The sequence below is a fragment of the Asterias rubens genome, chromosome 1 (assembly GCF_902459465.1).
Source record: "Asterias rubens chromosome 1, eAstRub1.3, whole genome shotgun sequence".
NCBI classification, from domain to species: domain Eukaryota; kingdom Metazoa; phylum Echinodermata; class Asteroidea; order Forcipulatida; family Asteriidae; genus Asterias; species Asterias rubens.
The window spans coordinates 24,922,218-25,036,947 of record NC_047062.1 but is presented as its reverse complement, the minus strand read 5'-3'; the positions used below and the strand labels follow the sequence as shown (position 1 = coordinate 25,036,947).

General features: G+C 38.9%; 4 protein-coding genes across 4 annotated transcripts; 3 read left to right on the top strand and 1 right to left on the bottom strand.

Moving 5' to 3' along the window:
* Positions 1 to 2,492: 2,492 nt before the first annotated feature.
* LOC117289698 (kinetochore-associated protein 1-like) lies at positions 2,493 to 68,323 on the bottom strand. The gene is made up of 63 exons (XM_033770977.1): positions 68,218 to 68,323; positions 66,839 to 66,977; positions 64,819 to 64,939; positions 64,126 to 64,241; positions 62,734 to 62,809; positions 62,042 to 62,122; positions 60,443 to 60,477; positions 60,159 to 60,269; positions 58,317 to 58,404; positions 58,063 to 58,127; positions 57,175 to 57,293; positions 55,927 to 56,086; positions 52,961 to 53,143; positions 51,933 to 52,148; positions 50,702 to 50,776; positions 49,103 to 49,164; positions 47,953 to 48,061; positions 46,639 to 46,791; positions 44,670 to 44,726; positions 43,861 to 43,977; positions 43,030 to 43,092; positions 42,507 to 42,635; positions 41,633 to 41,776; positions 40,292 to 40,396; positions 39,492 to 39,595; positions 38,712 to 38,811; positions 33,576 to 33,713; positions 32,117 to 32,242; positions 30,821 to 30,958; positions 29,975 to 30,109; positions 29,325 to 29,395; positions 28,093 to 28,194; positions 26,962 to 27,149; positions 26,002 to 26,099; positions 25,297 to 25,504; positions 23,827 to 24,014; positions 23,285 to 23,386; positions 22,176 to 22,304; positions 21,368 to 21,484; positions 20,654 to 20,766; positions 20,439 to 20,531; positions 20,207 to 20,299; positions 19,975 to 20,067; positions 19,658 to 19,835; positions 19,236 to 19,319; positions 18,393 to 18,488; positions 16,943 to 17,033; positions 16,618 to 16,676; positions 15,348 to 15,644; positions 14,514 to 14,724; positions 13,243 to 13,367; positions 12,832 to 12,908; positions 11,717 to 11,786; positions 10,750 to 10,865; positions 9,851 to 9,986; positions 8,592 to 8,687; positions 8,036 to 8,147; positions 6,699 to 6,762; positions 6,053 to 6,182; positions 4,875 to 4,964; positions 3,983 to 4,128; positions 3,186 to 3,294; positions 2,493 to 2,686 (listed from the first exon to the last, which is right to left on the bottom strand). Exons 2-63 carry the CDS (start codon positions 66,962 to 66,964, stop codon positions 2,606 to 2,608), a joined length of 7,215 nt encoding a protein of 2,404 aa, XP_033626868.1. The 5' UTR covers positions 66,965 to 66,977; positions 68,218 to 68,323; the 3' UTR covers positions 2,493 to 2,605.
* An 18-nt stretch (positions 68,324 to 68,341) lies between these two features.
* Positions 68,342 to 78,862, top strand: LOC117292755 (egl nine homolog 1-like). The gene is made up of 6 exons (XM_033774909.1): positions 68,342 to 69,184; positions 70,209 to 70,328; positions 70,950 to 71,083; positions 72,093 to 72,163; positions 72,960 to 73,093; positions 78,383 to 78,862. Exons 1-6 carry the CDS (start codon positions 68,393 to 68,395, stop codon positions 78,500 to 78,502), a joined length of 1,371 nt encoding a protein of 456 aa, XP_033630800.1. The 5' UTR covers positions 68,342 to 68,392; the 3' UTR covers positions 78,503 to 78,862.
* Positions 78,863 to 94,477: 15,615 nt separating this feature from the next.
* Positions 94,478 to 96,458, top strand: LOC117296066. The gene has a single exon (XM_033778937.1). The coding sequence runs from the start codon at positions 94,659 to 94,661 to the stop codon at positions 95,817 to 95,819; it is 1,161 nt and encodes a 386-aa protein (XP_033634828.1). The 5' UTR covers positions 94,478 to 94,658; the 3' UTR covers positions 95,820 to 96,458.
* A 10,478-nt stretch (positions 96,459 to 106,936) lies between these two features.
* LOC117289613 lies at positions 106,937 to 108,391 on the top strand. Its single transcript, XM_033770856.1, has 2 exons — positions 106,937 to 107,474; positions 107,928 to 108,391. The coding sequence occupies exons 1-2, from the start codon at positions 106,937 to 106,939 to the stop codon at positions 108,221 to 108,223; spliced, it is 834 nt and encodes a 277-aa protein (XP_033626747.1). The 3' UTR covers positions 108,224 to 108,391.
* The last annotated feature ends 6,339 nt before the right edge of the window (positions 108,392 to 114,730 follow it).

The window sequence follows — 114,730 nt, the reverse complement described above, 5'->3', positions numbered from 1 at the left end:
GTGTCATTATTTTTTATTAATGAGGACAAACAAATACAGCAGACATTCTTTTTACTTGCTTCGCTACATACCAAGGTTTCCATTTACAAATCTCAATGAAAGAGGCCTAATTATCTGGTCAAATATTCATTTCAATATCAAAAGTTATTATATCAAAATATTAATTCAATTGCCAAAACAAAAAACATGCTAGTACTTATAAAAACTCACTGACAAACAAAACTCAAACTTTTTAGGAAAAGTTTGTGTCAAAATTAAAGGTTACTTTTAATTAAATAAAATCTACCCCTGTTAATTCTTTGCTGTAAAGAAAAAAGAAACAAACCAAGGCTGGATTTATGGCATAAATAAATATCAGTAAATTTCATTAAAAACCTTAACCAAAAAGAAAGTGAAATTCAGTTGTAAAAACAAAGGAGAAGGAAGTTTAACAAATTTTCTTACATGAATTATGCTTTGTTCTTGATAATTTTGTCTGGAAGTTTAAGAAATTGGAATGTTACATGTTAGTAATTGTACCTTGTCCATGTACACATTTACATTCTTTTAATAAAAGTCTTTTATAGTGCATGTATCTACCAAAAAGGTACTCACAGTGCTGAGTATACATTTTATACAGAAAGATAGGTTATTGAAGTTATGAATTCTGAGACCCAATTATCAGCAGCCACAGCCAGGAACACCGGGGCGAACCCCTTCTCTTTTCAATAAGTGCACTTGGTTCTTTTACATGCATTACACAACACATGGGACCAACGGCTATATGCCCATCCGAAGGACGAAGCAATGGTTAAGTGTCTGGCTTAAGGACACAAGTGTCACATCATGTCATAATAGTGTAACTGGTTGTGTTTATTATTAAACCTATACGTATGTCTACTTGATAAATATTCTAATAGATTTATATCATTAAATATCTACATGTACAGAAAATGTGTTTTTCCAATTGTCCAAAACCACTGAAATTCCTTCACTTTGTTATCGAACATAAGATATAATATCCTGACTTGTCTACACATTATGATGGTTATTTACAAGTTCTTTATATTAGAAGAAGATGAGTTTAAAGGGAAGGTACACTATTGGTAATTGTCAAAGACCAGTCTTCTCACTTGGTGTATCTCAACATATGCATAAAATAACAAACCTGTGAAAATTTGAGCTTAATTGGTCGTCGGAGTTGGGCGAAAAAACACCCTTGTTGGACGAATGTGTGTGCTTTCAGATAGGAATAAAAGACTTCTAGCTAGAAGTCTTTTATTATTTTAGTGAGAAATTACCTCTATCTCAAAATCTATGTTACTTCAGAGGGAGCCGTTTCTGACAATGTTTTATACTATCAACAGCTCTCTAATGCTCGTTCAAGTCAGCTTTTAAGTTAACATTTGTTTTGAGTAATTACCAAACGTGTGCCTTCTGTGTGCTGTCAAAAAAAAATCCATCCAATATTACATCCCTGAAAAATCTTCCAACCACTCCACAACAAAATGAAAACAAAGTAAAACCAATTAACATTTTCATTTTCTGTAATGTAACTCTGCTATAAAAAAAAGAGAAAAGATTATGCTTTTTTTGTATAATGTATTTTCATTTTATGGTTTGGGATATATAAAATCTTAGTTCAGAAAAAATGCTTGCAGAAGTTCTACTTTGTAAATGTGTAACAACAAATTTAAACGTTATTGCAATACACTGATCCATTAGGCTCCGTCCAAGGTGCACATTTGAGCAAGAACACGTGAGCCTCTCCAATGCCATTCTGCACAACTCTGCCGCCCGCACCAAGCATTATGCGCACGCATGTCAGACTTTATTTTGTCGGACTTTTGGTGGCGCAATGGGTTGTGATTGGTCAATATGCAATGGGGCAGAGCTTAATGGATCGGTCTATTCTCAAACAGGAAATTATTAAGAAGGAAATGTTACCTGACATAAGTAGGATTTGAAACTTTGCATGGTGGAAATACGATATAGAAAGGTTTGTGGTAAAACATGTACCTACTGAATTGGGGTGGTTCTGAAAAGAACCGTTGGTTTCAACTCGACGTTTTGATCAATATGCTCTGATTGTCTTCTGGAGAAAAGAAAGACATCCAAGCAGGAAGACGATCAGAGCATACTGATCGAAACGTTGAGTTGAAACCAACGGTTCTTGTCAGAACCACCCCAACTCATTAGAGATAGTCATTACATGATGTTACCGCAAACCTTTCTTTACCTGACATAAATTAAAGACACTGGACACTATTGGTAATTGTCAAAGACCAGTATTGTCACTTGGTGTATTTCAACATATGCATTAAAAACCTGTGAAAATTTGAGCACATGAAGTTGTGTGCTTTCAGATGCTTGATTTCGAGACCTCAAAATCTAATTCTGAAGTCTCGAAATCAAAGTCGTGGAAAACAACTTCTTTCTCAAAAACTACGTCGCTTCAGAGGGAGCCGTTTCTCACAATGTTTTATACTATCAACCTCTCCCCATTACTCGTTACCAAGTAAGGTTTTATGCCAATAATTATTTTGAGTAATTTACCAATAGTGTCCAGTGCCTTTTTAAAGAGGTTTAAGAGAAAGTCCAGAGAGTCCTTGCTTGGATGTCATCTTCACAACGTTGCATCCCCATTGCAGTGTGATTGGGATAAGGCTGGCATCAAATCACTCATATCATGATGCTCCATGTATGCCTTGTGGTAGAAATAGAAAGAAAGTTTGAGATAAAATAACAGCAACCGGTTAGGTTGTTGAACACTAGAGGAAGGGAACAAACTTCATCTTCCAAAAACCAATGAAGTACAATGTACTATCCCTTCAAGTTTAAAGGCAGTGGACACTATTGGTAATTACTCAAAGTAATTATTAGCATAAAACCTTTCTTGGTAACGAGTAATGGGGAGAGGTTGATAGGATAAAACTTTGTGAGAAACGGCTCCCTCTGAAGTAACGTAGTTTTCGTTACGTCTCGAAATCAATCATCTGAAAGCACACAACTTCGTGTGGCAAGGGTGTTTTTTCTTTCATAGTTATCTCGCAACTTCGACGACCAATTGAGGTCAAATTTTCATAGGTTTGTTATTTTATGCGTATGTTGAGTTACACCAAGTAAGTGAGAAGACTGGTCTTTGAAAATTACCAATAAAGATTGTCCAGTGTCTTTAAGTACTAAATTTACTGCACAATACATACCCTGAGCTGCAGCATGTCAGATGTAGGAGCAGAGCCAGTAGCCAGAGCACTTGGGGAGCCAGGATTGTGACTGTAGTATACCTTCACCAGACGAGCTGCATCACTGAATCTTAAGGGTAAATCACAAATGCATAAAAGTGTCAAGGATTTACCAGAGCAGAGTGCAAGGACTTATTAGACCTTACATGTATGCATCGACGCCATCGGTCAGTAACTACCAACTTCGGAGGTAAACCGTTATGAAACAATGGATACACACAGATTTGTACGCGTTGCGCACAGGGTTGTCAAATGAACAGCCTCTTTATTGACCTCTAGGCGAGGGCGCCCTACTCAAATGACATCATATGCACAAGGTCTATACCTAAATGAAGGGACAAACTTGTAAACCCAACAACATGATTGTCTGAGAATGTAATGTAGAAAAACAACACAATAAATAACACAAACAGGAAACCACAAGAAAAAAAGAAAGACACAAAAGACAAAGTTGTAACAAATAAAGTTGGGTGAGGGGTCTAGTGCACCAGACTCAAATTATTGGTCTGGCCATGTCATCAGGGCCAATTTCGTAGAGCTGTATACTCAGTACTTATAAATATGCCTGTGATTTTTTTCGGGTTAGGAATGAGTATACAGTGCTTACACACATTGGTGTACATGGGTAAAACCAAAATGAATATTATGTATCTCGATGCAAATTTACCATCTATTTAATCAGTTGCAGTACCCGCTGTTAAAACATAGGATTCAGTTCGGGTAGAAGAGAAAACAATTGACTAAACAGTAGTTCTTACCTCTTTGCGATGAGCGTTTTCCTAAGCAGGTCCTCTATGCTGTCTTCAGTCACTAGGTAGTTGATTAGTTCAGGGAAGTGTGGGGTGGCTAACACAGTGTCATAGCTACCCTTCTGCTTTATATAATGGAATACAGTTGCCTTAATCTATAAAAGAGAGGAGAAAAAAAAAACAGCTATGTTATCGAGCATGGCTGGGGTGTCGTGGCCGACCGGATAAGAGCACCGAATTCAAGCTCTGGTGATTCTGTTCAGCAGAGTGTGGGTTCGACTCCAGGTCCTGACACTTGTGTCCCTAAGCAAGACACTTCACTATAATTGCTTCTCTCCAACCAGGAGTAAATGGGTACCTGTGAGGGCAGAAATGGTTCTTGTGATTGATTTAGCCGAGTAGCCCACATTTGTTGCACACGGCTGTATACTCTCCAGGGAACTGCGATAGTTTAAGGAATGATTTAAGGCCCAGTGACCAGGGGTCATAATGTCGGAGCGCCATGAGCGTCACTGCGTGACGGACCTGAGCACTTTATAAGAAGCCATTATAATTATTAAAAAAAGAAGTCATTATTATTAGGCAGTGTTGTCATTAGTCACTTGGTTGTTTTAACTCAGGAAAATGAGCAAATATCTTGATCAAAAGCCCCCTTCACTTGCACCTTAGTTATGACTAATGAGTAAAGTCTGCTGTGAGGAGAAGCTTAATGACAAAACTGTAATTGTGATAACAAAGTTTCCAGTTAAAACCAAACTCTTGAGCTCAAAAGTACGGCCAATTGGTCTTGTGATACATACAGAGGCAAAAGGAAATGTTTTTTCGTAACGAGCAAACTCGATTGGCTAACGGGGTTGAATTAAATTCCAGAAGAAGACAAAACTGGTTTGAGTGGACTTACTCTCTCTGCGGCTGTGAGAAGTTTCTTCTGTTTTTGGATGCTTGCTATTTCATCTAGTATTGCAAGGTGGCGATTTCCACTTAACAGCGCCTACAAGTAACAAAAAAATACAAAACATTAAAAAAATAAATATAAATTTTGGTTTTTACCCATACACCGATGTGTGTTAGCACTGTACACTCAGTACTTTCCCGAAACCTTAAAAAAAGGTTTAATAGAGATATATCTCTTATTGTTATCTAAAGACACACCAACATTGGTACAACCATTCAAATGGAACCTGAAGAATTTCAGATTTGTAGCTTTCTGTGCGCAACTACTTTTTGTTGTTGTATGGAAAATATCAGCATGGCTACTATTGCAATACAGGCATGTTATGGTATTTATGTTTACATCCAAAGTTGACAAAGCACAGCATTTTGGTTCAGTTCCCAGAATGCCAACAACAGTTATGATAGTTGAGGCATGAATGGGACCAAACTATTTTCCTGGTCACCTTAGTTACAACAAGCACATTCAAGGGTGGTTGGGTTGGCATAGTGGTATCTTTCCTCGCCTTCCGCCTCTAAGACCCCAATTCGAATCACGCCAGGGCCACTATGTGGATTGTGTTCCAAGACTGCGTGGGTTTTCCCTGGAATATTTCTCGGAGGTTTTCCTCACAAATATAAAACTGAAACTGTCTTCCTTGTCTTTCTTCCATGGGGTTATTGGCTAGCATAGCGATTAAGTATGCTTCTATAGTAGGCCTTGGTTTCACAACCACAATTAATAAGGCACCTTATCAAAACTTAACCCGGACAACTTGTGGAAGTGTTTTCCCGAAACCATTTGGGAACAACTGTGGCTCCCAGTAGATAGCAAATCTAAGTGTGTGCGGTTTAACCAACATTAAACAAATGACCCAGAGAACTTTCCTGAAAACTTTTCCTGGAGTTTATACAGAATGCACAATATTTTGTTGAGGGATAGCAAATTGGCTCTGGGGAAACTTTTCCGCAAGTTATCCGGGAAAAGTTAAGATAAAGTGCCTAAGTGAAATGGAATGAAAGACAGTTCTCTACTAATCCTAGAAATTCTCTGACTTTCTAAAATAAGTTGCACTGACTTTTCCTGGAGTGACGAAAGAGACACTCTGAAGATAAAACCCTGTTATGAGAGCAGGAGAAAACACTCACCTCGATCTGTTTGTCTCTGTGCTGTGTGTCAGTTATATACATGAGACATCCTACAGCAAAGGCATACATCTCTACCTTCATAAACTGCCTGCATGGTTCCATCATATCTAGATCATGTATTATGGGACACCTGATGAGGAAGAACAACACACACAATGGCTTTAGTCTCTAGCACCTCTTATGGATGTTTGTTATACTAAGCGATATCCGAATCCTGCAATACATTGCCTTTTTTGTACAAAAACTCTAAGATTCCACCAAGTTTTTGTTTAATGAGATGCCGCCTCACATTACAAGGCTGGATGGCCAATGCAGGGTGAGGGTTATACTGATTTGAGCTGGCTAACCAAAACATCTTCCATCAGAAACACATTGCCACCTACTCCTGGCGCTAGAACGGGGTTACCCCCTTCACAGTCTGTAAGGATGTAGGCATGGGTATCATCCCCTCGGAGCGTGGCTGGTAGAACAGAATGCAAAACCTTCCCAACATTTTAAGAAGCAATTATAGTTAAGTGACATGCTCAAGGCCACAAGTGCCATGACCAGGTATCAAACTCACCCTTGGAAGTGGTAAAAGTTTAATTTCAGCGATATTATCGAAACTGGTAAAAACTTCAACCACCGAATTGATTGATTGACTGACCTTTGTAAGAGAGCTGCTGACTCTCTGCATGCTTCCTCTTGCTCCTCAGATAGAGGGGGACAAACTAAAAGAAATGACAATGTGGACATGAGTCAACTTGGAATATTAATAACAATAACTGTACACATGCAAAGTGCCTAACGCCTCTTAAAGCCATTGGACACTTTCGGTACAGAAAAAAACCTAAAAGTTCACAGATTCACAAATAACTTACAGAAGGTAATAGAGAAAGACTTCTCTTGAAATATTATTCCATGAAATACCTTACTTTTTGAGAAAACATTAAAACAATATCAATTCTCGATTTCGAGAATTACGGATTTATTTTAAACACATGTCATGACACGGCGAAACGTGTGGAAACAAGGGTGGGTTTTCCCGTTATTTTCTCTCGACTCCAATGACCGATTGAGCCTAAATTTTCACAAGTTTGTTATTTTATATAGAAGTTGTTATACAGGAAGTGTGGGCCTTGGACAATACTGTTTACCGAAAGTGTTCAATGGCTTTAAAGAAAGTCTCTTAGTGATGAAGAGAATGTGGAGTTCATATCATATGGTGACAGCGTATGAGTTGTCAAGAGTGAATGGAGTGTCACTAGGCAAGTGGCATTTGGGTCTACCACTCTGAGGGATTGAGTAACGTTTCATTATTGACTGAGTTTACTTAGGAGCTGAATCTCGGTGAGTTTGATTGAGATCTCACTATCACTGACATGACTGAGCTGTTAGAGATCGCATAATCAGTAAGTGAAATTAAGATCTCACTACCAATGGAATTGATATCTCATTATCACCGGTTGTGATTGAGATCACACTAAAAGTGAGTGTGATAGAGATCTCACTAACAGTGAGTAGAATTGGTATCTCACTATAACTGTGTGGGATTGAGATCACAATATCAATGAGTGTGATAGAGATTTCAGACTGTGTGAAATCTGGATCTCACTGTCAGTGAATGGGATTGCCATCCCACTATGAGTGAGTGGAATCAGACTATGGCTGAATGTGATTGGGATCTACTCTACTTACCTGTTGTGAATGATCTCACTGTCAGTGAATGGGATTGCCATCTCACTATGAGTGAGTGGAATCAGACTATGGCTGAATGTGATTGGGATCTACTCTACTTACCTGTTGTGAATGATCTCACTGTCAGTGAATGGGATTTCCATCTCACCATGAGTGAGTGGAATCAGACTATGGCTGAATGTGATTGGGATCTACTCTACTTACCTGTTGTGAATGATCTCACTGTCAGTGAATGGGATTTCCATCTCACCATGAGTGAGTGGAATCAGACTTAGGCTGAATGTGATTGGGATCTACTCTACTTACCTGTTGTGAATGGAGCGAGAAGCACACTCTTCCAGACTCTAGGCAGGCATTGTAACTGCCATAGCTCTGGTATCTCAGCTAGTGATACCAGCACATGCCGCAGGTAATCCAACTGCACATAAGAAATAGACAGAGAGAACCAAAGGGAGAGGTACACTATGTTTATACATGTTAGTGTGAAATTAGAGAATCTTGCTTTTCAATATGAGAACTAGCCATCCTGTACACACCGCACTGACCCTAATTAAGAAGTAAGTTACATGCTACAAACGAAAAAGTCACCACAGTACGATACTACAGCTTGAACAGTGCCCAATCAGTGTGGAGTAATAAGATAGTCTCAAGGAACACCTAAAAAGCGTTTCAGAGTTCTACAAACTCTGGCAAATAGTACAGGAACGTGCCCTAAAGTTGAAAAAAAAAACTACTCTATTTGGAAAGGTTTTCTATAAAGATCTCTACAAACTGTACAAATTTAAAATGTTGATGTAATATACAAATACAATGGAACCTTATCAATCACAAACTTGAAAGCAAGACGACGAGTGTTTCTTACCATGCCAAATTTGAGCAGTTGTTGTAAGACACTATTCCAGAGCCTCGGATCATGAACACTGTAGTCAAGACATAGATCAGCAATCAGTCGCACAGCCTGCAACCAAATCAAGTAAACATACATCATACATCAATGACACAGAAAAAGCAAACAGAAGTAATTGCAAAATATTACTGAAGATATTTGGTATTTTGTTCGACGCAATGTCATCAATGTGTTATCTCAACCCTGTTTCATTAAGAACCATTGCTTCAACCAAAAAGGGATTAAAATAACATTTGTTACCTGTAAAACCTGCTACTTCATATATCAAACAAAAGCTTCACATCTTACTGGAGAAGCCAGAGTGCCAGATATCCATAGTTGGATAACAATGTGTATACACAGAATTTGCTGCAGGGTAAACAATGTCTTTTGCAAAATATAGGGGTGAGACTACTTTCTGAAATTGGGAATCCAAATTTTAGTTGGTATAAAGAATTGATGGCCTTTCCATCTTTCAGTTAACCCCTGTACTAAAAGATTCTAAAGAGCTTCTTGGAACAGTATCATTGGCGCTAGATAAAGAGGGTTAGACAAAAACATTTCTCTTCAGCTGAAGAAAATAGCATATATTTGCTTTACCAAACACAGATTCAGATAATAGTCTAAACAGTTCTCATCTTGAAAGCATATTAGTCCAGATGCGAAGAACAAAATGTCTCCTGCTCCTTCCCGAGCTACTACTTTTCACAATGCCGGCTTTAAACTTTGCTCTGAAAGAGGCTGAGCCATAATTATTGTTCAAAGGCGGTACTTCTATGAGGGGAAATGTAAATTTGTACTGTAACTTTGCAAAGGCACTACAGCAAAAGCACAGGGTCAATTTCATAAAGCAGTCAAGCAGAAAATACTACTTGAAAAATTGAAACCTGTTTCTGTTCAGCTATACTTTTCTCTGCTTAAAATATTTTTGTGCTTACAGGCTTTATTAATTGGGCCCTGGGCACCACGGCAATACACCGATCCACTAAGCTCCGCCCCATTGACCAATCACAACGCAACGAAGGTCCGACAAATAAGGTCCGACATGCATGCGCGTATCTTGGCGCGCGCGACAGAGTTGTGCAGAAAGGCATTGGAGAGCCCCACTTGGTCTTGCTCACACGTGCGTTGTGGGTGGAGCCTACTGGATCGGTCTGTTGCAGTGGGTGCCGTGTGTTATTTCAAGGCTTACAGTGGATCATACTGCAGAGTGTACTCTACTAAGCAATTCTTACCCTTGGTTCATGATTATAATGTTTCCATAAGCCTCGTACCAAACCCTGCTTGTTAGACGTAGTAAAGACGCTAAGATCCATGGACGTATTCAAAGATTCAAACTCCATTAGGAAGATCAGACTCTGCATAAACTCTCTGTGAATTAACCACACAACTGGAAATGAATACCAATCTCTATTTAATCGAGAGGGACAAGGTTTATTCCCAAATCACCTTCAAAACTTAGTTTTTGCAAAGCTGGTACAAGCACCAAATTCCCTGAACATTATTTATACAGAAAATGCTCTTACACTTGAGACAATGGTGACAACAAAAACTTTCCCCAAACAAAAAAGTTGCAAGTAAATTCTTAAAGTATACTAGTGTGTGAGCTTCTTTTTAAACATCCAGACTTTTTTTTATATAGATAATTTTTGACCTTGCATGATGGAGGATTAATATTTCTTGAAAACTTAATCATTGATGAAATGAATGTACTTTTCCAAATATAAATTATAGCTATTGTAGCCAGGATAAAAATAGATCAACGTTGTTCTAGCCTAGGCTAGCGGTAACACCATGTACATGGAAGTTTCTCGTTATAAGTTGCAGTGGTTCGAGAAAGAATCGATGATGCACCAACTCAACTAGAGTTGGTATTCAACCACTGGGCTTTTTCAGAACCGTCACAACTCACAAAGAGATTTTATATGTGCGTGTACATAATGCAACCACAAACATTACTAGATCATATCTCAACCATGCAAAGCTAAAAATCCAACTTATACGATGAAAGGTGACAAAACTTCCACAGTTTCTTTAATGTCATTCTGTTGACTCTAACATTCACAAACACCAGGCATCCTGGATTAGCTAACAGTAGGGAACAGTTATTCGGATGTTTGTTTTTTCTTCCTACCGAATACTATCCACTGGTTTTTCAGCTACCATTTCAATCAGCTTGGTGTTGAGTAGACTGAAGAGACAACGTAAAGCACGCACTCGACAAGCATTGCTGATCTTACTGGATGCTTGCTACAGGACAAGAATGAACACAACATCATAATTTTGTAATAATAAACAAATGTTTCACTTGCCTCATAAACAACAGGAGTACATAAATGTTGATTAATACAAAGCTTTGTACAACTGATGAAACATTATTACACTTGGTATTTTGGAAAATCTTATTAATTGAAATAGAACTGAGAATACTGAGCTCGAGTACACTCTGTATTATGCTGTAGGCATGGCGTACTGACATACTGTGACCACGTATGCATAGAAAGTTTATACACATGACACGTGTGTAAGGTAAAATAAAGAGGGAAAACATTTGATGGGAAAATTTTCAAAGGTTATATTGTTTTTAGCATAACTCTGTAAATGCTGCACATGCGTCTAACAGTGAAGTACTACCCCTAATTTCAGGGGTAAGAGTCATTGCAAAAAAATAATGGTCTTTAAACTAGGATCCACTTTAAGGGGAACAGTGTTCTCAGTGCTGGAAAAGTAGTCAAAAAAACAGATTTTGTTATAGGAAAACAACAGCTACTTTTCCACCAGGTAGATTAAAAAGCTTGAAACTTGTCATCCATGTGATTTAGTCAAGGTGATACAGTCAGTGCAAATCAATGGACTCTTCCCATGAAACATGCTAATTACATTCAGGCATGCGTACATACCCTATTGGTTTGCAAACGTCATAGAGTTGTGTACTAAGCAGACGCGCAAACCCATCAGTCATTAGCCATGTACAAAACAGTGCGATGTTTCCTTATTTTTGCCAACCAAAATGTAAGTGCCGACGCGCTATGTGGAATTTACATATTTCATGGGAAGGGTATATTACTTCAGTTTTAGAAAAATTGCCAAGATAGACAAACCTTGTAAGCAAAGTTAAGGAGAAAGAGAGCACTACCCTTGAAGTCATTGAACTGAAGGAGAAATTTCACCCTGAAACAAAAGCACATAAAGGTTTGCATGGTGGACGGAATGATAATCTAAAATTTGTTTGCGGTGACACCACTCTTTTGAGTGACGGTGGCTCTGAGAAGACCCAAAGAATTCAACAACCTTCCGGACGTATAACTCTGTCTGTCATCAGACACTGCAGATTCAAAGCATAGACATTGAATTAAAATAACTAGATCGGCTGCACGTACATACGTGGGTTCTGGCATGGGGGCAGCCATTAGCCTATCTCCAACGTTCATGCAAACCAGCATGTGACTTTTAGCGCGTCCATAGTGGTTTAAGGCCTATCTTCCACGTCCATCTCCAGTGCGTTAAACCCAGCACTTGACTTTTTAGCGCGGCCATGAAGAACCAGGAATGTTTGTTACGCGCGGACGATCTAGGTGTTATATTCTATATCTAGGATTCAAACTGGGTCTGAAGGTTGTAATTGAGAGTGCAATGAGTTGCATGTGCTGGATGCGTTGGGCTAATAAAGCACATAGAGTTTATGTGGCATCTTGAAAGCAAATATTGCTTTACAAATATTGACAGCTTTTAGTGCCAGGGTTATAAAGTACAAATGACAAGGTGATCCTCGGCTTTTTTTTTCTTTTTTTTTCTGGAAAAAACGGAATGCTCCAGGGATCACAGAGGAAGTCAGAGTGTTAACTTTCCCAAACATCCTGTCGATAACTAGAGCAATCTAGTCGAAATGTTGAGACCAATTTAAGAACTGACTCCGCTGTGGTACAGTTTGTTACGATACTATAAGCTGCAGCAGTAGTCCCAGCCTATTTTCTATACCTTCCGCCAGGGTAATAGTTAATTTTCTTTTAAGAACAAACTCCACCTGGCAAGTAGATACACACATGGTGTTACCACAAACCAAATGTATATTATATCCCAAACCAGTGATCTCCACAGGCTTTTTCATTGGGGGTGCAGTATTACCTCATCGGACCGGCAACCATCGGTATGGCGTATGATAATCTTGAACCCATTGAGATCTGATGGGATGAGTAAAGGCTTGTCTATGTCTTACCTGGCTAAGCTCCTTTCTTCTTCAGCTAGCTTGTCTTCTTTGGGGGCTAGGAACGACAGACTGGACAGATCTACCGTCTAAAAGATGGATTGTTTTAATACATTTATGAATTTATTTCTAAAACAAATATATATAAAGAAGACCAATACAGGCATGCAACTGTAACTTCACCAATTTTTTTTTTTTTTAAATGGTAAAACTGAGAAAAAAAGAAGAAGAGGAAATCAGCTGATCCGAGGAAAAGTTGCACGCCTGAGAATAAAGTTTCAAAATACAAACTGAACAAATACAAATTTAAAAAGGGGAACTGTCTGTGGTTCCTTGGTACGAGAGAGACAATAAAATTGGTTCCTTAGAGAGTATTAACATCTCCATCGAAATAAGCAGATGGTCAATGATAAATCCTCTTACCGTGTCCTCAGCAGCCTGCTTGTTGCTGGATGTTGAAGGTAGCCATTTCTCTACTAGATACAGACGAATCTTCTGGATGTTACAGTTGTTCACCTCAGCAATGGCAAAGGCAGCTTCATGGATATCTACCAAAACATGCCATAATAGTATTAATACTTGGTTTTTATATGACAATAATTATAAGCTAGAAGCTAGATCAAGACACTTTACACTTTTATTTATATCGTTGCGGTACCCGCTGCCAAAACATAGGATTCGAACTGCCTCTAGCAACCTCAGGTAGTCTAGTTGGTAAGACACTGCTCTAGAATTGCATGGGTCGTGGGTTCGAATCCCACCCAAGTACTATGCCTGTGATATTTGTTCACAGGACTCAGGAAAGTACTGAGTATACAGTGCTAACACACATCGGTGTATGGGTAAAAAACAAAATCAATACTTTTATCCGTGTTCATCAGACATACTTTGACCATTCCACAGACTTTTCAAAACTCCCTTAAATTAATGCTAAAGTGTTTAAGTTGACACAGTACTGTGTCAGCTCTCTCACGTTTCCAGTTATATGGTCAGTATTTCGCATCATCCAGCAATCTGTTTTAATTTAATTGAGCGGTAAGAGAAGATTGATCTCATTTGTAGTACGGGCAAGTATTCTTCAATACTAAAAACAGGCAGATTTTCTAGTCAGGAATGTACTGTCCTGATGCTGTACTCATCATTAGTCTCAGGTCTGTAGTCCAGTTATTTCAATCAATCAATCAATCAATTATAAATAATTTAAAAAGCGTCTTAATCAACAGTTTGCTCAAAGGCGCTGAGGCACAGAAGAAATAAAAAGTCATTGATGGGCCTCCCACTTCTGAAACAAGTGGGCTTTCAGAAGTGACTTGAAGGATGTTGTTTATACATAATAATAATAAAAATAATAGACATTATTACCCCTGGTCACTGGGCCTTAAATCATTCCTTAAACCATCTCAGCTCCCTGGGGAGTATACAGCCTGTGCGCAATATATGTGCTACTCGGCTAAACCAATCACAAGAACCATCTCTGCCCTCACAGGTACCCATTTACCCCTGGGTGGAGAGAAGCAATTATATTTAAGTGTCTTGCTCAGGGACACAAGTGTCACGACCGGGATTCGAACCCACACTCTGCTGAACAGAATGTAATTTGGATGTTTATTCCAGAGTTATGATCCATACACTTAGAAGGCTCCATCAGCAAAGATTTGGAGCCTTACATCAAGCACTATCCATTTTGTACTCACCCGGCATCCCTCCATCATCCATTGAAACAATCCTCCTCTCGATGCTCTCATGTTCATACAATTTAAATGTTAGCTTAGCTGGCTGGTCCACTAGCTTCAGTAACTCAGGGTCTTCAAGCTGGTACTTATGAAGTACCTGCTCAGTGGCTAGACAACGGCAGACATGGGACAGCTTCTGATGGGTCAACTCAGCCTTCTGCTTCTCGGCACTCTGAAAGAAAACACAGTTGAAATGGAATGAGTTTTTAAATTTGTTGAACGACAGGGAATACTATCTTTTAAAAGCCAAAAATACTGTCACTCTCTGCTCATGTTTTTCTATAATGTTCAAGCATACAATGATCCAGCAAGGCATGGTGGAATAAAATGGTAGAGTGAGACCTGTACATCCATGGGAATGAGATTTTGGTCTGAACTTTGGCAATTCACTTCACGCTGAAGATTCATATACACACCCCTTGAACAGCTATTTGTTCAGCCCATTTTTATATGTATACTTTTATGGGATTTTGCAAGGCAAGATTGCCACTTCAAGGCGAGAGCTACACTTAACTGAATTGGGCTGTTGACCAAATCAACTGTCACTAAGGGCGAGTTGCCACCTCTTCCTGGGCCTAAACAGGGTTAACCCCTTTACAGTCCGTTAGAATGTAAGCATGGGTATCATCACTTGGAGCCTGGCTGGAAGAGCAGAATACACTACCCTCCAAACTTTTTGCGAAGTGCTTTGATCAAGGGCTCAAATGTCATGGCTATTAAAGTCAGGTATTCAAAGATATGGGTGTTGGTGGATTTGTAGTTACTAAGATTGATTTTTTTAACATTACAACTTACATTTTCAGGGCATTTTTCCTTCCATAGACGTGCCAGGAGAACACAAATTTCCAGGGCCATGACTTTGAGTGGTCCCATGGGCAACTCCTTGACGACCACTCTAGCAGTAGCCACAGCCATCTCAGGACTGGAGATACTGAGCAAGAGGCTCTGGACGACCTCCAGGCTTTTCTTGTCCATGCTGCTTCCCTGTCTGTCACCCCCTGCCCCACTGGGTCTGTCAGGGGGTGTGGCATCTGAGCCTGAGCGTTTCATCAGGTTGTTGATGGTAGTTACAAAGAGATGGTCTGTGGGGAGCTGTTGACAAGTGAGGCAAAATGATGAAATCATGCAAGAAAAAGAAAAGAAAGAAGAACAAAACAGTGAAACTGGAATTGCTCTTTGCATTTAATTTAACTGGGAATTACTACACCAGATGGTGGACTGTACTTTTACGAAAAAAGCAGAATTGATTCAAACAAAATCTACTGAAACATAGCCCTTGTTACAGATTATTGCAGTTGAAATAGTTTAGAAGAAGAAAAAGAAACACCTTTGTATTTCAATTTAAATATATATTTTTTACCCTGAAGTAAAACAAGTTACAAATCATTAATACATGAATATGTACATGTCTGTATGGTGATCCTTGTCATTTGATTGGTGGAACTTACTTCACGTGACATTTACTATTACTCCCATCCGCACTGGCGATCAAAAAGACCGATTCGCCCATGGGAAATAGCATTTCCCATTCAACAGTTAGGATCGTCCTTGTTCCCAATGTTTTTGAGCAGTACAGCGCCGCCGCGCCGGCTAAAACAAAGGAGCACCTGTGCAAAAGGTTGTGATACGATCGTGCATTGTTGCCGCTACGTGGCGCTATATGATTTTTGGTTGTCAGTAATTTGTGTGATTTTTCATAATGTTATACTTTTAAAATACATCAAATGAAGGAATATTATCGCTCGGTAAAGTTTGGACTGTTCTCAGTCCAAATTTTACCTTTCGATAATATTCCTCCCATTCCACTCTGAGCCACTCAATATTTGTATAATCACCGACTCGACATAGGATACCATTTGCAGGGAAATAATACATAGCTAAGTTGCTAGAGCATCGGCAGGTTAATCAAGAGGTCGCAGGTTCAAGTCCTGATCTAGTCAGTTTTCTTTGTTCAACCCAAAATCATTTGTAAAATTTACCAAATCAGTTTCCCTTGTGGTTTATTACTTTATATTTTGTCAATAAAATTACTCAATAAAATATCTAATGATATTAAGAATCTTACTTTTAAGAGTTTAGCAACTGGGAGAAGCTGGTGTACTGTGTCCTCATTCAACTCACAAGCTATGAAAAAAATATTACAAATCAGCATTACATTGAGAAATACATTGGAAAAGGTAAGTGAATATATCATGAATGATTAAAAATATACGATCAAATTGTACACCAAATTTAGGAGAATATTGAGGCAATATTATATGCTTCAAGTGTATATTTTGTTTAAAGGAAATAACATGCAATATAAGCTAGCGATGCAAGAACTATACACCAACATTTTTAGTCAATATTTTGAAACTATTTAACCCCTACAAGTCTTGAACTGGACTGACCTAAGATCTTCCACTGTCCTCCTTTCATAAGTGGATGATACGGCAACTTCTCCTTTGACAGCGGTGAGAGGGGAACACTACTTCCAAGTAACTACAAATCAAAAATGTTTTTTTAAAGGTGAATTGTGGGACAGGTTTACCATAATACCGCAAAAAAGTATCTCTTAGAGCTGTTGGACACTTTCGGTACAAAAAAAAAAAAATCACAGATTTACAAATACCATACAGGGATTACAGAAGGTAATGGTGAAAGACTTCTCTTGAAATATTATTCCATGAAATGCTTTACTTTTTGAGAACACATTAAAACAATATCAATTCTCGATATCGAGAACTACGGGTTTAATTTAAACACATGTCATGACACGGCGAAACGTGCGGAAACAAGGGTGGGTTTTCTTCCGACTCCGATAACCGATTGAGCCTAAATTTTCACTGGTTGGTTATTTTATATATAAGTTGGGATACACGAAGTGTGGGCCTTTGGACAATACTGTTTACCGAAAGTGTCCGATGGCTTTAAGTTGTGATATGACTGCTTTGCAAACAATGAGGTTATGAACATTACTGGGTTCCTATAAGCGCTTAATCACACCCTAGAGGCATATCATAACATTTGTAATACTGACAATTACTCTTTGATCATCTTGAGCAGAAAGCTCAAACGAGATGTCTTTATGTTTGATATGGAAAGGTTTGCTCGTTTGGTCGTGATAATTCAAAGTGGACTTGAATAGATTGATCCAGAAAACTTCTTCCATTAGTATATTGACTAATTATTACTGGAAGGTGCACCCGAAGGCCAAATGTCTGATGAAAGTCAAAGTAAAAAAATGCCATCATAAACTGTAAACGAGTTGTTATGCCTTCTGTGTTCGACATGAGCAGATCAAAACACTAATAATAATTAGTAATAATAATTTGGGGGGCTAATCATCCTTACTCGCAGCTAGAGCTGAATTGCGAAGGACGCGGCTACAACGTGTTCAAGAAGCAGGCATGCAAGGGCGCCTTTGGCTGCCAGCCACATCAACCCATTATGACCCTGGAGCACAGCCAAGATCGAAAGTGTTTGATTTTCCCGAGGGAGGAAAACTGGATGTTCTGGAAAACCCTTGTGGCACAGCAGAGAACCAACGTACAACTCAACTCACATATGGCCCCGACCGGGAATCGAACCGGGGGTCACCTTGGTGAGAGGCGAGCGCTTTACGTACACGCCAACCATGCCACCTAATGTGGTTAATGCTAACACAAGGAGGCATGACGCCTTATGCGTGTAGCTTGGTGCAGAACAAAACACACATGTTGTAAGTGCTAACACTGTGTCTTCTGTGTGTCGCTTAGCGCCTTTGAGGACAGTTTGTTGTAGTGGGCAGGTGTCAATAGATCGGTCCATTTTGATTTCTCTGTGTAATTCTAATATTAACAATGAATGATACACATGTACCTGTTGCTCATCTGAGGTGCAGTTGAACATAATCTCATACTCAGATGGTCCAGTGACTCTTGTGTAGTGAGCGAGATATTCCATTAACTGAAATCCCTACAGAATCAAAATAAAACAGAAGAACTTTCAAATAATGGGTATCAAAACAGTTATGTAAAGGTTTGTGGTTATAAGCACTGCCTGACTGGATAGACCATTATAACTATACATTAATGTGTCTTTAAGTTGGTTGAGGGAAAAAATTGGTCAGGAAAGTTAATTTACGTAAAGTACAACTTGAAAGGTATATGAATGACTTTTACTTTAAAAACAGCAAAACTACCCTTTTATTTGTGTACAACCAATAGTTTGAAAACATAAGTTATTTTTGGGTAACAGCGATGTGGAGTTAATCTGTGTTAGAAAAGACACTCTACCCACTCCCTCTTTTCCTCATTTCTTCCAAGAAGTTATTAGTTTCACACGATTGTTAACCCATATATTACTTATTATCTTTTCTAATGTCCCACTACTACACATCTTTTGTGTGATTCTAGAACCAAATGGTCAGCTGCTTTGAAAGTGACTTTCTGTCACTTTTGGCCTTCCCTGCCAGGGTTCTTCGTTTTGCTTGTAATCGTTTTAGTGTACCTACCCTACTGGAGGTTGTGTCCTATGTATCTGCCTGCCAAACCAGGTTCATCAGGATGTTGCTAGGTGTTTTTACATTTTTTTTTATTCTTCTTCAAACTATTGTTTTATTTGTTCATGTAGATCGTTTGACTTCCATTTTTTTGGAAGAAATGTTTGCTAGCGAAAAAAATTAAATGAAATATTTCTACTCAATAGTTTGAAATAACTTACAACATCAGCCAGTTGGTCACCAGGGTTCTCATCTTTGATGCATTTCAAGACAAAGTTCAGTCGAATGTAGTCATAAGAATTAACCTGATGGGGGAATAATCCATTGTGTGTCATTAATCACACTTTCTTTGTAAAGTGATCCCCTTTTTTTCTCTGCCAAACAAATTATTTGCTACATGTACTTAGTCAATGAGCTATAATGAAAACAGAACTGTGGAACAGTCATTATGAAAGTTTCAAAAATACACATATTTAGGCCTTCTTGCAACAGACAGTTTTTACAGACTACTTTCAAGCATCCAACCGCACTGCATGTAAGAGGCAACATTCCACAAGCATTTGGGACTTTTTTCCAACAGTGTTAATGTTACACACTTAGAAATATGCTTGATGTGACAAGGTCTTTCACTTTGATGTCCTACCTTATCCAGGATTGTGTTGAGTCCGGCGACCAGCGAGTCCTTATTGCCAACCTCTCTGATGATACTGAGTACTTTGGCTTGGTCCACATCAGGAGGTATATCACTGGGTGCGACTGGGGGTAGGAGAAGCCTCTCTAGGTACATCAAGAGGGCTTCATCCTCCTCTAGATTGAACGCACTGTGGAATGGGATAATCAAGACATATTAGGAGGTATATAACTGGGTGTGACTGGGGGTAGGAGAAGCCTCTCTAGATACATCAAGAGGGCTTCATCCTCCTCTAGATTGAACGCACTGTGGAATGGGATAATCAAGACATATTAGGAGGTATATCACTGGGTGTGACTGGGGGTAGGAGAAGCCTCTCTAGGTACATCAAGAGGGCTTCATCCTCCTCTAGCTTGAATGCGCTGTGGAATGGGATAATCAAGACATATTAGGAAGTATATCACTGGGTGTGACTGGGGGTAGGAGAAGCCTCTCTAGGTACATCAAGAGGGCTTCATCCTCCTCTAGCTTGAATGCGCTGTGGAATGGGATAATCAAGACATATTAGGAGGTATATCACTGGGTGTGACTGGGGGTAGGAGAAGCCTCTCTAGGTACATCAAGAGGGCTTCATCCTCCTCTAGATTGAACGCACTGTGGAATGGGATAATCAAGACATATTAGGAGGTATATCACTGGGTGTGACTGGGGGTAGGAGAAGCCTCTCTAGGTACATCAAGAGGGCTTCATCCTCCTCTAGCTTGAACGCACTGTGGAATGGGATAATCAAGACATATTAGGAAGTATATCACTGGGTGTGATTGGGGGTAGGAGAAGCCTCTCTAGGTACATCAAGAGGGCTTCATCCTCCTCTAGCTTGAACGCACTGTGGAATGGGATAATCAAGACATATTAGGAAGTATATCACTGGGTGTGATTGGGGGTAGGAGAAGCCTCTCTAGGTACATCAAGAGGGATTCATCCTTCTTTAAAAGTTCAATATCTTACCTGCAGTAATTTTTGATCAAGTTGATATCAGTCTCTGGGTGTTTGACTATCTGTGGTAGTAGCATCCTCTTATGCTGAGTGTCCTGGGCATTGAAGACTTCCTTGAAGGAAATCTAAAAGAAACACACCGTTCAAATCAAATGAAACAAATCAGTATTGGTGAGTTTTTTTAAAGAGATGGTACAATGTTGTGGATGTGACTTCATTTACATCCTTCTGCCTTAAAAGATAGGTATATGTTTGGTTATCACTCTTAAAATTAACGACAATGAAAACTTTGGGTTAAAAGCCTACAACAGCTTTTGATAGTATGGAGCATTTTGAGAAATGTTTCACTTCATAGTAAAGTGGTTATGTAAAAAGATATAAATTTTGTATGCTCCAACAGTTGAATCTGAGAAGCGTTACTGTCAGTATCATTTCTCAGATTGTTTATTCCTATTACAATTTACTTTTTGAAGTTCTCACATTGTATATATCTTTGTGGAGTGCTTTTCTTAGAGATAATTATAAGCATGTTGGTCATCTATGATGTATTTGTTCATCTATACAATGGGCTTTCTTATGATGTGTGGATCACAAAAACTGTGACATTGAAAGCATGTTTATTGATCCGTGATAAGGTTGGCTTAATAGTCAATCTTGAGGCAATCTTCAAAATGACGATTTAGCAAACATGTTGATCTACATCTTCAGATGGGCTCAAATACTAACCTTGAGTTTACCTAAGCGATGGCCCCATGTAGCGTCTGTCTCTAGTTTCTGACACATCTGTTCTACCATGGGTTCCTTGTGGAGTCGCCCCAGTTCACATCCAACTTTGGCAATCGCCTTCATCACATACAAGGAGAATCAAACAAATAATTTATTTCTGTAAGGTTGAACGGGGCAGTGAATTAGTACAAAAAGGACTTGGAGACTATACACTCAGTTTATAAGGTAAATTGTGCCATCTGCGAACCGACAGAAAGCAACACTTCTATTTTTTGTTCTTTCCACAAAAAACTAAGCTGTGGAATTTTTCCCAAGAATTTTTTTTATACAGAGTTTTGATCTCTGGTTGATCCTCCTGAGAGTAGGAAATGCACTGTGGTATATTAAATGACAACAATATACATCATAAAGTGTAATTGTTAATATGAAAAAGTTAACAAACGAGGGTCAACGCCTGTCAGTAGGGCCTTCCCTTGTAGTAAACAATCAGATTTATAAATAACAGACATGACGCCTGGCTCTTGGAGAAAGGTAGGACAGTTTTTATTGAGTACGGCTGACATACATGTTTATGGTTTAATAGACCACTCAGGCTTTTTATGGTCATGTTCTCTGTATCAAATAACAGTGCTGAATGCTACTATTCATTTTACAAAAAGGAACCAGACTATTTCTCCTTCAAGCTTCATTTTAGTTGCATTGATTTGAAAGGGAGAAAATCAAGATGGCTGCACCATGATAAAGTCTATAACCTCATTGCTAAGGAAATCAAGACTTGAAAATTAAATTGGAAACCAGAATCTCTTACCAGGACTTTTTGATAGTGGTGGCCAGCACTGGCAGTCAGGCTCTTGAGTTTCTCCAGAGCACTGGGCTTAGGCAGTACACAGGCAAAGCTGAGCGCTAGATGGTGGTCTACACGGCGACTTCCAAATACCTGGGTAATTCAACAAAACAAAAATGAGTAAGATTTGAAGCTTTGTAAGTACCATAAGAAATAAGTTTGTGGGTGACAGCCCTATTAATAAAATATCACTGTTGTGAGAAGTTTGGAGAATCAGAATTAAGAAGAAGTCTTGACATTTCAAAAAGTGCACACCGCTTGATTTCAGGAGAATGACTTCATAAAGAAGTGACAAGAACAGGACCAATAGGTGACTAAATAAGAAAGTACATTTTTTGAAAACATGTTGACACAACCAACAAGTGGTGGTGGGCTGTGGTTGAGCAATCAATCGCACTGAAATCAAGCTCTGCTGTTTCTGATTCTGGTCAGTGTAGTCTTTAATCTTATGGTCAACAAATTTTACCAAATAACTGTTGATTACAACTGATATTGATCACAAACTAATGACCTTACACTATTGATCCACAATAGTGACTAAACATCACTGATGATAATGACGACCCATTTATATTGACGACCCATTTATATTGACCTAACACTGCTGACTGCCAATTAATGACTGATCACTATTGACTGATAATAACCTTATCCATGAGTGCAGCAATGAACTCTCTCATCTTCTGGTTTCCAATCTTGGCAATCTGTCAGCTGACATCGACCCGTTTTATATGGACCTGACACTACTGACTGACAATTATTGACCTATCACTATTGATCGATAATAACCTTATCCATGAGTGTAGCAGTGAACTCTCTCATCTTCTGGTTTCCCATCTTGGCAATCTGTCAGCTGATATCGACCCGCTTTATATGGACCTGACACTACTGACTGACAATTATTGACCTCTCACTATTGACCGATAATAACCTTATCCATGAGTGTAGCAGTGAACTCTCTCATCTTCTGGTTTCCCATCTTGGCAATCTGTCAGCTGATATCGACCCGCTTTATATGGACCTGACACTACTGACTGACAATTATTGACCTATCACTATTGACCGATAATAACCTTATCCATGAGTGTAGCAGTGAACTCTCTCATCTTCTGGTTTCCCATCTTGGCAATCTGAGTGCATCTCTCTTGTTCTTTTCTGATCAGAGCTTGATATTCCTGAAAAAGTAAAACAGTTTAAATGAGTTCTGTATGAATGTTTGCTTTAGCAGCTCTTTATTTTCTTTCTACGAGTAGTCACAGACAACAAACAACAAAAACAACAGTTCACATTTGGTAAGATATTTTACTGTTCACATACATGTTTTTTTTTTATTACTGTGATTTTGTTGATTTTCTGAGAGTCTTCAAACAGTATATCTTCACCATTGAGAGTATGCCAAGCTGCCAGTTTTTGAGAGTACTTCTCTGGAAGATTTGTACAAGTATGAACTTCATCATCAGTGGCCACAACACATTGAAACAAACAATGCATTTTGTTTGTGTAACCATAAATCCTGTAACTTTGATATATCGCAACATCCATGAGACATGCTCCTGGGCGCTAAAAAAAAAAAAAAAAAATACCAACAATCCAAGCATGATTTATTCCGACTGACCTCATTATCTGGTAGTACATTCCCCATTGTGTTGGCTGCAGTGTATTGCAGACTGGTGGCTAGAGTCTCAGCTAGTACATGGAATGCCATCTCATATTGGTTGTTCTCTTGCAGACATTGAATCAATTCAAGGGATGCAGAAGTCAAGTGTTGTAGATACTGGCTCAGATTCTCTGGATTCAATACGTCTATAAGGAATGTAAGGAGAGGATGATAATATGATGAAGGTATATAGGATTTGAGGCATTGCATGGTGAGGTATCAATATATATTTGGTTTGCGGCACCATGTGTGTATCTACTTGCCAGGTAGAGTTTGTTCTTAGAGAACTGTCTTGCTTAATTTTACTACCGCAGCGTAGATTGTTAGGGTGTTTGGGAGACTTCTCAGTCTCCGAACATGCTGTCATTCCAAGTAGCTGCAGCTGAACTGTGGAATGGCATACCTAGGTTTCTTAAAGCCATTGGACACTTTCGGAACAGAAAAAAAATAAAAGTTCACAGATTTACAAATAACTTACAGGGTTAACAGAAGGTAATGGTGAAAGACTTCTCTTGAAATATTATTCCATTAAATGCTTTACTTTTTGAGAGAACATTAAAAAAAAATATAAATTCTCGATATCGAGAATTACGGATTTATGTTAAACACATGTCATGACACAGCGAAACGTGCGGAAACAAGGGTGGGTTTTCCCATTATTTTCTCCCGACTCCGATGACGGATTGAGCCTAAATTTTCACAGGTTTGTTATTTCATATATAAGTTGTGATACACGAAGTGTGGGCCTTGGACAATACTGTTTACCGAAAGTGTCTAATGGCTTTAAGGAGGTAATCATGGGCAATTACAAAATTGCTTTTAAAATTGTCTATTCATCGCTTACCAGTAATTTAACTGATAAGCTCTGTCTATCAGTTCTGTTTTTTGTTTTCATTTGTAGCTTTTCCTATAAGCACATAGAGACTTAGCACTGATTTGCACTGTACACATACAGATTATTGTTGTTATATCCCAAGTGCCAGAAACAGTCTAAAGCCTTGTTCCCATTGGACTTAATTTGGGTAAACTAACCGAGCCAATGGGTAACTTAGCCATTTTAAGTCCAATGCGAACAGCCCAGGAAATTTTCCTCCCAGGTAACTTACCTGACCCGAATGGGTAGTTTAACCGAGCCAAAGGAGGTCAGTTTAACCGAGCCAGAAAGTCCAATGCGGACGCGACGACTCGGTTAAATCTCCCATCCGTCCGTGACCCGAAGAAGCTGGCATGTTTTGTCACGGAAAAATAAGATTTTCGTGATTATCAAACTATTCAATGTTACGCAGGGGGCCAGATCGGTTAGTTTACCCACATTCTCGGTAAGAATAAATCCAAGTGCTGACGGTGGGAAAGTTAACCCGTTGGAATGTTACCCAGCGTCATGGTTAAGTTACCCAAAATATGAATCCAGTGGGAACACAGCTATACCTTGTAAGTCCACAGCAGTCCTTCCAGCCATTCTGTTATTCTCCAGAGGAAGGCTCGTAGATCTGGCTCTAGGCAAACATGACATCATGAACTTGCAGGTTGTAGGTAGAGCATAAGATGAGGTCAGTACCAGGGTGTCTTCCTTGAAGTAATGGCTGAAAGTCCAGTCTACATATGGGTCACGCTTTGTCTCTAAGCTGCTTAGCGTCTATAAGTGATAGTGGAAAATGTCAAAGGTTAAACCTCACAGAGTGTTACATTATAATTATCAGGCGCGTCACTTGGCTCTTGAGAAAATAGCATAAAATATTTGGGAACACGAACTGACCTACATATACGTGGTATAGGCTTCAATGAACTTTCAGCCTATTTAATAAAAAATTTGGCTAAAGAATTTGGGAGATAAAGACAAAAACCAAGCTGCCTGTGAAGATGGCGCAGATCAGAAAGTATCTTTCGAATGTAACAGGGCTGTATGTCTGTCTTTGATGTTCATTGCTTTTCGGAAGACACTCCATACAACCAATCAAAAAGGGTGATTATAATGGAAACAACGAAAAGCAGTTGACACAATTGTTTGTCAGAGATTTGTTTTTATTTCAGATGGTTACCTAAGTTATATAAGTTTTTGTCTGTCGAGACAAAAGGATAAAGAATACCACGTTGAAAATCCTGACAAATCCTGATTTCCATGAGAAAGCCTACCTGTACTGAGACTCCATAGTCCCCACTCTCACACTGATGATAAACTGAATCAGTCAAACGTACGAGTTTGCACAACTCTGAACAGTCACATAACATATCTTAAGATGGGGAAAAAAGGCAAATACCTGTAACTATTACGCAAGTCAAAACAGGGAGACAGCCAATATAGCTTTGGAACTCCTTGCCTGGTGCATCTTTCCCTCCATCCTACAATCTAGACTGTTTAAAGACACTGGACATTTTTGGTAATTGTCAAAAGACCAGTCTTCTCACTTGGTGTACATGTATCTCAACATTTGCACAAAACCTGTGAAAAATTGAGCTCAATCGGTGATCAAAGTAGGGAGATTATAATGAAAGAAAAAACATCCTTGTCATACGAAGTTGTGTGCTTTCAGATGCGCGATTTCGAGACCTCAAATTCTAAATCTGAGGTCTCAAAATCAAATTCGTGGAAAATTACTTCTTTCTAGAAAACTATGTCACATCGGAGGGAGCCGTTTCTCACAATGTTTTTCACTATCAACCTTTTCCCGTTGCTCGTTACCAAGTAAGGTTTTGTGCTAATAATTATTTTGAGTATTAAATAACCAAAAGTGTCCACTGCCTTTAAAGATGAATATAAATTCATACCTTCCTTCATTCAATCATTTTTTCTTCTTGTTGCCCCTAACCAAATTAAGCTTTGTTTGGGGCAAATTTAAAAAAACAAAAAAATAAGTTATGCCTCTATATGAACAACAAAACATGCGTTGTTTTATTGACTACTTTAGTTATAACTTTTTTACCCTGACAAATTGGCTTTGATACCCTTTGCAAAAATGACTGGGCTTATACTTTATGACTCAACTCTATTTTACAAATATATTTCTATGTGTTTTTATTGTAAGAGTACACACTGGGAAAACAATTTCCTTGTGTTTTAATAAGACCGCAATAACTTGAGTTGAATTGACTTACTTTGATGGCAGTGTGTGAGTGCCTTACAGGCTAGCTGGTAGAGCTCTCTAGATAAGCTAGGCTCATCACCAGAGGTAGTGTTGTTCATAATGCTAGGGTGTGATGAAGACCATAATTCACATACTGTATGAGTTACTCTATAGATCGTCTCTGAGATGGTTGGGTTGCAGGTGTACTCAGAAAGCTCCCTGTGGACAAACAGAAAATCAGCCAACATTATTGGTATTATTAGTATCTGTTGTGTTCGCCCACAACAATACAAATACACAAAAAATACGAGGCAAATCGAACAACTATAAAACAGAAACAACAAAGCAAGAAACATAGGCCTAGCCCTAGAGACATACAGAATAGCAAAGTGCAGCCAATATGATGACAGGAGAGCAACTAGGCGAGCATGGAGAACAGAAGAATTATTGTCATGAAGAAAACGAAAACTAGGTTGTAAAGCTTCTGACTGCCAACCCCAGACAAAGATTTGGTCAAAATCAAGGGACCGCAAAAGGGTTCAGATTGCCAGCACATTAAATCTGAGGTCATTGGTTCAAATCCTGTTGCTTTAGTCGATTGGTCTTTGTTCAACCCTGAATGAATTCCAATTTAAGCAGTCACTTGTGACTACGCAAGTCAATGTACCAGCCATTACTCAAATCTAACTCGCAAAAATTGAGTTAGATTTAATCTGAAAGACCAGTTATTTAGTTATTTGTGTCGAAACAAATAATGTCAATGATAAGCCTGGCCAACATAGACAATGTTAAAAGATGTTAAATTGGCAACAGGGATAAAGAATATTCATTTTTGTTTTACATGTACATGTACACCAATGTGTGTTAGCACCGTATACTCAGTATTTTACAGAGCTCTGTGAAAAAATCACAGGCATATAATAATAATATTAAAGAGTATTTATAAGGCGCCAAAATCCACCAAATGAGGTGCTCAAGGCGCTCATATTGCTCGGGTGGGATTAGAACCCACCACCTTTGCAATTCTAGAGCAGTGTCATACCAACTAGACCACCGAGATAGCTAGAGGCAGTTCAAATCCTATGTTTTAGCAGCGGGTACTGCACCGATAAACAATGTTCGTAAATAATGAAACACAAAGTTTGTTGACAAAGAAACTTACTTGCATATTTTCAGAGCTGTCTTGATCTGGCCAGTCTGGGCTGCTTTTATGGCAAGTTGACACTTAAGATCCTCATGAGATGTACCAAGTATCCGAGCCAGACTAGAAGAATGGATAGAGAAGGGTTCTTTTATTAGCATAAAACCTTACTTGGTATCGAGTAATGGGGAGAGGTTGATAGTCTAAAACATTGTGAGAAACGGCTTCCTCTCAAGTAACAGAGTTTTCGAGAAAGAAGTAATTTCCTCCGAAGTTGATTTTGAGACCTCGGAAATAGATTTTGAGGTCTTGAAATCAAGCATTTGAAAGCACACAACTTCGTACGATATAAGCTCAAATCTTGCCAGGTTTGTTATTTCATGCATATGTTGAGATACACCAAGTGAGAAGACTGGTCTTTGACAGTTACCAATAGTGTCCAGTGTCTTTAAATATATAATTATTCTTTAATCTTTAGACTATTGTGCCAACTTCACATGCTGAAGACAGGAGGTACGTTGAGATATGCACAAATCATGGATGGACTGTACAAAAAACGAACAATTAACTTAAGGAGTGCAGAGGAGTGCGATAAGATGTGCAAGTCTTGTGCATATTCAATACTAAATAAATAAAAACTTGTGCATATTCACACATTTTGGGGACCACTACCTGGTCCAGCATACATTGCAATAATGTGTGAAGGAAACAAAGTCGCGTGTTTTCCCAATGTTCAGATATGTGGGAGACTTGCAATTGGTCTGCAATTTTCCTGTGAGTTGAGCTGTATAATGAATTAACTTTTCTAAAAAAACAATAAAGCAATACTGTACTTGATGTTTTTGTACAAGAAACCTTGTTGATTCAATGTAGGTTGTTTATATCCTTTTTTTAACACACCTCTTGCTTGTTCAGTATTCTGGTTGGCTGAAACACGGTCACGTGGGGTGAACTAATATAGTCTAGTGACCGTGACCGCGCGCACGTGTTTTGCAGGAATAGTGCCCGCCCGGCACTAGTCTTTGAAAATAGTGCCTTGTTACAGCGCCCATTCTTGGCGTGAACCGTGAACAGCAACTACAAAACTTCCTTCCTTTTTTATGGATGTCTGTTCTTATTTCACATTTAAGACCAAGAAATAGGTCCCTCTTCTGGTCACTCACAGGCCCGAGGGAGAATAGATGTACACTAGTAACCGAACTATGCCAGTCATAATGTGTATAATAGAGCATGAAGCTAACAACTAAAAGTACCTGGATATTTTGGTGAAATCTTTCTCAGGTGATTCTTTTCTCTTCTTCTCACCTTGGCACATTGTCTCTTTCTACAATAAAAAAAACATATTGTGAAGTTTCTAAAACTCTGATGGAGAACAATTGGTGACAGGGAGAGTTAAATGGGTGACTTACGCATAGCTTTTGAACCTTGTTCATCCACGAATTAAAATCACATTTTACGACAGGCTTTTTCTGATACTGCTGGCAAATATTTCACAAAAAACATGGGGCCTTCATCTCTACATGTATATCCTGAAGGACGAAGCAGTAATGGTTAAGAGTCTCACTTAAGGACACGACAACTGTCAAAACAAGGACTCGAACCCTGCAATTTGATGACCAAAAACAGCAGAGTTTTGGTTCCAGTGCGCTTGGCCATTAAACGGAGGCAAGATATTGTCACAAGTCTTAGGGCCCAGTCACACGGGGCAACTTTTACAGGCAAATTGGAGGCAACCAACTGCAGTGCATGCTAAAGGACCACTTTGGTAATTTTTGGAAACGATGACTTCTGATTCCTAATAAAAATTATGTGAACATTCATGGTGAATGGATTCTCTTCTTGGACATTGCCTGGAACTGGTTGCCTGTAAACTGCCTTGTGTGACATGACTCTATATATTTACCTGTTTATCATCCATATTACTGTCTCTAGCTACAGATTTCTTGAGGTAGAATGCAGTCAGATGTTTGGTTAACACAGCCTTCCTGATGTTTGCTGTGCGGAAATCCTCTAAGGGTAGAAACTCATCGTACTCAACCTATTGGGGTATAACAAACAGACATCTACATGTACTGAAAAAACAATTAACATGTATCTGTTCGGGACTATAAAGTCAGTAGTGCACTTTGTATGGATTTCATAAAATTGCTTTTGCAGATTTTGGAGCTCCTGCTAAATGGGGTTTATTGATCAAGAGTGTTCATTTAAGTATTTGTTTGGCAAAAATAAACATTAGTTTTCAAAGTAAAACATTTATTTGCTGATTCCGAAATATGTTTTCAAAATTATATGCACTTTTTATTTAATGACCTTTTGATCCTTATGAGTATAAAATTGCAATTAATGATCTCATACATGTCATAGCACTGAGCTGAAGACATTGATCCTGGAGTCGATTTCACAAAGATAATCCTAACTTAGGAGTTATTAAAAAAATAAGGCTAGTCCTAAGTTAGGATGAGATAAGACTAGTCTTAACTCTTTGTGAAATCACCCCTGATCATCCAACTAAAGATGGGTTGCAATACGCGTCATGGACAGCCATCTTTGATGTATTAACAAGGGCAAAGTGCACGCGTCTACGCGCTGCGCATGACTCTCAGCCGATGGTAGCTCCTCAAGCGTGCACAATTCATCAAATATGGCGGCCGATGACGCCTATTGCAATCCATCTATAGACTGTGCAAGTTTCATGATATGCATTGTACTTATTTGGTAGTAAATCGGATGGCTATGTTATGTCTGGTACCTGTAATGACAGCATGCATTTGAGATCCTTCTGTAGATCTTGCAGGTGCCTGACTTCTAATGGTTCCGTTATCCTGCTCAGAAGGAACTTAAGGATACTGACAATGCCCTTGGTGATAAGTATTATCTCATTCTTGTCCTGAAAGAAATATTTGAATATATTTTTATTTATGCTAGGGATTAATGGTTCTGCAATCAATCAATGAACACAATGAATACTCTAGAGCTTTTGAAGAAAATTCAACTTGTTTACAAGGGGGCCAATTTGATAACACTTTTAAGCAGGAAGAAATGCTTAGCAAATTTGAGTTAGGGCACCAGTCCCAAGAATGTAAACTCTATACAATTTCGGCTAATAATAGTAAACATTTCTGGTATCTGTTTCTGCTATAAAGCCAGATCTTGCGCTTACAGGCTTTATGTGATTGGTGCTTATCAGGTACAGAGAAAGCCACCAGTTCTTTTCAGAGCTACTCATGCTAACTTAAGAGACTTAGGTGTCACTGCAAACCTCTAGCCTCAAAGGCCTAATATAAATACTACAGCCACATTCTGGATATGAGGGTCTTCGGGGGGGGGGGGGGGGGGGGGATTGTTTCCACAGCTCCATAGGTCAAATCTTGCAGTGGAAACTACTTATCTCACAGAATCACACGACACTACCTACGTGAACTCATTTGCATCAAGGAACCTTCTCGTACACTAAGATCAAACGCTGCAACCATTTTACTACGTAGAACTGTCAACACTGTCACATATGGCCAGAGACCATTTTCATACACAGCTCCCGAACTCTGGAACCGGCTTCCAATACACATTAGAAATGCTCACTCACTGGATCTATTCAAGAAATCACTTAAAACTCATCTGCTCACTCCGTGACTTTTTCAATATCCTGCCAGCTATCTTACATTGGCGTACTTTCCTTTGCCTATAGTTGTATATATTAATGTAGTTTAAGTAGTTTTCTTTGTATGTTTGTTATCATGCCTGTACAGCGCATTGGGGTCTGTCTTTGACGGAATGCGCTCTACAAGAGTGATTTATTATTATTATTATTATTATTATTATTATTATTAACAATCCATGACTGCATACATGTTTTGATGGTGTGTTTTGGAAGTCAAATATTCCTCATAAATGTGTAATTTTCATGGAATAATTCAGCTCTCAGTAGCGATAAAAGTTTTGGTAATTCTCTATGCCTGTCATGTGTACCTGTACACTAGCGTTAGGCGCGCAGGGCAGTTCCTTTACATTTACTTGAATTGAACAACATTTGCTTGACTCTATTTACCTCTTGGTCCAGAATGTTTTGCGTTGGTTCATTGAGAAGGACCTCTGACCAGGTCACGATCCTTCTGGCACATTCCATTGCTTCTGAGGGGTTCATTGATGACAGTAGCTCAATGCAATCCTGAATCTGTTGCAACGTACACATTTGTTTTCAATTGATTAAGATTAATCAGACAGCATGTTTTTGGAGTAAATTATTTCTCTTTTTTTCTCATGTAAACGGGTTGACTTTATGCACGTTAACTAAATAGAACTTTTTCATAGAGGTTTGTTCAGGCCCAAGCCCAGGCACCAGTATACAATTGTTGCACGCTGTGACGGGATCCATGGCGTTTTGTACACCCGAGGGGGCAAAGCCGAGGGTGCCATTTGCCACCGAGGGTGTACAAAACCCATGGACCCCAGTCACAGCTCGCAACAATTGTTTTGTTATACCTTGGTAACATTGTTATTCCTCTTCTTGAAGTTCTGTCAAACATTATTACGACGGAGTAATGCAGAGTTTAATCATGGTTTAATAAGCAGACGACCAGTTCAAATAAGAAACAATTTTTCACCTGTTCCCTCAAACCCGCGTGTGTTTCTTCACAGCGCTGGAAATCGATCAACGGTGGGAACGATAAAGGTGATGTACACCGGTTAACATCACTTTTCATGTTACATGTACCCGCCGCGCTGTGCATTACGCGTAGCGCGCATCCTTAGCCATGGTACATGAGTTTTTGTTGCACATCACGTGATTGGTTCTCCACCAATCAAACTTCACAGTTTGTTACCGAGGTAAAACAATTAATGATGGCACACGTTTTGTGAAACACATACCGATCGAAACGTTGAGTCAGAACCAACACTAATCAAAAGAGAAACTTGAGGTGTTACTGCAAACATCTTTTAGTACTTCCACCACGCAAAGTTTCAAAACCTACTTTTATGCACACTGTAAGCAAGGACTTAATTCCGACAACATTGAGCTAAGGTGAGTCTCAATTTTAGGATGTTACCGTCACTCAGGTCCTTAAAAAAAAACTGTTTGTATTTGCTATAAGCTTTTGCAAATTCACAGTAACTTTAAAAGAAGTGTATACACATGTACATTAAAAAGAGAAAACATTAAAAAGAGAAAACACGATTTGAAATTATCAAAAGCAAGTTTGATTATAGTTTCAATCTGAAAACTTACTGATTATAAATGTCATACCAGAGTTAATATTCTGTCTGAATTACTGTCTAAGTCAAGTAAATAGCATTTAAAGATCCAAAATCAGCAATGCTTATTTTGATTGCCACAATTTAAGTAAGTCTTATATAAATATGCACAAAATCCCTGAAAATGTGAATAATTTGTTCCCGTTGTTTAAACTAAATTGAGACAAGTTGTTAGTTGTGATGTTGTGTGTTTGTTGAAAACTAGATGGTTTGAAAGAGTGAAGTTCTCAAAAACAATTTAGTCAAAATCTTACCCTGTCATGTTGAATGAGAAACCTAAGCCTAAAAATGGAGACATCTATTGTGGATAAATGATTGTAGGTCTTAGCAACTTGAAGAGCATCCCCAAGACAATCACAGCCGTCACTAACGAGGATGTTCTTAATCACCATCTGGAAAGAACAAAAACACGATGTACTATACTATAAATCCTCCATGGTGAACAGAGATTTGTGTAGATCCTTCACAGTAGTCTTCATAACTATATAGCATAAAGAAAAAGCAGGAGTTTGAGCCGATCACTTTTCACTAGGAAAGCTTGCTGTCCATTGACATCCACTCTGTGAAAAATTAAGTAATGGATTGGAATCCCAACCGTGGCTCGAAGAAAAAAAAAGAAGAAAAGATGTTAATTTTTTGCATCAGGGTTAAAAAAAAAAAATGTTGTTTTTATCCTTATCACCGATGCCAGAAAAGCACTGTATAGAGCGCTTTCTGAGTCCAGCAGAAAATAAACCCGAAGGCATACAACTTGAAATGGGACTGCAAACCTATGACCCATGCATTCTAGAGCAAGGTTCTGAACCGCTAGACGACCAAGGCATACAACTTGAAATGGGACTGCAAAGCTATGACCCATGCATTCTAGAGCAAGGTTCTGTACCGCTAGACGACCAAGGCATACAACTTGAAATGGGACTGCAAACCTATGACCCATGCATTCTAGAGCAAGGTTCTGTACCGCTAGACGACCAAGGCATACAACTTGAAATGGGACTGCAAACCTATGACCCATGCATTCTAGAGCAAGGTTCTGTACCGCTAGACGACCAAGGCATACAACTTGAAATGGGACTGCAAACCTATGACCCATGCATTCTAGAGCAAGGTTCTGAACCGCTAGACGACCAAGGCATACAACTTGAAATGGGACTGCAAACCTATGACCCATGCATTCTAGAGCAAGGTTCTGAACCGCTAGACGACCAAGGCATACAACTTGAAATGGGACTGCAAACCTATGACCCATGCATTCTAGAGCAAGGTTCTGAACCGCTAGACGACCAAGGCCAGAGATGCCAACATTGAATTTTAAAAAAGAGTAGCATCTCCCAAATGTTAAGGGCGAATGCAGCTTGGGCTCCCTAAACCGATCTTTCTATTACTCTCTACAATGCTAATTAGCTCATTTTCAGGCATTGTTGTGAAATAACAATTACCTGTATGCATCAACAGAACAGCTACAAATGTTTATAATGGCCAGTGAAAAAAAAAATTGAAAAAAAACCCTGATTTCCCTCATCTTCTGACTATGTTTCAAAAATAAATGTAACATAAAAAAGGGTGGTCTTACTTAAATGTAACATAAAAAAGGGTGGCCTTACTTAAATGTTTTTGTTTTAATGATCAGAAACGCAACAACAAGCTATTGGGAGAGTGAGGAGAAAAAAAAAAAAAAAAAAAAAAAAAACGTGTCCGGATTTTGGGCAAAAAATACGTGTCCGTATTTTGGGCATTGTCAAGGCATTGTCTGGACATCGACGCTACAATTACTGGTAGGAAAACATGGAAACTGTCTAGCTTAGACCACACAGGCCACTCAGTTGAAGGTATTTTTGTTCAGAAGGTCTCCTTTTTTTGTCGCCATTATTTCGTACTTTTTTTGCCAAGCTTCGATAAAGTACATGTACAGCCAGCGTGGGCACAATAATAGTGGATACATGAGGAATGAGGTTACTGTGACACGTTAGCTCAACACACAACCCCATTCCCCACGCACGTGTGCACTATTCCCCCCATCATGTAATAGAGATCAATGGGTACGATCTAGCATAAAAGCACTAGCGTAAAAAATGCACACTCAGCCGGCCAGCCAGCGGGGGAGGGCACGCAACAATCACTACGTCGAGACACGTACATTGTTCGATTGAATTCGCCGCTATTATTCAACACTGCGTTCTAAAATTAAAAGTGTTTTTTTCTTTTCTGTTACAATTGTTTTGATATTTTTCTTAATTTTTATTTCCACTTAATAGTTCATTAGTTGTTTGCATGTATTGTACGATTTAATAAAATTATATTGGCCGGCTTGTTTAGCGTGTTTTATTGAGTATTATCGTAGCGTCGTAGTCACGGCTCGAAATCATATTTGCTACGCCCAAATCGTGTATGTTGGTATCTCTGCAAGGCATACAACTTGAAATGGGACTGCAAACCTATGACCCATGCATTCTAGAGCAAGGTTCTGAACCGCTAGACGACCAAGGCATACAACTTGAAATGGGACTGCAAACCTATGACCCATGCATTCTAGAGCAAGGTTCTGAACCGCTAGACGACCAAGGCATACAACTTGAAATGGGACTGCAAACCTATGACCCATGCATTCTAGAGCAAGGTTCTGAACCGCTAGACGACCAAGGCATACAACTTGAAATGGGACTGCAAACCTATGACCCATGCATTCTAGAGCAAGGTTCTGAACCGCTAGACGACCAAGGCATACAACTTGAAATGGGACTGCAAACCTATGACCCATGCATTCTAGAGCAAGGTTCTGAACCGCTAGACGACCAAGGCATACAACTTGAAATGGGACTGCAAACCTATGACCCATGCATTCTAGAGCAAGGTTCTGAACCGCTAGACGACCAAGGCATACAACTTGAAATGGGACTGCAAAGCTATGACCCATGCATTCTAGAGCAAGGTTCTGTACCGCTAGACGACCAAGGCATACAACTTGAAATGGGACTGCAAACCTATGACCCATGCATTCTAGAGCAAGGTTCTGAACCGCTAGACGACCAAGGCATACAACTTGAAATGGGACTGCAAACCTATGACCCATGCATTCTAGAGCAAGGTTCTGAACCGCTAGACGACCAAGGCATACAACTTGAAATGGGACTGCAAACCTATGACCCATGCATTCTAGAGCAAGGTTCTGAACCGCTAGACGACCAAGGCATACAACTTGAAATGGGACTGCAAACCTATGACCCATGCATTCTAGAGCAAGGTTCTGAACCGCTAGACGACCAAGGCATACAACTTGAAATGGGACTGCAAACCTATGACCCATGCATTCTAGAGCAAGGTTCTGAACCGCTAGACGACCAAGGCATACAACTTGAAATGGGACTGCAAACCTATGACCCATGCATTCTAGAGCAAGGTTCTGAACCGCTAGACGACCAAGGCATACAACTTGAAATGGGACTGCAAACCTATGACCCATGCATTCTAGAGCAAGGTTCTGAACCGCTAGACGACCAAGGCATACAACTTGAAATGGGACTGCAAACCTATGACCCATGCATTCTAGAGCAAGGTTCTGAACCGCTAGACGACCAAGGCATACAACTTGAAATGGGACTGCAAACCTATGACCCATGCATTCTAGAGCAAGGTTCTGAACCGCTAGACGACCAAGGCATACAACTTGAAATGGGACTGCAAACCTATGACCCATGCATTCTAGAGCAAGGTTCTGAACCGCTAGACGACCAAGGCATACAACTTGAAATGGGACTGCAAACCTATGACCCATGCATTCTAGAGCAAGGTTCTGAACCGCTAGACGACCAAGGCATACAACTTGAAATGGGACTGCAAACCTATGACCCATGCATTCTAGAGCAAGGTTCTGAACCGCTAGACGACCAAGGCATACAACTTGAAATGGGACTGCAAACCTATGACCCATGCATTCTAGAGCAAGGTTCTGAACCGCTAGACGACCAAGGCATACAACTTGAAATGGGACTGCAAACCTATGACCCATGCATTCTAGAGCAAGGTTCTGAACCGCTAGACGACCAAGGCATACAACTTGAAATGGGACTGCAAACCTATGACCCATGCATTCTAGAGCAAGGTTCTGAACCGCTAGACGACCAAGGCATACAACTTGAAATGGGACTGCAAACCTATGACCCATGCATTCTAGAGCAAGGTTCTGAACCGCTAGACGACCAAGGCATACAACTTGAAATGGGACTGCAAACCTATGACCCATGCATTCTAGAGCAAGGTTCTGAACCGCTAGACGACCAAGGCATACAACTTGAAATGGGACTGCAAACCTATGACCCATGCATTCTAGAGCAAGGTTCTGAACCGCTAGACGACCAAGGCATACAACTTGAAATGGGACTGCAAACCTATGACCCATGCATTCTAGAGCAAGGTTCTGAACCGCTAGACGACCAAGGCATACAACTTGAAATGGGACTGCAAACCTATGACCCATGCATTCTAGAGCAAGGTTCTGAACCGCTAGACGACCAAGGCATACAACTTGAAATGGGACTGCAAACCTATGACCCATGCATTCTAGAGCAAGGTTCTGAACCGCTAGACGACCAAGGCATACAACTTGAAATGGGACTGCAAACCTATGACCCATGCATTCTAGAGCAAGGTTCTGAACCGCTAGACGACCAAGGCATACAACTTGAAATGGGACTGCAAACCTATGACCCATGCATTCTAGAGCAAGGTTCTGAACCGCTAGACGACCAAGGCATACAACTTGAAATGGGACTGCAAACCTATGACCCATGCATTCTAGAGCAAGGTTCTGTACCGCTAGACGACCAAGGCATACAACTTGAAATGGGACTGCAAACCTATGACCCATGCATTCTAGAGCAAGGTTCTGAACCGCTAGACGACCAAGGCATACAACTTGAAATGGGACTGCAAACCTATGACCCATGCATTCTAGAGCAAGGTTCTGAACCGCTAGACGACCAAGGCATACAACTTGAAATGGGACTGCAAACCTATGACCCATGCATTCTAGAGCAAGGTTCTGTACCGCTAGACGACCAAGGCATACAACTTGAAATGGGACTGCAAACCTATGACCCATGCATTCTAGAGCAAGGTTCTGAACCGCTAGACGACCAAGGCATACAACTTGAAATGGGACTGCAAACCTATGACCCATGCATTCTAGAGCAAGGTTCTGAACCGCTAGACGACCAAGCTCACCCTTTGATGACGTATCAATCCTATAAGTGTCAGCGATACTTCAATTGATGTAACAACTTCCACAGAAGAGCAGTAATCAACCAATCCAGTAGAAACTGATAGAACGACTGTACCTACTTTCATATAACAAATCATTGATCTATCCAAGGTAGGTATGAATTCTCACTTACCCAGGCATTATCCTTGCGTACGTTGTCATGTCGAAGGTCATATTTAGCCAGCATTTTTTTAAGTTGAACCAACTTGTACTTGCCACGTAGCTCTTCAACTCTGTAGAAAGTGAAAATAATATTTATATCATCGGTGGACCAGAGTTTATTTTACGAGACCAGACTCAAAATGAGTTAAACAGCCACCCTTCAGGGAAGATCTATTTCATGTGCCTTTATGTGTAAGTGTACTTTGATACTTTTGAAAGAGAATTGAAAGATAATTAGTATATTACAAAAAGAGGTATTTTATTCAATGGGAAACTTTGAGGCGCTAGGTGGCAGCAGACTTACCAGGTAAATTTCCATTTTTTACGTAGCTCTGAGCTTGCGCACATTACCGAGAACAATGTAATTTACCTGGTAAGTCTGCTGCCACCAAGCGTCCCAAAAGTCTCCCATTGAAAAACACAAGACTACCTTCAATCGTCCCCAGCACCTGCTTTAACCAAAGGCGCTGGGATGGGCAAACGCATCATGCACGCTCATCGGTTTAATAATGCGCAGTCCCATCATGCATGACACTCACACTGCGCCATATTTATATGCACTGTACGCATGACGTAATTCCTGAAAAAGAATCTGTGTAAGCGATTAGCCCATCCCAGAGGTCCTGGATAGACTGGCCGCTGGGGCCGAGCGAAAAAGACCACCGGGCTTGCCCCAAAGCTGAAATCACAGGCCTCGGGCCTGCATAGTCCAGTGTTCATTTCAAGCCCTGACATTACTACTATGACTAACTTTGGATGCTTGAGGCTGAGTCCTTGATGTACGAGTTGTTCCATCTTGTCATTCCATGGCATTGAGGCACTGATCATCAGAGAGTAGATTGCTAGACATTTACACTGTGTGGAACAACAAAAACATTATGAGAAACCAATGAGGATCAATGGCCTCTCACAATCTTAGCATGAAAACAGTTAGAAATATTTTTGTCATTAACCGAGTGTCATTGCCGAGTGGTAAAGAGCATCAAATTCAAGTTCTGGTGCAGTCACCGGAGTGTGGGTTCGAATTCCGGTCGTGACACTTGTGTCCTTGAGCAAGATACTTTACTATAATTGCTTCTCTTCACCCAGGGGTATAAATGGGTACCTGCGAGGGTAGAGGTTGATATTGTGTATGAAAAGCCACAAGCGCCTTACAGGCAGCTCAGGGCTGTATACTCCCAAGGGAGTTGAGAAACATTAACGGGGTGTTATTGGCCCTATAACCAGGGTACTAATGTAAAGCGCATTGGTACGGTTATTGTGAAATGCGCTATATAAGAATTGTTATTATTATTATTATTATTATTATTAACCCCTTAGACTAGAGACCATTTGTTTCTGTATAATCATTCTACGCATCGTCTTTTCAGTCATAGCTCCTACACTTTGGAACAAGCTACCTACCCACATTCAAGCAGCTCCTTCATTGGACACTTTCAAATCTCAACTTAAAACCCATCTGTTCTGTCAATCTGGTTATAGCGCGTACAAACTTCCGTATTTAGCACTCTATAAATGTTGTAATTATTATTTATTATTATGGTTTCCTACCTCGATATCTTTGATGCAGTGGATGATTGCAATGGTTTTAGCTTCCCAGAAAGCTTCATACACGTAGGTGACACTCCGACCCTGGGCGTAGCTTTTCAGCAGGTCCTGGGGAAAAAACAAAATAAAATATAGGAATGGTGCATCTTTTCAAATGAATATTCATTGGATCTTAAGAATATATCATTAATCCTGTTGTTTGTTTTTTCTGTGATTTTTTTGTATTTGTATGTTTTTTGTCGCATAATGGAATGAATAAAAAAAAAAAAAAAAAAAAAAAAAAAGTTTGGGTCTGAACAAAGAAAAATTAAATGGAGCAGGACTTAAAGCAATGAACTCTGGATTCAAGTAGGAGCGCTCTATCAACTGGGCTATCCAGCCCTACTTAGCCAATCTTTTTGTTCGGGATGCCAGTCATAAAGGGACAGTCCATCATTGGTCTTTGAAATGAATTTTTATTCATAAATACCTCAGACAGTTTCGCTATTCCTACTGGTGGAGAGCGCGTCACGTGGGTGTGTGTATAAACCTTTGTTTATGACCGGTGAAAAGTGTTAATTCATGGGCGTGACACGCGACCTTGCACCTGTTCTTATAAGTTTCTTCATTCCTATTTGTCAAGAGCAACGGCTAAAACAGTTGTGCCAAATCATGCGATACGCACAACGCGCACAGCATTCCCTTATAAGGAGTTGTTTACCCAAGGGCGGCGGAGGGCTTTACCATTTCATAGCTGGAGGGGTGTTGTGTTGAAAGAAATCATTTAACAATTAAAATTTTTGCATTTATTTTACTTTTTGACCAAAAAGGTATTTATGAATGGGAATCAAAGTGTGTTGAATCGGTTTTCAACTAGTGGTTTAAACCGGCCGAGGCCTGGTTCTTGATAATTTACCTCGACTTCGTCTCGGTAAAATTATCAAGAACCAGGCCTCGTTGGGATTAAACCACCGGTTGAAAACCTCTTCACCACACATTGATTCCCTTAGTAAAACTCTCAGAAAACAGTAAGAGTTGGCACAGCCTTGCTTTGAAGGAATGGTATGACAAATTTTCAAAGAGTGAATTCATTCATTCAATCTTCTAGTTTAAAGAAAAAATCTTAAAACAAGGACAAATCTGGTTGAAAGAAACATGTCGAGGGATGATAAATCATTGGTTGAAGGAAAATCACATTCAACTTTTAATCCTCTTGTTTCGAGAAAAACCTTTTGACATTAAGGCATAGTGTTTTTTGAAAGATTACACTTGGTCCAATCAACAAGTTATCAAGAAAACATATTTGTACAAATTATTGTGTGCAATGGACACGGTTGGTTTTATGTTATAGTAGTATGAACTGACCTGTATATAATGCAGCAGTAACTTATCTCCATTCAGGTTGTGTTCTTGAATGTAAGGTTGGACCAGCTTTGCTATCGTGCCAGGAATTAGTTCCGGAGCTGCGACGCGATCAAGCATCCGGAACACCAAGGTGCTGGTTGTCTCCTGGTAAATAAGGGGAATAAGTGATCAATTCTTGGAAATCAAAACCCTATTTCATAGTCATAGAGATTCCCCACTTATTATCAAATATAGAGCTGAGAAGGGTATGGTGTAACCCCTTAGAATTTACATAAAGAAGAAGAGACAATTCAAAGAACAGTTTAAAGCCATTGGACCCTTTCGGTAAACAGTATCGTCCAAGGCCCACACTTCGTGTACCACAACTTATATATAAAATAACAAACCTGTGAAAATTAAGGCTCAATCGGTCATTGGAGTCGGGAGAAAATAACGGGAAAACCCACTCTTGTTTTCGCACGTTTCGCTGTGTCATGACATGTATTTAAAATAAATCCGTAAGTCTCGAAGTAAAGCATTTCATGGAATAATATTTCAAGAGAAGTCTTTCACCATTACCTTCTGTAAACCCTGTAAGTTATTTGTGAACTTTTTTTTGTCTGTACCGAAAGTGTCCAATGGCTTTAAGTATACAAGTGATGACTAGGGACATAAATGATGATCAAGGTACTACAATATTTGCACAATATAACATTTCTATGGAGTACACTACCTTATTAAGTGATGAAAAGGGGCCAAAGAAGGTGCTTTAAATACAGGTTGAAGGTGCTTGCCAAAATGGTCACCCACTCGACCTTAAAGGCATTGCCTTGAACCATTAAATCAAGAAGATAATAGTAGTAGTAGTAGTAGAAAGTACTAAATTATGAAATACCTGTGAGTAGTCCGCCAGTGATAGTTTGCATTGATACTTTGTATGTAGTCTCAATAGCTCCTTCAGATGTTTAATCAAGTCCTGTAGTTTACACACAGCCTCTGTACAGTCAAACTCTGCATTGATCACCTATAGAAAAAAAAAGTCAATAAGTAGGAAACTCTTTGGTACATAATCGAGCAGGGAATGGTTTCTACAATTTTCTCTGGAAAGAGGTTCTAAGCAAATAATTGTTGATCTATGTATACTTGTTTTACTCTACACTGATAGTGATAAAAACTGGAGACTCCAGTCTCCATTCAAACAATTTTTTTTGAACAAAATTATTGGCTTGGTTATTATCACTTCAAATCAAAGAGCATTACCATCTAAAAACTCAGAAAAGACAACAATTCCCCTTTTCCCATGCATGGAGAAAGTTATCAAGACTAGCAATCATGTTACTGCAAAATAACAATCAGCGGTCAAGATTTAATCGCTTTGAAGTTACAATCTCTGTGAGTAAAACAAAATCTGTGATTACCTCTTTCTCATCAAGATCATCCTCAGTGAGTTTCTTGGAGTTACCCGCAGAGAGGTTGCACACCTGAAAGAAAATAAGAAATTAGTACAAACTTAATCAAATATGTCAACAGATTGTTAGACTTCTAGACAACTCTTAGAGTCTCAGCATAACACAGCAACAATAAGACATTCAGTTTTGTCAACTACAAAAACCACGTGTTCCTGAGTGATGCCATTAAATTGTGAGTGAATGTTGATGTCGTTTCAACTTTCCGTTTGAACTGGTAGTCAAGGTCAATGGGTCCCGCACTGTGTAGCGTTTGTTATTTTTTTGAAGACAATTACAACGATATATAAATCAAACATTTGAATTTACTAGTAACAGCTAATTCCTATTATCCACAGAGTGCAAAGCTAAAAACATCATGTGCATCGTCAGAGAATTAAAGGAACACGTTGCCTTGGATCGGTCGAGTTGGTCTTTGAAAAGCGTTTGTAACCGTTTTTTTAATAAAATGCATATGGGTAGAAAGATGTTGTAAAAGTAGAATACAGTGATCCACACAAACATGCCTCGAAATTGCACGGTTTTCCTTTTACCTCGTCGACTAACATGGTCGGCCATTTATGGGAGTCAAATTTTTTACTCCTATAAATGGCCGACCGTGTTAGTTCGCACAGTAAAAGGAAAACCACGCAATTTCGAGGTAAACTTGTGTGGATCATTGTATTCTACTTTTAAAACATCTTTCCAACCGTGTGCATTTTATAAAAAACGGTTACAAACCCTTTTTATAGACCAACTCGTCCGATCCAAGGCATCGTGTTCCCTATAAGTCTTGTGTTTTACCTCTGTAGAGAATTGTGCTGGAGTAGCAAGCTGTCGACCACATGCTGAAGATGACTTATGCTGGCTTGCATTGAAGAAGAGATTAGCAAACTCCAGAGAGTTACCAGGCCAGCTCATCTAAAAGGGAAAACAACAATCTTGGACTTAAAATCGGGTGAGGAACTTTGAAAATAATACGGTCTACAAAAGACATTGAAGAGGTGCGTGGAGACAGCACAAGCTTGCTGGAGAAACAGGCGTGGAATTACACAGATGCCAAGACGAGGGCCATGGCTTCTGTTGCCCCTGGTCTTGGCCTTGGTGCCCCTTTAAAAGTTTCCCATAGACTTTCCAAAGAAAGTTTCCTTCTGAAATTAATGAAATTCCAGGCTTGGAGAAACCACAGAGTTTTTAAGGATTTGTTAAAGGAACATGTCGAACATCGGACGAGTTGGTCTATAAAAAGCGTTCGTAACCGTTTGTCATAAAATGCATATGGTTGGAAATATGTTTTATAAGTAGAATACAATGATCCACACAAGTTTGTCTTGGAAATTGCGTGGTTTTCCTTTTACTTTGTGAACTAACACGGTCCCATAAATGGCCGACCGTGTTAGTCGACGAGATAAAAGGAAAACCGTGCAATTTCGAGGCATGTTTGTGTGGATCATTGTATTCTACTTTTACAACATCTTTCCAACCATATGCATTTTATAACAAACGCTTTTTATAGACCAACTCGTCCGATCCAAGGCAACGTGTTCCTTTAACTGTAAACTTTGCAGCAGGCTAGTTATGAAAGAACAATACAACAAAGAGACAAATCATACCTTTTCTGATATCTCCATATTTCTGGCTCTTTCTTCCATCCAGCATGCAAGAAATTTCTGGAGAGTAGAACATAATAGAGAAAGTCAAGTTACACCATAAGGGAAAGTGACTGGGTTAGTTTTATAAATAGGTTGAATTTGAACATAGGGCTGGAAAGCTCAATTGGTAGAGCATCGGTACGTTTATCTGGAGCTTGTTGATTCAAGTCTCGCTAAAGTTGATTTTTCTTTGTTCAAACCCAAACATCTAGAAGACATTCTACAACCTTGTGTTTTTCGGCAAATGCATTGAAATCTTGGCGATTATTGGTAAGAATTTCAAAGAAGGAATCTCACAAAAAAAAAAAAGAAGATATCTGGTGACTGATTGCATGAATCACTCAAATCTCTTGATCCCAACATGACTGAATCAGTGAAAGACTACCAAAGTTGTGTCAGTGTGAAGGATGGCTGATGATGTGCAATTCTGGATACAAACTGTCTCAGGATGAAGAAATGATGATCCAGAAAAGAAGTATTGTAGTAATCTTGTAGGACTCAACTTCATGGCTCTGAGTACCTTTGAATTCTGTGCTTACGACCACCATTCTCCGCTTACTGTGCAAGCACCGGATTTCTGCGCTAGTAAGTGAAGAAGGTCACTCTAGTGCTAGGCGAATATTGAAATTTGGTATTCGGTTAACTGTTTGCCTGGTTGACTCTACGTGAAGAGTCAATCTTTGAACAATACGTTGGAAATGTCATTGTTTTAACTCTTTACGGAGGTGAGCATATTTAAACAAGGGAATCAATGTGTGGTGAACAGGTTTAACTAGTGGTTTAATCTCAACGAGGCCTGGTATCAAGAACCAGGCCTCGGTTCAACACACTTTGTTTCCCATTCATAAATACCTTTTTGGTCAAAAACATCAACACTTTTGGTCAAAAAGTAAAATAAATGCAAAAATTATAATTGTTCAATGATTTCTTTCAACACAACACCCCTCCAGCTATGAAATGGTCAGGCCCTCCGCCGCCCTCAGGTAATCAACTCCTAATAAGGGAATGCTGTGCTCGTCGCGCGTATCGCCGTGATGTGGCACAACTGTCCCGGCCATTGCTCTCGACCAATAGGAATGAAGAAACTGTCTTATAAGCACAGGTGCAAGCTCGCGTGTCATGCCCATGTTTCAACACTTTTTACTGGTCATAAACAAAGGTTTATACACACCCACGTGACGCGCTCTCCACCAATAGGAATAGCGAAACTGTCTGAGGTATTTATGAATATTAATTTTATGCTGTTTTATGCTGTCTTAATTGAAGTTCATAAGGATTCAGACAAAACATTCCTATCGGTCGTCGCCCGACGATCGCGGATATTATAGGAATCCAGTTTCTTAGTTGTAGTTAGAGGACTATCCGGTTTATTAAAAGGTATCCGCGTCCCTTGCGGATATCCGGTTAGGTCAAAAACGGTATTTGCAATTATGGTTTGGAAAAACTCTTTGCCATTAACCGGATATTCAAATTATTCGCCCAGGCCTACCTAGTGATGTGGAGTAGGCATGTGCACAAGCAAAAATTCCCAGGGGTTTTCCTCTCTAAAACTAAAAATCACTTCCTTGTCTTTTCTCTTTTGGATTCAGTGATTAAAGGAACATGTTGCCTTGGATCGGACGAGTTGGTCTATAAAAAGCGTTTGGATAACAGTTTTTTATAATATGCATATGGTTGGAGAGATGTTTTAAAACTAGAATACAATGATCCACACAAATTTGCCCTTCAGAGGGAGCCGTTTCTCACAATGTTTTATACCATCAATCTCTCCCCATTACTCGTCACCAAGTGAGGTTTTATGCCAATAATTATTTTGAGTAATTACCAATAGTGTCCACTGCCTTTAAGTTCACTTTTCTGAGAACCCTTTGGCTTCACAACCATAAATAAATAAAGTGAAATGAAAGAGGCATGATAGTGACTGCCTTACCTTGCCAACAGGAAACCTATGGATGACAAATGGGACGAGGTCTTCTCTAAGCCAAGGTATGATCTCAGATGAGGGTGTACTCTCAGGTATAGAGGTCAGAATCGATTCCAGATTCTCTTCACCACCAGATGTGAAGTTACTTTCAATGTTTGCCTGTGAAATAAAAACAGTTTGTAAACTCTACTAAACAACTCTCACAATATACCCTAGATTTGCAGTATTTTGATGTACTCATTACTTCATCAGTATAACCAAAAGTAATTGCCCAAAAAGTGTTCAAGTGTTCATCCGAAAGCTTGTACAAACAGCCTTACTATCAACTGCACTACACTCGTTTTGTATACGGTCAGATCATCTGTCCCTAAAGGCTCTCAAGTTGTCATCCGTGTATTGCAACATATGCATCAAATAACAAACCTGTGAAAATTAAAATTTAAGCTCAATCAGTCGTTATCGGATCTTCATAAACACCTCAGACAGTTTCGCTATTCCTATTGGTGGAGAGCGCGTCACGTGGGTGTGTATAAACCTTTGTTTATGACCGGTATAAAGTGTTAATTCATGGGCGTGACACGCGAGTTTGCACCTGTTCTTTTAAGACAGTTTCTTCATTCCTATTGGTCGAGAGCAACGGCTGAAACCGTTGTGCCACATCACGCAATACGCGCGACACGCACAGCATTCCCTTATAAGGAGTTGTTTACCCGATATCGGTGGAGGGCTTTACCATTTCATAGCTGGAGGGGTGTTGTGTTGAAATAAATCATTTAACAATTATAATTACACCCATTTCGCACCATGGTCACACAAAGTTGTGTGCTTTCAGATGCTTGATTTCGAAACCTCAAATTCTAAATCTGAGGTCTTGAAATCAAATTCTTAGAAAATTACTTCTTTCTCGAAAACTGCGTCACTTCAGAGGGAGCTGTTTCTCACAATGTTTTATACTATCAACCTCTCCCCATTACTCGTAATCTAGAAAGGTTTTATGATAATAATTATTTTGAGTAATTACCAATAGTGTCCACTGCCTTTAAGTGGTAATTTTAAGGCTTATGGGCATTCCTCTTTGCAATCAAATAACTCATGGGCCCAATTCCATAGTAAGTGGAAAATACGGCTCAGCTTGTTTCTTTGCTAAGCAAAAAAAATGAGTAGGACAACAATTGCAACAATGTCAACTTTGTGGAATCTTGGCTGTTCACATGTTTTTTTCTCAGCAAGTCTTTTTCTGTGCTTAGCAAGTTTTTGTGCTTACAGGCTTCATGAAATTGGGCCTTGATGAGTTGTAATTAGAGAGTTCAGCCAGCTTACCTTGTGTCTTCGCCAGACGACTACTGCCTTAGCTATATGTCCCATGGATAACCAATGGAGTAATTCCTGAAGCATGTCAGCATGAAGAAATTGATCCCAATGCCTGCCACTGTGTAATACAACAACCAACACACATCAACTTCTGGTTCCAAACCTTGTAAATAGGCTTCCTCATTTCTTTTCAGCTTGAACTTTTGCAACAATGCTGAAGTAATTTTTGAAGTATAAATTTCATGTCGTGCGTACTCCCAGTTTTCTGGCCACTGCAAGTTATTTCTCGATTATGCATTACAAACTAATTAATTTTGGCAGCATCCCCTTCATTTTGTAATAAACTATTTTTGCATTTTATACCTTGAGTCCTTTTGGTTGGTAAGCAGTTTGCAACATCTAATTATATTTCCTCATTTTGTAGTAGATACAGAATGTGCATTTAAAGAGAAGGTATTCGTTTGGCAATCACTCTTAAAATTAACAGCAGTAAAAACTTTGTGATGTGGTTATTTAAAAAGATATCAGTTTTGATGCCCCTAAAATTGAATCTGAGATGCGTGTCTCAGAATGTGTATTTCTTTTAGGAATTATCCTTCCCACGTGGACATATTCGCACTGGATTTACAATTATCTAAAAAACTTTACCCCCTGTTAAGACAAAACTTTAAAAGTTAGTTTGATTGTATAAATTTACATTCATAAATACCTAAGACAGTTTTGCTATTCCTATTGGTGGAAAGCGCGTCATGTGAGGGGTGTTTAAACCTTCGATAATGACCAGTAAAAAGTGTTGAAACATGGGCGTAACACGCGAGCTTGCACCTGTGCTTATAAGACAGTGTTTTTATTCCTATTGGTCGACAGTTGTGCCTCATCACGCGATATGCGCAACCCGCACAGCAATCTCCTCATAAGGAGTTGTTTACCATTTCATAGCTGGAGGGGTGTTGTGCTGAAAGTAATCATTGACAATTTACCTCGACTTCGTCTCGGTAAAATTATCAAGAACCAGGCCTCGGCGGGTTCAACTACTAGTTGAAAACCTCTTCACCACACATTGATTCCCTTAATTATAAAGAATTAAACAATCAAACAATCAAACGTAAGGTATACTTTGCCTTTAAATGACATGTTTATGACTTGACTTGTAACACACCTGAAACTCTGGTATCCAAAAACCATTTGATATGTTCCTAGCCGATGAAGTACTTCCAAGACCTGCAGGTAAACAAACAAACAAACAAATGCAATGTATTTTATAAAGTAAACCATAATTGCCATAAACCTTTAACAGAAATTATGAAAGTGAAAAGAACTCAGGAGAGCTGAAGGTAGGAATTGATATTACTCTTAAAGCCATTGGACACTTTCGGAGCAGATTGTTTTTTATTAAGTTCACAGATTTACAAATAACTTACAGGGTTTACAGAAGGTAATGGTGAAAGACTTCTCTTGAAATATTATTCCATTAAATGCTTTACTTTTTGAGAAGACATAAAAAAAATAAAAAAATTTGATATCGAGAATTACGGATTTATTTTAAACACATGTCATGACACGGTGAAACGTGCGAAAACAAGATGGGTTTTTCCGTTATTTTCTCCCGACTTCTATGACCAATTGAGCCTAAATTTTCACAGGTTTGTTATTTTATATATAAGTTTTGATACACGAAGGGTGGACCTTGGACAATACTTTTTATCGAAAGTGTCCAATGGATTTAAAACAGTCTAGGTTGTAGAATGAAGGGAAACATGCACAAGGCAGGGAGTTCCAAAGAGATGCAGTATGTGGAATAAAGCTGTTAATAAAGTTTAGTTAATGCTAAAAAGACAGATGAGATCAATCTTCGCTGACACTCTCTCTAAACTATGTAAAGACTCGGGAAGTTTTCTCTAATTTTGATTTAGTTTGTGTACCAAAATTTCTGGATCAGTAATCATTTTGAGCTACACGCCCTTCAGTCTCGTGTATTTTTGTCCCAAATTATAGCCCTGTGTGCATTGTAGTCCTTCATTATTAAAAAATATCTGCAAACTATAATAATAATAATAATAATAATAATAATAATAATAATAATAATAATAATAATAATAATAATAATAATAATAATAATAATAATAATAATAATAATAATAATAATAATAATAATAATAATAATAATAATAATAATAATAATAATAATAATAATAATAATAATAATAATAATAATAATAATAATAATAATAATAATAATAATAATAATAATAATAATAATAATAATAATAATAATAATATCGAAGTCCTATATAGCGCACGTATCTACCAAACAAGGTACTCAAGGCGCTGAGTATATATACAAACTTTCAGAAAGATGTTATTGCAGTGATAAATTCTGAGACCCAATTATTTAGCACCTTCTAAGGGTTTACAAGGTGCTACGGCGCATACAGCAACCACAGCCAGGAACACCGGGGCGAACACCTTCTCTTTTCGATAAGTGCGCTGGGTTCTTTTACATGCGTTACACAACACATGGGACCAACGGCTTTACGTCCCATCCGAAGGATGAAGCAATGGTTAAGTGTCTTTCTTAAGGACACAAGTGTCACGGCTGGGGATTCGAACCCACACCCTGCTGATCAGGAACACCAGAGTTTGAATTCGGTGCCCTTAACCGCTCAGCCACGATACTTCCTTTAAACAAATTAAAATGTAGGAACAAATCCTGAAAACAAGAATAATCCTGAGCAAATCTCAGGCACGATCTACTCACCCTTGTCATCAGTTTAGAAACCGCCTGATTCTCAGTTTCAATGGTTGCTGGTTCGGAGGAAATCTGCTTCAAAAGCTTCAATAACAAATAAATATTAAAATCACAGTTACAACCCAATGTTATCAGTCATACAAATAAATTAGTGTAAGCCTACATGTATATTGCTCAACACTTCTGTAAAGGGACAGGTTCAATTATGTATTGCGCATAATATTTGACCAATAAAGAAATCTGATTGTTTTAAGTCTGTTTCAATCTGAAGAACCAATGCATTTCTGGGGACTTGTTTGAGTATTTTTATGTACTTTATTTATTTATTTCCAGGCAAACAGAACATAAAAAGAATAGGCAATAAAAATATGACTACACAGAGAACAAGCCTGCGGATAACCAAAAAGCGAAAATAATCACTAATCATCTAAAAGCGATCCAGACAATAAAAATAACAAAGGAACAAAAGGGCACAAGGACAAAAACGTCATAAAAATTGCACATCAAATACCATATCAAATAGAAATATATATAAAACCTATAGAAAATACATTAAATTTTGTAAAAAAAATTTAAAATATTAATAGATCAACCATCAGACCACGCATCCTCGCTCCTTTCAAAAAATAAACACTTGATATTTTGTTTACTTATTTCCTTTTGAACCCAATCCAAATAGCACACCAGCGTGATTCGAACTAGAGTCACAGACCAGAAGTGGAGGCGAGGAATTATACCAGTACCCTTCCGCCAACCTGACCACCCTTATATGCACACAAAGAATTGCAAAATCTACTTTTCTCAAAAAGGAAGTTTAAAGTGAATGGAACAACTGATAGATAAAAAACAGCCCCCAAAACAACATTAAAAGAACTGATTCCTCTCTTTTTCTTAACTACATAAAAACAAATATGAGAGAAAGTATTCACAAGTAGTGCTGCCATACAATTTCGCCATACAATGACATCATCATTGATCAATGAACACACTAGAAACGTTCTATGTGCGCTGACATCTTGCCACTATAGCCATACGCGCGTCTCACGCGATGATCATTTTGCCATACACGAGTATCCAAGTATCTCGCGGGATCGATACGCTGCGTCCACAGACGACACAGAGGGTGGCCGAGCTCAGCGTTCTCCGGGTTCTATTTCTATGGTGCTGCATGAGTATGTCCCAACTGCAGCACCTTCATAAAATCAAAATGAACAATGCAACATTGGCTTACACTACATACCCTCTTACGAGCGTAGCTGACTAGCTCGAACATTTCCTCAAAGGTTGGTTGGGTAGCTTGGATACATTTCTCTGTCACAAATGTCTCATCTTGGATATGATCTAGACATTCAATCAGCTGTGTAGTCAGTGACGCTGCGTCAGGGTCTTGATGTAGGGATACAGTCCAGGGAGACGACTTCTCTAGAAGTGTACCGGCTTTGACTTTGAACACCAACTGCGGTGAGGAATTATTCACATTTATTACACTGATTCAAAACTAACTGGGACAAAAAGTACTAACTTTTGAAAACCAGTAAATGTTTTGCCATAAACCAAGGAAAAAGCAACATGGGTTTGGGTTTGATACTGTTATTGTGTTTTATCATTATAATTCAGTCAGGATAAAACAAAACTTTGAAAAACAAGAGAATCAATGGTAGCATGGGTTCGGTTCCAGTGTTGTGTTTTATTCTGAATGTCTGGTCGATAACAAACAAATATTTATCCATCTTGATGTATTTTTTGACCATGTGTGCTATAAATCATCAGACTGGCTAAATGGGCTGCTCTCTTAAGATCCAAACCAAGAAAAAAAGATACATGAATTGGGTGTGTTTCTGTTGTTTTACGCTGAAATATTTGGTCAATTATGAATTTGTTTCGTTTTGTCTTGGAAATCTTGGAATCTTGTATTGATTGTACGTGTGGGCTACAAATCACCAGCTGAATTAAATTGGTTGCCCTCTTTTAACAGGGTTATAATCAAGCAATAAACAACAAACAATTACCTAATTTATATAAGTAAACTGGAAAAGTAGTAAGATTATTTTGTGTGGTTATTCTTTCTCAATACAGATTTGATACTTTATGAATGCAACAAAGGCAACTGCCTCCATGCCCCTGGCATCGCCTTGACGTCCCTTAGAATATTACAACAGAAATTTTCCTCACAGAGGTCCTTTGATTAGAAACGAAAAAAACCTTCCCCATCCCAATTTGCCCTTACAAGAACAAAGTATCAAGCCTATCAACCGTCGTAGCACTAACCTCTTCATCCAGTTTGAAGAGCTGCGCAAAGTTCTGAGCCTCTTCAAACTTCTGCTTGTGAAGGAGACGATGGAATCTGGTCTCAGGAAGCGCTTCCGTCAGACAGCGGACTCGTAGAGTAGAGATCACCTCACTGGGTACTTCATCATCATCATAGGCACCTTCTATCAGGAAAATGGTCTCCTATTGCAAATTAATCATACACACAAATGGGTTAAAGGCCTGACGTTTTGACCCGTCTTTTTCTCATTTTAGTCTTAGTGAAAGAGTACCAGCATTCTACCTCAGCCGTGGTCTGCTGGCCCGTTGCCATTAAAATATGAGAGGCCCAGTCAAAATGTGTCCGTTGGTCCAGCCTAGTTCAGTGTTATAAAGTAACAAACCACAGGTGAAACTGACTGGGTAAGTTTGAAGTAGTTTGGATTTGCACTAAGAAAAACTGATAGGAGTGGGACTTAAACCGAAGACCTTCGGATTAACGTACCAATGCTTTACCAACTTTACTATCCAGATGACTGGAAAGATGGTACTATCTTCTGTATCCCAAAGAAAGGGAGCCTTGCTGATTGCGACAACTGGAGGGGTGTAACCTTACTGTCTGTTCCTGGCAAAGTTTACTGCAAGATGATTCTGAACCGGATCTGTGACCTGGTAGATAATGGGCTACGTGAGGAACAGGCCGGTTTTAGACCGAAACGCTCCTGTGCAGAACAGATCTTTACTCTCCGTCGCATCATTGAGAAGAGCCAGGAGTTTCAGGTGCCTCTTGCAGTCAGTGTTATTGACTTCAGTAAGGCTTTTGACAGTATTCACAGGCCTTCCTTGTGGGGAATACTCCTTTCATATGGCATTCCTGAAAGGATAGTCAAAGCGATAGGAAACATCTAGGACAACTCCCGCTGCCGTGTTCGGACCGAAGACGGTCTCAGTGACTGGTTCCAGGTACTAACTGGTGTGCGCCAAGGCTGTATCTTGTCTCCTATTCTATTCGCTGTGGCCATTGATTGGGTTCTGAAGAAAGCTACGAAGGACCATGGAATCGTTTGGACTGGAGGAGCCAAACGGTTCGTCCGTGATTTTGCTAATGATATCGCAGCATTGTCCGACAGTACCCAGGGTCTCCAGACTGTAATGGACTCTATCAGTGATGCCTCAGCTAGACTGGGTCTTATGATCAGCAGAAAGAAAATGAAAATCATGCTTTCAGGTGATCACCAGACAACACCTGACATTCTCGTTGGGCAAGATAAAGTTGATGTAGTGGATGACTTTACCTACCTGGGAAGTTCCATCAACAGCCAGGGATCAATGGATCATGAAATCAGCTGCAGAATAGGTAAAGCCTCCGCAGCCTTCAACCAGCTTAATAAGATCTGGACAAGCAAGAAGTTCTCTCTTCAAACCAAGCTTCGCTTCTACAATTCCAACGTGCTATCTACTTTACTCTATGGCTGCGAAACTTGGCACTTAAAATCAAGTCAAGAGTAGAAACTTGATGCATTCGACTCAAGATGCCTAAGGAAGATCTTGGGCATTAAGTGGAGTGACTTCGTCCGCAACGAGGAGGTCAGAGACTGATCACAACAAACTCCAGTCTCCAATACAATCTGCGGGCGGCGCATGAACTGGCTAGGCCATGTTTCACGGCTCCCCCCTTCGAGACTCGCCAATCAAATCCTGTGGTGGAATCCGCCTGGAAGAAGGAGGAGAGGCCGACCTAAAATGAACTGGCACCAGACCATTCAGCGGGACCTTCATAGGGTCAATAGAGGCTGGAGCGACGTCTGGTCACTGACTGCTGATTGATCTGCCTGGAGAGCGTTGACTGCCTCATGCGTCGGACGACGCAGGAGCCCCTAAGTCTAAGTAAGTCTATCCAGTGATATGTCAAAAGAATAATGTTATAACCAATTACTCTAGACCGTTATCACGCTGTCACCATCTTGGTCATGTTCCCTGTTTCCAATAACAAAAATGAATGCTAACATTCGTTGAGAGTGGCCCCAGACTATTATTTCGTCAAGCCTCAGTTTGGTTACAATGAGTTGGAATGGAGTAAAATCAAAATGACCGCACCGTGATTAAGGTCTATTGGTAAATACTCTTGCCCAACTGGCCTTTGCCAAAAAAACTACACAAGAAACTGAGTAGATAACTGGTAGCTCACAATACACAAGCCAGCAGTACAAACAGAAGAAAACCAACTGGAATGTGTGGTACTTTATGGCTTTCTGTAGGAGGGTCATCTTAGACAAAATGTTCACGATAAACTTCCCTACAAACATTTTCTGATTTGTTTCCTAGGAATTGTTTTCTAAAGATTTGTAATTGTAAGTATCACACATTTTACTTGATCGATAATATATTTCTGTCTGAAATACACAAAGAAGAAAATAGCATTTGAAGGCTTTAATTGTTGTGTTGTCTTTCAGCCTTTGAGAAAGACTCTGATAGGGTCGAAACGCCAGGCCATTAACTAATGTTTGCATTTATACTTTATGAAGACAGTGGACACTATTGGTAATTGTCAAAGACTAGCCTTCACAGTTGGTGTATCTCATCATATGCACAAAATAACAAGCCTGTGAAAATTTGAGCTCAATCGGTCGTCGAAGTTGCGAGATGACAATGAAAGAAAAAACACCCTTGTTACACAAAGTTGTGTGCTTCCAGATGCTTGATTTCGAGACCTCAAATTCTAAACATGAGGTCTCGAAATCAATTTCATGGACAATTACTCCTTTCTCGAAAACTATGTCACTTCAGAATGAGCTGTTTCTCACAATGTTTTATACTATCAACCTCTCCCCATTACTCGTTACCAATAAAGAATTTATGCCAATAATTATTTTGAGTAATTACCAATAGTGTCCACTGCCTTTAAGTCATTTTAGTTGGTAAGCAGTTTGCAACACAGCTAATTGTATTTGCTCATTAACCCCTATCAGGATTGAGTATTTACCAACCTGGTTGGGTAGAACTTCAGCCAGTGTAGAGAAACCACATACAGTCAGTGTGTAGGTGCATTGAAACCCAGGCAAAGTGAACACCTTCAAGTAGCAGTCTGGGTTGGGTCTAGTCAAGACTACTAACTGGAACTGGGCTCGTTGCTCAGACTTTGACGTACTGTTGGACATAAACAGGACAGACGATTAACAAAGGAAAGGTCATTATATTTAAATAGTTGCTTGGATCTGAAAGCTCAGTGATTTTAAAATTCCACACCAGAACAAACTCTCCGGAGGAATACATCCATCCAAAATACTGTCAGGGTCTACAACTTGGCATTTGAAGACCATCAACATTAATGCAGCTTATTTTGATAGCTGCAATTAAATTAAACATGTAAATGAAGTTTGTCCATTTTGTATTTACTAAAACTTGATCACCTAATGTGATGAAATGTTTAGATGAACGATGTGAGAATTGCAAACTTAAGAAAAGGAATGAATTAATTTTTCAAAACCAGTGATGTAATAAATAACCAGTACCTGTAAGATCTAGTTTAGAGTTATTCATCACCACAATGTATTATTAAAGTAGGTTCTTTCCAATGGTGAAGCTGTTAGTGTCAGTTAACACAAGTAATTCAATTACAATTTCCTGTTAAAGGCAGTGGACACTATTGGTAATTACTCAAAATAATTATTAGCATAAACCCTTTCTTGGTGACGAGTAATGGGGAGAGGTTGATGGTATAAAACATTGTGGGAAACGGCTCCCTCTGAAGTGCCATAGTTTTCGAGAAAGAAGTAATTTTCCACGAATTTGATTTCGAGACCTCAAGTTTAGAACTTGAGGTCTCGAAATCAACCATCTAAATGTACACAACTTCGTGTGACAAGGGTGTTTTTTTCTTTCATTATTATCTCGCAAGTTCGATGACCGATTGAGCTCACATTTTCACAGGTTAGTTACTTTATGCATATGTTGAGATACACCAACTGTGAAGGCTAGTCTTTGACAATTACCAATAGTGTCCACTGTCTTTAAACATCTATTGTTTCTTCATTGTGTGCGTTGAATCTCAGGAATTCTTTAGAGGACTTTGTTATGGGGTACTTCTGTACAAGAGAAAATAAGTGTGTTAAAGTATATGGGAATGGGAACATTGGGGGTGCTTCTTCCCCTAGATCAAGCATGGTATGTATTGCCTGGTCAGACTGGGACTACGTTTGGTGACCTCCGTGGTCTGATTTGGTTAAAGTAGTTACCTGTTCTTGTCGCTAGTGTTGACTGAGTTGACGTTGACCAGGAGAAAGTCTTGCACTTGAACATCTGGCCAAAAGGCTACCATTAGAAGTGACTGCAAATCCCAAGCACTCAGTGTATACTGCAAAATATCAATTGAATAAGACTTGAAATGTACACATTTCTTCAGACACTATGTGATGGTTTGAGGAGAGGCAGTCGATATTAGCTCCCTGAGGTATTCGAAGTTGACAAATGCTACATTTGCTTACTTTACCTCATACTTCTCTAGTTCGGCACAGCATTGAGCTTAATGCATCGTATTTGTACACAGTTTCAATAGGCGTTCTGTCACTTTTGTTGCGCCGTAGTTTAAAGTTGCTTTAGAGGTGGATTATAACAGCTCCTTTAAAAGTCTTATTGTCTGTGATGGATTAGATGTCTGTGGTGGTAATGTGTTCCAATCTTTAGTAACTGTTTTGGGTATGAATGAATACATCCCCAGAAGTGATTGAGAGTGCCCTCACGCGGTCAAAAATATGGCGAATTTTATAAACCTATAGGCACCAAACATTGATTTGTTAAAAAATAGGTTACCAGCCAAATTTTCATAAAGTTTACACCGTGCCACTGGTTCCATACTCATACTTTGCTAAGCACACAAATTGCGAAGCAGTGTTTTCTACTCAACAGCTCTATGAAATGTGGCCCTGGTGGCTAGAACATAAAAACCATCCAACTCTCAGTAAAATTTGCCAGCGAGTTGACTGACCATTCAGCAGCAAGTAGGGCCTTGTATGTGTGGCACCTGTTCAAAAAGCTTGGTACAGTGTAATGTGTAGATAATGCATTGATGACGTTACAAGTATATTAACAATAAATGTCAATTCTACTCCTCAATAGTTACTTACACTGTCATCAAGAAGGAACAGAAATCGGTTGTCTCCACTTACTCGGCACTTAACAACTCCTCCACCTACAATACATAAATCAAAATTTGTAATTTCAATTTAGTTTATCTAAAGATATTAAGACACTGTCTAGAAAATGTCTATCTCGGTGTCTGTTGGTATGCAATGCAGTTGGTTGCCTCCAAACTGCCTGTAAAATTGTCCATAATGCCAAAAGGATTTGAATATCAAAGACATGATGCTTGGGAACTTACCATCGAAGAAGCTTGTGTCAATCTGCCTGACTAGCTCTGTTGTCTTATTAGTTTGTGACCATACAGCAACGCTGGCCTCTCCATAACCCTGGACGAACAACCCAAAGTCAGTCAAATTTTAGTAAAGTGTTTGAACTTCTGATAATTAAAGGGAAGGTACACGTTTGGTAACTACTCAAAACAAACATTAACTTAAAAACTGACTTGGTAACGAGCATTGGAGAGCTGTTGGTAGTATAAAACATTGTGGGAAACGACTCCCTCTGAAGTAATGTAGTTTTTGAGAAAGAGGTAATTTCTCACTAAAATAATAAAAGACTTCTAGCTAGAAGTCTTTTATTCCTATCTGAAAGCACACAAATTCGTCCAACAAGGGTGTTTTTTCTTTCATCATTATCTCGCAACTTCGATGACCGATTGAGCCCAAATTTTCACAGGCTTGTTATTTTATGCTTAAAATTGGGATACACCAAGTGAGAAGACTGGTCTTTGACAATTACCAAACATGTACCTTCCCTTTAAGGGGAAAAATACTCCAGTTATTCTAAGAAACTAACCTCATTTGTAGGAAGTGTTTATTGCAAAAAGGACAAGTAAGGAGAATACAATTAAAAATTCTAAAAATGATTGGAAAATCTAAATTATTTCTTGAGGTCTTTGCTCTGTTCAAACATATGTCTTGTGGAATGCCATCTAGGTGAAACCAGACCTACCAATTTAATACATTGTTCTTAATGTCAAAAAGCCCCGAATTTTGAAACAAAATCGGTACAGTTTGTGCTTATAGAGTGTATGGAAAACAAAGGAAAATTTACCAGAGTGTGACTCAAACCAACCCAGTCAGGTTCCCTTGAGGTTTAAAATATGTAAAGTATGGTGAAGACAGAGTAGACGAGAAGCAACTAAAGAGTTTCAACATTAAGGTAAAGATTGTCTTGTTCTTGGTAATACTAGGTGTAATTAATGTCCTGTATTAAACTACTATTTTGACTTAACCCATATGTGAATAAGTGATAATAAAAGACTTAAGAGTATACTCATCATCACTTGCAGCTGAGAAGCTGAATTGTGAAGGACAAGGCTATGTGTTGGAGTTGCTGGCATGCAAGGTTGCCTTTGGCAGCCAGCTACATCGACCCATCTGGGCCCAATTTCATGGCTCTACTTACCGCCGAATTCTGCGCTTACGATCACGATTCCCCGCTTACGTGCAAGCGCTGAATTTCTGCACTAGCCTTGTAAGCCTAGTAACGGGGAGTACGCACACGCAGAAGCCAAAATTCGCCGCTAACCCGTGAAATACATGTACGCTTGCCGTAAGCACAGAATTCCCTGCTTCCGTAAGTGCCGATTCTGTGCTTACGGTAAGCAGAGCCATGAAATTGGGCCCAGATCATGGAGCAAAGCCAGAGAGTGTTTGATTTTTCAAAAGGGAGGAAAACGGGGGGGAAAAAAACCTTGTGACATCGGCTGGAACAAAGGCACAACCATTGTCACATAATGGCTTAACCAGGAATCAAAGCGAGTGCTTTTTTAAAGAACTAGCCATCCACACCACCCGAATAAGCACTGTATGCTAAAGTTCTCCTGCAAAACTTGAGTAGGATTTGAACACACGGTTCCTGGCCTCTGGTCACCAGGCACACTCAGTAATCAACTGGTTAAGGCATCTACTGTAGAATGCAGGACGTCATGAGTTTGAAATACGCCTGTAGGTTTTTACCTGCAGGTCTCCAAAAGCCTGGAGTGTAAAGTGCTTATCAAGAAATATTGTATGAACAAAACAAAAAGATCTTGCTAGTTATCCCTGAATGTTGTTGTGGGGTAGATTCCGAAACTTACACATGTGATGATGAGATTCTTTTTCATGCAAGTTGCTGTTGTGAAGAAGCAGACACCCTCAGTATGGACCTCACTGGTATCCAGGCTCTCCATGCAAATACTCGCTTGCAGCTAAAATAAGGAAGAGAGAGAGAGAGAGAGAGAGAGAGCGAGAGAGAGAGAAAACTCACGTTTGAAAAAAAGTCGGTCCATCTTTGCTTTTCAACATTTTTTTGGTAAAAATGCTTATCGAAATCTTGTTGGACGATGCTACTGCACTTCTCTTAAATAAAGGCTTGACGTACCTCTTTTGCTAACTGCAAATCTCTTGCTTCTATTGCTGTAACAAACAAATACAAAATCGATGTTAACATGAACATTATTTGAATAATTTAGTCTTTAACTAATTATTGTACAATCAGTTAATTTTAACTAAAAGATTTTGAAATAAGTCATTCCCCAAACTGCATCTCTTTGGAAATCAAGCATACAGGCCCAACTCTTCATGGAGGCTGTGAAAGCAATTGCCTCCATACCACTGGGCCCAAAATTTGCTTAAGCTAAACAAATCCTTGCTTAGTAAAATCAGATTACCGGCCAAGACTCCACTCAAATGTTATGCTAAGAAAACAACATCTAAATACCAGTCACAAGCAATGTATATGACATGGAAATTTAGCCAGTAACATGTGTAAAATAAGCAAGCTATTTTCACGCTTAAGCAATTTTGGTGCTTAAGCAGCTCTATGAATTTGGCCCTGGTCATTGCCTTGGTGCCCATTAGATATTCCAACAGACATTTGACATTTCCCTTGTAGAGGTGCCTTTCCCAGCCCTGATTATATTACATTATATTATATACAAGGGAGGATAATCAGTTGATATTAAATGGGGATACTTCATTTTATTTTTTTGTTCAAATTTACTTCAATTATGGCATAATAAGGCTTTGGCAGATAGCATACAGGGCCAAGTTTCATGGCACTGCTAACCACATAATTCTGCATTTACCTCATCCTGCATTGTGCTTAAAGCCATTGGACACTTTCGGTAAACAATATTGTCCAAGGCCCACACTTCGTGTATCACAACTTATATATAAAATAACAAACCTGTGAAAATTTAGGCTCAATTGGTCATCGGAGTCGGGAGAAAATAACGGGAAAACCCACCCTTGTTTCTGCACGTTTCGCCGTGTCATGACATGTGTTTAAAATAAATCCGTAATTCTCGATATCGAGAATTGATGTTGTTTCAATGTTTTCTCAAAAAGTAAAAGCATTTCATGGAATAATATTTCAAGAGAAGTCTTTCACCATTACCTTCTGTAAACCCTGTAAGTTATTTGTAAATCTGTGAACTTTTAATTTTTTTTTCTGTTCCGAAAGTGTCCAATGGCTTTAATTCTATGAGCTACAACCACAGATTTCAGCAATTACGTTGTGGCAGGGCCCTGACCTTTAAAAGTGATGTACCACAAAATTGTATTAGACAATTGGAGCCTCCAGCTCATTGATCCCAATTAGAGTGTGCAGTTTTTTTTCCACCACAAGGTGAAGAGTCTGAATACTCAAGAGAGATTTGCACAATCTATTGACCCCTGGGAGACGTGGAACGTACCTCCGCATAATGTGCGTCTACCATTCCACCATTTTGGGGTCAGCTTCTTTATGTAAATTTTGAAATCCAAAATGGGGGACAGGATAGGGGCGTTTTAGTGCACTGTGTGTCGTGCAAGGGGTTTACTGCTATAAAGGTGTAGAGTAGAAGCGTGAACATGTTCTGTATCTTTTGTGAGGTCTGACTACTGAATGTCCAGAAGGGTAACTAGATGACACATTAGCGGGGGCATCCTCCATTATTAGCGGGGGCATCCTCCATTATGAGGACTGATTGCTCCATACCTTCATTCAATTTCTCCAGATTGATGTTTGAAAATCGGATGAGTTGACCATCAGAGGACAGGATGAGAAGATCATGCGCAGCTGTGGGTTGCGAAGCAATAATAAATAACTGGTAAAACCAGACAATTTGAGATTGTCGGATAGTTATGATACATGTTGCTGCCAAATCAGACTGAACTTGGGCATTTAGTATTATCATGAAAAAATGCAATCTTCTATTGTAATATCTCGCCTGATGCTACAACTAAATCCAAATCTCAAGAAAGTTAAATGCTTGTTAAAACAATATTTAAATGTACTGCATTAAAGATACAGGACACTATTGAGAATTACTCAAAATAAAACCTTACTTGGTAACAAGTACTGGGGAGAGGTTGATAGTATAAAACATGGTGAGAAGCGACTCCCTCTGAGTTTTCGAGAAAGAAGTAATTTTCCTTGAATTTGATTTCGAGACCTCAGGTTTAGGATTTGAGGTCTCGAAATCAACCATCTGAAAGCACACAGCTTCGTGTGACAAGAGAGTTTTTTTCTTTCATTATTATCTTGCAACTTCGACGACCAATTGAGCTCAAATTTTCACAGGTTTGTTATTTTATGCATTATGTTGAGAAACACCAGGTGAGAAGACTGGTCTTTGACAATAATGTCCAGTGTCTTTAAATGATCAGCACAAAAAGTTAACTCTGTACCTGGAATTTGACTCGGTGAGAACACCACTTGAAGAAAACATTTAGTGCTGTCCATTTCTGTTCTAGATTTCAGCACCTTAGAATAGAATAATACAAATATTAATGCCAAAACCAAACACAAACATCAATGACAAGACAAACAGAAGAAAAATGTAAGTGCAATTTTTAAGGGCAACAAGTACATAAATGTTTTTTGGAGAAATAAAATTAACTCACACCCTCAAATTTGTAAAACCCAGTAGATTTTCAAACAGAAATAAATCAGCAAATTTTCTTGTTGGCTACCAATCATATCTTTAAAAAAGAATTTTCAGTGTGAAGTTTTCCCTGTGGTTAGACTTGTTCACAACTTGTTTAAAAATATTTGTCGCGATGATAGTATTCTGGCTCTCTCCGCAAATCTCACGACGCTGGGGATGATCTCACAAGACTGCTGGTCCCCACGAGATAACTGCTCATGCGGGGGTAGTCAAGAGCCAGCAGTCTTAGATGAGAGTGTGCCCTTTTCCTTGCTCCTGACATTGTTCTAAGGGCTGCTGAGATCATCTTTTTAGCTTACAGGCTTTATGAAACTGTCTCCTGGGACGGGTGGCAGTCTCAGGCCCGATACTTCAGGGAGGCAACAAAGGTGATTGCCTCCATACCCCCTTGGTCATTGCCTTGGTGCGCTTGAGATGACTGCTCTAGCGAGGGTAGTCAAGAGCCAGCAGTCTCAGGGGCCAATTTCATAGAGCTGCTTAAGCAAAAATTTTGCTTAAGCACAAAAACAGCTCGCTTATTTTACACATGTTACTGGCCACAATGTTATGCCATATACATTGATTGTGACTGGTATTTAGCTGTTGTTAACTTAGCATAACAATTGAGTGGAGTCTTGGCCGGTAATCTGATTTTACTAAGCAAGGATTTTTTTGCTAAAGCAAAATTTTGTGCTTAAGCAGCTCTATAAATTTGGGCCCTGGTGAGAGTGTGCCCTTTTCCTTGCTCCTGACATTGTTCTAAGGGCTGCTGAGATCATCTTTTTAGCTTACAGGCTTTATGAAACTGTCTCCTGGGACAGGTGGCAATCTCAGGCCTGATACTTCAGGGAGGCAATCAAGGCGATTGCCTCCATGCTCCGTGGTCATTGCCTTAGTGCTCCAGTAGAAAAATACAATTTTCTTATAAGAGTGCCCTGTAGCAAAAAGAAAATGCCTAGGTGCCCTTTTAAAAACAAAACATACAGGCTTGGCAGAATGTATAGAAAGCTAGTGTGGCTGCGTCTGCATTAGGGCTATAGCTACACCTATGACTGGATCGCTGCAGCATCACGCGTTAAATTATGGGAGGTCCTTAGCAACACCCTAAGCCAAAGTCGTTGCCAAAGCTGTAGCCAATTCAGATAGGTCTTACCTTTGAGAAGAGAATTTGTTTGAGCTCTACATCCACAAAGTGGATGGAACCACTTCTCTCTGCAACTACAAGGAAGAGTGAATCCTGACTCCAAGCCACTACGTCCACATCAGATTCTACAGTCAAGAATACAACGTCAAAATGGAATTAGTATAATTGAAGATTCCCCCGAGGGAAAAATGCTGTGCCCCTGCAAGAACGAAACTAAATGCCTGAACTTCTGAACAAACTCCTGGATAAATGCGAAAATCCTGAAATCATGAAGCAAATGGTGACAAATCACAGGCTAACAAACTTCCTCTGTCACAATTATGTTCTGATACATAAAGATAATGTACTGATAAAATAATTCTGCAACGTGCTAAAATGGTATTAAGCCCGGTTAACACTTCCTGCGAAAGTGAATGCGATAAGAATTTGGAAGTCACATGGCTGTTTTCGCTGCAAATGTTTCGCAGGAGATAAGCACATTTCATCTGATGCAAGTTATTCGTTGCCAAAAATTTGTATTGCATTTGCTTACGTTGGAATTATGAACCGGGCGTTAGTGTGTTTAAAAAAAGGTTGATTCACCCGTTATAAGCCCAGTTGACATATTTACTTAAAATGCCGTTGATTGAAGAATATTTTTGGAGGTAGGGTTTGTCTGACCCTCCAGTCTTCTTGATACATGTAGGAGAGTAGAAAGCTTACCAAAGCTCAGTGTACTGATGAACTTCTGGCATACTTCATCAAACAGCGAGACCTGACAGCCAGCAGCAACGCAGAATCCTTCAGGGGCACTCGTTGCATAGACATCCGGGTTGTGAAATACCTGCAGAAAGATGTAGTCTTTAAGGCAGTGGACACTATTGGTAACTAATCAAAATAATTATTATCATAAAACCTTTCTTGATTATGAGTAATGGGGAGAGGTTGATAGTATAAAACATTGTGAGAAACAGCTACCTCTGAAGTGACATAGTTTTCGAGAAAGAAGTAATTTTCCACGAGTTTGATTTCGAGACCTCAGATTTAGAATTTGAGGTCTCGAAATCAAGCATCTGAACGCACATAACTGAGACAAGGGTGTTTTTTTTTTCTTTCATTAATATCTCGCAACTTTGACAACCGATTGAGCTCTAAGGGTGTTTTTTTTTTCTTTCATTAATATCTCGCAACTTCGACAACCGATTGAGCTCAAATTTTCACAGTTTTGTTATTTTATGAATACATTGAGATACACCAACTGTGAGAACTAGTCTTTGACAATTACCAATAGTGTCTAGTGTCTTTTAACAATAATACAAATTCTTAGTAACAACTCCTCCTTACTCCCAATGCTAACTAGATCATGGGCTTACCCATAAAACACTAGCCCGGTGTACATTGTCTCAAGTTAAAACTGCTACGGGCTTGTAAACACCACTTCTCAACTTGCCCTGAGGGCTACTAAAACTGTGCGACCTACATGTACTTGTTTTATTTGGTCATATATGACTCATATTTCTTCCTTTTTTCAGATGTAATAGTACTTTTTAAATATGTGTACCTGTAATTCTTTTTAGAGTGTTTGAAAGTTGAACTTCATTTGACCATTGATTAGCTACCAATAGTACATCAGAAAGATACATTGATGACAATACTGTATTAAAAATCTGGGCTATACTAAAAGTTCATGAAGGCAAGTAAAATGCACAATTTATTAGCCAAGCGGACTACTTTTAAACAAAAAGCTGAAGCACATGGCATCCCTATCTTGGAGCTACATGTAACACAATTCGCTGAAAAGATGAAGATGCAAGCCTGAGCACAAGTTACATGTAGGCCAATGGGCTACCTCAGGGGTGCCTTTTCTTCAAAAGAAGGTAACCTTCTTTTGAAGAAAAGGCACCCCAGGCTGCTTAAGATGGGTTGCAATACACGTCATTGACCGTCGTTAAACAATGGAAAAGTGTGCTTCGCGTGACTTTCAGCCAATGGTAGCTCCTCAAGTGTGCACAGTTCATCAAATATGGCGGCTGATGACGCCTATTGCCATACATAATCCAAACTTTCTCTATGAGACAATTGAAACTTCCTGTGCATTAAAGGGTCTATGTACCTTTTCCTAACACAAAACGCAATGTTTATACATTAAACTTACACAGTTTGAAGATAATTAGTAGAAAGCTTCCCATGAAATTTTACTTACTGAGGTGCTGTAGTTTTCGAGAAATGAGTAAAACAAACAATTTTTGTCTCAGTTTTAGCATGTAAAAATGGATTAACCAGTAACAGTTATGTTATGATTATGGTATATTATCATACGTAACTGGTTACATAATTTTCGTCTCACTATGAGACGAAAGTTATTTTGTGACTTGTTTTACTCATTTTTCAAAAACTTCAGCACTTCAGCAATTAATATTTTAAGGGAAGCTTTCTATCATCATTATCTTCAAACCCTGTAATAAGTTTAATTTAAATCTTGTGGACATTTTGAAAAAGTACTTGAATTCTTTAATTGAGACACACCTTTGAGAGGAAGATCATGTTTTTGTTGCTGTGAATTGTACCTTTTTTCCTTGTTTGTTTTGTATAATTTCATCTGTTTGAGCTTTTGTTTTGATTTTAACAATGTTTATACTGGTTTTTGTCGTTTTATGTACAGCGCCTTTGAGCAACATTCCCTTGTAGGGGGGGGTGTGTAGGGGGAGGGGCGTGTTAATGTCGAGGGAGGGTCGAGGCTTACTTCTCCTCTGGGTGAGATGGTGGCTAGGGTGTCAACCTGGAAGAGGGAAGTTCCTGACTCTTGACGAGGTCCAAAGTTAGCTGTTTCCTCCCCTCCGATGTCTGCTTCTACATCGTCCCAAGACATGACTGACTGGAGGCTGTGGTATGAAATTACATTGAGAATCAGATGAATGGTCATGGACCCTTCCCATGAAATATGCTAATAAAATTCATGCATGCGTACAGACCCTATTGGTTGGCAAACGCCATAGAGTTGTGCACTAAGCAGACGCGCAATCGCGTCTGCGTCATGCACCCATTAGCCTTGTACAAAACAGCACGATGTTCCCTCTTTTTGCCAACCAAGATATTAGTGCGCACGCGCTGTGTGCAATTTACATTCATGGGAAGGGTCTATTATACAAAATCAAGCTACATGTACAGTACGTGTTTGGTAGGAAGAATAGCTTTTCAAAGAAACAACATGAACCATAGTTTGAGACACACTGTCAGGAGTGGTGGGATACATTGTAGGCTCATTCCTGACTTCACTTTTGACTCCATACAGGTTTGCCAACATTTATAGTATATAATAGGGGTCTAAAACTAACATGTTGGGCCAATACGTTTTCAAAATCATCGTTGATAGGTGAACATTTTACGATCGTTTTCCATCAAGAACTTCAGTTTCATGTTGTACTACAAAACCAAATCTTTCCCCACATACTCAAGTCAATACCTTCATACTGCAGTCTTGCCCTTTTTTTAACCTTTAGTTTCTAGAAGTTCACCAAGTTCCTTTCGTGATTGAGACTTGATAGCCTAATTTTTGCCCAAAATAGTTTCTATACAATTAGAAGTAGGGTCGGTGCATTTCAAATCTTTTTGTCCGAGAAGTCCAAAATGTTTTGGTGTAGATCATTAGAGTCTACTTCTACTACCTAGGGTACTAGACATATGAAAATGACTGTTTATGATTATGAGCAGAGGAAATTGTGGAGGATTTATTAAATTATACTAGGCGACACTCAAGCATCTTTAGTCGAAGTCTAGCTAGAGAATGACAATGACAGTGACACTGACAGTGTCATCAAGAAGACGTTAGACAGGGACATAAGAATCATAGAGCAACGACCAGTTAGAATTAACCATCATGATCACACACTCCACGCACCCCCGCCGTGCATGCACAGAATATTGCACTTCCGTAACGAAACGACACGGACGGTCACGGTGAGAATGCGATGTCAAAAAAATGGTGAAAACAAATTCCGTAAAATCACTTATAAACACTCAAAAATAAATACATTTTACAAAACAAAAAGGCTTTGATACTGAAGGTTTCACAAAACGTTGATTAATTTACCAAGTAAAGCTTCAAAATGAGTAAAATCTTACCTTTTCAACCCAGCCTTGAGCGAAAGAAACCCAAAAATGTGTTACAAAAACTCGCGCGATTGGCGTTGTCAATAGAGGGCGGTATTTGTAAATAAACAAACATTTTTGTTTGCCAGCATGCCCTAGGCCTACGTGCAGTCAGTCAGCAGTCACATGAAAGTTGTTGATCATCATCATGGCAGAAAACAGCGACTACAATTGTTATCCCCCTCCTCCAGAAAAATGTGAACTTTGTGATTCTTTTGAAGATCTGAAGACGTGTTCTGGGTGTCGTCTGGTATTCTACTGCTGTAGAGAACATCAAATTCAAGACTGGAAGAAGCACAAGCAGAACTGTAAGAAAAATGCGTCTGGAAAAAATCATAACAAATCGCTGTCTCACTCTCAGGAAAATGAATCTTTGAAATCGAGTCAAAAAAGTGAAGGTGATCTTGAGAATGTAACACATAATAACAAAACTATCTCTAACGTTAAAACTACGGGGAAACCAGGTCCTAAAAAAAGTGAGCATCCAGTAAAGTCATCTGAACACAGAGAGAAAAGTAACAAAAAGAAAACGTCGCCAGGGTTTGACACTAGACCTTTCATCCATACCGATTTCCCTAAACCTAAAGGGTCTGATGTGGACTCAATTGCAAGACACGCTGCACTCCAACTGAAACACAACGGCTATTGTGTCATGGACAGTTTCCTCCCTCAAGATGTCGGTCTCAACATTCTCAAGGAAGTCAAGGTTATACAAGACAGTGGGGTCCTAGTGGATGGTCCACTCAGTGGGGGCAGGACAAGCAGCGAGAAAACCAGGAAGTTCACGGAGAAGGAAATCCGTGGAGATAAGATTACTTGGATGCAAGGAAACGAGGAGGGGTATCCCAACATCAGGTCCTTGATACGTCAGATGGATGGATTGATGCAGAGGTTGAATTACTATCTGGAAGGATTGTACACCATCAGTGGAAGGACAAAGGTCAAAAAGAGGCTTCATGAATGAATGTTTCTTATTGAAATTGCGCTTTATCTTTGCAGAGGAAGGGTTGTTGTTTTTGGATGAGTGTATCGTATAACGGGAAATAACCCCAAAGTGTGGTTTAGTTACTGTGTAAATTGGAGGAGGGGAGGGTGCTGATTTTTGTTGTCCAATGTATGGAATTGCCCCAGTAACACTATGACTGTCTTGGGGTGGTTCTGAAAAGAAACGTTGATTTCAACTTGAGGTTTCGATCAGTATGTTCTGACCATCTTCTTACGTTACCGCAACTAGTCTTCTGCAGCTTCCCCAGAAGACGATCAGAGCACACTGGTCAAAACGGCGAGTTGAAATCAACAGTGATTTTTAGAACCAACCCAACTCATTTAGAGATAGTCAACTCAATGGTGTTACCGCAAACCTTTCCATATCGTATATTTCCACCATGCTAAGTTTCAAATCCTACTTGTTCAATGTAGATGACAGAGTACAAAACTTAACTGATTCAAAGCTAGATAATGTACAAACATAACTGATGTCTCAGTGATAGAAGTACAAATTTTGAGAAATATACAAATATCAGACATACTAGACTTGTGGACAAGTCGTTAATGGTGCAACGCGGTGAAACAGTCGAGTTGTGGCGGTGCTCTCGCGAGATCACTGCTCTCGTGCGAACTGCTGGTTGCCCGACTTCTACTCCCCGTTAAAAAAGTCGTGAGAGCAGTAGTCTCGCGGGGCCAGCAGTCTCGCGAGAATACCGCGGGAATCGCTGGGAGATTTGGAACGCTATCACCGCGCCAGACATTTAACGACCTGCGACTTGTCCACAAGTCTACAGACATACCAAGTATTGTACCAGAGTAATGCCAGTAGACTCGCACTAGCTACAACTCTTGGTCGCATTCCTTCATGGTTGGAAGGATCAAGAATTTCAAAACAATTATTACATGTACACAATTTTGTTTCCCTGATTAGACAAATAATATCCAAGCTGATTATGACTGTTGTGTTTTGTTTACAGGCGATGGTAGCATGTTACCCTGGCAACGGAACTGGTTATGCGTGCCATGTGGATAATCCAAACAGAGATGGGAGATGCGTGACGTGTCTGTATTACCTCAATGAAAACTGGGACTCTCGGGTAATGTATTCAAGATGGATGAGTGGAACACATTTAACACAATAGACTAGCCTGGGCCCCTGTCTTTAGCCGCAGTTCAGATCAATCTTGGCTCTTTGTGAAATTGGCCCAAGCACATTTAACACAATAGACTAGCCTGGGCCCCTGTCTTTCGGCAGTTCAGATCAATCTTGGCTCTTTGTGAAATTGGCCCAAGCACATTTAACACAAAAGACTAGCCTGGGCCCCAGTCTTTATCTGCAGTTCAGATCAATCTTGGCTCTTTGTGAACTCGGCCCCAGCGCCCAATAGATATGACTCTGCTTACCACAGAATTCTGCGCTTACAGCCCATAAAGCTATTCGCTTAACAGGGCACCGTAAGCACAAAATGTTGTGGCCAGCAAAGCCATGAAATTTGACCCAGGGTCATAGAGCTGCTAAGAAGCATCCAGGTGAAAAATTTCATATCTGAAAAGAAGATTGGAAATATAAATAATCTCAACATTGCCTTTACCATTAACCCCTGTCTCTCTCTCTCTCTCTCTCTCTCTCTCTCTCTCTCTCTCTCTCTCTCTCTCTCTCTCTCTCTCTCTCTCCTCTCTCTCTCTCTCTCACACACACTCTCTTGTGAATATTGTAGTCACAGGGTGGATTATTAAGACTTCTTCCAGTATCAGGAGGTTATGTTGACGTCCAACCTGTCCTCAATCGACTTCTTCTATTCTGGTCAGACAGACGGAACCCGCATGAGGTTCAACCAGCATATGACATGAGGTTTGTATACGCTACTGTCTGACCTCCTTTGTAGGAAGAAACTATCAATAAATAGCAAACTTGTGGGTTCAACCATGTGTGTAAATCTCGTCAGGATAATGAAGACTAGCAGAGTATACTGTTCAAAACGTAGAAACCACACCCGCTTTTTTTCAGAGCCAACACTCCAATGAAAGAGGTTTAAACATGGTTGTATCTGCAAGTTTTCTATTTATTTCTGGTTTCTTCCTAATTATCCACACCATGCAAAGCTTCAAACAATACTGACCTCCTTTGGTTGTATTCTGTTTTCAGCCGTCAAGTTTTTTATCCTTTTCTCTCGTCCTTGTTAGCACCATACAATACTAAAAAGCACTACAAAGTTTCGTGTGTAAGGCGTAATCTTTCTGTATAATAGAAATATCAGAGTTTTTAAACATTGAAATTTCACTTGTATCTGAGTTCTGACTTTGTTATGCCTGCCTGGTGAAATGTAGCTGTTACCAGGCCTTGAATTTTGTTCTTTAAGGGGCTAAGCTAGAAGGGCTCAGCAATTTTCCTCTGGTAAGAGGCACTTTCAATTTGTATTGGAATTTTGCAAAGGGCACCTCGGCAAAAGCACAGGGCACCACAGCAATTGATGTAGTGAAAAGCTCCATGAAATATAACTTCAGGGGGTAACCAAAGGCTGGACATGCCATCATTTCAACACACTTTCTAAGATCTACGTGTATTATATCCAAGTTTCAAACCCATTGTCAGTATTGACTCTCAGCCCTGAAATTGAGGTTTACTAACACCAATCACAAGAAATGTTCAGTTTCAGATAAAGAGAGAAACCAAAAAGGGGAAAATCCTCGCAACCAAATTGGAACCAAAACTAGCACCAGCTTAAAACTTTGCTTCAATCAAATAAAATAAAAAAACAAATGGGAACTAAAAATATGCAAGGGTTATGTAATATGATCAATGTCACAAAAGCTCAAAGTTCACATGGTCTATAAACTCGTGGTTTTATTTCTTGTTTCAGGTACGCTATCACTGTGTGGTACTTTGACAAATCAGAGCGTGAAGACGCTAAGATGGCTCAGCTTAATGAAGGTATAATATTATTATTTTACGTTTATGATACTTCGGTGGTTAGGCAGACAACTCTCAACGGAAATAGCTAATTTCATTCTTATTTTTCTTGGGAATTTGTGCCAGTGAAAATCAAGAAAATACTGTACAAATGTTAAATACCAGTTACATGTCCGGCTAGTGGAATCTGCTAATGTTGATGTTCTAAGGGCATGGACATAGAAATCCCAATTCTGGGCCATATATTTAATTTCACACACCATCTCAGCTCCCTTTGGTGTTGTATAGCTTTGCTGCCATGTTTGTAGCGCACCAAACTAAATCAATCACAGGTTTCCATTTACCACTGGGTGAAGAGGAGCAGAAACCCTTTTCATACTGTTTCACTTATTATGTGGAACACAGTCCGGGAGGAATTTTGCCCCATGGTTACCCGGGTGCACTTTCACACGGTTCCTGCCTAGGCCCCTAATCCTTTGGGTTTAAGTTGCATGTTTTAAGAATACTCTATGGTTTACCACTTACCCCTATTCCAGAGCAGGGGTGGCTATTCCCCTGGTTACAGAGGCCCAAATAACCAGGGTAGATAAGGGGTAAAACATTACAGGGTTGCCCCCGGGGGAATAGAGTAGTGTGAAAGGGCATACAGTGTCTTGCTCACATCTTGGGCCAGTTTTATAGAGCTGTTGTACAATAGAGAAAAAATGCTTGCCAGATAAAGGTAACCAGAAATATTAAAACATGGGAATGAAATTGAACCAATCAATCCAGACTGCTTGAACTTGACAAGACATCAACTTAAATGTTTCACTTCTAGATATGAACAGACTTCGTGGTGAAGTTTCTCTGGAGAGCGTCAAGGCACAAAAAGAGGAGAAAGATCGAGTAAAGCAAGAGCTACAGAAGAAATCAACTAATGCTGTTGCTGCACTATCAGAGGAAGAACTTAAGGTAAGAGTGATATATATAGAATTCCAGTGTAAAAGCATCAGAAAGAAATTCCCGGATGCAATCCCGTTGCTATCAGTGGATCAACTACAGGTAAAAGCTTTTGAAAGAAATCCATGGATACAGTCAATTTACAATCAGTAGATCAACAATAGATAAAAGCAACATAAAGAAATCCACTGATACAGTCAATTTACTATCAGTGGATCAGCTACATGTAAAAATTAACTGAGAGCGATCTACTGATACATTTCCTTTGGCATCCGTGGATCAACAACAGATAAGAGCTGAAGAGTGATATGATAAGATTCACTGAATGCACTTACTGCAATGTCAGTGGATCAACTAAAAGGTAAGAGTGATATATAGAAATCCACCGATACATTCCCTTTGCTCGCAGTGGATCAACTACAGATACGAGCTGAAGAGTGATATGACATAAAGAAATCCACTGATACAGTCACTGTAATATCAGTAGGCCAACTACAGGTAAAAGTGACAAACAAAATACCCTAATACAGCCATAGCACTGCCATTTAAGTAAGAGTGATGTAAAGAATTCCACTGATCGAGGCACTGCAATGTCAGTGGATCAACTAGAGAGCTAAAAAGAAATCCACTATACAGTACTGCCAGTAGATAAAATGCATAGTACAAGTGAGAACGATGTTAAGAAATCAACAGATGGAGCCACTTCACTAAGTGGATCAACTGTGTGTAACAGTGATAAAAAGTATTCCACTTATTCAGTCACATCTATTATCCCTGGGTCAACTACAGGTAAGAATGATTTAAAGAAATCCGCTGATAAAGAAATCATTGCTGATAAAGACAGGGGCCCAGTCTAGTGGAAACCAGGCTACAAGAGCAGACTGTTCAATGTGAGGCCTCATGGGGGCGCTGTTCTCCTATACATAGATTTTTTCAACCAGTATGTTAGTCTTCCCATTTGCTGCTCATGGCATAGTTGATAAGTTATCTGAAACAAATAGCGTCTTCCCATAGTATTGTCACGTTGTTTAAACACAAACGCTATTTGAGTAACAATCAGCTAATAAATCAAATAAATTTGTTTGCTACTGGGTATGCCAGGCATAACAGCAACGGGCATTGACATGATAATTGGCATTATCATAACAGCGCCTGAAATAATTCACAAAAAATAGTCCAATGAATGACAGCGACATTATTTGTAGAAAGTTAATGAAGGAACAGATACCTTATTCATGTAAGTACCCTTCACAATACCTGAATAAAGGTTTAAAGACTTCAACAACCGATTTTTGTTTTCAATTCATTGCCATTGTATTACTACTCTGACTTATGCTGGGTCTAAAGTTGTGCACTATTGGCGCAGAGCTTCGATCAAACAGGCAGACATAGCCCTATCCAATGGTGTAGCCGAATCTGTGGTTTCAAAAACGGCTCGAGTGTTATATGGACCGTTCCGGCTTTCCACTAAGCTCCGCCCACCGCGCATGTGAGCAAGACACGTGTACAAGCACTCCCAATGACATTCTGCACGATTCTGCCGCGCGTGCCAAATAATACGCGCACGCATGACCGAGTTTGTACGACCACAATCATTGCTGTGATTGGTCAAAATGGGTGAACGCGCACAGTTTGATTGACAGGCCGGATCGGTCCGTTCAACCCTATGATTACTTATTGAATTGTAACCGCTTCGACAAACTTATAACGTGAGTAATATTATTTTGACGATTTCTTTGGCGAGATTTGACAGGTAAATATTTGACTTGGCTATCAAGAAAAGGGTCATGGTTGTGGCTGTCCACACAACGACCTCAAAGAGTGTGACCTTTATGTACATAAACTCAATTGAGTGCTCTACACAAGCACCGGCCAGGCTGTTCAAGAGGGAGATCGTCATTTCCTTCTTTAGTATTAGTTGATGACCACTTAAAGGGAAGGTACACATTTGGTAATCACTCTTACAACAATTAATGGCAATACAAACTTTTGGTTAGAAGCCTACAGCAGCGTTTGAGAGTGTAAAGCATTTTGAGAAACATTTAATTTCAAAGTAGTGTGGCTATATAAAAAGATCTACGTTTTTATGCTCCAAAATTTGAATCTGAGAAGCATTAAGCCTACTGTCAGATTGTGTAGTCCTTCTCTGGATAATTGCTCCTGTGTAGACATAATCCCTTCAAATTTTCGGCGATCCTGCTTTCATTATATAATTTACATTTCAGGTTTCTGACTTTATAAAATGTACAATATGAAATTCAGACAGTCAGGACGGTTATTCACATGTAAAAAAAAGTCTGGTCATTTGTGAAGGCAAACCTTTGGTTGGTTAACCCTTGGGTTTCTACACACATGTGAAGGAATAAAATCCCCCACTTTTAATTGGGCCCATGTGTTATGGTAAATGATCATTCTAAATCAGAAAAAAAAAATTATTGACTTAAATCTGCACCTTTAAACCAAATGACCAATTGTAGATTCAGAAACACTTTGAGCTTTGGACTTTTAAAAATGCAAACAAAAACCACACTAAAACACTTCATCGCCTTTTTTTCACAGAGTGAGTGCAATAGTCCATGGGGTGCTTGAGTGCAAAATAATCGTATGCTTCAAATTCAATTGGTCATCAAGGTCTGATACAAAAACAATACAGAAATGTTTGGAGCCTCCCTCTCCATTTCTCTCTCTTGCAGCATCCCTTTAAGCTTATAGACAGAGTATAGGATTTGTGTAATGTCAGCAAATTGTAAATTTTTAATCAGAAAGCTTATTTGGGTATTCAGATGGTGTTAGTGTTTGATCCAGAGACTATTACAGTCTGAAGTTTTGTTATCTTTAAAAAATTATATAAAAGAATAAATAGTAATAATAATAATTGTGGCTTCTTATATAGCGCACATGTCCGTCACCCAGTGACGCTACTGGCGCTGTAACATACAGTATTTCCTGCGAGATGTGGGACTACGTTTGAATTATGAGACCTAATTCTGATAGCACCATGTAATGCTTTACAAGGTACTGTGGTGCAATTTGCTGCCGGTCGGACCAGGAACACCGGGGCGAACCCCTTCTCTTTTCAATAAGTGTACTGGGTTCTTTTACATGCGTTACATAACACATGGGACCAACAGCTTTATGTCGGGGATCACCGAGGGAGTCATAGTTTAAACCATTGCACGAGTAAAAGCAGCCAATATTTGTTTTATAACACCCCAAACATTTCTAAATAATGTACAGACTTTATATCACACGGCAAACCGATGCACTATCACACGGCCGTCGTCTAGCAAAACTAAGACATATCATGTGACGCGCTCTAAACCAATGAAAAGGCAGAATATTGGTAAGGGGTGTTATAATATAAAACATTGTGAGAAACGGCTCCCTCTGATGAAGTGACGTAGTTTTCGAGAAAGAAGTAATTTTCCACGAACTTGATCTTGAGACCTCAAGTTTAGAGTTTTAGGTCCCGAAATCAAGCATCTGAAAGCACACAACTTTGCGTGACAAGGGTGTTTTTTATTTCATTCATATCTCGCAACTTCGACGACCAACTGAGCTCAAATTTTCACAGGTTTGTTATTTTATGCATATGTTGAGATACACCAAGTGAGAAGACTGATCTTTGACAATTATCAATAGTGTCCACTGTCTTTAAACCACAGTAATTTGTTGGTTTCAATTTTCACTACCCTGGTATTTACAGTTCTGTTAGTCTTAGATAATTATGTGTATTCTGACGGCTTCAGTTGTTTGTCTTTTTGTGAGGCTGTAACCACTAGTAACGCATTGTGACTTCATCATGATGTCACTATGCCTATTAATACTCACCATGGACAAAGCAACAAATTCCCAGAAGCAAACTGCATAACGTAGCTTTACAAGTGTACAGTGTACCATTAGCCAGTGTTCTTTTTTATGTCGATAGCTGGAATGAACAGACGATTCAATTCCACCCCATGAAGTACACAGAGAAAACAATTCAATAATATTCCCCTCTCATCCAGGAGCCAATTCAATTTAAAGGGAAGATATGTGTTTGGTAAGCACTCTTAAAATAAATGGCAATAGAAACGTTTGGTTAGAAGCCTACAGCAGCTTTCCATTAAGAAACATTTCACTCAAAGTAACGTGGTTACGCAAAAAGATATCAGTTGTATGTGAGAATTTCAATCTGAGGAGTGTACTTTCTCGGATTATGTATTCCCATTATAGATTATTCTTCCTTAGTGGTTACATATTTGCTTCGAAATAACAGATTTTTTTCAAAAGCCTACATTTCCTAAATTAACATTGGAGATGGTCAAACTTTCTAACTCAATTGCTTGAAACTCAATATTACTGACATATTAATTTTCTAAAACCCTTCACCCAAAACTACAGTGGATGATAGTGAATGGGCATAAAGTAGGAGGGTTGACTGTGTACTGGGAAGATGCATTCTTGCTTCACATAATCAATTGTAGGCTTGGAAACCTCATTTAAAACCTCATTAGAAGAACGGTTAAAGTGAGGATTTGTTTTAGTTTAGGGTTGGGCATAGGGGTGCACATTCCCCTAATGTGGTGTCTATGTGCCTCCACCACCCACCCACCCCTCCCCCTCCCCCCACCCCAATTGAAGAACTTTAAAGATCAAAGTGACCCAAGTATATGAACTTTTGTGTAAATGTTGTATTTCCAGTGTTTTAATTTTGTTTTCTATTTACAAGCAGACAAAGTATTTGCTATGACCTGAGTGGTAGATGATACCTTCACAAAATTATTTAATTGACACAAAGAAAGAGAGTAAAATTTAATTATTAGTTTGTATTGGAATCATTGAGGGATGACTCTATACATATAACGAGCTGTTAATTTCAATAAATTAAAAAAAAACCAAAAAAAAAAACGTTATTGCTACTGTAGAAAATTAGTTACACAATTAGTTTGTACTAAAAGTGACACTTGATGTACGACACTATTTTAGGGGCCAAGGTCGTCTTTTATACTTCCATGGACTTGTATTTAAAGTCTATGCATAAATAATATATTTTGAATAAGTTGCTCCCAACAACTTCTTCTTTTTTTGTGCAGGAAACTGTTACATATTTCGCCTTTCCTGTTGATTTTCACAAATTTCTGATTAGGAAGCTTCCTTTTTCTTGACAAACAAACACCTTACATTTGTAGGATTTGAAACTTTGCATGAAACTGTTTGTGGTAACACCATGTAATGAATCAAACCTTTACTATACCTTACATTTGAATCTTGTACCAAGTCTCTGATCATTTATTTCTATGTTCTTTTGTTTATTTGTAGGCATTTTCAGCGTTACTCAAGGGACAGCCAGACCCTCGAGCCGTCCTAACAAACCTCCAAGTTGCCCCATCTATACAGGAGGCTCTGTTGTCTCAACTAACAGAGATGGAGTCATCTTGATAATGGCTGATAATATCATATGGAAGGGACATATGTAGCTCACTCTACTACACTAAGCTTTAATTTAGAAACAAGTCAGATTATCCACCTTAGTAAATTAAAAGGCATCAATTTGCATCAGTAATGGTTACCAGCTTTTCATAGCTGTTCAGCAGAAAACATTGCTTAACATTAACATCTGCAGGGAACCAGTCACAAGGCCTGTACATTACATGTCGTGGGGGCCGGTGACCCACTTTAGCTAAGCAGTATGTTTCTGTGCTTAGCAAATTTATGTGACTGCTTTATGAAAGCACGCCCACTGTATTCCAGACCTGGAATTTCATATGTTAAAGGGCAAGGCTGTTTTCATTTTGCAAATAATAATAATAATAATAATAATAACCAATTCTTATATAGAGCATTTCACAATAACAGTCTCAATGCGCTTTACATTAGTACCCTGGGCCCAATTTCATAGCGCTGCTTAGCGGCCGATTTTGTGCTTATTGTGCAATTTCTATTTCATAGCGCTGCTAACCGTAAGCACACCAAAGGGCATGCTTACCGCACGAAAATAAATGACGTCACAATGCAAATCCACGGTAAACACGCAATATGGCCGCCCAACTTTTCTGCTAACCTGTGAGGGAATAATCTTTGACTCATCATTTGAGGAATCAAGTCATAGTGTGTTCATGCAAGATCTTCCTTAAAGTGTTTAAATTACAAGTCAACAGGACTAGGGATAGTAATGTTTTCCATAACTCTGTAAACGTTTTAATAGATGTTAAATTTGCATCAGGGATACCTGCTGCTACAATATAGGATTTGACCTGCCTCATGCTACCGCGCAATCTCATTGGGCCGTATTCATCAAACATAGCAATTGCTTTTTCTAGGCTTTGCTTACATCTTTATACAAACATCTTTATAAATATGTAAGCAAAAGCCTAGAAAAAGCAATTGCTATTTTTGATGAATACGGCCCATTGGTCTAGTTGGTAAGACACTGCTCTAGATTGGCAAAGTTGCGGGTTCGAATCCCACACACTCATATGCCTGTGATTTATGTCACAGAACTCAGGAAAGTACCGTGTATACAGTGCTTACACCCATCAGTGCAAATGTAAAATCATATACTATTCTGTCACTGTTGTTGGCCATCTGAACAATTTGTGATGGCCTTTGGCTTACAGGTAGCTGTGGGAAGCAATGAGCCAGCCAGACCACTTCTTGGACTGAGTTTCAACTGGTCCTCAGAACGTTATTTGCCATTTGTGGCATCGGACCAGTGTTAAGGGAAAACACTGCCATGTGTTTAAGTTTGAATCTGTAATTAAGTTTGTAATATAAAAAATTCTGTTAAATTCTGTGGACATATTGTACTCATTTCACTTTGTACCATCTTCCACTTTACAGATTTCAGTATTATGAAAATTATATAATTATGTGTTTGAAAGAGAAATGTTTTGTCGAGCAGCCAAGCTATATTTTTGTTAACATAACTAAAAAATATCATTTTCATGATACCGTCTTTAGTCTTGCTCTCCTTGTGAAAATTGCTTTTCTAAATACGGTTTTTCATTCTTCTGGGAAGGGGCCAGACTACTATTTCCTTTTATCCTCGGTTTGATTAACAATAATTTGAATGGTAGGAAAAACAAGATGATAGAACTTGATAAGCGACTACTGCATTGCAGTTGGTGGGGGTGGGGGTGTATCATTACATTCAAGTACACACAAACCTACTCTAAATAAGGAAAACTTTTCTCATTCCAAAATTACTTTGGAAACATTACACCGCTCCAGTTCATTACCACTCCTGTCTTGCCAGACACTTCTTAGTTGTAAGGATTATTACTCCTGTTAATCCAAAACCAAAAGTTAATTGAAATTTACTCCAATTTCACCCACGGCCCTCCAGAAGGCAACTGCACCTATACACAAACATCTGTTGTATTTAACCAAGACTTTTTGTTTCCTTTTCACAGCTGCATTCATTTTGATGATGTATTTGTGAGGAAGTTGGGGAATAATGGAAGTTGGGAAGTGTTTTATATTGCAGATCATTTGGTCTGTGGTTATAAATACTTTTTTTAAAGGTGTTTTGTACGTATATTGTTAATTATGATCGAAAGTTTGTGTTTGCTTCTTTTATTCAAAATATTGAAGGGATAGATGTAATATTAGTGGTTTTTGGATAAACAATTTCGTACATTCTAATCTTGACCTACAATAGTCTTATAAAGTGCACTACCGGTAAGGTGCTGAAGGCGGTTGCACAAATAGAAACGTTTTAATTCTATACATTATGAGACTGATTTATGTTGACCAATATACGGGTTGACAAGGTGCCTATCATATCCACCCTGCCTAGGGTTGGGTCACATTGGGTCAAAGAAAACCAATATAGCAGAACACTTAAAAACACCCCAGTGAGATATCATCAGGGACAGTTATTTATAATCTGAAATGGGGATAAATAGAAATAAATCGATACGAGCAAAGAGGCTTATTTTAAGAACAAAACAAAAACACCTGCTATGGTTTGGTGAGAGACTGTACATGCTATATATGTTGATTTTGACTTTTGAACTAAATCACCCTCTCTCTCTCTCATACGGAGAGGGCATTTCGTCATTGTGGTCTTTAAAGGCAGTGGACACTATTGGTATTTACTCAAAATAATTATTAGCATAAAACCTTTCTTGGTGACGAGTAATGGGGAGAGGTTGATGGTATAAAACATTGTGAGAAACGACTCCGTTTGAAGTGCCATAGTTTTCGAGGAAGAAGTAATTTTCCACGAATTTGATTTCGTGACCTCAGATTTAGAACTCTTGAGGTCTCGAAATCAACCATCTAAACGCACACAACTTCATGTGACAAGGGTGTTTTTTTCTTTCATTGTTATCTCGCAAATTTGATGACCGATTGAGCTCAAATTTTCACATATTCGTTATTTTATGCATATGTTGAGGTACACTAACCGTGAAGGCTAGTCTTTGACAATTACCAATAGTGTCCACTGCCTTTAAAAGGGAAATTAGTTCCCAACATTTGGTTATCAATAAACACGCCATTATACAACCAACCTGTGAAAAGTACCAAGTTTTGTTGTTGCAAGAGCAGCATAATATTCTTGTCACATCAGGTATTTTTTAGGGCAACAGTGAGGGTTCTCAAATGCCCTGCCCTCGGCAATGGAATCATTTCTCTGACAGAAACATTTGTCTTTGGGATTGTTACTGGTGTTCAGGCCTAATGTCGGTTTCTGAAAGGGCAAGAGCACCAAGGCGTTTTCTCTGTGTTTAAATAACACCTCAAATAGAAGTCTGTAATTTTCTGTTGAAAATTCCCCAAAGGGAAACAGAGGGAATCGCCTCATTGAAGTATCAGGCCTTGATGAACTTTTTAACTAATGAACTTTCAGATTGAAACTCGTATTTCTTCGGTAATTACTAATCATCTATATACGTTGCTTTAAACTCTGAAAAACATTTAAGTTGAAAATAACTTCTTTTTTAAGGAAAATGTTACTCTTATATTACTCTTGTTGTTAAAGGCTACTCGTGTGTTCCAAATAAACTGTATTCGATGTTTTGGAAATTCATGTCTGATGTCAGTTTTGTTTTAGACAATCCCATGTGTGATGGTGTGCCCCCCCCCCCCCCCCCCCTCCACTCGCATCACCACCTCGCGCTAGTGTACATGCACACCGTGAAGGCAAACTTATTTAAAGGATTTCTTTCAAATGAACACCTTGCAACCCAACTCTAAATGGTTTTCACCTTTCCTTGTGATGAATTATTTATTTATTTTAGTTCTATTGACAGTACAATATTACGAGCAGAGGCCGTCCAGAAAATGTCAAAAGTAACTCTAATAACTGCCTTCAAAAGAGATCTGCCCTATATACATCAGGCTCATTTAAATACGCTGGATACTATTGGTAATTGTCAAAGACCAGCCTTCTCACTTGCTGTATCTCAACATATGCACAAAATAACAAACCTGTAAAAACTTGAGCTCAATCGGTCATCGAAGTTGCGAGATTATAATGAAAGAAAAAACGCCCTTGTCACACGAAGTTGTGTGCTTCAGATACTTGATTTCGAGACCTCAAATTCTAAAACTGAGGTCTCGAAATCAAATTCGTGGGAAATTACTTCTTTCTCGAAAACTACTCCACTTCAGAGGGAGCCGTTTCTCACAATGTTGTACACTACCAACCTCTCCCCGTTACTCGTTACCAAGTAAGGTCTTATGCAAAACATTATTTTGAGTAATTACCAATAGTGTCCACTGCCTTTAAAACAATACAAGTTGTTTACAAAATACACAGAATCAAGTAAACAGATAAATTACAAGAACAAAAAGAAGTATGTAAACAGCAACAAACGAAAACTTAAAATCCACAGAGTAAAAGCAATACATGGAAACATTAATCAGACAACAAACTGAAATACACAAACGTGAAACAAATAACAAGGACAAGTAATGTGTACAACGCAATTTAGAAATAATATATTAAAACAAATATTGATATGTCGAAGCCCAAATGAAACACAATTTACGAAACAAAAATCGCATAAAAAGTGATGTAAACAAATTGACTGCCTAGATCATTTTAGAACGAATAATGTGAGTAATTACTGATACATATTATGAATTATATCAATCTTCTTAGATTCAAACCTCACACGTGATACTCATTCAATATGACATTTTACGACGAGCCCTTGTATTATTATAATATCTTAATTCTGTGCATTTTCCCAGTACTCAATAATTCACGACAACCCCGACGGATTTGGATAAAGGAGGACAACAAAGACATTGTATCACTTTATAAAGCCTAATTCTAATTCAATGACAGAGTATTTCTATTTCTATAAATGTATTCTTCGTGACCTTGACATCGAGTGCTTGCCCTCGACGTCCCTGGGTATTAACTGTAGGCAAGCTGGACGTCAAGTTTGATCTATTGAGTTAATTTCCGACTGTACTTTAAACAGAACTAATGCATTTATATATAATTATTTGTTACATACAAAAGGTACGGTTTCGTTGTTTTGGTGAATGACAACAGTGAACCGTGGAGGTGAGATATAACCCGAAGAAAGAATTAGGTTTCCTGTCATGGGGGTTGTTAGGTTACCATGGCCAATTTAAAATTTTCTAGAAATTGCAAAGGTTAAAGGCAGTGGACAGTATACTATTGGTAATTACTCAAATTAATTATCAGTATAAAACCTCACTTGGTAATGAGTAATGGGGAGAGGTTGATAGTATAAAACATTCTGAGAAACGGCTCTCTCTGAAGTGACGTAGTTTTCGAGAAAGAAGTAGCTTTCCAAGAATTTGATTTCGAGACCTCAGATTTAGAATTTGAGGTCTCGAAATCGAGCATCTGAAAACACACAACTTCGTTTGACAAGAGTTTCACCGGTTTGTTATTTTTATTCATATGTCGAGATACACCAAGTGAGAAGACTGGTCTTTGACAATTACCAATAGTGTCCACTGTCTTTAATACTCTTACTAAAAACAAATAACATGTTGTGAGGCAAATGATATATTGTTCAGTCAACAACACAATGGGTTGGGCTGAGTGGTATTAAAGGGAAAGTCTACGTTTGGTAATCACTTTTAAAATTACCGTCAATAACAACGTTTGGTTATAAGCCTTTACAGTGGCTTTCGATGGTATACATTCCACTGCCAAGTATTTAGGTTATGAAAAAAGATACAAACTTGTACGCCCCAAAAATTTTGAATTTGAGAAGCGTTACCGCAGTAACGCTTCTTAGATTGTGTATTCCTATATTAGGGGTTATTCTTCCTAATGGACTAGTTCTGACCTTTTTGAAAAGAATTTTTCATAAAATTATTGTACATGCATTAAAACAATAATGTACGTTGCCTTTAAAGACACTGGACACTATATTGTCAAAGACTCGGTGTTATCTCTATGCATAAAATAACAAACCTGTGAAGATTTGAGCTCAATTGGTCACCGAAGTTGCGAGATAATAATGAAAGAAAAAACACCCTTGTCACACGAAGTTATGTGCGTTCAGATGGTTGATTTCGAGACCTCAAATTCTAAATCTGAGTTCTCGAAATCAAATTCGTTGAAATTTACTTCTTTCTCGAAAACTATGTCACTTCAGAGGGAGCCGTTTCTCACAATGTTTTATACCATCAACCTTTCCCCATTACTCGTTACCAACTAAAGTTTTATGCCAATAATGATTTTGAGTAAATACCAATAGTGTCCACTGCCTTTAAGCTGGTGAATATCTTAAAGGTTCGTGGCTTTCGAACTAGGAAAACGTGAAAGTAATAAGCTTTCACTGCGACAGCACGTCTTGGGTCGATTTGGACAAAAATAACAACGCTTTGTTGTTGAGAAAAACAGGCCCACTGAACTTGCACGTCTTTAATAAGACGTCTTGCAGTTCATATGTAGCGAACTAGAACAGTTGTATCCTGAAATATGAGCCAATATCAACGTGGGGGACACCCCAACAAAATATATATTGGATTGTTTCCACTTCTGTCTCGGTGTGTGTTTGTATGGGGGGAGAGCCAGGTCTAGACGAGACGGTTAGTAACCAACTGTGGTTTGAATTAGTCACGAACATAGTCGTTTATATTATGAGGTGTGATGTGTGTTACAGGCGGGGTGTGAAGACGCTGTTAGTCTGGGCATGACTCTGGTCCGTGGACGATGCATCTTATAGATTGTGACTTGTATCAATTTAACCGATTTGCAATAGTATTATTTATTAGTCACCATGGTAACCACGAAGGTGAGTTTGTTTATGTATATTTTTTGGTGAAGAATCTTATGCAGTAATAGATAAAAGTTCGCGTTATTTGGGAAGTGAGTCGGTGGAATCATTCCTTGCTCTATGGTGGAATGTAACGTTGTAGGCATGTATTAGTGATCGTGGGTATGCCGTCTCAGACAGTTGTCCTCGATCTATGTGTCCTTGCTCTAGGAGTGGACTGACTTCTTCAATATCCCAATAAAGCTTATTAAATGTAACATTTTACTCTGGTAAAATTTAATCTCAAAATAGCAGATCTCAAATAAGGACCTCCCGAGGGCTTCATTGGGGGAGGGTGGGGGGGGGGTGGGGGGTGCGGCCGTAGAATGGAGTTTTGTCAGCTAGGCCTCATCTTGCAGGCATTGAACAATACATTTCTTGCAAAACATTACATTGACTAGCTCCAGCTTGTAATTTTCAATAATATGTAGGCCTAAACGGATGTATGTACTGGACATTATTGGTAATTGTCAAAGACTAGCCTTCACAGTTCTCAACATATGCGTAAAATAACAAACCTGTGAAAATTTCAGCTCATTCAGTCGTCGAAGTTGTGAGATAATAATGAAAGAAAAAACACCCTTGTAAACATGAAGTTGTGCGCTTTCAGATGCTTGATTTCGAGACCTCAAGTTCTAAATCTGTGGTCTCGAAATCATATTCATGGAAAATTACTTCTTTCTCGAAAACTACATTACTTCAGAGGGAGCCGTTTCTCACAATGTTTTATACTACTAACCTCTCCCCATTACTCGTTACCAGTTCAGTTTTTATGCTAGAAATTATTTTGAGTAATTACCAATAGTGTCCACTGCCTTTAAATAATGCCATTAAAGGCAGTGGACACTATTAGTAATTACTCAAAATAATTATTATCATAAAACCTTTCTTCATTACGAGTAATGGGGAGAGGTTAAATTCATTCATTCATTCATTTTTATTAAAAAACCAACTGGCAGCACGAAGCTGAATAATTTGGCATTACAAGATAACAATATTGATAAAAATAGCATAGATAAAACCCACAAAAATTGCACCACCGCGGGGTACAAAGGAACATTGTATAAGAAGACGACAATTAGTAAAAATAAATATTAGATAAACCACTAAAAGACACTATATAAGTTGATTATAGTATAAAACATGTGAGAAACGGCTCCCTCTGAAGTGACTTGGTTTTCGAGAATTTGATTTCGAGACCTCAGATTTAGAATTTGAGGTCTCGAAATCAAGCATCTGAAAGCACACAACTTCGTGTGACAAGGTGTTTTTTTCTTTCATATAGTTATCTCGCAACTTCGACGACCAATTGAGCTCAAATTTTCATAGGTTTGTTATTTTATGCAAGTCGATATACACCAAGTGAGAAGACTGGTCTTTGTTAATAATAGTGTCTAGTGTCTTTAAATATATCCTATATCTTGTTTATTACACAAACCGGCATGCCGGTTTGGTTGATTTACAATGCGAAATATTGGACATCCGTCATTTTCTTCCTGCTTGAGAAGATTTAACTTGGAAACTGTCGGTCTAAGCATTACTGTTGTCCTTTCACACGAAGTGTAATATTAGCAAGCTTTTGCAATCAAGCTAAAATCAAGCAAGGGAACCCTGCTTAATGGATACCGTGTGAAAAGGACTTTAAAGACTGATTTCCCACGCAAGATGCTCGTCATGCACCAGGCACCAACAAATAATATACAAATAATTACATTCCCAAGTGAGAACCGTCCTGGATAGAACATAGTTAGCTTGAATGATTCAGCAAGGTCCCATTGTGTCATAATATACGTCATGGTGACGTCAATCTGGGTATTATTTTTGTCATTTCTCAAGGACCTCTTGATTGACTCTCAAGTAGTCATTCACCTCTGCAACGCACGATTGAATAAGAGGAAGGGAGGGGGGGGGTAATAATAACAATTTTGAAATTTTGTTTCTAGTTGTTCTTATACTATAGGCATAACATACCTTCTAATCCACTATTGGCATTTACTCAAGTAATAACTTGGTATCGAGCAATGGAGAGCCGTTGATAATATAAAACATTGTGAGAAACGGCTCCCTCTGAATTCACGTATTTTTTGGGAAAGAGGTAATTTCTCACTCAAATAATAAAAGACTTTTATTATGCAACCCGCAAAGTATATGCGACAAGGTCGATTTTCTGTCATTATTCTCTTGCAAATTCTATGACCAGTTGAGTCCTAGTTTTTTTTAATGATATGCATTATGTTGAGGATATCAACAAGTGAGAATAGTTGACATTTACCAAAGGTGTCAAGTGCCTTTAAGCACGGAAAAGTTGTGAAACATTAAGTTGCAGCTTTGTCCTTCACCTACTCACGGTTGGCTGGGGCCCAACACACATTAGATAGCTCTAAAACTTATAACTGTGCTTCTCGAAGATTATGAAGACTAATAGTATAGTATGATCGTACTATGACCGATACTTTGTATGTATTCAATCGTTTATCTCGAACCCCTTCTCACATAAAATAGTACTCTGTTGAAGTTTGTCTTATTAGAAAAGTAAATATAATTCCGGGGTTTAAGGGAAGAGGCAAAACAAGATTTTCCTTCTTCTTTTTCCTACATGTTAATGTCAAACTATTTTCTATTTATTGTTCATTAACTGGATTAAGTTTTCCTTAGAACAAGTTATTATATGTTTTCTGAACAATGTTATCACAATGTATTGATTGATGTTGACATGAAATAAATGAATCTGAAATGTATGTTTTAGGTCCAATATATAGTATTCAAGTTGAACACAAGGCGGCAAATACCGTGTCTACTTTTAAAAACCGGTCGGTTGATGGAATGTTGTACGTCCATTCTTATCTTCTTACTTGAGAAGCTAGTGTAGCAGCAAAATGTCACACCCATGCTAAAATTAAGCAAGGGATCCCTGCTATTGTTGTCGTGCGAAAAGGGCTTAAAATATAAGGATGATTCACCTACGCACGGTGCTCGTTCAGTATGCATCAGCTACCAATAAATAATATAAAAATAATAACATTCCCAAGTGTGAACCAAAAGCACGGTGATGTTTAGATTGAATAATTCAGCGAGGTCCCGTTGTGCCATAAATATGATACGTCATCGTGACGTCAATCTGGGGTATTATTTTTGTCATTTCTCAAGGACCTCTTTTGATTGACTTGAATGAATGCTTAGCCTGGCAGAAGCCATTGCCCTGGCAACGCACAAATGAGTAAGAGAAGGGGGAAATATAATAACATCTCTGAAAAATTGTGTGATCGGGAGTTCTTTATACAACCCTTTTTTTACAATGGATTTAGAAAGTTTGGCGGTTACAAAGTACGCACATTCAAACTAACTTGCCGCCGATGACGTCACGAGTTTTTTGTAGCGGGGTGTGTTTGACCTCGCGTTTTCAAATTTGGGGCTTGGAGTGTTTCGTGGGGAAGACATTTTTGAAATGTTTTAGCGTGAGGTAACATGTTACTCATCATAATATTTTCCCCGATTTCTTGGGGACTCTATCTATTAGAAAAGCTGAATAATTATTTCAACGTTCATGCATCCTACATTCGCTTCTAACACGGAATATGTGTGATTCAGAAACATAATGCAGCCTGACCCTTCACCTACTCACGGTGGTTACGGAGTGCGGCCCTACCCACTAAATTGGATGCCTGTGCATTTATCACTGTCATATACTGCCATTATTATGAAGACTAATTAATTTATAGTCTGGTGGTACTACTGGCCTATCCTGTTATTTATTCAATCGTTAATCTCCCTCCCCCCCTATAAAACAATACCCAGTTAAAATCTGTCTTAGAAAAGTAAATATCACTCCAGGTTTTATGTCCAAAAGTAGTAAAGTTGAAATAATACAAGACGGCATTTCCTTTTGAAAAAAAAACAGCATATCACTTGCGTCAGCCGCGACTTAATTGTACCTTAACTTGATTCAAAGACAGTAAACATGTCAGCAGTTTTGGCAGCACATTAAATATGTAACATTTCATCTTCAAGAATTAATTCTCAGTTTAACAACATCGGAATATTATACAGAGATTGTTATGATTGTGTCTTTTTCCCCTTCTTATTTGGTGGTGGGGGGGGGGGTGGGGGTGGGGGGGGGGGGGTCCTCCGGTTCAGACATTTCCAAAGAAACGCTGGAATGTACAAGAAGTTATCATTGACTTAAATCACCACAATAAACCTCCCTGAACAAATAAGATAAACATGATATGTATGCACTCGACAAATATACAAAGGTCATCTTAAATTGATGTAGTTGGTGTCAACAAGCCATCAGACTCGCCCATTTTCTTTATCAAATAATGTGTATATTAAAAATAATAAAAATGTTATTATTAATGACTCAATCCATGTACAAAGGTTGTGTAGAATGTGCTGTTTGATTTCGAGTACAGCAGGTGGTTCAGAATTGTAGCTCGTCAAAAAATATAATTATTCCCATTGTTCAAATTGTGCTTAAAGGGAAAGTACACGATTGGTAAATATTCAAAACAAATATTAACTTAAAAACTGACTTGGAACGAGCATTGGAGAGCTGTTGATAGTATAACACATTGTGAGAAACGGCTCCCTCTGAAGTAACATAGATTTTGAAAAAGAGGTAATTTCTCACTAAAATAATAAAAGACTTCAAGCCAGAAGTATTTTATTCCTATCTGAAAGCACACAAATTCGTCCAACAAGAGTGTTTTTTTCTATCATCATTTTCTCGCAACTTCGATGACCAATTTAGCTAAAATTTTCACAGGCCTGTTGTTTTATGCTTATGTTGAGATACACCAAGTGAGAATACTGGTCTTTGACAATTACCAATAGTGTACCTTCCCTTTAATCATCTACGTTGAGTTCTGCATTGACACCTTTTGCTTCTATTTGGAGTGGTTGCCATGATAGAGAACTGACGAACAAACACAACCGAACAAAAAACCTTTTTTGAAGTATTGGTTCCAGCCAAAGTGCACAACCGATTACACACGTCGTGCAATAAAAATATAATATCGAAGTCTTATATAGCGCACGTATCTACCAAACAAGGTGCTCAAGGTGCTGAGTATAATATACAAACTTTCAGAAAGATAGGTAATTGTAGTGATGAATTCTGAGACCCAACTATTTAGCACATTATATGGGTTTATAAGGTGCTACGGCGCATACAGCAGCCAGGAACACCGGGGCGAACCCCTTCTCTTTTCGAAAAGTACACTGGGTCCTTATACATGCGTTACACAACACATGGGACCAACGGCTTTCGTCCCATCCGAAGGACGTCGTTCAAGGTGGTTAGACTTCTGTGTGTCTGTTTGGATATCTGTTTAGTTTGGACATAAATAACATCGACTTTTTAAGACCTTCCAAATAAAAGTTTGCTTACAATGTGTACTGGCCAAGAGCTAACAATATCTGAAGACGATCAGAGGCATACTGATCGAAACGTCGAGTCGATGGTCGAAACCAACGGTTTTTTTTCCAGATCCACCCCAACTCATTTAGAGACAGTCATTGCCTGATGTTTCCTTTTCCATATCGTATTCACACCGTGCAAAGTTTCATCAAACAAATCCAGATGAATACCATAACTTATACTACTTGTTGTTATTGTTTTATTTCTCTCCCAAATTCACAGTCACTGGTCAGAGTAAGAAGACAGTCACTATACTTGAACCTGTTTTAAGTTCATAACGACAATGATGAGGAAGATAATTATGATGATACCCAAGCCTATATCCATGGACTGTAAAAGGGATAACCCTGTTTCAGCCCTAGTAGGAGTAGGTGGCAACGGCCTCTGGACAAAAAATTGTCTGGCGACTTGCAAAAAAAAGTTTCAGTTACCAAAAAGGTTCAGACTGCCAATCAAGAACTGTACACCAAAATTTTCAAATATAACATCGAAAAGACAACAGATATGCACTACATCCATCAGGGGTTTTGTAATCCTCACCGAAACCACCTCTCCCCACAAACAAACAATAGCTAATCACTTGGCATGGTCGCTGCTTCAATGGGCAACTGAATCCCAGGTTCTTCAAAATGTACATAAACTTTGTCAGTTCGTGTGAAGATTAACAAAAATACCATAAATACAGTTTTGACTGTTGTGCCTTTACTCCGTACAACCAGTACACTACAAAACATGTATAAAACTGACCCAGTGTATTTTCATTCCTCTTCCGTGGGCTGCATAAATTCGGGTAAAGAAAAAAATACTGCGAGTGTGCTTTACTCGTCAAATTTTGCGAGCTCAGTGAAAACTGCACGCCCGTTAACAGGTGAATTCAACAGTGAAATTAAATTTGTTGTCGCATTATTCTGTTCGCACTGTCTGCCCTTCAATGTTACAGAAGCAATAGTTGTCGTTAAGATCTATGATTAGATCGTGAGCAGGTGTTGAACACAATTTGGAAGTGATTGTGTGTGTGCACACTCCGTGCATCTGTGTGGAAAGATGAAAGCGCTATGATGATAATGGGGAGGAGGTTGCAGTACGTTTTGGCTCCTATTTATGTTCGTTTCAGATACATTATTTTATTACATGTCAACACCAATCAATACAGTGTGATAACATTGTTCAGACCACATATAATACCTTGTACAAAGGAACACTTGTAATCCAGTTAATGAACAATAAATAGAAAATAGTTTGACGTTAACATGTAGGAAAAGAAGAAGCAAAAGCTTGTATTTCCTCTTCCCTATAGACAAGGACAATTTACACAAAAACGTAAATTGTTAGGTTAGGTTTGTCTGTACATCAGGCATCTCACCATAAGACTCGACTTCAAGATGATGCCTCAATACTTTGTTAATAATATTCTCTGCATTGTAAAAAAGCTTTGTTAATTGGTTTCTTCTTTATAAATACATTATTGTTATGGCGTTGTAGGCCTACTGTTTTCATGAAGTATGTGAAATAAATGCGAGTTTCATCGATTTGAAATAATATAAACTCTCTCTACCATATAGCCTCACTGCCACGCATATAGTTTCAACAAATAAACGATTATGGTTCGACATGATGACGACGAAAACCTCCACAGCCCTTTGCATAAAACATTCCGGGTTCATTTGTCGACATAGTTTAATGACGGGAAAGGTAGAGCAGGCTACCCCAGTCTTCTCGTAACTAATCGTTTCATGTATCTATACCATCATCATGAAACGTCTTATCACAAACTTCACCATCTTTAGCAACATCTTAATAGTCCCCATCACAATTCATCATCCCTACCCCCATCCCGGCCAACAATGTTTTAATTAACCATAAACATGTTGTCAACAACTGATCACCTTTAAAGGGAAGGTACACGTTTGGTAGTCACTCAAAACAAATATTAACTTAAAAACTGGCTTGGTAGCGAGCACTGGAGAGCTTTTGATAGCATAAAACATTGTGGGAAACGACTCCCGCTGAAGTAACGTAGATTTTGAGATAGAGGTAATTTATCACTAAAATATTAAAAGACTTCTAGCTAGAATTATTTTATTCCTATATCTGAAAGCACACAAATTCGTCAAACAAGGGTGTTTTTTCTTTCATCATTTTCTCGCAACTTTTAAAACCAATTGAGCCCAAATTTTCACAGGCTTGTTATTTTATGCTTATGTTGGGATACAGCAAGTGAGATTACTGGTCTTTGACAATTACCAAACGTGTGGAGTGCCTTTAATGAATATTGGGCTCGTTACTTACACAAGCTGTAACTTTCCAAACATAATATCTTCGTGATAGGCCAAACGTCTTGTAAATAGATTGAATTAGCATCGGGGATTACTGTTATATATTTGTGGTTAAGAAGCCAAGGATGCCTCATAAGTGAACTTAACCACCGTAGCTCGCAAGCCTGAGGAAACCTGTAAAGAAGGGTGCTTACTATGATATTGCTTGATCACAAGAATTATTTTATTTTATTTTTGTGTTTTACCCAAACTAATAAATATTTAGCACCGTACTCTGTGCTTTTAATTGACATTTCAGAGGGCATCAGCACACTATTTACCAACCAGCATCGGTTTGGTTTATCTTGGTTGAGAAAATATAGATATTGCGCTCTCCATTCCCTTGTTTTTTTATTTTTTGTATGTCAATGAGCCCTTTTGATCGACTTTATGAAAACCAAGGAAATCTCTTGAGTTTTTGTGAAAACCTGAACCCACTACGCAACTAAGATTATCCCCACCCCTCCTCCAGGACGAGTCGTATAAATCATGCATGAGTGAATACTAAGCTGGTAACCCACGTACTAGATAATGTCCAGCCCAGAATTCACCACTCTGACACAGTTGATTGCCTCACTAAGACCCCTCATCCCACTCCACACAAAAACACCCAGAGAAAAGAAAGCACCCCTAACGCCAACAACGACCTTTGTCCTACCCCCTTCCATAATCGACCCATAGCGACCTCCCCAGAAGAAGGGTCAACAAATCTTCTTCAATTCATCTCGATTAATATTTTACGTTTAGTGCTTGTAAACCCAGGGCCGAGAATTGCATAGGTTTTTTTTCTATATCGCTCAGTTATCGCTTTGCATAGCAATAAGTCGATATCTTTTTGTTCACCGTGTCTGTGCTGTAGATAATGAAAGGTTGGTAGTAACACGGCTGTTTGGTGTTGTCATCGATTTGTAACAGCTCACACCGCCGTGATCAGAGTACAACAACCTACTAGGGGAAGAACACCAAGCGTCTTGTGTCAACCACTCGTGTGTTGCAGAGCGTGAGGAGGCAGTGCTTTGCTTACATAACATTGACAACAAGACCGGCTGGAAAGATGCTATCTTACCCTTGTCATTGGAGATATTACCTTTGGATTTAAACCCACGGAGGATTTTGTCATCAAGGAGCATTCTGAACAAAACAAATCTGTAATTCATGCATTGACGGTCTTATCAAGTTAAACACCAGGTATATTGACACTGTTGTTGAATGACCGTCGTTGCATCCTGCCGCTGTGAAAGATTGACAGTTGTAACGCAGTGTCGAATGGATGTAGTCAGCAGTCGCAATGGGATTAACTAATACTGTTTTGTGAGATTGTTTTCCTTCATCAACCTTCAGCGAGTTCGTGCAAAAGACCCTGAAAACCATCGGAAATAGGTAAACACTCTAATCGGATATACTTTGAACATTCATCAGAACTGTGAGGTGGAGTGGTCGATCAAATTAACTAAAGAAGAAACATCACTCGCGATTCACTCATGCGTCTTTTACAAGGATTAACTATTTAGCACTGATACAAAATGCACACATTATTTCATACTGAGTGGTGACTTTGGAGGTGTTAAGTTGCTCACGGATTTCGGGTGCTGTAATGTCTCATGATGATGTTACACGGCACCCAACACAGTGATAGTCCCGTTGTTGAATCCAGACCTAAGGAGGTCTCTTTACTCCCTCCTCTAAGCACAAACCGTAATTGCATCCAGAAGAATTGTGATTCAGCAGATGACTCTGATGAGGAATCCAGGACCTCTCAGTTCCTCACGACTCGATGGCGTTCCAAGTCCAAGATGGGACCTGATAGATTAACGGTGAACCAGTCGTCGATGTCAGACAGCTTTGTACTCCCACGAATTAACGGGTCGTCTCAGTCCAATACCGAGCATCACGATCGGACCACTCGGAAGTCGCGAACCTCCCTGAGCTTTCCGAAGCGGTCCCGGGACACATGCATCCCTTTGTCGAAGAGTTGCCCGTCTCTAATGAACAACGCTTGGCGCCGGTCGTCGAGGGTTGGTGACACACCGGACGGCTACGAGGACGACAACGACGATGACACCGACGATGACGAGTTTGAGGACAGTGAATCATCACAGCGAGATCTTAAATCGAGATCTCATAACTCTGAGCTACTACGGTTGAGGAAATCCAACTGCCACATCGATGAGAACTGTAACCACCACAAGGATATGACAGACGGAGTGGTTCGGAAACTGGCCAAATTGGAATCACCAAGAGGTAAACACAATCATCGTCAGCACTCTAAAACCAAAGAGTCTGAAACCAAGTTCCCTGACATATTCAACAGCCCCAATAGTCTTTCCACTTCCCAACAACTCTTCAAAAAACCTGATCAATGTGAGCAAAGTAAAAACACACAGACATCTCAAGGTCATACTAGAACTCGACTTGGCAACCTCAAATCTAAACCAAGTTGTGAGAGTCTAGATCCAGAAGTTAGAATTCCTGAGTATGTTGAAGGAGTAAGGGACAACTCACTGGACATGGATTGCTCTCCATGGGACGCGAACGGTAAGGTTGAGGCAGACCGACAGCAGTACTCCAAACCCTCCACGAGAGTTGGAAAGAAGAAACGCAAGCAGCAGAAGAGACAGCGGACGCACGGGGAGCAGCTAGACAAACCTAATCTCATCCGAGATGTTACACAAGCTGACATTAAATGCAGGACTTGGCTAGTAGAAGGCCACCAGGAGAGCGCTCCAAAACTGGCCACATCTGAGCAATCTGAAGTTATCTAAGGACCTGTGTAAGCCGGTGTGCCATTATTTTAATTAAGGCAAACTTGCACTTTCCGTATGTATTATAAAAGTAAGGAAACAGTAACTTATTTATGATGTAAATTTAGAGGTTTTCAACACCGAGTGTGCATGAAGCAAACGTTGCCAAATTTCGTGAATTTTTCTTGCAACCAAACATCCAACAGTTAGTTTGATGTTTTCAAAAGTCACAAAGTTACTGGTTTGCCAAAAAAATATATATAATGCTGGATGTTTTACTACAAAAGCTTTGAAGATTGATTAATAAAACAAGGATCCCAAGCTCAACCTCACACTTGTCATGAATATACATTTATAGAGAAACAAACACAAAACCTCCAGGCTCGATATGTTCCTTACGGAAAAAAAGTCTCGAACATTGTTTTTTGTATCAAAGAGGGATCCATTGCAAGGGATGCTCATAAATTTAGCTACAAGCAAAAGTGATAAAAGGTCATTTTCCCACTTAGCACTACTGTAAAGTACCTAAAAAGTTAAGGTAATTTTATAAAATGTGTCATGGAAAGAAAGGGACGATGGAAACCCTCTATAGAAACTCGACATATTTTAAAGGCAGTGGGCACTATTGGTAATTGTCAAAGACTAGCCTTCACAGTTGGTGTATCTCAACATATGCATAAAATAACAAACCTGTGGAAATTTGAGCTCAATCGGTCATCGAAGTTGCGATATAATGTTTTATACCATCAAGCTCTCCCCATTACTCGTCACCAAGAAAGGTTTTATGCTAAACATTATTTTGAGTAATTACCAATAGTGTCCACTGCCTTTGGGACTGGCAAGATTGCCTCATTATAAGATGCCCTCGTTATATAAGATTCCAGACAAACTACAAAAATGAGATTTTGGAACTCAGAATTCACAATAAAAGCAGATAGCCTCTTCATAAGGAGGGTCGACTGTACTTGTACTGTCATCCAACTAACGTTTCAGAAGATTTTATCAAAATGTTTTTACTTGACCAAGGTTTAAACTTGTGCCGCAGCTAGTTCGGTGCGTCTAATATTGTAATATCTCAAATTGTAACAAATTATTATATAATATTCCTTCGTCTTGAGATGAACCACCGAAGCTTACAGTTTCTTTTCAATTTTAAAGTAATGAATTTCTCAAGTCCCTACACAATGTGCTGTATTTGTTCTTGTGGATACTTAGTTTATGCTAATTTATTTTAGTAAGACTATATTAATTTATGGTCAAAGACCAGTGTTCTCACTTGTGTGTGTTTCATCATAAGCATATAATACCAAGCATGTGAAAATTTGGGCTCAATTGGTCATCAAAGTTGCGAGAAAATGATGTAAGAAAAACACCCTTGTTGGACGAATTTGTGTGCTTTCAGATAGGAATAAAAGGAATAAGATGTCTTTTATTATTTTAGTGAGAAATTACCTCTTTCTCAAAAACTACGTTACTTCAGAGGAGGTCGTTTCCCACAATGTTTTATACTCTCAACAGCTCTCCAATGCTCGTTACCAAGTCAGTACTTGTTAATACTTGTTTTTAGTAATTACCAAACGTTTACATTCCCTTTAATATGAGAAAATCAGATGCATACATTGTGTTAATCTTCACAAATTGCCAGCATAATTTCTTACATTGAATGATAACAGCACGGTGACAACACTTTAAATAAAGTTTGTCTTTTTTCGAATAAGATATTGTGAAATTCAGTGAAATAAGCATGTTGATGAATTTGTTTTCTCATGGGAGATTTGGTAAGAGTTTGGTCATTATCCCAACCAGAATTTCACAAGATGTTTGCGTGTGAATCCAATAAAACGATAAACCAAATCTATGAATAAATTATCCCAAAATTAGTCAGGTTTGCACCTGGGTTAAAAATGCATTAAACTGCATAAGTGTTCACAAACACCAAGTATGCATTTTTAAAACTAATGAATAATTAGCCTGCTGTATTTTTGTATAACTTTAAATTGATCTCATGTTTTTGACGATGGCAGGAAAAACTAACGTATCTCTCAGTGTGTCTGGTTTAACTAAAAGTTGTCTGGAATATGTAGATATTGGCCCTGTGTCGCGAAGCTGTCAGTTTGGTTAGCAAATTTATCTGCTAAGCAAAGATAAGCAGCGAACCAGTCATGGCTATTGCATGCTCCACTGTATTTTGGTTGTTAAGATAATTTTTGAGGTTTTTTTCTCAGCAGTTAGCAAATTGACTTAATGACACATACCGTAGTTTTAAGTTTGACATTACCGGTTGTTTCCATCATGCCTATCCTGACTCTCTGAGTCTAAATTTTCGATTTTCCAATGTAAAAAAAGGAAGGGATAAAATACACCACGCTATGTGATGGGTCTCTTTATTATCAAGGTGATGTCGAACATGTAACATGTATACTCAGTTAAAGGGAAGGTACACGTTTGGTAATTACTCAAAACAAATATTAATTAAAAAACTGACTTGACAACGAGCATTGGAGAGCTGTTGATAGTATAACACATTATGGGAAACGACTCCCTCTGAAGCAACGTAGTTTTTGAGAAAGAGGTAATACATCACTAAAATAATAAAAGACTTCTAGCTAGAAGTCTTTATTCCTATCTGAAATCACACTAATTCGTCCAACAAGGGTGTTTTTTCTTTCATAATTTTCTTGAAACTTCGATGACCTATTGAACCCAAATTTTCACAGGCTTGTTATGTTATGCTTATGATGGGATACACCAAGTGAGAACACTGGTCTTTGACAATACCAAACGTGTACAGGGCCTTTAATGACACTGGACGCCTTAAGTATTTTGTCAAAGCCTAAGCAGATGGTGTATCCCAACATATGCATGAAACTACAAACCTGTGAAATTTTTGACCCAATTATTGTTGCACAAATTAGTGTGCTTTCAGATGTCTAATAAATCCTTTAGGCCTGTAAGGTATTTTTATATTAATTGAGTGAGAAATGACTTCTTCCTAAAAAACTACGTTACTTCAGAGGGAATTGTTTCTCACAATGTTTTGTAATACCAACAGCTCTCGAGATCTCCACTGCTCTCCATTTTGAGTTATTACTAATTGTGTCCAGTGCCTTTAAAAGTTTATTCGCTCAAGTTATTGGTTTGGTTCACGTTTTACAATGTCAGAAAAATAAATATTTCAAATTTCTGTAAAGCTAAAACATGGTCCTCAACGTGGGTGCACTGTTCTGTCCAGCATACAAGCCAAGTGTTCTGTTTATCTTTTTACCAAATTTGATCATCCCTTTATGCAAAGAATCTTGACATGTTTAGATGTTTAGACTGAGTGCTTCAAGCAGGTATGTTGAGTGTTAACCGTGAATACAACTTGCACGATTGCTTTGGACTGAAAATAACTTAAGTGTTAAATTATGCACAAGGCTTACTCGGCTGTGCATACAAATAGCCCAAGATTTACATGTACATGTGGTATTACAAGTTGTATTTCCATTTCTTCAGGTAGCACTGATGCGAAGGACAACCGTGTTATTATAAGCACTCACTCGTCATTGCAAGCTTGTGACAGTACAATAAATCATCTTTTAAAATTAATTTGTGTTTGGATATCTGTTTTTGGTTATTTTCCATACATTCAAATGTTAACGTTTAATAATTGATGTAATATGGAGAAACATGCATTGTCACACAAAATGTTGGACTTTTAAAACGCACAAAAATCAGTTTGTTTTTCGATTTGTAATGAAAGGTCACAATACAAGAATGTTAATATTCCAGAAACAGAAAGTTACGGAGAATTAATTTTCCTAGAGCTGACTTGACTTGATTCTTGCACCAATTTGGTCTATCAAGGGAAATATTTATCCCTGAAGCACTTCTGCGAAATTTCACCGCACATTTTTAAAAGATGCTATGTCAGATTTTTGGCCGATTTGACTCAAAACTTTTGATGGGGGTCGAGAAAGTTACTAGCTTTCATTTGAGTCATTGCTAGAAAAACTCCGCCAATTATTAGTAGCAGTGAAATAAAGTGCTCAAAATTAGTTTCTGTCGGGATCCCGACAATATATCACGTGACCAATTCTTATGTGTTTTATAAGAAACGTTTTAAATTGTTGTCATGGTTCCTGACCATTAAACGTAAAAGTTAAACACGTTAGAGCGGGTGATACTCTTTGAAATACCATTCACTCAAAAAAATCTCATGTTTGGGGCCAAAAATCTGACATAGCATCTTTTAGTGTGCATTTTGAACGAATGGGTAAACCATCAACCATAATGTTGTTATAAATAAAAGGTGACAATAACTCATGTATATTGTTTATTCACATGTTGGATATAGGCCCAAGTGCATTGTTATTCAGTCTTTGGCAGCCATTATTATTTAATGGATGAATAATTGATTCTGCCTCCACATCTCCGGGATGCAATTTTTTTTTTCTACACCACGAAATGGCCAATGTCGCAGTGCTTTTTAATTGGGATATTTTTCTTTTCTAAATTGATTCAAAATAAAGGAATCCTTAAAGCCATTATACACTTTCGGTAAAGAAAAAAAAAGTTCACAGATTTACAAATAATTTACAAGGTTTACAGACGGTAATGGTGAAAGACTTCTCTTGAAATATTGTTCCATGAAATGCTTTACTTTTTGAGAAAACATTAAAACAATATAAATTCTCGTTAGCGAGAATTACGGATTTGTTTGAAACACATGTCACGACACGGCAAAAACGCGCGGAAACAAGAATGGGTTTTCCCGTTATTTTCTCCCGACTCCGATGACCGATTGAACCTTAATTTTCACAGGTTTGTTATTTTATATATAAGTTGTGATACACGAAGTGTGGGACTTGGGCAATACTGTTTACCGAAAGTGTATAATGGCTTTAAAAGAAAGTCAAGAAAATTGTTGAGGATTGTAACTATTAAAGACACGGACACTATTGGTAATTGTCAATGAACAGTCTTCTCACTTGGTGTATCTCAACATATGCATAAAATAACAAACCTGTGAAAATTTGAGCTCAATTGGTCGTCGAAGTTGCGAGATAATAATGAAAGAAAAAACACCCTTTCAGATGCTTGATTTCGAGACCTCAAAAGCCAATTCTGAGGTCTCGAAATCAAATTCGTGGAAAATTACTTCTTTCTCGAAAACTACGTCACTTCAGAGGGAGCCGTTTCTCACAATGTTACAATCAACCTCTCCCCATTACTCGTTACCAAGTAAAGTTTTATGCTAATAACTATTGAGTAATTTCCAATAGTGTCCACTGCCTTTAAATGGATAGAAAAGCCAATGCAGAAAAAAATCAACGATAAAACATTGACACAAATAATGATTTTGGTTTTTGGAAAAGTTTACCGTTCCACCTATCATGGAAAGGCAAGGCAGTAGTCATTAAAACTAAATGAAAAACTGTTTTTCTTTTTGAAAATTCTGACAGTGTACAGTAAACGTTCTATTTGGCACAATTTGTTTAAACGTATTCATTGTTTGTCACTATGGATGGTCTTGAATAATATTTCAGTTGTTCTAATAGTGGTTTGACCTAAGCACACTACACAAGGTCGCAAGGTCAAATTGTTGATAATAGAGGTGACATGTATTTGTATGACTCTAATGGGTACGTGCTGTATCACCTCAACAAACACAAGTTTTGAGCTTTTTGAAGAGGATTTTCAAGTTATGATGAACTGTTCTTTGTTGGGTATTGGAAAACTTTATTATCTCAGTACTTTTCAGGACAAAGTCATATTTTCCCGAGGGAACAAACACAACACTTAAAATAAGGCTATTAGAGTCTCTTTAAATAAATCTGTTTTAAAAAAAAAGTTATTATGAGGGGTTCCTGTATCTTGTGAGAATGTTGAGTAATGTAATGTTATTTATCTACAAATGTATAAAATAATGAAACTATTATATCGGCATATAACACCCGCCGCATTAAAAAGTTATTTTTGACTACAGAGTACGCGTAACTAAGACTATAAGAGTTCATGCTTTATTTTCACACCAAGCACATAATATGCGAATGGGACATTTCATAATTAGAACAACATGCCTAGCGAGAGAAATTTCGCTTAACATACCAGCCAACGTAGGCGTAGGCTACTGCTTTTTTGTTTGCGACTCGTTGCCTGCAAAATGTTTATCGGGAAAATGCATCATTGAAAGTGTTTCAAAGCTTTATGGAATTAGACTGATTGTTTTTTTTTTTTAATTCGAGAAAGCCCTGTGCACTTTATTTCCATTTTTTTTACTGGTTGCATATCTGAGCTGTATACACATTCTTAAGCCCGTTTGTGCTTGGGTAGTAAACACCTTGCTGAGTATAATGTTACCAGCTGAAACGCCATAACGTATTCAATGATTAGGACTGGTTCCCGCAACCCGGTTTGCTTAGCAGTTAATACGAACATGGAGGTAGAAGCTATTTCTACCTCCATGATACGAAGCAATGTTTTCTTATGTGACATAACACGGGTCTAGTATGTTGTCAGCACGGTTTAATGAGCTTCGTTGACAGGGCTTCTTGTTGTTGGCTGTGCTAACAACTTTACTCAATAGACACAGCAGTTTAATTACTCGTCAATTCACTCAGAGGAACCATGGAGGAACAAACCTGGTGGCACTATTGACAGTTAACCTGCGAGAAGTCACCATCTCGACCCGTACACAATGTGTACACAAGAAAAGTCAAAAAATGTCATAGGTGCGAGGTAGAATGCACCGAGACCAAAAATAGCTTCGCTCGGAAGTGAACAACAACAACAAAAGGTGCCAAATTGGGACGTCAATGAATTTAACCTGAAGCCATAAACACACGTATTCCTTGTCCGCGTAAAAGATGACATCCCCAAGCATTTTAGTAACAAGTAGAAAGTGTCAATCGAAATGCTTATGTGCACTTTCCTCCGCGCCGTAAATTAGAAAGATGAATATCCAAAGGCATTTCAACTTGGTGTTTAGCGTCAACACGAAATGCTTGTTTCTTTATGCAGTAATTAAAAGAGCGGCACAACCATAGAGTTTCAGAAGACTTTGCGTCGACATGAAATGCTTGGTTTTGTTTAATGTAAGACCGCGATACTGAACCAAAGATGCTCTTCAAATATTTTGTGGTTGAGGCACTTCAAGAAAGTGTTACGGTAAAGTGTGCAGTCTTCTCTCGCCACTTGTGCAAATAATGTACATGTATACCGCCCTCAGGGTAAAGGCCACCGTGCAGGCATGTAATAAAACATTGAATCTAGAAGAAGATCTTACACTAATTAGTCATCGTCCCCAAATAATTTGGCACTAGTGAAAGCATTAATTTGATTGATCATTATGTCGTACACATTCCTTTAACATTTTAGAGTCTCAATATACAATATTTGTTTCTCATAAAATGACAACAATATTTGCCAACCGTCATTTTTGTCATAGAAGAAAGAGGCGAACTTTCTCTATGGTTATAGACAACAAATACCTGACAATGTTCTCCGAAAATTCGTTGGTTATTAATTATGACGCCAACAAAACACACGTTATCCAACAAAATGGACCCATCTTGCAATCAACCCAGACGATACCATGTTCTTATACTGCCTCAGTATTCACGTATTCATTATATCCTCAGTCGTATTACAGAAGTTGTGCCTAAGATAGTGTGATAACAACTTAACTACAGATTAACTCAGACTGATCAGCTTAAAGGCAGTGGACACTATTGGTATTACTGTCGAAGACTAGTCTTCACAGTTGGTGTATCTCGACATATGCATAAAATAACAAACTTGTGAAAGTTTGAGCTCAATCGGTCATCGAAGTTGCGAGATAGTAGTGAAAGGAAAAAAACCCTTGTCACACGAAGTTGTGTACGTTTAGATGGTTGATTTCGAGACCTCAAATTCTAAATCTGAGGTGTCGAAATCAAATTCGTGGAAAACTACTTCTTTCTCAAAAACTATGGCACTTCAGAGGGAGCCGTTTCTCACAATGTTTTATACCATCAATCTCTCAACATTACTTGTCACCAAGAAAGGTTTTACGCAAATAACTATTTTGAGTAATTACCAAAAGTGTCCACTGCCTTTAAAGATACTGGACACTTTTGGTAATTGTCAAAGTCCAGTCTTCTCACTTGGTGTATCTCGACATTATGTATAAAAGCACAAACCTGTGAAAACTTGAGCTCAATTGGTCGTCGAAGTTGGGAGATAATAATGAAAGAAAAAAAAACACCTTTGTCACACGAAGTTGTGTGCGTTCAGATGCTTGATTTCGAGACCTCAAATTCTAAATCTGAGGGCTCGAAATCAAATTCGAGGAAAATTACTTCTTTCTCTAAAACTACTCCACTTCAGCGGGAGCCGTTTCTCACAATGTTTTATACTACCAACCCCCCCCCCCCCCCATTACTTGTAACCAAGTAAGGTTTAATGCTAATAAATATTTTGAGTAATTACGCAATGTGTCCACTGCCTTTTAGTTCCTAATACGGTTGGTTGAAACCCTCCTCTAAAGTTGAAAATGTGTTGTCTATAATAAAGGTCATCCTCAATGGATTCTCAACTGCAATCATGCGCTGTGACATTTTAAAACGGGCCTATGGCAGTATCGTTAGCTTTCATAATCCACATTTCCTTCATCAGTTTGCTAAAACTATGGATTTGGTAACATAATTATGAATGGAAGAAAACACCCAAAACAACAACATGGCTGCTCCATGATCAAGTTACCTACATGTCACAGATCACAAACCTGTCAGCTAATCAATAAACGGACCACTACTATATACACGTTTGTACAACACAGTTAATTATTTATCTCGGCTAGTTTCAAAGACAAACTCGGCAGCACGTTTTGTTGATGGTAGAGGTAGGTCTAGCTTCGATGTGTTGTCCCTATGTGTTTGACCAACACCATGAATATTGCATAGGGGGTGTTTTTTTCTTCCCCTATCGGTAGCATCTCCTTTCTTTATGTACGCCCCGTTTTTGTTTTGTTTGACATGACACTTGAAGAGGATTGTTTACACGCGTCAAAGGGCGTGGGGATCGCTACACCAAAACAACTTCTCAGACATGCGCGCATACGGGCTTGCGGATATTACAATAATCTAACAGATGTTTGACCGAATGTAGATCATTTTATAACCGAACAGATTACCACCAAAAATTTCAAAAATATTCAGTTATGCTTGACCAGCTTCGAATTAGTTTTGAAGTTGGCATATGCTTTGCAACAGACAGTTAAACCAAGTTTAGTTGTTACTCGCTTCTTTTTGAGAAATTGTCTAACGCCAAGAAACTGGGCCCTGCCACGTTATCAAGCATCTAACGAACAGACAATATATGATGACACCATAAAAAGTAAACGATTTTTGTGATGAATAGAATTGCATGTTACTTCGTCACAGTGAACAATGTGACGATGATCTTCGCTTGTATGCCTAAAAGTAGATAGCATTTCATGACAAGTTTTGAATGATCCTGGTGTATCATCAAAGCAGAACGCGCAAAAAAAAGTCCTGAATCTGAAAATACACGATGATTTATCATTTCTCTGCAACCTTTCTTATTTAGGGCTATTAAATAAACATTTAAATTAAGGGTTTTACAAACACGTCAAGGGACAGACCCTCCCCTCCCCCCGCCCCGAAAAAAAGACAAACATCTTTAAGACGCAAGAGGGCGCAATAACGCATTTAAAGCGTGAGAGATGGTGATTTCCTGCATACCAAGAGGGCGGTATATCGAATGGAAGTATTCATAATGTTCGTACTAATAATGGACGACAACACCCCAAAACTGCGACTCCGTTATCGTTGCCAGCACGTTTAAGTTCGTGTGAATTTATCCATTTCAGCCACTGATTTCCTGATTGTATTTTAGAGCTGATTGTGTGTTACGGTGCTGTAGAAAACAAGACACCACCGGAGACCCACCTTGCGGGTTTTACTTGTACAATATTGCCAATTGGAATGTTGATGAGAGCGCGTTATATGTTCAGTTCAGTTCAGTACAATTTATTGTCAATGTTGTCACAATACATTAAACGCAATAATACAATAAATTAATAAAACACTAACGCACATGAGTGTTGGAATAACAAAAGCAAGAGTACACAATGGCTCAGTTATAAGCAACACTATAAATAAAGACAACATTGAGGTATTGTAGCACGAAGCTTTTGTACCCTACCTATGGACAGACAAACATTTAGATAGTGGTACAACCAATGTACGGCAATATGAACCTATGACAAACAAAGACAAAGACAAAGACAAGGTACAACACATACAACAAAATGGTAGTTTGCTTTTATGTATTTGGACAGTGTGGGGCGGTCGATGGTATTCCAAGTACATACACTATCCTAACAAACATCCCACACATTTGAAGACTACGTAAAGGCCCACCTTTAGTTTTTAAAGCCGTTCGAATGTTTTTGATCCACCATCCTATACAGTATGAATGTAGTTGAATACAATAACATTTTATCTGTGAACATTTTGATTTCAAATCGGTTGCCGCGTTTTTGAGATGCCATCGAAACTCCGCAGCAAATAGGCTACTGTCAACGCAGAAAGAATAATCCCCCATAATAATCTAACTATTAAAATTTTCAGGATAAAAAGCTATATTTTGTCCACAACCGCACGGCTTCAAAGTAAAATGGTTCTCTCCACGCAAAGCTGCAGTACTTCTATAGTTTTGTATTGCCATTAATTTGCAGTAATTTCCAAACGTGTTACGTTTAACGCAGATGGAAACAACGCTACTCATGGAAGTCATGTCCAGATTTAAAGATGAAATACATGGGTCTAAAGTTTATTGCTATATTCACATCAAGTGTGCTGTCGATAGTAAATAAAGACCTTCATCAAACAAAATATTGAATCTTTTCCCCTCTTGGTATATTTAGTTTCATTCGTTGGGATAGCATCAATGATGGGAGTGTGCCCCCCGTTCAATGCAAAGTGTTGGTTATGGTTCAAGGGAGCCACGCCTAGAATTGATGTAAACTCACCGAAGCATTAAAGCATTCGGATATATAAAGCTACGGTAGTGACCAGTGAGTTCTTTCAGGTCGTTCACTGCTGGTTACCCATATTGTTCGTGTTTTCCTTATATGAAGTTCTGATAGTGTTATGGCTAATGCAGAGGAGCACGGTTCTGCTTTAAGCACTGAGCTTTTGTTTGAAAAGTTTCAGAGTTATTTCGACAAAAAATTCGACAAGTTGGCTAACTCCACTATCACAGATGAAACAGCGGTGAAGGAACTCAAAATAAAATTGGAAGCGAAGGAGTTGACCAAGCCCGGTAATTCTGCCCAATTGCTGTTTTGTGGACAGCTAGAGATTATTCTAGATAAAATAAAAGTCGCCTTTTTGCAGAAGGGTGATACAGACAAGGTCGTCGAAGCTATTCACGAGGCTGAGGACCTTTTAGCGGATAGAAAGCAAAAGATCAAGATCGCTGATAGCAGTAGAGCAGGTTGGATCACCATTCAACAGTTAGAGAAGGGCGGCAAGAGAGACCAGTCTTCCGAAGATCAGAAGAAGGTGCAGATAGCTGAGGACGCTGCTCTCAAAGAATTGGAAGGAAGAAAGAAACAAAAGACTTCGGATAGACGACAGCAAGATGGGGTGGTTTTCAAGAATTTTGGTGACCGTAGTCTTTTTCGAGGTAAAACGTTAAATTCCCCCTTTTGTCTTTGGTTGTTTCAAAGGGCATCTGAATCCTGGCCCTTATCCAAAGTTGTCATTAAAATAATTCAGAAATTGAATCATTTTGTCGTATAGCGTAATCATTGAGGCTGTTCTTAGAATGAAACTGTTTTTCATGCGGATGAGCGAAGCGAAGGAGCATGAAAATTTAGTTTCATTCGTTGGGATAGCATCAATGATGGGAGTGTGCCCCCCGTTCAATGCAAAGTGTTGGTTATGGTTCAAGGGAGCCACGCCTAGAATTGATGTAAACTCACCGAAGCATTAAAGCATTCGGATATATAAAGCTACGGTAGTGACCAGTGAGTTCTTTCAGGTCGTTCACTGCTGGTTACCCATATTGTTCGTGTTTTCCTTATATGAAGTTCCAGTTTTTCTCGCTGTTTGTATTTTTTCTCATTATACATTTTAGGCATGCCAAATGATGTGTGTTTCAGCTGCAGAATGCCTGGCCACTGGGCCCGGGAGTGTCCCTACGCAACAGGCCCCCCACTGTCACACCGAGTCCGATCCCGAGCTCAGACGGCTCTTCCCCTTGGATACAACACTTTCCACTCCAGAGGTGTGTCGGTTCCATGGCAAGCTCCCGCCTTTCATCGAACAGGGTACAACTTCCTACCAGCAATTGCGGGAACCACGCCCACAGGCTCATTCAAGCCCGCAGAGTCAATTGCAGCGCCATCAACGTCAGGCTCAAGCGTCTCTTAAGGTGGCAAGCCTGTCACATAAGTTTGCTGACGTGTTGGAGGTACGATGTGATTATCAGGATAGCAGTATTAAGAATTTAATTTCTGATAAAGTCAATGTGAAAGGCAGGTTACGAGCTCACTCACAATTTTGGTTTCATATAGGGGCATCATCCATGGTTTTGTCTGTTATCAATCAGGGTTACCGCATTCCTTTCATTACATCACCACCATCCATGTTTTTCAAAAATAACAAGTCGGCAATTAAGGAAGATTCCTTTGTGACGGAGACAATTTCAGAGTTATTAAGCTCTGGTAGAATAGAAGAAAAATTAAACCCTTCATTTGTTGTCAATCCCCTTTCTGTTGCATATCAGGCATCTGGTAAAAGAAGGTTGATTTTGGATTTGATTAACGTAAATGAGTATGTCCCAAAGATGCATTTTAAATTAGATGACTGGAAAGTAGGTCTTCAATTTCTTTCAAAGAATGCTTACTTGTTTTCATTTGATTTGAAATCAGGGTATCACCACATTGATATCTCTTCCGACTATCAGAAATACTTGGGTTTTTCTTGGATCATAAACAATGTTCGCAGATATTTTGAGTTTACTGTTCTTCCATTTGGGTTGTCTTCCGCACCATTATTATTCACCAAGATGATGAAACCACTCGTGACCCACTGGAGATCGTGTGGCATTCTCATTGCCCTGTACTTAGATGATGGTTTTGTGGTGGTACCTGCTTCATGTGATAATAACACAAATGATTTTCACATTGCAAGTAAAATCTCCCAACATGTAAAAGTTGATTTGATAAGATCTGGTTTAGTTTATAACATGGACAAATCTTGCTGGAATCCTGTTAACCAAATTGTTTGGCTTGGCATGCATTGGGACTCCGTAGAGGGCACTTTGCGAGTTTCCCAGAGGCGCGTTGATAAAATTCTGCGCACTATCAATGAGTTGACTTCTGCAGACGTTGTCACAATTCGCAAGCTACATTCTTTTGTAGGCCAGATCATATCTCTGGGCCCTGTTGTTGGTAATTTAACTAGACTATCCACTAGGAACTGCCAAGTGAAAATATCACAGGCTCATCATGAAGACGATATTATCAAACTTGATAATTTGTGCTTGTCAAAAATTGAATTTTGGAAGAGTAATGCTTCAAAAAGAAATGTGCGTTATCTATTTGTTTCCACCAGAGTGAACAAGATAGTATGTGGGGATGCAAGTGCAGTGGGATCTGGTGCTATATTATGTAATGATATCCATACAGCTCACAAAAATTGGACTGAAGTTGAGGCAAAAAGAAGTTCCACTTGGCGAGAATTGGATACAATATTATTTGCAATTTCATCATTCCTGCCAATAGTATCCAATTCACAACTCAAAATCTTCACAGATAGTCAGTCAGCAGCTCGTATAGTGGAAGTAGGAAGCACGAAGGTGGATTTACATAGTTTGGCAATTGATATTTTCAATATTTGTATTAATAACAATGTGCGTCTAGAAGTAGAATGGATACCAAGAACCATGAATGACAAAGCAGACTTTGTCAGTAGATTGATCGATTTAGATGATTGGATGATTTCAGACAAATTCTTCAGCATAATCAATGATACATGGGGTCCTTTCTCAGTTGACTGTTTTGCAAGTTATTATAATGCTAAAGTGTCCCGCTTCTTTTCCAGATTTTGGAATCCAAATACAGCCGGCGTAGATGCCTTAGCACAGGATTGGTCAAAAGAGAATTGTTTGTTAGTGCCCCCTGTACTTTTGATCCCTAGTGTTCTAAGACATTTGTACTTATGTAAAGGCAGAGGAGCCCTTGTTTTCCCCTGGTGGCCCTCCTCCCCCTTTTGGCCTTTGTTATGGTCTTGTTACAGAACATGGATTACGGGAATGATAACTCTTGAAGGTTCAGACATCTTAGAGTTGGGGAATAACAAGAATTCTTATTTGGGCTCAGATACGTTTACTAGTCCAGTATGTGCCATATATATTGATTGTACTGAGATTTGATTAAGTTACATGAGTTGATTATTTATTCTTAATTAATTTTCTCTTAATTGCTGTATAGGTCATTCGCAGTCAAGATTTTTGGTCAAGCTTTCCCAACAGTATAGACGCATTCAAGGAACAAATTTTTCAGGATATTTTGTTAGCCAAAGCAGAGAGTACTCTAAACAGTTATCTTTATAAATGCAGAGATTTTTTCGCTTGGTTGGTTGCTCATAAAATTCCTCTCCGATTCCCAGTTCAAGACACTGTTGTTGCTGCTTTTATCATCGATAAGAGTAATTTGTCGCAATCTGAAAGTTCAATAATTACGATTTCCGCTGCAATTAAATGGCTTCATTCTCTCCTGAATATCGAGTCAAACCCAGTAGACTCTCCACTACTGAAACAGATTGTAATCAGCCAAAGAAAATCACTGCATAAACCCCCAGAGCAGAAGGAACCTTTAACAATTGATCATGTGAGATCTATAGCTGATAAATTCGCTAATCAAGAAAGTAGTCTCATACAATTAAGGACGGCTTGTTATGTGACGTTAATGTTTTCTCTTCTGTTCAGACACGATGAGATGGCACAACTAAAAGCATGCCACATCACTGAATTAGAAAATCAAGCCGGGTTGAGAATTTTTATTCCCCGTTCTAAAACGGACATTTTTAGAGATGGCAACACTACTTTTTTGTCGTGCACACAGAATACTTACTGTCCAGTAACAATGTTACGTAGATATATGCATCAATGTGATATACAATGTGGCGAAGATGTGTATGTATTTACAGCCTTATCATTTCATTCGAGCACAAAATCTTACAAACCGGTAAAGCACAAACCTCTTAGTTATACCAGATGCAGGGAAATCTTTTTAGATGCAATGAAACAAATTGGCATAGAGCGTCCGCAGTCTTTTGGTTTACATAGCATGCGTTCTGGAGGCGCTACTCATTTGGCCAATAAGGGTATATCGGAAGAGTTAATCATGCAGCATGGTAGGTGGAAAACCCAACAAGCCAAAAACAGGTACATTAAGCGGGATATAGAAACTCGCTTGGCCTTATCGAGGTCTCTGTGCGAAAAGTAAAGGAGTTAGAATTGATTGGTCAAAAAAAAAAAAAAAAAAAAAAAAAAAAAAAAAAAATGTTCGGTGAAGAGAAATGGACTGAGGACAAAGTTCAGTAGAGCCTCAAGGGCCAAAGTTTCATGATTGGAACTTGAGAGAGGTGAATTCTTTGTTATTAATGAGTTTTTTGGCCGGACAGATAATCCGAAGAGCCGTAAGGGCTAAAATTCCTCGGTGGAATTATTGGTGATATTGAATTATGTAATTTCTTTTCAAATAGATTTTCAATTGAAATGTATCATGAAAAATTACGGATTATTAGTTTCATATTTAATGAGTTGTCAAAACAGTATTTTGCTTATAATTTAATCTGAATGTTTTTAAAGAAATAATATTATTGTTATAAATTACTCCAGGGTAATCGGCATCTGAATCCTGGCCCTTATCCAAAGTTGTCATTAAAATAATTCAGAAATTGAATCATTTTGTCGTATAGCGTAATCATTGAGGCTGTTCTTAGAATGAAACTGTTTTTCATGCGGATGAGCGAAGCGAAGGAGCATGAAAATCAATGCATCTATGAGAGTATGTTGCATGAGTGAGTGTAATGCACAATAAACCGAGGTGAATGTCCCAGGAGCATTTCGTGTAACCTTTTGACAGCATTAAATGTCAACAAATACCATCGGCGACCATATACACCCGTAAATCATAAATATGACTGAAGTGAACACTACAAACGGAGGCCTAAGTGGTGGCACGACATTGAGCATTGTTTGGGAGGGGGGGGGGTCGTTTTCTAAACCAATACCTTTGTTGATATTCAACTTCGGTTTACAAGCCTTGAATTAACTTTGAGGGCAAGGCTATTTTTATTCTTCAAAGGGTACCCTTGAATCTTTTAAAGGGGCACCAATGTCAAGTTCACCATAGACCATAGCCCCAGTTTGCCCCTTTGTAAATTGCCAGCCTTGGCTATCGTCGGCTGTTCAAGCCCCCGCATCGAAACGCGTGGGCCTATTTCCAAGTATTGACTCACTGAGCAAAGACGGAGGGCAAATGGCTCCGAAAAGGGTAAAACTTCAAGACGTCACTGACGTCACTAAGCTTGTTTGTAATGTGGGACAGAAGTTCAGAGAATAACAAAACATTCCAGCAACGATAGCACAATATTACAGTAATCCCATACTGAACAGGGCGAGCTAGAACGATTAGCGAAGTTCACGACAACAATATCATACGTCATACAGTGTACATGAGTCATGAGTGAATTCGGTGACGACATTTCAACAAATCTAGTTTTAAGAGACCTATTCTTGAAAACTTGAGGTTTGTAGTAGGCCCTGATTTGTCACTCTGTCCTGGAGTGAAACCCCTCTTAAATAGTGAAATAAACACCACTCTTTTTAAAGAGCCATTATATGGAGGGACAACTCGAAATGTAAAGAGTAGTGTTTTTCACTCTTTTACATTTAGGGATAGGCCTACTCTCCATCAGTTCTAATAAAACGCAAAAACGATATTGAAACTATTTGCAAAGAATTCTCTGCACTTTTCCCATTCCAATCCCTGAAACACCCACAATTTAAAGGTCCGCTGGCGAGGCCAGCCTAATCAGAGTCCTTGATTTGGGGAATTAAGGGGTTTTGGTTTACTGACAGAGGTTTTGTATGGAAAGTTCCTTTGTTTACTGGCATGTCTACTTAACAGTAGGGGGTAAGCTAGAATGTTAAAAGCCCCATGGCACAATGAAGTGACATTCGTTAGTCTTTAACATAATCGTGTTTCCTATGAAAACATCGCTGCCTTTCAGCCAAAAGGGAGATACAAATTCAAAAAAAATGACACCATTATTCGAAACTAATGAAATCCAATTACAATAGGCTTGGGGGCCCTAGCTCGGTAGCAGGTAGCAGAGAGTTATACAATAGAATTTATTTAAAACCGAAAATACAAAGAAAATATCCATGTAGCTTACCCTTCACATTGGCGCAGGCAGCGTGGGTGGACCTGTCATTTTGTCAAAGCGAAACATCACAGAACACTCTTGAAGTAATGACCTAACATAAAATAACCCACATTCATTAGCCTAACGCACTTCCGATTATGTGATCACACTTTAATTTCTGAAAACAAAATAATTTGCATATGAGCGCGTATTTTAGACACAGCGCGCGCACGCGCTAAAGGGCAAATGCTGCTCTCTGTTTGGTGGATCTAAATAGACGGAAGAAAAGGTTGTCAAAAAGCTGTTCGTGCTTGGGGGGGGGGGGCAGCACGGTTGCCTTTTGCGGGTATAGAAAAACACAGCTACACAGTAAAGACATGGGAAGACTCGTACCGATGGATCACAATATTGGCTGTATTTTCAATAAAACGGAGCCCTTTTTATAAAGTTGAATATTGTGACGTTGATTTAAATCACATTTGCTGTTTGATGTTTCTAGTATTCTACTACAACAGAGGTTTATTTTGAGAGAAGGGTTGGACTACGTAAATTACTGAGGCTTGAGCGAGCTTTTCACGCGCCTAGAATTTTGCGTTGTGATGTGCACGGCGTGAAGTTGGGCAGTGATAAGGGAAATCGCGAAGTTGTCCGACTCATAGCTGACAGCTATCCCCTTCTAATCAAATATTTTGAGGGGGAAAATAAAGGGATTTGCAGCTGCATTATGAGATTTTCTATTGAAAATATTGGCAGGAAAATCATTAGAATGAGGCCGTGTGAAACCACACTTTCCGTGCAAAAACACATGACAACGTGTGAACATTCTCTTGGAATTTCCTATTTTGGTGGAACTTTGTTTACCCATTACTGGCATTGTTCAGCCATCGGCAAGGTCTCATATTATTACAAAATCCGTAATTTTCTTCAGTGATTTCAAGAATTGGGTCTTTATTGAGCAAAAATTGCAACAGTAATCGTGTTTTCTTATAGCACGTTTATATGCAGTACGCCGTATTTGTTTACATTTTACCCACTATGTCACGTGAGGCACGAAGCGCAATCGGTCTATTGATTATGACCATGAAAACACCAGTTTTTAAGCACCAACACATTAGCGCAGTGGGTTAAGGGTGCTGGGACTGTCTCAGTAACTCGGATCATCCGGTCCGGGTTCGAATACCGTCTGTCTCTAATATAGATTCAAGGCTTTTTGCTGCCCCTGATGGGACAGTGTGATTGGGATCTGCCTTGTTTTCTCCCCTAAATGGACAGGGCCCGCGCAGTGGCTAGGATTCGAGGCAGGGGGGGATGTGCTCTGGGTCGGATGCAAGTCCTGAAGGGTTCTATATGGCAATGGGGAGGGGCCAGTGTGTGCCATTAACTGAACCGGCGCCTGAATGCCTGACACTTCCGGAGCGTAACCTTTTATATTTTTCCACCAGATTAAATAATTTGTATGATTAGGATTCGAACTGCCTCTTTCTACCGGGCAACCTCGGT

Coding starts and splice junctions, on each gene's coding strand:
- LOC117289698 (XM_033770977.1), bottom strand. CDS start 66,964: ATGTCTTGGGACGATGTAGAAGCAGACATCGGAGGGGAGGAAACAGCT. Junction 56,087..57,174: donor AACACTAGCGACAAGAACAG/GTAACTACTTTA, acceptor TATGTCCAACAG/TACGTCAAAGTCTGAGCAAC. Junction 19,320..19,657: donor TCAACACAATCCTGGATAAG/GTAGGACATCAA, acceptor TTCCCCCATCAG/GTTAATTCTTATGACTACAT.
- LOC117292755 (XM_033774909.1), top strand. CDS start 68,393: ATGGCAGAAAACAGCGACTACAATTGTTATCCCCCTCCTCCAGAAAAA. Junction 70,329..70,949: donor ATGAAAACTGGGACTCTCGG/GTAATGTATTCA, acceptor TGAATATTGTAG/TCACAGGGTGGATTATTAAG. Junction 71,084..72,092: donor CAACCAGCATATGACATGAG/GTTTGTATACGC, acceptor TTCTTGTTTCAG/GTACGCTATCACTGTGTGGT.
- LOC117296066 (XM_033778937.1), top strand. CDS start 94,659: ATGATGATGTTACACGGCACCCAACACAGTGATAGTCCCGTTGTTGAA.
- LOC117289613 (XM_033770856.1), top strand. CDS start 106,937: ATGGCTAATGCAGAGGAGCACGGTTCTGCTTTAAGCACTGAGCTTTTG. Junction 107,475..107,927: donor TGACCGTAGTCTTTTTCGAG/GTAAAACGTTAA, acceptor TATACATTTTAG/GCATGCCAAATGATGTGTGT.